The sequence below is a fragment of the Lynx rufus genome, unplaced genomic scaffold (assembly GCF_022079265.1).
Source record: "Lynx rufus isolate CCGP_SWC_20201006 ecotype Redwood Valley unplaced genomic scaffold, mLynRuf1.p SCAF_9, whole genome shotgun sequence".
Classification (NCBI taxonomy): Eukaryota; Metazoa; Chordata; class Mammalia; order Carnivora; family Felidae; genus Lynx; species Lynx rufus.
Genome location: NW_025814897.1, coordinates 104,265,986 through 104,406,233, shown reverse-complemented (window position 1 = coordinate 104,406,233; position 140,248 = coordinate 104,265,986). Strand labels below are relative to the sequence as shown.

General features: G+C 44.5%; 2 protein-coding genes, 5 non-coding genes and 1 pseudogene across 7 annotated transcripts; 7 read left to right on the top strand and 1 right to left on the bottom strand.

Moving 5' to 3' along the window:
* The first annotated feature begins 2,980 nt into the window (after positions 1 to 2,980).
* On the top strand, positions 2,981 to 3,082 carry LOC124506554 (U6 spliceosomal RNA). Its single transcript, XR_006960805.1, has one exon. It is a non-coding gene; the product is annotated as a U6 spliceosomal RNA (small nuclear RNA).
* A 26,583-nt stretch (positions 3,083 to 29,665) lies between these two features.
* On the top strand, positions 29,666 to 30,341 carry LOC124506088 (olfactory receptor 10V1-like; annotated as a pseudogene).
* An 8,812-nt stretch (positions 30,342 to 39,153) lies between these two features.
* On the top strand, positions 39,154 to 71,457 carry PATL1 (PAT1 homolog 1, processing body mRNA decay factor). Its single transcript, XM_047070431.1, has 19 exons — positions 39,154 to 39,375; positions 41,266 to 41,377; positions 49,215 to 49,432; positions 49,725 to 49,805; positions 50,440 to 50,634; positions 51,571 to 51,672; positions 52,651 to 52,740; positions 52,955 to 53,172; positions 54,954 to 55,043; positions 57,130 to 57,310; positions 58,610 to 58,733; positions 59,194 to 59,291; positions 59,836 to 59,895; positions 61,144 to 61,292; positions 62,569 to 62,728; positions 67,072 to 67,227; positions 69,174 to 69,265; positions 69,365 to 69,514; positions 69,828 to 71,457. Exons 1-19 carry the CDS (start codon positions 39,361 to 39,363, stop codon positions 69,847 to 69,849), a joined length of 2,313 nt encoding a protein of 770 aa, XP_046926387.1. The 5' UTR covers positions 39,154 to 39,360; the 3' UTR covers positions 69,850 to 71,457.
* Positions 71,458 to 91,596: 20,139 nt separating this feature from the next.
* OSBP (oxysterol binding protein) lies at positions 91,597 to 126,425 on the top strand. Its single transcript, XM_047070718.1, has 14 exons — positions 91,597 to 92,063; positions 96,631 to 96,839; positions 99,530 to 99,780; positions 104,793 to 104,991; positions 105,247 to 105,349; positions 105,672 to 105,726; positions 105,905 to 106,036; positions 111,803 to 112,048; positions 112,327 to 112,447; positions 120,976 to 121,079; positions 122,319 to 122,414; positions 123,175 to 123,356; positions 124,497 to 124,717; positions 124,815 to 126,425. Exons 1-14 carry the CDS (start codon positions 91,699 to 91,701, stop codon positions 124,955 to 124,957), a joined length of 2,427 nt encoding a protein of 808 aa, XP_046926674.1. The 5' UTR covers positions 91,597 to 91,698; the 3' UTR covers positions 124,958 to 126,425.
* Positions 126,426 to 130,668: 4,243 nt separating this feature from the next.
* TRNAF-GAA (transfer RNA phenylalanine (anticodon GAA)) lies at positions 130,669 to 130,741 on the top strand. Its single transcript has one exon. It is a non-coding gene; the product is annotated as a tRNA-Phe (tRNA).
* Positions 130,742 to 134,065: 3,324 nt separating this feature from the next.
* TRNAK-UUU (transfer RNA lysine (anticodon UUU)) lies at positions 134,066 to 134,138 on the top strand. The gene has a single exon. It is a non-coding gene; the product is annotated as a tRNA-Lys (tRNA).
* A 2,172-nt stretch (positions 134,139 to 136,310) lies between these two features.
* Positions 136,311 to 136,383, top strand: TRNAF-GAA (transfer RNA phenylalanine (anticodon GAA)). Its single transcript has one exon. It is a non-coding gene; the product is annotated as a tRNA-Phe (tRNA).
* Positions 136,384 to 137,360: 977 nt separating this feature from the next.
* On the bottom strand, positions 137,361 to 137,433 carry TRNAK-UUU (transfer RNA lysine (anticodon UUU)). The gene has a single exon. It is a non-coding gene; the product is annotated as a tRNA-Lys (tRNA).
* Positions 137,434 to 140,248: the final 2,815 nt, after the last annotated feature.

The following is a 140,248-nucleotide window of genomic DNA, read 5'->3' as shown; positions in this document are numbered from 1 at the left end:
GCCCCTGAGAGGCCCTCGTGCCCCTATGGCTACGTGACTTGCTTTAGCCAATGGGACATCAGCAAATATATTGCAAACAGAGGCTTACACTTGCCCTTTGATGTCTGTCTTCCCTTTCTGCCCTGAACCTGACACATGAAGAAGTCAGGGCTAGGATGACACCCAGAGATAAGCCACCAAGGAGGTTCCCTAGACCAACCCCAGTGGATCCACCAGATGACTGCAGTCATGTTATTGGAACCCACCAGAAGAACTGCCAGCTGAACTGGCTTAAAATGCTGACCCACAGAAATATGGGCAAATAAAATGATTGATAAATTTTAAGTCGTTGAGTTTGAAATGATATATTTTGCATCAAAAAATAACCAATTCAGGGACATCTGTGTGGCTCAGTTGGTTGAGTGTCCAACTCTTGATCTCGACTCAGGTCATGATCTCACAGATTGAGATCAAGCCTTGCATCAAGCTCTGCTGACAGCACACAGCCTGCTTGGGATTCTCTCTCTCTCCCTCTCTCTGCCCCTCCCCCACTTACACTCTTCTCCCTCTCTCAAAATAAATTTTAAAAATTTTTAAAAATTCTTAAAAAAAATAACCAATGCACCATCTGGTCTATAATAAACTATATCTTCAAGAAAGATATGGGAAGCCTATCAAATCTCTTCATACAATCAAAATACACTACAGCACTGGTATAAATCTAAACATTTAGACGCCTTATGTTAAAAATGAAGTGCATTTGGCATGATTTATCTTGGGTCACTGCATATGGGCCTTTACATCACCAGGCTTTTCACACCTACAGATTATCTAATCAATCATGCATTTCCAGAATTTTACTAGGGATTCGCAATGAGATGGTTATTTTATTGTTTTGAAATCCACTGGTAGTTTATAAATTTTTTTATTTCTGTAGCTTCATCTGAATGGGAAAAGAAACATTTCAGTAGTTGTGAGTGCCTTGGGGATGAAGAATATGCCTTTAATCTTGAATTCCCAGCATCTAGTAGAGTGGATAGCATTTATTAGACTCAGCTGATTTACTATCAAGAGATAAATTACATCTAGGGAGGGTGGTTACCGCTCATAAAAACTGTTATGTTCTTTATACAAAGGGATTGTGTTCTAGCCTTTTTCTACCATTTGTATCCTTTGCTGCTCCCTTCACAGTGATGGTACTCCATAAATATTTGTGGAATTGAACAGGACTTCTTTTGGAGATCTTTTTTTTCTAGTTTTCAGATTTTTTTTAAATATTTTTATTTATTTTTGAGACAGAGAGAGACAGAGCATGAGCAGGGGAGGGGCAGAGAGAGAGGGAGACACAGAATTTGAAGCAGGCTCCAGGCTCTGAGCTGTCAGCACAGAGCCTGATGTGGGGCTCGAACTCACGGACTGTGAGATCATGACCTGAGCTGAAGTCAGATGCTTAACCGACTGAGCCACCCAGGCGCCCCTCTGGTTTTCAGATTTTTTAAAATGTTACTGATAAATGCACATTCTTTTTTTATGTTTATTTTGAGAGAGAGAGAGCGAGCATGCACACACAAGCAGGGAAGAGACAGAGAGAGAGAGAGGGAGAGAGAGAATCCCAAGCAGGCTCCACACTGTCAGCACAGAGCCCAATGCAGAGCTCAGTCCCATGGACCATGAGATCATGACCTGAGCTGAAATCAAGAGCTGGACAACTGAGCTACCCAGGTGCCCTTATACATTCTTATTATAAACTTTTTTGAAACATTTATTGCTAATACTTATTTTTGAATGCCTTATTTGATTCTATATCTATAAATCCTATATTCCCTAAGACTTGCAGATAATAAAAAATAAAAATGGAAACTACAAAATACCCATCTGAGAGAAGTAAGTAGAAATTATTATTGCCTATTAAAAGAAGATCATGGGGCACCTGAGTGGCTCAGTCAGTTGAACGTCTGACTCTTGATTTCGGCTCAGGACATGATCTCACAGTTCATGAGTTTAAACCCTGCATGGGGCTCTATGCTGGCAGTGCAGAGCCTGCTTGGGATTGTCTCTCTCTCTCTCTCAAAATAAATAAATAAACTTAAAAAAAAAAGAAGATCATATATTTTGCTATACTTAACCCAGTTTTAGCAAGGGTATTTTTAAACTTTCATCACTCATATAAAATTTTGAGAATCTATAACTTTCACTTGCTGTAGACTGGATGGTATTGATGCATATCCTCTTTATTCCAATAAAGAGCCAAATGGACAGGCATCCTTTGCAATTACACCTGGAAGAAAATCCCAAACAGACCCTCATTTTTCTTGTCATCCTTTTACAGTGTTGCACTGTTCAGAACAGAGGAAGGAGGGTAATGAAGAAATGTTGAGTCACAAGACACTAGAAAACATGGGGATAGTGCTGACAGAGGAAATCAGGATATCTGAGGAACTGTGGGGCCATGAAAAGATGAGAGGAGTCAGGAGTTATCACAACGGGCAGCAGGGAGTGGACAGGGCACCAGATCATCTAGCATGCTTCTCCGGAAGGAGGATCATGGGACTGAGATCCAGGAAACATGGAGACATGGTTCTAGGAGCTATAAACTGAGAAAGTCACTTTCATCCTGCAAGCTTTGGTCTCAGTATCTAGAAAATGAAAGGATTAAACTAGTTAATACTAGGATATCTATAAGCACTAACTCTGATTCCTTAATTTTCCCACTTTCTGTTCATGTCTATCAATACTCAGGCCATTTCTGCTCACTTTGGACAGGCCACTTTCCTACCCCAATGGTAATCGATTTTTAGCTGCTTCTCAATCAGCATGTGAAAATGAACAATGTGGGCATGACCAAATGGGACAGCAGTTAACCCTTGTCTTCTCCCAAGCAGGACAGAAAGTCTGAATGCTGGGATTCTGTGGGCCTCTGACTTGGGAAACACACCCTCCCAAATGTGGTTTCAAAACTCAGACGTTGCCATGTGACTTTCTTTTTATTTAAAAGAAATGAGTGCTCGCTTCATGGCACGTGTGCTAAAATGGAACAATACTGAGATGGGCAAGGAGCCGGCACAAGGATGGTGTGCAAATTCATGAAGAGTTCCAGAGTTTTACAAATAAAAGACTGAACTCATAGATACAGAGAACATACTAGCTGTTGCCAGAGGTAGAGGATGAGGATGGGCAAAATGGGTGAAGGGGGTCAAAAGGTACAAACTTCCACTTATGAAATAAATAAATCTTGGGGATGTAGTGTGCAACGTGGCGACCATAGTTAACAATACTGTGTTGTACATTTGATAGTCGCTAAGAGACAAGATCTGAAAAGGTCCCATCCCAAGAAAAAAAATTGTAACCATGGTGATGGATGTTAACTAGGCTTGTTGTGGTGATCATTTTGCAATACATACAAACATCAAATATTATGTTGTACACCTGACACTAATATGACATTATATGTCAATTATATCTCAATAAAAAATAAATATGTAAAAAAAATAAAATGAAAGATATGAGCATGATAGCAGTAGGACAGCAGGTAACTGGCTATGTTGTGTGTGTGTGTGTGTGAGTGTGTGTGTGTGTGTGTGTGTGTGTGTGTGTGTTAATTATAAACTACAAACTTGAATCTTGTGTTTGACTAGTGTGGGACAACTTTCTGATCTTTAATTTGCCAGTCCAGTTAGACAGCCCTCCTAACCAGTGTATGGTACTAAGCCTTTGCCATTCAAAGTCAGTGTGCAGCTAATGGAGAATTTGGCAACATGGTACACACACAGTCTGTTTCAACCACCATCTGGTGAGTCTTCACATAGTTCAGGACCTAAAAAGCTAAAAACTCCCAGACTCTCTAGCAACGTAGGATGATGTATTTAGTTTCCACCAATCAGATGCACTCCCTCAAGAAATGAATTAAGACTGAATAACCCAGGAGCACCTGGGTGGCTCAGTAGGTTGAGCATCTAACTCTTAATTTCAGCTCAAGTCATGATCTCATGGTTCGTGAGATCAGGCCCCAAGTCGGACTCTGTGTGGATAGTATGGAGCCCGCCTGGGATTCTCTCTCTCCCTCTCTCTCTCTGCCCCTCCCCTGCTCGTGCTCTCTCCCCAAAATAAATAAATAAGCATAAAAAAAATACCTAAGTGGTATACCACCATTCTTTTCTAGGACATATCTTTTATTTATTCTTTTTAATTTTTTTATGTTTGATTTATTTTTGAGAGAGAGAGAGGTGGGGGGAAGGGGCAGAGAGGGAGACACAGAATCTGAAGCTCTGAGCTGTCAGCACCGAGTCCGATATGGGGCTTGAACCCACAAACTATGAGATCATGGCCTGAGACGAAGTCAGATGATCAACCAACTGAGCCACCCAGACACCCCTGACATATCTTTAAAAGAGATGTGTTTTGTGTTGAGCTGTTCTGCTCAGCAACACTTCACCTAAAATGGCTTTCCTGACCACAACCACCCACACACCAGGACAAGTGACCACACTGTCCCCCTCGTTCTTTTTGTACCTTGTGTATAACTCCATCACAACATCTGTAACCCCGTAGCACCCTTATTTCTCTTCCTCAAGTACACTGTGACCTCTTTGGAGGAAGAAACTACCTCTGTTCCCTTGGTGCCTAGAAATCCCGAAAATATTGAATAAATTTATCAATCATTAATTTACAGTCATCCTTTCAGGGCCAGCTAAGTCTTGCCTCCACTGTGAAGCTTTATGTGACTCTTCTTGTCCCTCCCTCCTTCATGATAACATCCCTTTCAAAGGTCAGTCTCACACTGGACCTCACATTTCACATCCTTGTGTTTTATCTCCCAAGTCAGATGCTGACCTCATTGATGGCAGACACTATGCCCCTTATGTCTTCTAATATCTCACAAGACTTGCCACAGTGAATGGGTGGCACTCAAAAAAAATTATCTGGAGGAGCACCTGGGTGGCCCAGTCAGTTAAGTGTCCAACTTCAGCTCAGGTCATGATCTCAAGGTTCATGAATTCAAGCCCTAAATCAGGCTCTCTGCACTGACAGCACGGAGGCAGCTTTGGATCCTCTGTCTCCCTCTCTCTCTACCTCTCCTCTGCTCTCTCTCTCCCTCTCTCTCTCAAAAATAAATAAATAAACATTTGTTTTAATTATGTGGAGAACTACAGGGTAAATAGCCTATTGGAAGAAACTGAACACACCAATCAAAGCACAGAAATACTCCAAAGACTAACACAGAACATGTAAAGTACTGTCCTCAGTGGATGACTAAGGACATCCACCACTGCTTTTCATGAAACATGTGGGATCACACAGTACACCCAGAGCCTACCATTCAACTATTCTTTCATGACTGACTTTTCAGATTTCCCAGCCTCTGTGTCCTGTCCTTGCTTTCAGGGATCCCAGGAAGGGGGAAGCCACCAGCTGTGCACAAAGACGTTCTTTGACCTTGGTAGTTAGGTTCTTCTGCTTCAGTGATCTCTCGGTAAAGAAAGTCCGAGTCTCCTTTGGTATACGTCTGTGATCATTTGCATTTCTTCCAGTTGACTTAATTAAGAGATGAAAAGAAGTGACGAACTTTCCAGCAGGAACAAATGTATGTCAGCACCCTTACTTACCCACCTTCCAAGAAGAAACTCCAGGCTATTCTTTCTATTGAAAGAAAGAAAGAAAGAAAGAACAAAAGAAGGAAAGAAAAAAAGAAAGAAAGAACAAAAGAAGGAAAGAAGGAAAGAAGGAAAGAAGGAAAGAAAGAAAGAAAGAAAGAAAGAAAGAAAGAAAGAAAGAAAGCAGGAAGGAAAAAGGGAAATGGGGAGAGGGAGAGAGAAATGGAGCCTGGATATCAAGGTGCTTCCCCTATTACCTCTCTTTAGAGAAAGCATGAAGTATGATTTATAATGTAATGTAATGAGTTAATTCTGCTCCAGTTGCAATGATCCTTCGAGTCTTGGGAAGACCTGTCAATAATTCTTCCCTTCATTCATTCCATGGCTGTTTACTGAACATCTGCTATATGTGGCAACCTGCAACATAGTGGGAATGCAACAGTGAGTGAGCAGAGATCTTCGCCCTCGTGAAGTTTACAATCTAATGGGAGAGACAGCCAGTAAACAAAAAAGATCATGACAGACTGCAGTCATTGCTATGAAGGCAGTAGCCATGGTAACACAATAGGAAGTAACTGGGGAATATGTACATTAGGTAAGACTGAACGTGTGCACTCAATTTCCCCCGTTGTTAACATTACTATAGTACATTTGTCGTAACTCAATAACCAACATTGACACCTTATTACTAACTAAAGCTCATGCTTTATTCGGATTGCCTTATTTTTTCTTTAACATCATGTCCTTTTTTCTGTTCAAGGATTCCATCAAGGATACCATACTACATTCAACCATCATGTCTCTTTAGGTCGTTCTTGGCTGTGAGTTTCTTACACTTTCCTTATTTTTGATAACCATGGCAGTTTGAGGTGTCCTGGTCAGGTATTTTGTAGAATGTCCTTCAAATTGAATTTGATGCTTAGACAAGGAGTTATGGGGTTTTTTTAAAGACACAAAGTGTCATTCTCATCACATCATATCAAGGGTACATACTATCAACATGACTTCGCTATTGATGTTGACTTCCATCTCATGGCAGGGATAGTATTGGTCAGGTTTCTCCAATATAAACTTACTCTCCATTCTCCCTTTCCATACCGTATTCTTTGGAAGGCAGTCACCACAGTCAGCCCACACGTAAAGAGTAGGGAGTCATGCTCCCCCAACTGTGCGGGAGTATCCACATAAATTATTTGGAATTGTATCGTATGAGAGACTTGTCTACATATTTTACATATTTGTACCACTTTACATATTACATATTTATGCCAGCATATAATCAGGAATAGATTATAATTCATTGCTGCGTTTTTAAGACTATGAATATTTTTATTTACTACAGATAAGAGACGAAAGATGAGAGAAATGAAGGAATGGAGCAGTGGAGAAAGATAGGAAGCAAGCAAAGAGAAGAAATGAATAATCATCATAAGACTTACTTTTCTTGGCTCAGTCTTTTAAACATACATCTACTGTGTAAAGACACTGAGAAGATATTTGCAAAAAATTTAAAAAAGATTTAAAAATAAACAAACATGCAATTCAGAAAAGAGAGGTGGCTCAAAATCTGAATCAGGAATTCAGGCACTGAGTACCTCCCACCTCTCTTCTAATTTCATCCCATACCCACCATCAGGGAGTATATGAGATCTTGGAACCTAAAGATGGAAAAGACATGTTGTTCTCTCTAAGTAGCTCACAGTCTAGAAGGGGCAGCAAACATACTAACAAACCACAATGATCTGATGCAACAAAGGCTAACAGTGATATATGTGCTGTGAGGGACTTGGGGGGAGTGGATTACAACCTGGGGTAAAGGACCCAGCCTTCCCAGGTGTGGCACTGGAGCATGTGAGGAGGTGAACTAGAATTTCCTAGGATAAGAACTGGAGAAGAACACCAGGACTGCCACGAGGAGCTAATAGAATTATTTTACCATTAGGAAAGATAGCATATATATTTTTCCAAGGTATCAAGAATCTGAAGATTAAATTAATCAAGATACTATGGCTTTGTAAGACATGAGAAAGAGGAAAAAGAAACTAAAACTGTGCATTCTGAAACATGAGTTGCGCCAATGCACGAAACAAGAAAATATCTCTAAACCCCGGTATTTGGGAACTGGTATCCTTTATTGAGATGTGTGCTGAGTCTTTCTTTCCTGTTATTATCTGAGTTCTCTTTGCTAGAGTTAATTTAACCCAAACTCAACTTTATTCTTGAGTGTGATGATTATGCCTTAAGGTCACACAGTGTCATTTGAGAATTATTCGACCATGCCCACATGCATATCCCTAAAGATCCTAACTTCATTTATTAAGGCCCAGGGTATTGAATCTGGGGACCAGATAATAACCAAGCTGAAGCCCTGGTCTCCTGACAAATCTCTTGCTCCAAGTGTCAACATTCAAAACTCCAACTTCCATTTCTGGTTCTTGTCCAGGTTTTAAAGCCAATTATTTCTTTTTTTCCCTTATTTTTTTTTCAATACCCATGGGCTTTGATTATTTTGTTTACCAGTTTCCTTCATTAAGATGGGTAAAAACAGACAATGGTATACTTCCAGATGACTTACCTTTTGAACGTCAGAGTCCTTGCTGTATAAAACACTTTTTCATGTATAAAGCTATTCTAAGAATATTACCATGTTTATCCTTTTAACAGAATCCCTACTAAACTGACATAATCTACAATTGTGAAATTGAGAAATAGAGCATGAAGACAGTTAAGGCATTTGCCCTGGTCACCCAGCTAGTAAGGGACAGAAGCAACACTTGCGCTTAAATATTCTGATTAAGTCCAGCCCACTGCAACTTAAATGTTCTGATTAAGCCCAGCTCACACTGAAGGCACATAAAAGTTCCCAGACTAAACTGTATGGATATACTGCATGGCTCTAAATAGGAAACTCCATGATCTACTTTGTCATTGGCTTTATGAAACCTTGGCTTCCACATTGTAATGGGTCCATTTCCTCTCACCAAATCCGTACATAGTACAGAATATCCGCCTGGGGAGACAGTTAAACAAATCAACCTAATGACTGCAAGCAAATGCAGGCATTATGCCTTCTGTGAAAAATTACTTTTCCGTTCCAAAGTTTTATATGAGTCATTTTGCCACCAATTATTTGTGATATATTGAGGACCCTTAAAGATCATCCAATACAATCTCCTAATTTTTGCAAAAAAAAAAAAAAAAAAAAGTAGGAAGGACACTAGGAAGGTTATCACGCCAGTAGTGGAAACACCGGACCTAGAACCCAGACCAACCTAGTTCTCAGCCAAGTACTCTTTCTGACGGACCACATGGAACTAAAGAATGCAAAATTTCCTGGGGCACTTGGGTGGCTCAGTCACAGTCAAGTGTCTGACCTTGGCTCAGGTCAGGATCTCCCAGTTCTCAGTTCTTCGTGAGTTCAAGTCTCACATCAGGCTCTCTGTTGTCAGATCCAAGTCAAGCCTGCTTTGGATCCTCTGTTCCCCTCTCTCTCTGTACCTCCCCTGCTCATGCTCACTCTCTCAAAAATAAATGAACATTAAAAAAAAAAAAAAGAATACAACAGTTTCCCACAGCCTGCTGTCTAGAACACACTATTATGGTTATCAACCTTCATGTTCTAGCTAGGAATTTGGTCTCAGAAATAATCATATTCTTCTTTTTTTTTTTTAGAGAGAGAGAGAAAGTGTGCATAAGTGGAGGAGAGGAGAGGGCGGGAAGAGAGAGAGAGAGAGAGAGAGAGAGAGAGAGAGGATCTTAAGCAGGCTCCACACTCAGCCCCTGAAGCAGGGCTTGACCCCACAACCCTGGGATCATGACCTGAGCCAAAGTCAAGAGTCAGATGCTCAACTCACTGAGTCACTCAGGCACCACTAATATTTTTCAATTGTATAGTGAATTTCCACTTACAGAATATCTTTACATGTACTTGATCCTCAAGACCGAAATGTTCCCAGTTTGTCATCATATTACCTTCATTTGGCAAATGAAGAGCTCACCAGAGTTTGAGTGATTTGCCCACAGTCTTCTGATGGCAAGCATGCTGCTCTTTTTAATTTTTTATGCTTCCTTTTCAGTAAACTAATAATAGGGCTATCAGGGAAGACTGCATATCCAAACAAGTTCATCTGACTTGCCCAGCAACCTAAGTTCATGCTTAAATTTAAGTATGACCTTATTGTCATTATAAAAGTCATCCAGAGTTATTACAGACAGTGTTTAAATGGATAAAAATAAAATGTTCTTTAAGAAAATCAACTGTGTTCCCAGCACTAAACAACAACTGTCATTAACATTTTGTTAAATTTCCATTTGGTCTCTTGTACAGCACATCTTTAACATATTTGTAATTATACATTATCTTTTTTCACTAAAAGTCATATTCATTTCCTATGTCCTTTTGTAGATACAGTTTTTGATAAGATTTTTTATAAGATTCTAACATGTTCTTTTTTTTTATTTAGGAGACTGTTTTTGTCTTTTTCCTTTGTTCATTTGTTTCTTAAATTCCACATATAAGTGAAAACATACGGTATTTGTCTTTCTCTGACTGACTTATAATTAGCATTATACCCTCTCAATCCATTCATGTTGTTGCAAATGGCAAGATTTCATTCTTCTTTATGGCTGAGTCCTATTCCATTGTATATACACCACATCTTCTTTATCCATTCATTTATTGAAGGACACTCAGGCTGCTTTCATAATTTAGCAATTGTATATAATGCTTCAATAAACATAGGGGTGCATATATCTTTTTGAATTAGTCTTTTCATATTCTTTGGGTAAATACCCAGTAGTGGAATTACTGGATGATATGTTAATTTTATTTTTAATTTTTTGAGGAACTTCCCTGCGATTTTCCAGAGTGGCTGCTCCAGTTTGCATTCCCACCAAGATACACAAGAGTTCCTTTTTCTCTACATCCTGGCCAAGACTTGTTTCTTATTTCTGATTTTAGCCATTCTGACAGGTGTGAGGTGATATCTCATTGCAGTTTTGATTTGCATTTGCCTGATGACGAGTGATGTTGAGCATCTTTTCATGTGTCTTTTGGCTGTCTGTATGTTTTCTTTGGGGAAATGTCTGTTCATGTCTTCTGCTCATTTTTAATTGTGTGTGTGTGTGTGTGTGTGTGTGTGTGTGTGTGTGTGTGTTGAGCTGTATAAGTTCTTTATATTTTGGATACTAACCCCTTATGGGATATGTCATTTGCAAATATCTTCTCCCATTCAGTAGGTTGCCTTTTTGTTTTGTTGATTGTTTCCTTTTCTGTGCAGAAAAGTTTTTTATTTTGATGTAGTCCCAATAGTTTATTTTTGCCTTTGTTTCCCTTGCCTTAGGAGACATATCTAGAAAAATGCTAACTACAGCCAATGTCAGAGAAATTACTGCCTATGCTCTCTTCTAGGATTTTTATTTCTATCATGTTCTTAAAAATTATTTGTTCAAGGGATTGTGGCTATGTTTTTTTTAAAAATTATCTCAGAGATAGGTCCCAAAGTGTATGATATCCAGGAGGTAAAATATTCCAATCAAGAAGGTGAATGGAAATATAAATGAAAGAAAGGTAGCTAGGTCAATAATTGTTGAAGCTGAATAACAGATATACATGGGGGTTCACTGTACTGTTCTAGATACTTTGGTATTTTGACATTATCCACAATACCAAGTTTTTTAAAAAAGAAAAACATCTCATCATGTGACTGCAATAGTGTGGTAGGTTCAGACTGTTGTTTCCAATTCTTTCCTCTCTCCCTCTGCCACATAACCTTGCAGTGGCAGAGTAAATTGGCTGGCTCCATTGACATTGGCCTTGGTCACATGACTCTCTCTGACCAGTGAAATTTTAGTGGGCATGATAGTGCATAGATTTCAGACCTGACTGCCTAGTTTGACTAATCTCCTCACCTTCCTGTATCACAGTGGGAACAGCATGCCCCAGGAAGCAGTTGACCCTTCAATCCCAAAACAAGACATGTGTGGCGGACCTGAACACACTCTAAAGCCTGGATCCACACTTAGCCCACCTGCAGCCCGAAGCAGAGCTGTCACAGCTGACACACAATCCCTGTATAAACAAGTAAAACTACGAGACAATAATTAAAAACTTGTAAGTCACTAGGTTTGGGATTCGTTTGTTATACGACATTTTTGCAGCAATAGCTATTTAATACAGAGAGTCAAACAATTCCCCCCCAAATTGAACATTTTAGATATTTCCAGTTTTTCAATAATACAAATAAAGGACTTTTTTTTGGACATAAAGCTTCTCTACTACTTCGGATCATTAAATTCAGTTATAGTGGTATGATGCTGTTTATATAGGGAGACTGAACCGTTTTATTTGTGGATATTTTTCTAAAAAGGAAAATTATGAAAAGAATGAAAACAAACTCATTCTTTATTTCTTGATATCAGAAAGACTGTAAATACAGTTTTTGTTTTCTCTCTTGACATTCAAAAAGATCCTGTCCTATTTTTCCAGGGCTTGGTAAAACTGGTTACTCTGTTACCTTTCTTGGGTTCTGTCTGTTTCTGTGCAAATCCCAAAGACCATAAAATCACAGTAGGAACATCCAGTGTTAAGGCGGTGGGCTTCATTGCAAATAAAAAGGCTTTTAGTTTGATTTTCTAGAGATTGCTCTATCTTTACGTATATACCCTGCATGTTCAGTTCACCAAGATTGTAAATGAAGCATTGAATCCCATTGGTAAATCCATTATTCACCTGGAAAACTCAGGAATAGGTAGCCAACCACAAAATGAGCCAAAAGGCATTAGAGTATCTATGAGCAATGGAATCCAGTGTCCAATGTGGCAATAACTTGTGAGAAACAACTGAAGGAAAAATTCTGGGGCTTCTTCTGAGTCATCATTCTGATGAGAATTCCCATTGTTCTGATGAAAATTCCAACCATGTTTTGTTATTGTAGCCAAAACAAGGAGGGAGCAAAAGTAGGGAGAGAGGGAGGAGAAGAAAGGGAAAGAGGGAGAGGGAGGGCAAAGCAAATAAAGAGGAGTTCTTGTTGTTCCTGGAGGCCAGGAAAATTACGTATTTTTTTTTTAATAGCTAACACAATAGTTGCTACAGAAACAGAAGAAAAAAGAATGAGCTAACACACAATTGCTAGACAAAAATGTGAAGTCACAGAGGATCCTGGCTAGCTTCTCAGTTATTCCAATTAATCGTATGCACTTGAAACCAAGTTAGCTCCACTGCCATGCTACTTTATGACAGTGAGCCTCAAAGTGCAGGTCCCAGGACCAGGAGCATCTGCATCTACGAACCCATTACAAAGGCAGATTCTCAGGCCCTACCCCAGATCTAGGTAACCAGAAGTAGGAGAAGGTGGGGTCCAGCAATCTGAGTTTTTAACAAGCCTTCCATGTGATTCCAATACGTAATAAAGCTTAAGATCCACTGCTCTAGAAAGTAGTCCAGTTGGGAAGGGATCAACATTTCACAGTGGTCCCCAAATCTTTACCATCTATTCCCCACCCTCATTCTCTATAGGATACTAGAGTTGACAGGGTTACTATCAACACTGGTCTCAGTAATTTCTCTGGTTGTTGGATTCAACGTGTTGGAAACTCTTTTACCACAACCACCACTCCCTTTTTATGTTGTGATTTCAATGTCAGTTCCATTTTCAAAGCCTCTGATGTGATATTCAGATATGTTCCACATGTGTTCTACCCAGTGGCCAGTCTGGCACTTGGAAAGTGGTTTATCTCTTAGTTCTGCTCTCAAAGTCTTTAGTATGCTGTTTGGAATCCTTTCCACCCATTTCTGACTCAGGGGTGAGCCCAGGAATTCATAAACAACTTTATCAGGTCACTTTCCAGAGCTCCTCCCTCTGCAAAATCTGCCTGGTACTTTCCAGTTCCCTGTGTTCTTCTATTTGGTCAGAAGGCTGAGGCTTTATTTACCTACTCTGAAGGGAGTTTCTCTGGGCTGCACCCAGGTCTGAGCCCAAATAGCAGGAACACAGGAGAGAAAAAACCCAACAGGGGTTCACCCTACCTTTTAGAGACAACAAGTTCTTTGACTGGAGACAAAGGTAACTTCACCCTGAGTTTTAGGTGCCTGTGGGTCTCATTGCTGCCATTGTCACCAGCAGGAGATCCCTTTCTCAGTCTGAACTAGATGGTTCCTCTTAGAGCCTTTTCTATCCATGCCAATGCCCACTTCTGGGTTTCAGGCTGCCTTGAGTCCAGGCCAGGAGGTGCAGGAGAAGGAACAAAAAGAGGCAAACCAACTACCAGTTCAATTGTACTTCTAATTCTGGCCTTCTTTCCCAAACTACTTGTAACTATTTCCTTTTCAGAGACCTCAATTGGCTGTTCCTTGCTTTCTGTCCGTGTTTTAGAGCTGCATTCAGTGGGAGGAACAGGATGGATTATGCTGACTCCATTTTACCCAGAGCCAGAACCAGTGAAGATATTCCTTTTTTATAGAACGAAAAGCTCTCTCTCCATAACTTCTTCTTGCTGGTTTTTGTTTTACATCCTGGGATCTCACAAAATAAAGCTTTTGTTGTTGTTGTTGTTGTTGTTGTTGTTGTTGTTCTCCTAAAGGTCCCTATATCTTCAAGTTTCCTGTTCTCAAAGCTAAAATAAAAAGGGTAGAGGTTTTATAGAGTTTATATTTCTTATATTATGGTAAATAAACTCTAGCCACATATTGACTTGGTAGATACAACTTGTGGAGTTTCCAAGCTCAGTTGCTTTTTTTAATCTCCTTTGGAAGTCAAAAAATAGACTTGCACGAAGTTTCTTCTCTATCATGAGATATATCAGGATTGGCAGGATGCTTACATTTGGAGATACTCTTAGCCACTCCCCCCAAAATGTGTCTTATTTTGGTTCAGAGATGACCTCCAGGGCCATCTATGGTGGCCTCAGTCTTCACCTAAGTTCTGCAACAGCTGTTCCCTGGTCCCTGGTCCCTGGTCTCCTGGAGAAAAACATAGTATTCATTCTTTATGGCTTTTGGCAATTCTACAGTAGCCTAAACTTTTCTTTCTCCTGGAAGCTTCAGTGGTTCTGGGCTCCAGGGAGTCTAATTCTTAACACTGATCTGTCCAATTTGCCTAAAACATAGTTACTTTCCAATTTTTAGGTTGTTCTAATCCTTACTATACTGTGACACGTTCATCTTTGTCTCTTCTACAGCATTTATACCTGGTCTTCCAAGATTTTCCAATTGTCTCTTACGCTTTCATTAACTAATGCCTTTTTCCTGGGAGTTTCTTTTAAAATCTCTTGTCTCACTAAGAGCAGTCTTCATTCTGTTTCAAAATTCTCCTTTGGAAGGGGCGCCTGGGTGGCGCAGTTGGTTGAGCGTCCGACTTCAGCCAGGTCACGATCTCGCGGTCCGGGAGTTCGAGCCCCGCGTCAGGCTCTGGGCTGATGGCTCGGAGCCTGGAGCCTGTTTCCGATTCTGTGTCTCCCTCTCTCTCTGCCCCTCCCCCGTTCATGCTCTGTCTCTCTCTGTCCCAAAAATAAATAAACGTTGAAAAAAAAAAATTCTCCTTTGGGGACAGTTCCTGTAGGATCATTTTTATTGTTTCCTCTTCTCAGGTCAATTGCAAACGTAAATGCTAATACATCTGGCACAAAGAAAACACTCAAAACAAATCCTTGTTGAACAAAAATTGATTATGAGTCCCATGAATGAACAAGGCTTTCCAGCCTAAAGTATTCTTCTCATATCGCCAGATCTTTGATGTCTCATCATTTATGTGCCCAAGAAGATTGATTTAAGTTAACAAATATCTGTTGAGTAACTAGCTACATGTGTAGAATTCTTAAAAAATAAATTTACCAGAGGTGTCTGGGTGGCCCAACTGGTTGAGTGTCCAGCTTCGGCTCAGGTCGTGATCTCACAGCTCATGAGTTCGAGTCCCGTGTCAGGCTCTGTGCTGACAGCTCAGAGTCTAGAGCCTGCTTTTGATCCTGTGTCTCCCTCTCTCTCTGCCCTTCTCCTGCTCACACTCTGTCTCTTACTCTCAAAAATAAAATAAAAACATTTTAAAAAAGAATAAAAAATAAATAAATTCACCAACTGGTACAGCCACTCTGGAAAACAGTGTGGAGTTTCCTCAAAAAATTAAAAATTATCCTATAACCCAGCAATTGCACTACTAGGAATTTATCCAAAGGATACAAAAACGCTGATTTGAAGGAGCACATGCATCCCAATGTTACTAGCAGCATTATCAACAATAGCTAAAGTATGGAAAGAGCCCAAATGTTCATCAGCTGATGAATGGATTAAGAAGATATATATACACACACAATGGAATACTACTCAGTGATGTAAAAGAATGAAATCTTGCCATTTGCAACAATGTGGATGGAACTGGAGGGTATTATGCTAAGTGAAATAAGTCAGTCAGAGAAAGACAGATATCATGTCATTTCACTCATATGCGGAATTTGAGAAACTTAACAGATGAACATAGGGGAAGGGAAGGAAAAGTAAGATAAAAGCAGAGAGAGAGGCAAATCATAAGAGACCCTTAAATACAGAGAACAAACTGGGGGTTGATGGGGGTGGGGAGTTAAATGGGTGATGGGCATTATGAAGGGCACTTTTCCACATGAGCACTGGGTGTCATATGTAAGAGATGAATCACTGGGTTCTACTCCCGAAGCCCAGACTACGCTGTATGTTAACTAACTTGAAAATAAAAATAATAGTAATAAATAAATAAAAATAAATTCACCATTGTATCTGCCCTTAATCAGATATGTAGTCTAATAATTTTTTAAATACACAATTACCTATAAGACAATATCATAAACAAGGTTTCCATAAAGAACTAAGAAAGTTTAAAGAGCCTGTTCCTAAAGATGCTGTTAGGAGAGGATTCATGGAGAAAATACTTCTTTAAGTAGAATTTTAGGAAAGGTTGGAGTTTGACAGCAAGATGTCTAGTACAGTGACATAAGATGAGCAGAGGCACAGAGGTGGGAAATGGTCTGATTAGCATTCAGAGTAAAATTGAGTTACTGCTGGAAAACCTAATGAAATTTAAGAAGAAAAAAATGTCCAGAGAGAAGGTCATGAATGGCAAACAGGGATTTTGTTTTCAAACAATAGTATAAAGTGGGCCACAGAGCAGAAAAATAACATGAACAGTTTTTAATATATAATAAATCAAGGCACCTGGGTGGCTCAGTCAGTTAAGTGACCAACTTTGGCTGAGATCATGATCTCAGTTTGTGGGTTGGAGTCCCACATTGGGCTCCAAGCTGACAGTGTGGAGCCTGCTTGGGATTCTCTCTCTCTGTCCCACCCCTGTGTACTCTCTCTCTCAAAAATTAATAAGCTTTATATATATATATATATATATATATATATATATATATATTCATATATTCATATATTCATATATATTCATATATGTTATATATATGAATATATATAATATATAAAATAAATCAAAACATGGAGAGATTTCATATTGGACAATTAGAGACACTTTTTTAATCATTTTTCTTTTTTTATTTAAAAAAAATTTTTAATGTTTATTTTTGAGAGAGAGAGAGAGAGAGAGAGAGACTGCAAGAGGGGGAGGGGCAGAGAGAGAGGGAGACACAGAATCCGAAGCAGGCTCCAGGCTCCGAGCTGTCAGCACACAGCCCCATGTGGGGCTTGAACTCATGAACCACGAGATCATGACCTCAGCCGAAGTCAGATGCTTAACCTACTGAGTCACCCAGGCACCCCAAGACGCTGTTTTTTAAGGACCTACCATATAACAGACATTGTGCCATAAGCATTACGTAGACATTAGCTTTTTTTTGTCTGCCAAAAATAGCTTAATCCAGATACAAATAATTTGAGTGAATAAGACACATAACAGTGGTATCAATTTGTATAGAATACATAACAGATTGAAACAGAAGATCCTCTAGAACATTCTAGACTATTGTGAACAAAGTAGCAAAATTCACTTTTCATGCCAGTGAGCTTTTTAAAAAAATTTTTTTTAATGTTTATTTATTTTTGAGAGAGAGAGAGCACTAGCAAGGGAGGGGCAGACAGAGAGGGAGACACAGAATCGGAAGCAGGCTCCAGGCTCTGCACTGTCAGCATGGAGCCCAATGCAGGACTTGAACTCACAAACCGCGAGATCATGACCTGAGCTGAAGTAGGACGCTTCACCAACTGAGCCACACAGGAACCCCGCCAGTGAGGTTTCATATCATCCAAGAGATATACAACAGTTTTTCAATCCAAACAAAACCCTAAAACAAATTTAAGACATATTTACCAAGTATAAATTTGGAGCTATTGTCAAATATAGAATAGAAAAGTTAAGTTTGCTGTCATGCATCCAAAAACAGAGCATACCATGCGCTTTAGAAAACTGCTGATTAGAGCGCCTGGGTGGCTCAGTCAGTTAAGCATCTGACTCTTGATTTTACTCAGGTTGTGATCTCACAATTCGTGAGTTTGAGCTCCTCATAGAACCTGCTTGGGATTCTCCCGCCCCTGCTGTCTCTCAAAATAAATAAACATTAAAAAAATTTAACTAACTTGAATTTAAATAAATAATTTTTTTAGAAAAGAAACAAAATTGCTGATGATAGAAAAAAGGATACAGTTTCTAGAATGCAAGCCAAAGATATACTTTAGAAAATATCTTTTAAATTCACTTTTCCAAGTTATAATCTGGCATAATATTTTATATAAATTAACCTTTTAAGCAATATAATGCGGGCACCAATATGCATTGTACATAATGCCCTTGGAAACAAAGAGAACAATAAATTGCTTAAAACAAAAAAAAAGCAACCAGTGACATTTACAAAAAAATATATATATATATAGAGAGAGAGAGAGAGAGAGAGAGAGAGATGCCAAGTATATTTTTCAGTCTCTGAACATGATGGCAACTTCTCCAACCCAGATAATTAAAAGAAAAAGAAAACAAAACAAAACAAAAGAAACCAGGAGGAACATTCATTTCAACTGTGAATTGTGAATCCCCTGATCAGCTCATCTCTTATCTAAAATGTACTTTCTAATCAGCTTATTGTTTTTCTCTATTGAAAACAGTAATATTATCTTTCAAAGAAAGGTTTAACTACTAAGGGAATTTTGTGGTCTTTTCAGTATCCTAGTTGACATGTGTAATTTAAAGAATTATGAAGAAAGTGAGCTACTGTAGTCATATGTAAAATGTTATTGTTGAAATTGAGTGATGGACACGATACAGAACGTGCTGTTGATATAAACTCAGGGAATGAAGACTTAAAAACTTTAAATGGGGTGCCTGAGTGGCTCAGTTGGTCAAGCCTTCCATTCTTGGTTTCGGCTCAGGTCAGGATCTCACAGTTTATGAGTCTGAGTCTCAAGTGGGGCTCTGCACTGACAATGGAGACCCTCTGCAGCCCTCCCCCAAACCCCCCCCGAAAATAAATAAACTAATTAAAAAAAAAAAAAAACTATACAAGGGGCGCCTGGGTGGCACAGTTGGTTAAGTGTCCGACTTCAGCCAGGTCATGATCTCGTGGTCCGTGAGTTCGAGCTCCGCGTCGGGCTCTGTGCTGACAGCTCAGAACCTGGAGCCTGGTTCTGATTCTGTGTCTCCCTCTCTCTCTGCCTCTCCCCCACTTGTGTTCAGTCAGTCTGTCTGTCTGTCTGTCCCTCAAAAATAAATAAAAAACATTTAAAAACCTATACGAAAAAAAAACCCACCTTAAATAGTCTTCTAAGCTCTGGAACGAGATTCCTGTTTTAATTGTACAATATATTTACACTAATAATTTACTAGGCACATTTTCAAATACTATCTATTTCTCAGGATTTTTTAACTCTCATTTTTAAATTTGCCAATATCAGTTGCTAGTGGAGAACATAGCTTCCCAAAGTGAATATTTATGAAAAACTTAAGGTCAACAATGGCATGAGAAACATGACCATCAAATCTAGCGATGGCTTCTATAAAAAAAGAGATATTAGAACTAGGTAGGCTCAAAATACTCATAAAAATTTCACTTCCATGAAAGCAAGATGTATGCATATTTTGTAAGAAATTATTAAGACAAATTAAATATGATTTCACTTATATCTAGAACTAAAAAACAAAACAAATGAACACACAGACAACAACAACAACAAGAGGAACAGCCTCGTAAATACAGAGGACAGACTGGTAGTTACCAGAGGAGAGTGGAGGTGGGGGGGATAGACAAAATAGGTAAAGGGTATTAAGAGGTACAAACTTCAGTTATAAAATAAATAAGTCATGGGGATGAAAAGCACAACATAGGAAATACGGTCAATAATATTGCAATAAGTTTGTACAGTGACACTTATCATGATGAGCATTTTGTAACATATGTAACAATCAAATCATTACATCCCACACCTGAAACTAATATACGTCAACTACACTCCAATTAGAATTAATTAATTAATTAACAATTCAAAAATTAGTTCAGTTCCTATTTACTGTAATTAAAAATTCAGTTCCTATTTACTGTAATTAAAAATTCAGTTTTTCAGTTCCTATTTAACTATCAGTTTAATTTACTAACTTTCAGTTCCTATTTACTGTAACTTTCAGTTCCTATTTACTGTAATTAAAAATTCAGTTTTTCCAGGGGTGCCTGGGTGGCTCAGTCAGTTAAGCATCCAACCTTGATACAGGCTCAGGTCATGATCTCACATTTTGTGAGATCAAGCCCCACATCAGGCTCCTTGCTGACCGTTCAGAGCCTGCTTGGGATTCTCTCTCTCCCTCTCTCTCTGCCCCTCCCCTCCTCACGTGCTCTGTCTCTGTCAAAATAAATAAATAAACTTTATAAAAAAAGATTCAGTTTTTCTGTTATTTAACTTCAATACTTTGACCTGTATACTTTTTTAAAAAATTTTTTAATGTTTTTTTTTTCCTGAGACACAGAGAGACAGAGCATGAGTGGGGGAGGGGCAGAGACAGAGGGAGACACAGAATCCAAAGCAGGCTCCAGGCTCTGAGCTGTCAGCACAGAGCCTGACACAGGGCTTGAACTCACAAACCATGAGATCATGACCTGAGCTGAAGTCGGTCCCTCAACCAACTGAGCCACCCAGGTGCCCCTGACCTGTATACTTTATACAGAATTCATATTTGTTCTAATTGTGACTGAAAAACAAATAATGTCCTGAGCTTAAGTTATTAACTTGAAAAAGAAACACTTTTTTTGTAATTCAAAGAAGCTTTATAAGCCAAGTGACCATGAAAATGATCTTTTTCTAAAGGTTATAGGATCAACAGAAATAAAATTTAAAAAAGGCAAAGGGTAGAAAAAGAAAAGGTTACTAGAAAGAAGTTCTAATAAAATTAAACCAAAAGCTTCATTAATAACTAGTAGTAACAATCATCCTAGCCACAAGAATGCAGACTAAAGTCAGCCTAATATAATAAAAGAAAAAGGACTTTACGCCATGATCTCTGGATTTTAGCCATAGCTCAAGCGCTAACCATTACTCAGCCTGGGTGAGCTTCTACTGACCCATCTGTAAAATGGGAAATAGAATGATCATCTCAACCTCACAAGATAGTGTAAGAATAAAAGGGTAATAATGCAAGAGCACTTACAACATTACGTATTGTGCTATATGCATAGTTTACATATACTTTACATTATTTTTAAATGAGTATGTTTTCAAATATACCTCTTTTTCTCCAACTTTCCCTGTCTTTAGTAAAGAAAAATTTCAAGTCTCTTGAAAATAATGGTGCTATCGGGGCACCTGGGTGGCTCAGTCAGTTAAGCGTCTGACTTCGGCTCAGGTCATGATCTCACGGTCCGTGAGTTCGAGCCCTGCGTTGGGCTCTGTGTTGACAGCTCAGAGCCTGGAGCCTGTTTCAGATTCTGTGTCTCCCTCTCTCTGACCCTCCCCCTGTTCACTCTCTGTCTCAAGAATAAGTAAATGTTAAAAAAAATTTTTTTAATGCAAAATATAAAACTATAAAAAATAATAATAATGGTGCTATCCCCTTATGGTGGTAGTGATACCAAACCAATTTTTGAGAGAAGAAATAATACTGATTTCAGAAGTTTAAAGATAAAGCCTAGAAGTATGCCTACACAGAGTCAGAATATATGAACAGCAATGAAATATGCTGTTAATCCAAGATTTCACCTTCACTTTACAAACTTTCAAGGCGCTTGCTTCAAAATAATCCAGTGTTTCAGAGATGAAAAGTACGGCATAGAGAATATAGTCAATAATACTGTAACAATGTTGCATGGTGACAGATGGTAGCTGTCCTTACTGTAGCGAGCACTGAGTAATGTACAGAATTGTCGAATCAATATGTTGTACCCCTGAAACTGACGTAACGCTGTTTGTTAATTATACTTCAATACAAAATAATAATAATCAGATGTTTGACTCAATTTCTCAACTCTTTTTTTTCTTTTTTTTTTTTAAAAACATTTTTTTTAAGTTTATTAATTTTTTTTTTTAATTTTTTTTTCAACGTTTATTTATTTTTGGGACAGAGAGAGACAGAGCATGAACGGGGGAGGGGCAGAGAGAGAGGGAGACACAGAATCAGAAACAGGCTCCAGGCTCTGAGCCATCAGCCCAGAGCCCGACGTGGGGCTCGAACTCACGGACCGCGAGATCGTGACCTGGCTGAAGTCGGATGCTTAACCGACTGCGCCACCCAGGCGCCCCATCAATTTCTCAACTCTTGATCTAGACTTCTTTTCTTTATGAAAATAACACCAGTGATCTTACTCCAGAAGAAAGACTATTCTGATTGTTGTTTTTTGGCTTAAAGACACTATCATTGAAAATAACATCCAAGAACTATTTTTTTTGATGTTTATTTTTGAGAGCGGGGAGGGGCTGGGAAAGAGGGAGGCAGAGGATCCCAAGCTGGCTCCCTGCTGACAGCAGAGATGCAGGGGTTCAAATTCTGAGATCATGACCTGAGCTGGAAGTCAGATGCTTAACTGACTGAACCACCCAGGCACCCCCATCCCGAACTATTTTTAAAACAACAGAGAAAGGAGATGTCTTCATCCAGGCAAACTACCAATGAAATGTAAATCTACTCTTGAAAAGCTACTAAACAGTGGCTGATAAAGGTTGTTTGTTTTTCTTGCTTTCAGTTTCCAAGGGCTATAAAGCATTGTTGGAGATGAAACTTTACTCAGGGACTGTGAAATCGTCCTAGGAACCTAGGAACCAGTCTCCCAGGCATGAATGCCTCATTTCAACGAAAAACATGGCAAGATGGGAGACTGCTAAAGAGGCACTGTGCCATGACAAAAAACCCTGGAGGTGAGTCTGACTTCTGGAAAGGAGCAGCAGTGACAAGGTGTGTTCCAGGAGCTGGCACTTGTTTGTGGGCAGAGATATAGGGACACCCAGGACGTTGGTCCCAGAGACCTCTGCAGAAGTTGTAAAGGCTTGAGGATTGAGGGAAGTCTTCAGAAATAACACTTGGATTTGAAGATAGCTCTTCCTTCACAGAGGAAGGTAAGTTCTCAGCCAACTGCAACATCTCCCTTAGCTGCCTTGTAGGGCGTCAGATTCCCTACCTCTGTGCCAACTGTGAAGATACTTTTTATAGTAAAGGAGATACGCCCCCAGAGTTCTTGATAATAACAAAACAATTCTAATTATCCCTTAGAATAATAAATATTCTGGCTCTGGCTCTAGCTTTCGTAACATCTGCAAAAGCCTCGTATGTACAGGAAGACTGGCAGCACCAGGAAAATTCTCACCTAACTTTTGACTTTCTTCCCAGATAACCAGTGGCTTGTAGACCTACTATTTATCATGGATCCTTGTTCTCACAACTTAGTCCAAGTGAAGACAGACGGAGGGGACCAAAACAGCTTTACCATGCATTGGACAATTTCCATTTTGGGTTCAGAGCAGAAAAACATCTGACAACTGATGAGGAAGCATAAGGCCAGCTGACCGTCCCCACCCTTCCACACTCCACCAGGTGGGATATGTGTGGTATTCCTTGGGCACTCCGGGCTGCCAGCTGCCCAAGAACAAAGGAAAGGGGTAAACAAACGGTTAACTGATAGAGATCAGAGTCCTGCAGGACCTAAGTCTCCATCACCTCTCCATAGTGATGGGGGAAACAAAGGCAGAAGGAAATGGCAGATACAACTCAATTTCCCAATTTCCATATCACCTGCAGCACATTGACAAATACTTGAGGCTGGCAGAGTAAAAGGTTTCTCCTGAAACTCCTGTCTTAATGCTAATGCTTTGCTAGAGGGAGAAACAACCTTAGCTTGACAATAGGCCTCCTAAATCCTGGGAGCCTTCTTTAGCATATGAAAATCTCCCTGGCAACTTCCCCAGGACTTTACCTCCCCCAATCCCACAGTATATAACCAGTCTTTCCTCAAGGTCCCGGGGCAGCTCTTCCTGCCCACAGGTCCTGTCCCCGTGCTTCAATAAAATCACCTTTTTGCACCAAAGATGTCTTCAAGAATTCTTTCTTGGGTGACGACTCTGGACCCCATGAACCCCACTATCACCCCCAAAAAACCTCATCGACTTCAAAATGAAGAGAACTGAGGGACTATGCATCTAGTCACAAGAATGGCGATGACTAGGGGCACCTGGGTGGCTCAGTGGGTTGAGTGTGACCTCAGGTCATGATCTCACAATTTGTGGGTTCAAGCCTTGCGTTGGGCTCTGTGCTGACAGCTCAGAGCCTGGAGCCTGCTTTGGATTCTATCAATTTCTCTCTCTCTCTCTCTCTCTCTCTCTCTCTCTCTCTCCCTGCCCCTCCCCAACTGGTGTGTGCATGCTTGCGCTCTCTCCGTCAGAAATAATAAATGAATAAACTTTAAAAAAAAAAAAATGGCAATGACCATGTTGTGGGTAAATAGGCTAACTCCTTATCCCATTATTTAACACAAATCTATACGGTCCTAAGGAATCAGGTGGAAATTCTTTGGATTCTGGCTCCAAGATTCAAAATATTCTAGGTAAATTTCCTACTATTTTTTATTTTATCCTCATTTTAGGAGAATTATAATAAGGCTCTACATTGAGCTGCTCCTTACAAGAACCTCAAAACATCCCAGACTAAGCTAGATGTTCTCCCTTTCTCTCATATATACAAGTAAGAAATCCTTCATTCATTCATGCTTGCCTTCAGTGTTACGTTATCTCCTGTATTCTGGTACCATGATAGGTGCTGGATGTACAATGGTATGCATGAGATAGAAGAGCCATAAACCCCTTCTTCTTGGTAATGTGAAATAAGAGAAAATATAATAGAAACAGCCTAAGTCACCGATTATAATCATTAAAATCCAGAAAGGTCAAGATACACTGGAAAATTCAGATGAAATTAGAAATACCTTTATATTGGGGCACCTGGGCGGCTTAGTTGGTTGAGCACCCAATTCTTGATTTTGGCTCAGGTCATGATCCCAGGGTCCTGGGATTGAACCCTCCATCAGGCTCTGTGCTGAGCATGTTGCCTGGTTAGGATTCTCTCTCTCTCTCGGATTCTCTCTCTCTCTCTCTCTCTCTCTCTCTCTCTTCCTCTCCTTCTCCCCCACCCCCCCCACCCCTCTCCTCTTCTCTCTCTCTCTCTCTCTTTTGCTCAAGTAAATATTAAAGAAAAAAAAAATACCTTTGGAGTCGGTGGATTCCCTCACAGGACTAGACTGTCCTGGGTCAAACTGTAGTAATAACAATGCCACAGCAACATACTTTGTCCTGTGGAGGTAATCAGATACAGGAAGACATGTATTGTTCACAGAGAACTAAAAGCAGGAAAAAACTATCATCAAAGATTTTATATACTATTATATCAGAATAAGAACTCGTGTTGTCTATGGCAAGATTCAGAAAGGGTCATTAGTACAGCTGTTCAAAAATCAATTATGGTAATAGCTAGCCTGGAATGACACCTCCACCAGATACTGTACAATCACTTTATTCATTCCCCCATCTTATCTTCACAATAACTGTCTGGAATAGATGTTAATATATTTTTAAGATTTTTTTAATCAGCTTTTTTTGTGAGAGAGAGAGAGAGAATGCACCCACAAGTGGGTCAGAGGGAGAGAGGAAGAGAGCGAGAGAATCCCCTCGAACCCATGACCTGAGCCAAAATCAAGAGTCGGAAGTTCATCGACTGAGCCACTGAGGTGCCCCTGGAATAGATGTTAATATTATTTGCACTTTGAAGACAAAGGAAGTGAGGTGCACAGAGATAAGCTTTTCAAGGTCACATAGATGGTAAAGAGCAGAGGCGGGTTGATAGTCTCCGGTCTGCTCAAGTCCAGTATTCAAATTCTTAACTCTGCTAGGCTTCATTGCCAACTCTGTGGACCAATCAGTATGACTGTGTTTTTAGGAACCAGAGGTTGATGCTTTTGGTGCCTGTAACCACAGCTTTAATTCTGATAATCTGACCTCCTTAGAGGCTAAGCCGAGTCTCACCAAACTTTGTTTGAATTAGTAGTATTTTTAAAGTACCCCAACCACAGACATCTTGTAGATTCATGGAATTAGCTAGAAGTCCTGAACAGGATTCTCTTTATCTTGTCCTTAAGGTCATTTATATATATATATATATATATATATATATATATATATATATGAGCCTTACCCTGTGAAAAGCCATTTGCTGATTTGTTCTGAGTTCACTGGGAGTGTCAGGGGCAAGATCACAGCTGGTTCATGGTCTGTGACAAGAATCAAGCTAAGATTTATGTAATCATTGATAGGTACAAGGAGATCTAAATGCTAACCTGTCTTCCATCTCTAAATCACTGCAGGATAATGGATCAGTTAATTACCCTTTCAGTGTCTCAGCTTGAAGATGGAGGTATTAATAGCTACCTTCCTACCTGCTGAACATTTTAAGGCAATTAAGTGAGACAGTGGAACATAAATACATTGAAAAAGCATAGAGTAGGCTATAACAAATTGTCCCTGACTTGCTATAAGACATCTCGTCATTCTTTAAGTCTTATGCCCGGGTTACGTCACTCTTCTCCTCCCACATGCACAGTGCTCTAAAGTGTTCCTCCCCTCCAGGGCCTGAAAGAGAAGTTGAGCCAATGCCGGCAAATAAAATCAGGTAAGGTGCTAGACTGATGCAACAGTATTCTAACTGGCCCTCTTAATTTACCCATCCTCATCCATCTTAGCTCACGTTTTCATTTCAGCTGGGTTAATTTTTCATTTTACAAGGAAAAAATTCATTTTATGAATATGGGTCTTTATAAGGCCCTTCAAATCTTACCCCTTTGGTAAATGTCTAACCTTCTTTCCTGGAGGAATGAGCCTGACCCAGATCCAAGCAGTAATTTACAAAACCCTGGGAGTTTGGGTGACTGTGGGTGGTGACTATTGAGTAGAGGGTGTGTCTACGGGTGTGGGAGTAGCTCCAAAGCAGCTGAAACAAGACCCCAGCTGTTTTAAATGTTCTAGTTTCTTTTTGAAAGTCTATTCTAGCCCAATCTACTCCCAACAGTCTAGAGGAAACTCTACCTTCAGTGCTTAGTCACGCTTAGTGGTGAGCCCCAGGGCAGGGCAATGCCCAGACCAGAAATGCACATCAGCCTAATCTTCAAAGAGAGATCCAGGGAGATAGAGAGAGAAGATTCTTTCCCTCATACAGGAAAACAGTTTTGAGATTTGAGCACTGAATTATTTGAAGTCAAAATAGAAGTACTAATACGATGGGCAAATTTTCAGTGACCATGTTTTCTAAACATGAAGCAACTAAGCTGTACCAGGCTTGTAAGAGGAATGCTTTCCTTCCATGAACACTTAAGAAGTGAGTGGTTCTGTTGTGGCCACAAAATGGCAGGGGGGAAATCAGAGCTGTTGGTTGTATGGCTAGAGTGAAACCAAGGACCAGGGCTCCCATAGCCAATTAGGCACACAGCTACCATCGCATGCTGAGGGTGTAATGCAGGGAATCCTGAATAGCTACAAACCGATCATAAGCCATGATCCCAAGAGGAAACAGTCAGCACTGCCCAGGAAGACAAAGAAAACATCTATGTGCCACAGTCAGTGAAAGAGATGGGTATTCTCCATCTCTTTACAAGACTATGTGCTCTGCCTAAATGAAAACCTACCCAGGTTGTGAAAAACTTATTCACTTGTTTATCCATTCAACAAACATTTATTGGTCACCATACGATGCATTAGAGGGGAAGGAATAAGATATAGCCCTTATCCAGCCAAAGAGCTTATATCTATGATAAATACGACATTCATAAACAAATTATCACACAAATAGAATAAAAGTTTGTTTTAGAAAGGTATACAAGATATTGTGCTTGATACTTTCTCTACCATTTGCAAGAACGTGGCCATTGTCCAATTGTCATGGGGGAAGAATTTTTATAAACTTTCCAAAGCGAGATGTCCATATTGATCCTGTTTCTAAAACTGCTGTACTTCTCTTGGTTCTTGGCTAAAAACACAGAGTTTATTTTTTTTTCAATATATGAAATTTATTGTCAAATTGGTTTCCATACAACACCCAGTGCTCATCCCAAAAGGTGCCCTCCTCAATACCCATCACCCACCCTCCCCTCCCTCCCACCCCCCATCAACCCTCAGTTTGTTCTCAGTTTTTAACAGTCTCTTATGCTTTGGCTCTCTCCCACTCTAACCTCTTTTTTTTTTTTTTCCTTCCCCTCCCCCATGGGTTTCTGTTAAGTTTCTCAAGATCCACATAAGAGTGAAACCATATGGTATCTGTCTTTCTCTGTATGGCTTATTTCACTTAGCATCACACTCTCCAGTTCCATCCACGTTGCTACAAAAGGCCATATTTCATTCTTTCTCATTGCCATGTAGTATTCCATTGTGTATATAAACCACAATTTCTTTATCCATTCATCAGTTGATGGACATTTAGGCTCTTTCCACAATTTGGCTATTGTTGAGAGTGCTGCTATAAACATTGGGGTACAAGTGCCCCTATGCATCAGTGCTCCTGTATCCCTTGGGTAAATTCCTAGCAGTGCTATTGCTGGGTCATAGGGTAGGTCTATTTTTAATTTTCTGAGGAACCTCCACACTGCTTTCCAGAGCGGCTGCACCAATTTGCATTCCCACCAACAGTGCAAGAGGGTTCCCGTTTCTCCACATCCTCTCCAGCATCTATAGTCTCCTGATTTGTTCATTTTGGCCACTCTGACTGGCGTGAGGTGATATCTGAGTGTGGTTTTGATTTGTATTTCCCTGATAAGGAGCGACGTTGAACATCTTTTCATGTGCCTGTTGGCCATCCGGATGTCTTCTTTAGAGAAGTGTCTATTCATGTAAAAACACAGAGTTTATAAAAGGCACGGGGGTGTACAGTTGAGGGCCAGTGCACTAAGAGGCTGAGTTTTTTCCGCAACCACAAACCAGTGATGGAGCCACCATGCTTATTGCTACCGAATGGGCACACGCTGACCTCTTTTTCTATCTAGGAAGATAACCCTTTAGAGAACAATGGAGCATCCTTTATATGGGACAATGTGATCCCAATGTATTTTGTAGGACTTGGACTCAAGATCATAATGACTTCACATTTGATGGCCAGCATATTCTTGCTAGGCGACATGTATGTTCAGAGGCTCAGGGGTTATTAATTCAGCTGCTTCTTGCAAAACAAAAGTGAAGTCAAAGTCCTGAGCCCAGATGCCACATGGGGCAAACTAACTCGGCTCTTATTCATAGTGATAAGTTTTATAGTTAACCTGAGCCAAGTCTTTAAAATGTGAGCTGGCAAACACAAACAAGAAGAGAGAGAGAGCGACCCGCCCAGCATAAACCTATCTTCAAGATTATTAAAGCTATAGGTGTTAACCCAGCATCATTACCTTGATCCTAAAGCACAAAGCACTTTCTTTCCTAACATAATTTTTCTTTTGTCCTAGAAAACCTGATGTGCCACTTTTATGGGGGATGAAAACTAAACCATAGAGATCCAGTTCCACTTTCACCCATTTTCACCCATCCTGGAGATACAAATGTTTTTGTAACTTTCCTGCTAATGTATATTGGCAGTCTCATTGGTAATACCACAGTCTTTCTCACTATCTGGGCGGAACCTTCACTCCACATTCCCATGTCTTTCTTTCTGGCTAATCTGGCAGTTCTGGAGATCTTTTACTCTTCCACTTGTTGCCCCTCTCCCTTTGGTCAACCTCCTGACCATGGGGAGAATGCCCATCTCTTTCACTGACTGTGGCACATAGGTGTTCTCCTTTGTCTTCCTGGGCAGTGCTGACTGTTTCCTCTTGGGGATCATGGCTTATGATCGGTTTGTAGCTGTTCAGGATTCCCTGCATTACACCCTCAGCATGCGATGGTAGCTGTGTGCCTAACTGGCTGTGGGAGCCCTGGTCCTTGGTTTCACTCTAGCCATACAACCAACAGCTCTGATTTCCCCCCTGCCATTTTGTGGCCACAACAGAATCACTCACTTCTACTGTGATGTACTCCGATCATACAGTTGGCCTGTGGAGACACTCGAATACAAGAAGCCATGATCTTCATTGTCAGTGTCATCATCCTTACCATTCCCTGTTCCCTGATCTGCATCTCATACATCTTCATTGTGGGTGCCATTTTGAAGATCTGCTCTGCAGAGGGATGGTGCAAGGCCTTCTCCACCTTTTCCTCTCATCTGACCATGGCTCTCCTCCAGTATGGCTCCTGTAGCCTTATGTATTTATGCCCCAGCTCTAGCTATAACCCAGAAATGGGTGTCTGTTGTCTACACCTTTGTCACCCCGTCTTGAATGCCTTGATCTATAGTAGGAGGAACAAGTTGCTGAAAGGCACTAAGTAGTGAAAAGACATTTACTGAACTAGGAAATGTGGGAGTTTCTGGGCTCATATAAACAACAGGAAATAATTATTCAGAAAACGATAAACTCGGGGACTAGATGACTAAACATTTGGGGAACTGATTTACCTACTTCCTCAGGACCCAGTTCCTTTTCCTAGCTCCCAACTATAGTGTAAGTTGGTGAAAGTAAGACATTATTATTTAAATAAGAGAGAGTAGTTTTTTTGTTTTGTTTTGTTTTGTTCACTGGTCCATCCCCAGTGCCTAAAACAGCTAAAGTAGATACTCAGTACATATTTATTGAACTGGTGAATTCCTTCAAGTGATGGCAAAGAATATTCTTAGTTCTTTGTTATTACCTGCACAAAGCTAAATACTGAGATTTGCATATACCAGCATTCCATAAATACTTGTAGAATAACAGAGGTTGCCTCTAAAAACACTAATAATTCTTCAAGTTTCCACTCATAAAGTCTTATTTTTCTCCTTTCTATTGTCTTAGTGTTGAGAAATATTTTTTTTAAGTTTATTTATTTATTTTGAGAGAGTGTGAGCGTGGGTGGGGGAAGGGCAGAAAGAGAAAATCCTGAGCAGGCTCTGTACTGTCAGTGCAGGGCTCAAACTCACGAACCCTGAGATCATGACTGAGCCAAAATTAAGAGCCCAGATGCGTAACTGGCTGAGCCACCCAGGCATCCCTCGGGTAATGTTTATTGTGAGACTCATCAGTGTTGAGAAGTTATAAAAATAGAATACATAAATATCTGGAATGTATTGCCATTTTAAAAAGTATAATTGGTGATATTTCAAAATTACAAATAATATCTTCACCCCATTCAGAATGGGAAATTTCAAGAAGGGGCCAAGGCACTAATGGTGATTTGGCAGAACTGGTATGAGAACTTCTTTTCTCTGTTCTTACCAGTCTGTCTTGTTATGGTTCTACTTTTTTGTTTGTTTGTTTATTTATGTTTTGAGAGAGAGAGAGAGAAAGAGAGAGAGAGAATGAGCAGGGGAGGGGCAGAGAGAGAGGAAGACAGAGAATCCCAAGCAGGTTCTGCTCGATCAGTGCAGAACCCGACACGGGGCTCCAACTCACAAACCGTGAGATCATGACCTGAGCCAAAATCAAGAGTTGGATGCTTAACCTACTGAGCCACCCAGGCACCCCATTATGGTTCTACTTTTAAAATTACATGTTTCCATTTTTAGATATAATACACATCCATTTTATAAAAACTGAAAAACATATAAAAGTAGAAAAAAGTTAAAAATCATTTCTAGTGCCACCAATTAAAAGAAACATGAGAGAGGGGGAGACACAAAACGGAAGCAGGCTCCAGGCTCTGAGCTATCAGTACAGAGCCTGATGTGGTGCTAGAACTCATGAACCATGAGATCAGAACCTGAGCAGAAGTCAGACGCTTAACTGACTGAGCCACCCAGGTGCCCCTTCCTATTGTCAATTGGTAGTTTTACAATTAATCTTGTTTATATTTATTAATTAAATTGACCTTTTTATATATTTTATATCTATTTAAATTTTTGTGGGTTTTCTAAGGTGCTTAAAGAATTTTAAGATCCTTTTTAAAGAAAACTCTTCTATTTTTTTAAGTTTATTTATTTACTTTGAAAGAGAGAGAGCACAATTAGGGGACAGGCAGAGAGAGGGAAACAGAGAATTCCAAGCAGGCTCCACACTGTCAGCACAGAGCCCAACGTGGGGCTCGAACCCATGAACCATGAGATTATGACCTTAGCCAGTGTAGGATACTTAACCAACTGAGCCACCCAGACCCCTAAGATCTATTTCTTAGTCTTTGTGCTTTATGTCAATGCTTTCCCTATAATATGTGAAAGTAATACAATATTTTGAAAGTTTATTAATGATTTTATATGTATATTATGTGTACTCTTTACATACATACTATATATGTATACATGTTATTATAAAATTCAGTATTCAGATTTTTGCTTTGTGATTTTTCCACTTTTTTAGTAAATAAATTCTGAAATTCTATCCTGAAATCATACAAATATTCACCCATATTTTGTTCTTGCTGCTTTATGTTTAAAATTTTACATTACAAAAAAAAATAAAAATAAAAATAAAACTCTCAACTGGTTGAAAGCTGAATAAAAATAAATAAAATTTATTTATAATAAAATTAAAATAAATAAAATAAAATAAATAATAAATAAAATAAAATATAAAATATAAAATATAAAAAATAGAATAAAATTTTACATAGAACTTATTTATCATTGTGGAATGTATGCTGTTGTATGCTGTGCTATAAGGCTTTAACTTTTATCTCAAAATAAATGACCAATTGCTTCAGTGTAATTCAAATCATGCTTCCTTAACCCAGTGAATTATTATCTTTATCACATAGTAAACACACATGTATGTTCTTTTTCTCAGCCACTTACTCTGTTCCATAAATTAGTCTGTGTATTCCTGTACTGATACTACCTTATTTGTACCACTGGTATTTTATGATCATTTACATAATAATATTAGAATCTGTTTATCTTTCCAGAAATTTGCTATAATTAAAAGGTTTGTAGTTTACCTTCAAACAGGTTGTGGTGGTTTCGAAAAACATCCACCAGTTCTTTGATATTCTTTCTTTATAAAGTGGATGGTATTCTTTTGGGTTTTCTTTTCCTATTGAGATAGAATAATTATTATGTTAAACACATAATCCACCTCTTCCATCAAAATTGTCCCATCTTAACTGTCAGCTCATAGGTGAGGGAAGCAAGTGTGCCTGAGTTCTTTTTATAGTTTATTTATTTGTTTCATGGGGGTGGGGGGCAGGGAGTGGTACAGAGAGAAGGAGAGAGACTCCCAAACAGGCTTTGTGCCGTCAGCAGCACAGCCGGGTAAAGGGCTCAGTCCCACGAACCATGAGATCATGGCCTGAGGTGAAATCAAGAGTCAGATGCTTAACTGACTGAGCCACCCACCCAGGCACCCAAAGTATGCCTGAGTTCTTAAACATCACTGAATTTTACATCAGCCTTGTGTATAATTAATAAAATGCCTCAAGACTTTTGTTTTTCATTTTTTTATGGTTATTTATTTTTGAGAATAAAGACCGAGCATGAGTGGGGAAGGGGCAGAGAGACAGAGGGAGACACAGAATCCGAAGCAGGCTCCAAGCTCTGAGCTGTCAGCATAGAGCCTGACGTGGGGCTCAAACCCATGAACCGTGAGATCATGACCTGAGCCGAAGTCAGATGCTTAACTGACGGAGCCACCCAGGTGCCCCCAAGACCTTTTTTTTTTAATGTTTATTTTTGAAAGAGAGAGAGAGAGAGAGAGAGAGCACGAACAGAGGAGGGGCAGAGAGAGAGGGGGACAGAGGATCCAAAGCAGGTTCTGTGCTGACAGCAGACAGCCCGATGCAAGGCTCGAACTCACAACCTGGAGATCATGACCTGAGCTGAAGTCGGATGCTCAACCAACTGAGCCACCCAGGCGCCCCCTAATGCCTCAAGACTTAATGATGTTCATGGAATTTGACTAATTTTTATACTTTGTTGAACAAACCTCTCTCCCTTTTGCAAGGTTTGCCCAAAGGAAGATACAGCCAAGGTCCCTCCAGTACAGCAGTCTCAGGGAACAGCCTGAATCTTTTTCCCAATGGCCCCAGGAAAAGGCCAGAAACCAGAACCTCACTTATCCTCTCTCACTTAGATATGGGGAAATACGGAAGTCCAGCTAATGCCAGAAGCTGACTCCCAGTGAGCCTTAGGCGTACCAGGGAACACCAAGGTATTAGACAGGGAGTTGGGCTGTAGAGGCTTTTTAAGCTTTCACAGGGTTTCCTCTCTTCCTCCCTACCCTCCCTTAGTCCTCTTCCACCCTGCCCCCATTCCTTAGCACCAGCTGGGCAAGGATGGGCAAGGATATATTCTGTAAATGGGCAAGGATATATTCTGAATGGGATGTTGCCATCCAACCCTGTTCTGGTGACCCTACGAGAACTACAAGAAACCAAGGCAAGGGGATTATAAAGGGTACTTGAAGACCTTCAAGGCATAATGTGTGAAGACATCTCCTATGAACCAATAGCTAGAGTCAATTTTTCACTTTGTCCATTCATTCATTCATTCATTCATTTTGACAGAGAGAGACAGCACAAACAGAGGAGGAACAAAGAGAGAGGAAGAGAGAGAATCCCAAGCAGGCACCGCATTGTCTGCACAGAGCCTGATGTGGGGCTCGAACCCACGAACCGTGAGATCATGACCTGAGCCGAAACCAAGAGTCGGACACTTAACCGACTGAGTCACCCAGGGGCCCTGCGAATCCTTTTCTTTATATTGGTTTATGATTGAAAGAACTCAGAATGTTTGAACAATTACTATTAAGTGCTGAAGTAAATGATGTGGTAAGAATAAAATGCTGAATGGGAAATACATCGTTTCTGCCTTCTGTCACTTATTCTCGCTAAGGGCCCAGGAAGGAGGGACTCATCATCCCTTTCCTGAGCTGTGTACATAAATGACAAGGGGAATAGTTGCCCGTGCCCCCGTCCCTGGCCTGCAATGCTCAAAGAATCAAAAGAAAACGATGGAAGCAACTGTAAGCTCACATCTCTTAGCACATCAGTAACAGACAAATGTGCAAGAAAACGGACTTTCTGCTTTTATCTTCCAATGCCATGGTCTACCCCAGAACGCTACCATATTTCCCCATCTCTACATGGCAGCCAATCACTACTACCTGATGGATATGCCTACAACACATCCTTAGTGTCAAGACCTGGTCAGCATTAAGCTGTCCCCCGCCCCCCGCCCCAACTGCCACGGGGGGGGGGGGGGACCCACGGCAGGAGGGTGGGTCTGCGCTTTCTCTCTCATTCTTGATACTTCTTTTAATGATCTTTCATGCTCTCACCTAGTGAAACTTCCTATTTTTCACCTTTCAGCAGTATATGACATACTTAAATTTTAATGTTTTCTCATTATGCTACCCCAAAACCATTTTAGATAACTCCAATGGTTCACACATACCACATGGGGTAGGCTGTAAAATGCCCCGTCTCCCCCTGAGATGTCCATGTCCTGATGCCCAGAACCTGTGAATCTGACTTTATGCGGTAAAGGGGATTTTGCAGATGGGGACATTATCCTGGATTATCCAGGCGCCCCCACTGTTATCATGGAGTCTTTGTAAGAGGGAAGCAGGAGGGTGGGAGAGAAAACCGTAACAACAGACGGAGAGGGTGTGAGGGAGAGTCTGAAAGACGCTCGGCTGCCAGCTTTGAAAACGGAAGACAGGCAACAAGCCAAGGAATGCAAACAACGTCTAGAAGCTGAAAACAGTAAACAGATTCTCTCCTAACACTCCAGAAGGAATATAGTACTGCAAGTTTGTGGGCTACATGAACAATGACCCTCTGGGCAGCCCATGACTTTCTCCTTCTCTACGAGACACTTTCCAAGCACTCAGGTTTAATGTCTTAAAGCCATGGTTCTCAAAGTAGAACCAGTGGCATCAGCATCACCTGGGAACTTGCTATAAATTCTCCAGTCCTACTTCAGACCTACTGGATCAGAAACTTTGAGGATGAGGCCCAGCAGTCGGCGTTTTTTAACAAGCCCTCTTCGGGACGTGGAGAACCACTGATTTAGAGTTGTGCGTTACTTAATGAAAACTGAAACCATCTAAAACTAGTCTCACAAGAAAGTAAACTTTGTTTTGCCATAATTTTTTTAAAAAGAATATATAGAGCCTATAAATACCACAATGGGTCATTTGTAGCTTTTGGAGAGAGGACAGACAATGCTAAAGAAAACTCTGTGGCTTTGTCTAATTGATGTCCTCTCTCTCCTGTCAAAGCCTCTTGTACCCACCTAGCATGCAAAAGAGACTTCTCTTTCATCCACTTATGGGATACTCTCTAGAGGCATCACACCTTATTTCTGAAGAATCACTTGTGAAAGGAACTTGTACCCCTCCCATCTTAACAATGGATCTAGGGGCACCTGGGTGGCTCAGCCAGTTAAGTGTCCAATTTCAGCTCATGATGTCACAATTTGTGAGTTCGAGCCCCACATTGGGCTCTTGCTGATGGCTCAGACCCTGGAGCCAGCTTCAAATTTTGGGTCTCCCTCTCTTTCTGCCCCTCCCCCACTCATATTCTCTCTCTCTCTCTCTCTCAAAAATAAAAACATTAAAACAATTTTTTATTTAAAAAAAATAATGGATTACACAACTAAAAAAATTGCATTATTCCCTTAAAGGAACTCTCATTAATCCCCCTCACAAATAGGTGTTATGTGAGGGGAAAAAATGGGTAATTTTGGTGATCATCTCAGTGACACCTTGTCTTCTGTTTCTTTAATTACTGCTTATTTTTCTACTTTCTTTGAGCTTACCCGATTCATTTATATTCAGGCTTTCCTACTTTCTTATATAAACTGCTTTAGCTATATCCTGAAAGTCATGATAAGCTATATGTTTATCATCAAGTTCTAAATATTTTCTGCTTGTCATATTTTCTTAAGTAGTGAATGAATTAGAGGTATATTTTTAATTTTTTTGAGTCTATTTTGAGAGAGAGCGAGGATCCTAAGCAGGCTCTACACTGTCAGCACAGAGCCCCATGCAGGCTCGAACTCAAGACCTGTGAGATCATGACCTGAACCAAAATCAAGAGTCAGATGTTTAACCGACTGAGCCACCCACGCGCCCCGAGGTGTATTATTTTTAACGTCTGATTTTTTTTCAAGTTTATTTATTTTGAAAGAGACAGAGAGAATGTGGGCATGGGCGAGGCAGAGAAAGAGGGACAATCTCAAGCAAGCTCAACGCTGTCAGCGCAGAGCCCATGTGGGGGCTTGAACTCATGAAATGGAAACTGTGAGATCCTGACCTGTGCGTAAATCGAGTCAGATGCTGAGCCACCCCCGTGCCCCTTGATGTCTGATTTCTAACATAATGATCAGAAAACATGATCTGCATCGTCAAGGATCAGCCAACGTTTTCCGTGAAGAGCCAGTTAGTAAACCGTGCAGGCTTTGCGGGCCAAATGGGTCTCCACTGTAGGTACTCATCTCCGCCTTTGTTGCCCTAAAGCAACCAAAGACAGTATGTAAATAAATGAAAGTGACTATTCCAACAAAACCTTACTTAAAACAGTAGATAACTGGCCTGGTTCAGCCAAGAGAGTCATTTCCAACCCCTGGTCTATATAGTACCAATTCCTTTTGGTCACCGTTAAGACTTGCCGTTACCTAGTACTGTGTTGTAGCAATGTTCAGTGCGTGCTTGAAACCCACTTATCATCCTATCCTCCGTCTGCTCCTTTTCCTTAAGGTTCAGGCCTGGCCCATGTAAGCATTTGCTTTTGTTAAATTATCACGGTGATTCAGACACCGGGTTTTTGGAATCAGAGAGACCCCAGCTGCCAGCTTTGCCACTCGCCATTGGGTGATTTGGGGCAAATTATTTAACATCTCTAATCCTCAAGTTCCTCACCTGTAAGATAGAGAAAATAATAATAATTAATAATAAATACCTCATGGGGTTGGCATAGGAAGGATTTAACGAGATAATCCATATATGGCACCTAGCAGAGTGCCAGATTTCAATCATTATCAGTAGCATTAACATCATCATGCCATTGAACCACTATCGAGTGGGGTAGGTATCATTAAACCCATTTTACAAAGAAATTAAGGCTCAAAGATGTTTAGGTAACTTGCCCTAAATCTGATAGCCAGTGAGTGACAAAGCACCGATTCCCACCCAGAGCTTCTTGTCTCCAAATCCAAAGCGTCCAGGACTCAGGCCCTGATTAATCCAATCACCCTAACAAGTGAGGAATTAATTGACCGTATGCCATTCCTTAGGCGAGGCTGCATTTTCAGACACGCGGAGAAAGGAGTTGCGGAATGCACAGGGATTAATTCTTCGCGGTTCAAGTTTAGTCCTTACGGGAAACGAGAGAGTTCCGCGAGCTCAACGGGTCAACGGGCGGACCGACAGGGCCCGGGCGGTGCCAGCAGAGGCGGCAAGCCACCAGACTCCGGGAACCAGGGTGTCGCGGCTTATGATCTGGACAAAACTCCTTTTTGGGCTCGATCCGCGCAGGAGGTGGTGTCCCTCGGCGGCGCAGCCGGGCTGGCGCTCCTCGGCCCCGGTGACCTTGCTACCCACGGCCCCGCTGCCCTTTCTGGCTCCCCCGTTCCACGTGCCCCGGGCGCCTAAAAATATCACCCCGGTTCAACCTCCCGGTACATGCCTTCGCTTTTTAAAACCCGGCCGCCGTCATCACCTCGAGACTCATAAATCACAGCCCTGACCTGCTGTGGAGGCAGCGGGTGACGGGGCCCTCAAAGCAGCGACGAATTCGGCCCCCTTCGATGACCCGGGCTTTTCGGTCTTTTCCCCCTCTGCTCCGCGCACAGGGCATATCGCGAGGACCGCCCGCCCCACCCTAGCCCCGAAGATCGTGCTGGTCGTTAGAAAAACAGCCCGGGAACCTCCATTTCTCCCAGCTCGGGCTAAACCGGGGACTCTTCAAAGCCATATCCTGTGACAATCACAGGGGTTTTCTCCGCCCCGTCGGTGACGGAAAACTCGTGACTCGGACCTGAGCGCGGGGCGGGCGGAAAGCAGCCGGGGGCGGAGCTGCGAGCCCGGCTCGCGAGGAAGCCCCCGACGGGCGGCGCGTGCGCAGTCGCTCTCCACGGGACCTCCTTCCCGCCGCTGAGACTAGGAAGCGGGACGCCAAATCTGTCCCCGCGCAGCCGCCGCGCCGGGCGCCGAGCGGGGCGGCCGGCCTCCCCGAGGCGCGCCTGTGCACGTTCCCACGCACGCTCCGGCGTACGGCGGCGGCCAGGGGTCGCGAGCCGGTGGAGGACCCGCGCGCGGAGGAGCCCGGCGAGTCAGCGCCTCTTCCCTCCCTCCCCCACTCCCCTCCCCGCTCCCTCCCCCCTCCCCAAGAATGTTCCGCTACGAGGTGAGCTCTTGCGACCGGAAGTAACCCCTCCCTCCCTCCTGCGCCCCTTTTCGTCTCTCACCCCCTGCGCGTCCGTCCCGCGCCCCTGGAGGAGGAGGGGGCTGGCGGCGGGACCGCCGGGACCGAGTAGAGCGCTTGGGGCCTGGGGTCGCGGGTTTAATCCGAGGGTGGTGAGCAGGCTCCAGGGGGCGGGACTGTCCTATCAGTTGCCGCCGGGAGAGTTGGCCTCTGTTTTGGGGTGGCGAGGGCCCGTTAAGTACCGTATCCAGACTATTCCCCAACCCCCACCCCGGGAGGAGCCGCGGAGGGGAGAGCGTCGCACCCACCGGCTTGAGGAAGAGTCTCCCGGGAAAGCCTAGAAACACGTTTCCCGCCCTGAACCCGGAACCACCTCTCCTCCAGTTACATACCCGTGCGCACTGGCAACCAGCGGGTCAGGGGGTGCCCGGACTTGCCCTTTTCTGGGGCCGAAGACTGTTTACCAAAGAGGGCTCCCCGAGTTGGGAGGGGGCGTGTCCAGCAGAAGTTCCTTCTGGGCGAGTGGGGGGAGACGTGGGTTTGGTGACCATCCCGGGAATGTAGCGACAGTCTAACCCGACCGCTAACTCACTGTATGACCTTGAGCAACTCCCAGTCTCTGGACATAAAGTTTCTAGATTTGTAGACTGAAAGGGCTGCTCTAGGTGATCCCTGAGAGCCTCTACAATTGAAAAAAGCAGTGATTTGGCTAAGTGGATCTTTGTGATTTTGAAGGGCGTGCAGCTGGGAGTTGCTTGTGACGTGGAGGCAGTTGTATCCCTGCTTTGTGTAAGTTTGGGAGGGCTTAAGATGGGTGGAATGGCCCTTTGGCCTAACCTTTCCTTCGGGGACAGCCTAGCGAAGAAGTAGCCTGGCAAGGTATGTCACAGACCTGCCTGTTGATAGGTGGTGCTGTGATCCTGAGTCTTTGGACATTGGGGGACACATACACAATAGGAAGGGTTCAAGATGAACTGACTTGATGTAAACATGGAGAGAGATGCTGAGATGCAGGAGGCAGAGTTGTCAAAAGAAAAGAAAACTTGGAAAATAAGTCCGTTGAAAACGGTAGCGGAGGGGGGAAATATTTAAAAGGGAACGGACCTACGTGGTTGTGGGAATATCTAGCACTGTGGAGCAGTCCAGAGTCTTTGCCAAATCTCTGCCCCATTTTATCCTCACTGAGGTGTTGTCCCTTTGTTACCACCTAGAGCCTAACACAGAGCCTGAGACAAATAGGTACTTTAGAGGTCTGTACTGCGTTAACTAGAATATGACTTGCCCAAGTTTGCACCACTTGTACGAATGGAGCCAGAACTTGAACTCACCGTATCACAGCTTTTCCAGAGTTCTCTTGATTGGGGTTGAAAATTTAGCTTTCTGTTTGATCACCAGAGTTTGGGCCTACAGAAAACAGGATGGAAAGTGAACAGAAAACCTTAAAAGGGCATAATGAAATATGGTTGCAAATTTGAGTGAATATGGGAAACCTGATACTTAATGTTGAAAAATATTTCTAAAACTCAAGCAAAATAATAATAAAGTGTGCATCTTCAGCGGTCATTACTACTCTAACCAGTGATGTGAAGAAAGTTGGGGGCCTAATTCCTTAGTTATGCGAAGAAATACCGTTACTAGATTCTTGATGGAGAAACGGAGTGTTTGGGCCAAGAGAAACTGAAAGAAGATGCTGACATCTTCCAATGTCAAGGAAATTGGGCGTAGAAAAAATGCTGTCTCTACAAGATGTCATAATGAAGCTATTCTGATGATGGGGAAGATAAAATGAACATTTTTTTTTTCAATGACTTTTTCACATTGTTACTCATGCATGTGAATTTCATGAATAGTTAATCTCTTCTCTTTTTTTAGTCTTTAGAGGATTGTCCTCTGGACGAAGATGAAGATGCCTTTCAGGGCTTGGGAGAGGAAGATGAAGAGATTGATCAATTCAATGATGATACGTTTGGGTCAGGTGCAGTTGGTAAGTGACATGTTCTTAGAATGTCATCTTGGTCTCTTGCTCTTTTCAAATGTTCTCTTTTAAGTGCTTTATCCTAGTAGGAGTAACTGCCTTCACAAATTGGGCAAAATATTGCATTCTCGGTCTCAGAATAGTTCAGTCCTCACTGGAAGCATCTACCCCACTCCCTGGGCCTCTTTTTTTTCCTCATATATAAAACCAGATGTTCTCTGAGCCCTGTCCCTTCCGGCTACATTACCTGTAGCTGTAGATTGGATGCTAAAAGGAATGCAAATGGTTAGACAAGTAGGCATTTTCTGAAGATTTAAAATAATCCTAGAAGAAGGAAATTTTTATTTGTGGAACATGTACCTTTTGGAAAACCAGTTAACTAAGAGAAAACTTGGACTTGAGTGTGTATGTTTTAAAATTCATGGGGCTCCTGGGTGGCTCAGCAGTTAGGCGTCCAACTCTTGATTTCAGCTCAGGTCATGATCTCACGTTTCGTGGGTTCAAGCCCTGCATCAGTCTCTGTGCTGGCAGTGTGGAGCCTGCTTGGGATTTTTTCTCTCTCTCTTTCTCCCGCTCCCCCCCTCCCCCTCCCCCCCTTCTCCCTATCCTTCCCCCCCCTTTCTTTCCGCCCCTCCCATGCCTGCTCTCCCTCTCAGAATAAAGAAATAAACTTTAAAAAATAAATACAATGAAATTCAATTAACCAGTGGTATATTGCATGACCCTGCTATTGCCTTATAGTATCTTCAGTAAAATAGGAAGCATTTTATTCCAAGAATTGTGGTGATAGGAAGTCTTCATAAGTTAGAAAAGTGCTGTGCACAGATGAAATTTTCTCATCCCTGGATATGAACATATATTCTAGGAATTGGAAAAGGGTAAAAAACTAAAGAGCCAAACTAAACATAACATAGCTCAGAGTTATAATTACTAAAATGGGAGACTTAGGGAGCAAGCTTATATGATAAAGTTCGAGAATTAGAGATCCTAGAACAAGTGTACTAATAAAATATACTTAAAAAAAATAAATAGGTAAGAGTGCAAATATTTTTACTTTAACTGTTGGTGTTGAAAAGTAGCAATAACAGTGTTTCTGTTGGGATGTGTAACTATATATGATTTCTTTGGAATCAGCATTTCTGTCTATGCAACAAACATTGTTCAAACTTAAGTAGCAAGAGGAAATTATGCAATAGTGACTAATCTTAAAATGTTGAATATCAAAAACAAATAAGAGATCTTAGAGGTGTGATAATGGTGACTCATTCTGCAGTGACCTAAGTAGCTTGAGTTGATTAAAACTTAGACTATGTTGAATTAACTGGCAAAAATAACAAAGTTTGCTCGTTAGTCGAGGCTTACAGAATTCAGTAGAGATATACAACTGCCACTCTCAGGAGCAGCAAGAGAAGTGTCTAAGGTAGAAGCAAGACGGATTACAGAAGGAAACCAAAGACCATTTGGATTATAGCCATAGTTTAGGAGATGAGATCGGCCAAGAGAAGGATAATGTCAAAGATGCTGTTCTCTCTCCACGGAGATCACCTAAGAAGAGAGGTAGGATAGAATTGCAAATGAACTGATGTGAATTGCAAATTGATTTGGAAGTTCCTTTAGTGTATAACCTGTAGAACACAATAGAAGTTACAAGCATTGTGTGCTTGTTTCTGGAACTCCTTTTCTCTTAAAGTATTGTACTGATTGTTACCCTTTTTCAGCAAATTCGTCACTATTAAATGAAGTTGATGGAATTGACTGACAGATGTTACATTAAGATGAAACAGCATAGTAATAAGCCCTCAGTTTTGAACCCGGACAGAAGAGAAATAATCTTGCCTCTTCTCGTTGACTTCCAGCGTGCTGTGGGCAATCTTTTTCTGCTTCTCCGTTCCTCACAAGTTGAGGGAAATGTTTCCTTAAAAGGACATTGGAGTGTGCAGAACTGTATTTTGTATGATGGAAAAAAAGAAAAGCATACACATGTTGAAAAAGCCCCTAGGGTTACACAGTAAAAGAACAGGTAGTAAAAAGTAAAGGCAGTGAAATAGCAGCATATGGTTAGCCCAGTTTGTACCTGAGGGTATAAGTGATTAAGAAAGACTTTCCTTGTTCATCAAAGTTTATAATGGAGAAGAGATTTCTAGGGGTGCTTGGGTGGCCCAGTCAGTTTAGCATCTGACTGTTGACTTCAGCCCAGGTCATGATCCAACAATTTGTGAGTGCGAACCTCCCCCATCAGGCTCTGTGCTGATGGCACGGAGCCTGCTTGGGATTGTCTCTCTTCGCCCCTCCCCTGCTTGCATGCATGCGTGCTCGCTCACTCTCTCTGTCTCTCAAAATAAACAGTAGAAAAAGAGATTTCCAAATATGAGCCCACTCCTTTAGGAGTATGATATATTTGTATTAAAGTTAAAATCATAATTCTTTATGATATCTTGATATAAATATTACACAGATTTATTTTAAAAAATTGCTAAGTCAACCTGTGATTTGTTTAATACACTTGTACAGGTGGTATAAAGAATTTAAACTAGGAGGGGCGCCTGGGTGGCTCAGTCGGTTAAGCATCCAACTTTGGCTCAGGTCATGATCTCACTGCTAGTGGTTCAAGCCCTGCATGGGGCTCTGTACTGACAGCTCAGAGCCTGCAGCCTGTTATGGATTCTATGTCTCTTTCTCTCTGCCCCTCCCCTGTTCACGTTCTGTCTCAATCAATCAATCTCTCTCCCCCTCTCTCCCTCTCTCTGTCTCACTCAAAACTAAATAAAAATTAAGAAAAAAAATTTAAGAATTTAAACCAGGAGGGGGGCGCCTGGGTGGCGCAGTCGGTTAAGAGTCCGACTTCAGCCAGGTCACGATCTCGCGGTCCGTGAGTTCGAGCCCCGCGTCAGGCTCTGGGCTGATGGCTCAGAGCCTGGAGCCTGTTTCAGATTCTGTGTCTCCCTCTCTCTCTGCCCCTCCCCCGTTCATGCTCTGTCTCTCTCTGTCCCAAAAATAAATAAACGTTGAAAAAAAAAATTTAAAAAAAAAAAAAAAAAGAATTTAAACCAGGAGGTAAAATGTCAGACCTCTGACATGTTATGGGTTGATGGTTTTTAACTCAAGGAGTGAGTGTCTTGGATGATACTTGTTAGTACAGTAGTTATTTTAAGTCACTGGCTGCAAATGCTCTGATGTCACCTTTCCTTAAGAAACTAGTGCTTGTCTTCTGCATGGAAAAATATTTACATCATCTTAAAGCAGTAAATGGCCACAGTAATGTTAACTCATCCTCTAAAAATAAAAGTTGACACTTACAAAGTACTTATTGTCTGCTGGGCACCAGTATAAATGTTGTATGTATGTATGTGTATATATATATATATATATATATATATATATAATTAATCCTCACAAGAACCTTGTTCATTTGAACAAATGAAGCAAAGTGTGAGAGAGGTTAAGTAACTATAAATGCAATCAGTGTAAACTACCAGTTATGTTTAAAGTTGGTGAGGAATCTTTGGGAATCTCCTGCCTCTACTTGGAAAGGCTCCCCATTCTTTCCACTTCCCTTTAATTGACAGCTGTTAAAATCTTTAGGGACTTAAGTTGCCTTAACATTAACTCACCTGTATTTCCTTTTCATTTTGTCTTTATTCAAAAATATTCCAGAGACAGACGGCAGCCCAGAATTCAGTAACCCACACCTGGGTATAGATTAATTAGTTAACAGAAAACAGATAACTTCTTTTTTCTTCATTTCTCTGGTATTCTTTTGCCTAGCCTTTATGATTTTGACCATTGTGGATTGAGGTCAAGTGTTGGCATATATACGTAACTTTATTTTTAGGTCATTTGAAAAAGATATGAGTGAGGTATCCTCTTCTAGTAAGGGCATGTGATCTCTTGACATATTGCTTCACATGACTTTTCACAAGAGCAAGGAAGATCCAAAATAAAGATGACAGTGTTCTGTGGCATAGATTTCTTTATTTACATGTTTGAAACAGTGACAGTCCATTCACAACAAAGCCATTCTCACAGAATATGGCTATTTAACCAGTGCTTTTAAAATGTATTATTAAGGACAAATACACTGTTTGTCTTTGGTAGGATCTGGTAATCCTAGTAAACATGAGTATGGGAGGTGGTGAATGAAAACAACTCAAGTTAGAATTCTTCTGCATTAGGATCTGTCTGCTAACAAATTAGCTTCTTAAACTGGGGAGATAAATGTTAAAAAAAATCCCCCAACTGAGGATTGCATAGAGTCCTCATCTTTTAGTATCCCCAAGTTAGTAACATTGCAAAAAACAATCCTTTAAAAACTTGCTCAGCTTACTCTTCCTTAGCAAAGATGACACAAATATTAATGTCGCAACTGATTTTTAATTACATTCATCTTTAAGAATATTTTTCTGGGTAACTGATAATACTATAATTTTCATCTAAAGTGAATTTTTTTCTTTACCACAAATAGTACATTCAGATATACCACAGTGCTCAAAGACTAGACAGTGGTTCTGATCATACCAAATTGTACATCTGAAAGTCTCCCTTCCCTTGCTTTTTGCATCACTAGTGTTAGGTGATGCATTGTTATGTAATAAAAATAGCAAATTTTAAATGTTTATAATCTGACCTTACAAGGGACTTTGCTGCCTACTTAGTAAATATTTGCGTAAGATGTTAAGATCTGTGGTGCCCCCTTCAGCAGCACATATACTAAGATATTAAGACCTGTGTAACACTCATTACAGTGTTAATCGTTACATTGAAAATTTGCAAATAATCCAAATTTCCATCAGCAAGCAATCAATTAAATTAGTATATCAGTAGAATAGAATCTTACACAGGTGTTAAAAAGAATGAGCTAATATTATCAGTAGTCATATACATGTGTGTGTGCATGAAAAGCTGTACAGGATGTATTGCTTAAATACAAAGAAACAAGGGGCACCTGGGTGGCTCAGTCCATTAAGCATCCAACTTTGGCCCCGGTCGTGATCTCATGGCTTGTGAGTTTGGGCCCCGTGTTGGTCTCTGTGCTGACAGCTTAGTGCTTGGAGCCTGCTTTGGATTCTGTGTCTCCCTCTCTCTCTGCCCCTCCCCTGCTCATGCTCTGTCTCTCTCTCTCTCTATCTCAAAAATAAATAAACATTAAAACAAATTTTTAATAAAAAAATACAAAGAAACAAGTTAAACTTTATAGTTTGCATCTAAAATACTTAACGTACCTATAGAGTTCTGGGGAACTCTATAAAAGTAACAGATTTCTGTGATGTTTCAATTATTTGCTTTAGATCTTTATTCATTTTTGAGAGAGAGAGAGAGACAGAGCGTGAGTGGGGAGGGGCAGAGAGAGGGGGAGACACAGAATCTGAAGCAGGCTCCAGGCTCTGAACTGTCAACCCAGATCCCGATGTGAGGCTCGAACTCATAGACCACAACATCATGACCTGAGCCGAAGTCAGACACTTAACTGACTGAGCCATCCAGGCATCCCAATGACCCAGGCGCCCCAATGTTTAAATTTTTTTTTTTTAATTTTTTTTTTCAACGTTTTTATTTATTTTTGGGACAGAGATAGACAGAGCATGAACGGGGGAGGGGCAGAGAGAGAGGGAGACACAGAACCGGAAACAGGCTCCAGGCTCCGAGCCATCAGCCCAGAGCCCGACGCGGGGCTCGAACTCACGGACCGCGAGATCGTGACCTGGCTGAAGTCGGACGCTTAACCGACTGCGCCACCCAGGCGCCCCTAAATTTTTTAATAAACATGTATTTTCTTTGTAAGCAGAGGGGAAAAAAAGATAATTTTAACATGAGCCCCTCAGAAAATTATCAGTAAATCTAACTAAATCTTTTTTTTTTTTTTAAGTGGCTACCATTTATTATACCCTTATTGTATATCAGGCACCTTTGTTTTTTCTTGTTATAGTGCCTTTAGTTCTTCCTTCCCTCTTTCTTTTAATGAGGTGTAAAGAAAAGTCATGTGGAAGGATTGCCATGGAGGACACTTGCAGAATCCTGTGTTTCTTTTTTTTTTTTTTCGACGTTTATTTATTTATTTTTGGGACAGAGAGAGACAGAGCATGAACGGGGGAGGGGCAGAGAGAGAGGGAGACACAGAATCGGAAACAGGCTCCAGGCTCTGAGCTGTCAGCCCAGAGCCCGACGCGGGGCTCGAACTCACGGGCCGCGAGATCGTGACCTGGCTGAAGTCGGACGCTTAACCGACTGCGCCACCCAGGCGCCCCCAGAATCATGTGTTTCTAATGTTAGTTTTAAAAAGAATTACCTGTTACCCTTTCTGTTGAATTTTATGGGACATAAAAACAAAAACTAAAGTAAGAAGATATATATGAATACGTGAGTTTTTTGTGTTTGAAAGTCTTCCATGTTTAGATGAGGTGAAGGCAGCATTGAAACGAAAAGATTGTTTAGGGAAAGCTTCCATGAGGAGGGGAAAGATAACCTGAATTTTAATACTGAAAAGAGCATAATAGTGAATAGAGCTTTTACGGTGGAAGCAGAATGGAGGGATGAGGTTGAGGAGCATTGGAGACCGAGTGATGGAAACGGTCTAGTTTATAGAGAAGCTGGTGAAGGGTTCTGAAAATTTGTGTCTGTGCTGCAGCAGGACTCAAAAATAATGCTGTGTCAGCATGAAAAGAGAAGAAAACCTAGTGCCAGTGCCACAGACTGTATAGTGTCCAGGAATAGCAGAGATGTTGTTAAAATGGAAGAGGACGGGACCCAGGTCCAAGTCACCATCACCTTTGCCCTGACGTGTGCAGTAGTCACCTGGCAGGCCTCCAGGCTTCCAATATTTCCGCTCCTTTCCCCGCCCACCCCCCAAATCCCCAATGTGTTCTCAGTACAGCAGCCAGAGTATTTCTTTCAAAAAGTCAAGCCACATCAAAACCTCCAGGGTCCCCCGTGGAGTGGCCCAAAAGGCCCAGAAGGAGCTCCCTCCTGCTGCCTATCTGGCCTCATTTTTTTCCTCTCAGCTCTTTCCCCTTGATCATTCTAATCCAGACACAGTCCTTGCTGTCTCTCAGAATCATCAGTCATCTTAAGTCCTTCCTACGGACTGTCCCTCTGTCTGGAACACTCTTCTCCCAGCTATCCATATGACTAACTACCTTACTCTTGAATCTTTGCTCACTCGTCACTCTCACAATGACAGGTACCTGTGACTACCCTCCTTAATGTTTTCAAACTGCTGCTTTTCCTCTACATTCCTACAGGGCTTCATTTTCTGATATAGTGTTGAATGTACTTAATCGATACATTTATTGTCTGTTCTGTCTCTTCCCTCCCTGAAGGAGTGCTGCAGGAGGGCTGGGTCTTTGTTTTATACACTGATCTGTCCCATGTGCCTAAAACCATACTTAACCACATTGATAGGTGCTCAATGAATATTAATTGAACGAAATGAATGGATTTGAGAGCTTGTAAAGAGGATGGCAGTTATAACCTAAAAGAAAGCATAGGCTAATGCAGTGAGTTTTAACTTTCCTTTTTTGCCCAAAACGTCATAGAATGTCAAAACCAGCAGGATGTCATGTACATCCCTATCACCAGTTTAGAAATTGTTTTCGGAATAGAGTTTGGATGCCATTGATAACGTATTCAACTATTACTCTAAGTGCTCCAACTGTGTTGCTGGTATGATGTTATTTGTCCTTAGTGAAAAGCCCACTCTCATGTACCTCTCAGTTTAAACCGTAGTTCATGTCTCTAAGTGGACATTTACTGTCTTCTGAAGTTAGGATTGTTCATTTGGTTCCCAGAAGAATTTCATGAAACTTTTTAGTCCCAATACGAACTGTGTTTCTTCCTAACGATTTCCTTCTAGATGATGACTGGCAGGAAGCACATGAGCGCCTGGCTGAACTGGAAGAGAAGCTCCCGGCGGCAGTTAATGAACAAACGGGCAATGGAGAAAGGGATGAGATGGACTTGCTGGGTGACCATGAGGAGAATCTGGCAGAAAGGCTCAGTAAGATGGTGATTGAGAATGAGCTAGAAGATCCAGCTATCATGAGGGCAGTGCAGACCAGGCCAGTCCTGCAAGTGAGTAAGCTACTGTGATTTGAGAACTTTAGCAGACTGGCGATTGAGGTGAAGTATTGAGCTTTGCCATATTGTTTCATCCCAAGAGACTTAACCTGTACCTTAAAAATTGGTAACGTAGTTCCTGATCGTAGGAGTCGAAGGTAGGGAATAATGTATATTCTGGAGCGCTGTGATTTCGTATCCTCAAGCAGTTGAGACTCTCTTGGGACCTTGTTCACCAAAAGCAGTTAAATGCCCAGAAAGCCCACACCATTCCAGACTTTGTGTATGTGTTTTCCTTTTTTGTTAGCCCCAACCAGGGAGTCTCAATTCCAGCATCTGGGATGGATCTGAAGTTCTGAGGCGAATCCGAGGACCACTGCTAACTCAGGTATTAAGCGTTTTCTCTTTACACAAATTCCTAGCATCCGCAGATTCCAGGTTGGCTCCTGTTGTCACCCTTTCCTTACCGAAACAACGTACAGATGTGTGTCCTGTGCCGTTATGATGCTGATTACTCAACCTAGCACTCGGAGCTGTCCCTGTTGATCATACACTTCTCAGCCTCCATGGCTGTGCTCACTTTACCGTGCTTTAGTTTGAAAAGGTTGAAAGGGAGCCATTAGAACTCAAATTTGTTAGCTTACGATTCGATTACTTCAGTCATTTCTAGGCAAAACTGTGGGGATGGAGAACAGATCAGTGTTTGCCAGTGGTTGGGGGTGTTGGGAGGGATCAATTAAGGGACAATACAACAGAAGTTTGGGGGTGACAAAACTACTGTGCTTTGTGATTGTGGTAGATCCATGACTCCGTGCATTTCTCAAAATTCAGAGGACTGACTGTATACCAAAGAGTGAATGTTACTGGATGTGAAATAGAAATCAAACTTAAAAATAATTTCTCAAGATGTTTTTGGCATCTGTACGGATTATTAAAACATTTTAAGTTGGCTATGAGCTAATTTTCTCTTCTCTCTCTCTCGCTCTTTTTTTTTTTTTTTTTTTAACTATTTCCTTAATTAGGAAATGCCTACAGTGTCTGTATTAGAATATGCCCTGCCTCAGAGGCCCCCACAGGGCCCAGAAGATGATCGGGACCTTTCTGAGCGTGCTTTGCCGCGGCGGTCCACGTCACCTGTCATCGGGAGCCCTCCTGTTAGAGCCGTCCCCATAGGCACCCCACCTAAGCAGATGGCTGTACCCAGCTTCAGCCAACAGGTACCTCTCATTAACAGGCACTCAGCCCAGGATATTGGGAATCTGGGCAAAATTATTTGGGAAAATGGCAATGCCGGGAGGAGGGTGGACGTTTGGGGTAGGCATTAGAGTAGAAAGAGAAGTAGCCAATTAGAGGAGAAGTTAGTACAAACAAGAGACACATTCCCTAATGCCCTTTCTTGGTGCTGCTCCTGGTGCTGCTGCCTATTAAGTGGGGGAGAAAAAGGGTAGTTAAGCACATTTAGCATCTATATCCTTTTCAGAGTGTTTTGCTGGCTGCCCAAAACATTGGCAGAGAGGTAACTGAAAGCTGGGGGGAGTGGGAACACACAGCATTGTCCACATCCCTTTTTACCTTTAAGATATCCCTGCTTTCCCTAGAGCCTGTGCAGTCCTGTTCCATAGACTTTCCTCCACCTGAAACCAGCAGCTGAAAAGGAAGGCCAATTTGGAAGGTATGGGGGGAGGGTGGTGTTGGTATGGCCTAGTTAGGCTCAGTATCCTATGAAACGGTGGAGTCACAATGTATCACAAAAGAGCTGAGCATGGCGGCCATATCACAGGGGCTTCAGAATAGGACTTAGTTAATCCTCCAGCTTTCTTATCATTCCTTCTCCCTCGCTGCTACCAAAATATATCCTCTTGCAGAGAATTTGCAAGTCAGAATATCTGCTGGTACCTCCCTCAGATAGCATGGAAGGGTGGGGATAACTGGAGAATTAGCTAAATCTTCTTCAGTTGCAAGTGGCACGTTGCTTGATGTTTATGAGAGGAAGTAACCAAAGGTTCTTCTGTGAACCCACAGCCATAGCGATTTGCTTAGAAGTAGGGCTTTGCATTAAGTTCGCGTGTCTACCGGTACTTGAGGGGAGGGGGTGTAGGTGGAGGAAAAACTGACTTCATTGAGTGTAGTTGTGTATATGTTTGTCCTGATAGATCCTGTGTCCGAAGCCTGTCCATGTCCGGCCCCCGATGCCACCGCGCTATCCTGCTCCCTACAGTGAGAGGGCGTCCCCAAACCAGCTCTGCAGTGTCCCGGTATGTCATTCTACAATCTCGTGAAAGCACGCAGCATGTAGTTTCTGAGCGCTACTCATATATAGGCAGCTCCTAAATAATGCAAGCTTTTCATAGTCTCCGTGCTTGAATTTCTAGATCTTACGGTCCCCAGGTAAATAGACCTGGTTCATCGCGTTGTTTCCTACCTGAACTTTTTTGTATCTTTGAAAGTCCAAACTCGGCCTGGCCTGCTATTTCAGTCCCTATCCTTTTTCAGAGTCACTTCCTTTTTCAAGTTACATGAGTGTCGTGCTTCATGATTTCTTTTATTTTTATTTTTAATTTTAATTTTTTTTTATAAATTTTTTTTTAATTTTTTTTTTTTTTTTTTTTTTTGAGACAGAGACAGAGCATGAGCAGGGGAGGAGCAGAGTCCAAAGCAGAATCACAAATTCACAGAATCCAAAGCAGGCTCCAGGCTCTCAGCTGTCAGCAGAGAGCCCGATGCAGGGCTCGAACTCACGGACTGTGAGATCATGACCTGAGCCAAAGTCGGATGCCCAACCGACTGAGCCACCAGGCGCCCCTTTATTTTTATTTTTAATGTTTGTTTATTTTTTTATTTTAATTTTTTTACATTTATTTATTTTTGAGAAACAGACAAAAGCATGAGCAGGGGAGGGGCAGAGAGAGGAGACACAGAATCTGAAGCAGGCTCTAGGCTCTGAGCAAGTGGTCAGCACAGAGCCTGATGCGGGGCTCGAGCCCATGAACTGTGAGATCATGACCTGAGCTGAAGTCTGATGCTTGACCAGCTGAGCCACCCAGCTGCCCCATCGTGCTTTCTGATTTCTAGCATTGCTCTCTTTTGTATTCCTTCCATGGGTAGCTTGACTATACAGTTTGAGCATTTTTATATCCAAGTTTATTCAGCATTCCTACCGAATTCTTTGTTATATTGATTTACCTGTTTCGCAGAAAGCATATAACTTTGTCTTTTTTTTTTTCCCCCCTTAGAACTCTTCCCTGCTGGGTCACCCTTTCCCTCCTAGTGTTCCTCCTGTCCTCAGCCCCCTCCAGAGAGCACAGCTTCTGGGAGGAGCACAGGTAAGGCTATGATTAGCCCAGCTCACAAAGAGCTCTCTTACTTTCTTGACATTCACTAGATGATGTCCCTCTTTGCCACTAATCAGTCTCTACTGCCTCCCAATTTTCCCTACACTTTATTCAAACAAAGTTATTGATGGAAATCGTATTCACTTTTGTAAAAGCAAGAGGACTTGCTGATGAACTAAATCTGAGATCTTGTCCCTCTTTCTAGCTGCCGCCTGGACGGATGTCTCCCAGCCAGTTTGCACGAGTTCCTGGATTTGTTGGCAGCCCGCTTGCCGCCATGAATCCCAAGTTGCTGCAAGGGCGAGTGGGGCAGGTGCTGCCCCCAGCGCCGGGCTTCCGTGCCTTCTTTAGTGCTGCACCCCCCGCCCCACCGCCTCCCCAGCAGCACTCCCCCGGCCCAGGGCCTCACCTGCAAAACCTAAGGTGTGCAAACACAGGCCACTGTTTATCTGTCATAGTCATTGAGGCTTAGTGTTACAATACAGAGGCCTCATGATGGTTGCAAGGGGTGGGTTTTGAGATGTTCTTGTATCCTCAACTTGCCAAACACAGAAATGTTTGACAGCCTCCAGGCATTCTTCCAAATTAGCATTTCCCTAAAGTCACATGCTTCCTGTGTATATTTGCACCTTGCTGGTTAATCACCTCTTTTATTTCTTCTAACCTCTCTCAGGTCTCACTTTATATCCATTTTACAAACACTCGGACATACGCACAAAGTGCTTATGGCTTAACAAGAATTACCGTATGTTAAAGAACAGAGATACAATACAGATGCTAATCTGAGTGCTAGCTAGGTTGCTCGCTTCTGCCCTGGTTTTATAACAGGGGTTCAAGTTCCTGCTTCTAGGGAAATTATGTTTTATTACATACTGTATCATATCAGGATTCCTCAGAGAAACAATCTTTAAGATATATATACACACATACGCATGTGTGTGTGTGTGTGTGTGTGTGTGTATCTTCATAAAGAAAAGATTTTAAGGAATGGCTAAGGAAATCCATAGAGCAGGCCAGCAGAGTGGAAATTCAGATAAGAGTTGAATTTGCAGTTGAGTCTGAAATTTGTAGGACAGGCTGGCAGGTTAGAAACTCAGGCAGTTCACTAACTTGGATTTAATAAATATAATTAAAAAATTAAAAAACAAAAACTCAGGCAGGACTTCTGTGTTCCAGTCTTGAGGCAAAATTCCTTCTTGTCTGGGAAATACCAGTTTTGCTCTTAATGCCTTCAACTGGTTGGGGGAGGCCCACCCACATTTTCAAAGGTCGTCTTTTTTCTTAATTAAGGTTTTTAACTATTTTGAGAGAATGTGTGAGCAGGGTAGGGAAAGAGAGAGAAGGAGAGAGATAAACCCAAGCCAGCTCCACACTGACAGTGCAGAGCCCAACGTGGGGTTCGACCCACAGAACTGCAAGATTGTGATTGGAGCTGAAATCAAGTCGGATGCTTAACCAACTAAGCCACTCAGACGCCCCCTGTTGATTAATTCTTAATTAATCACATCTACAAGATACTTTCATAGCAACATCTAGATTAGTGTGTGAGCAGAAAACAGCTGGGTACCATAGCCTGCAGCCAAGTTGACATAAATTGATAGTCACACATATATTTTCTTCTTTTCTTTCTTTCTTTCTTTCTTTCTTTCTTTCTTTCTTTCTTTCTTTCTTTCTTTCGTTTGGCAGCAATTATTTGTTTGCTTGTTTATTTTTGGTGTGGAATGCTAGAGGGCTATTTTATTTTTTTAATTTAATTTATTTTTTAGTTTACATCCAAGTTAGCGTATAGTGCAATAATGATTTCAGGAGTAGATTCCAGTGGTTCATCCCCTGTGTTTAATATCCAGTGCTCATTCCAACAAGTGTCTTCCTTAATCACATATATTTTCAATGTCTCTCCCAAAGATTTGAAAATAAGCACATTAAATCTTTTAAGAGACTTCTCTTAACAGGAGTGAGAAGAAAAATAGTTACACTATTTACTGCTAATTCACTCAGATTTTATGATCCTCTTCTTAGGAGTTGAGAATTGATCTCTGTAGAAGACATGTAAAAACACAGTTGTCTTCCTTCTGAAAGATCTGAGAATAGACTTGAACATTCCCTTGGGTGGACATGTATGAAGTTACCCTGTACTGACAACATTCTCTAAAATTTCAAGTCATCAGAACAGTAGAATTGGAAACCTTTCCCTTTTTTCTCAGGTCTCAGGCCCCGATGTTTAGACCAGACACAACTCACCTCCATCCCCAGCACCGCCGGCTCTTGCATCAGAGGCAGCAGCAGAACAGAAAGTAAGCACTCATCCTGCTCCTTCGTGGTTTTTTAACTCAGCTCGTAGTTTTGACAGTGCTACTAATTTTCTGTTTATTTATTAATTTTAGAACGAGTGGAGGAGGGACAGAGGGAGGGAGGGAGGGAGAATCCAAAGCAGGCTGTCCACGTCCAGCATGGAGCCTGATGTGGGGTGGGACCCACGAACCATGAGATCATGACCTGAGCCAAAATTGGTCGCTTAACCAACCAAGCCACCCAGGCATCCCCATCAGAAACACAATTTAGATCTGATTTTTTTTGTTTTTTTTTTTTTAGTCATTTTATACTCCTTACCAAGTTCTTACCATACTCTTAACTACCTTTTGTTTATAATCTCAGCTCAGAGGTAACTTTGAAGCATAATGGCTAGCCTTAACTTCAGTCTTCAGTAAAACCAAGTCACTCTATTTTTGCCTGTAATTTAATCTCACTCACAAATATAACTGTGTATTTATATAGGCAGCCCTGGCTGTAGAGCAGACACTGTGGTAGGTTTTGAGGATTAAAAGAAAAACAGGACATGTCAGAGTCCTGACTTCACAGACCTGGTGCTCTATGATCATTCATATACAGAAAATAAGAAAAGTAAACATAACTTTGAGGTTTCTTTAACCTTCAGTTTTGTGGTTCTGTTTGTGTAATTCCTTCTCACTTTCAAAGAAGCTCTAGGATACTTTCAGCAGGGGAAAAAAATAGAGGCTCTTAAGATAAGACATGAAAAGGGCACACCTTAAAGGAAAAGATCAATACATTTGACTGTGTGAAAATATGAAACTTGTAGTGCCTTTAGTTAACAGTATGGTTTTACATGCTTGAGATTTGTTAAGAGGGTGGATCTCATTCATGTGGAATGTCTTACCACCAAACAACAACAACAACAACAAAAAAACAGTGGGAGATCAAGAAACCCTGGTGGGTATCGGATACATCTGTTACCCCACGTGTGGTGATGGTGTCGAAAGGGTTCGCGCGTGTCCAAATGTACAAAATTATAGACGTTAAATACGCACAGTTGTGTATCAGTCATACCTTAGTAAAGCTGATATGATTTCGCTCATATGTGGAATTTAAGAAACAAAACAAACGAACAGAGGAAAAAAGAGACAGACTCAGAATTCTAGAAAACAGACTGGTGGTGTCCAGAGGGGAGGTGGGCCGGGGGAAGTAGAGGATGGGGATTAAGGAGAGCACTTGTCGTGACGAGCACAGAGTAACACATGGAACTGTTGAACATCGTATCAGACACCTGAAAGTCAAAAACAAAAGATTTCAAGCCCACTTATAATCAGGAAAACACAGATTAAAATTAGATAACCATTTTACATCATCAGATAAGCAAAATTTGAAATGTCTCAACACTCGTTGTTGGCAAGAATGTTGGTTTTACAGCCTCTTGTGAGAGAATTTGGTAGTAAATAATAAGGTTGAAAATGTGGATACACTACAACCTAGCAGTTCTCCTTTTTGGTATACACCTGGGTATGCTGTCGACATGGATACATATGAAGAAGGTGATGTTGAATTAGAAGAAACTTATCCAATACCATTTATGTAAAACTTAAAGGCACAGAGAGTAATACTGTATAATATTTAAAGATGGACACACAAGCAGTAAGTCTTAAAAACATTTCAGGGAGAGTTCTCACCACGTCAGGATGGTGGTTCCTCTGGGAAGGGAGGGAAGCTGGAAACTAGGGTCCAGACAGGGTTCAAGTGTATAGACTGGGAGTCAGTTGGCCTGTGTTTCACATCTCCTTGGCCTCAGTTTGTTGTCTTCAGTGGAGAAAATAAAACTCCCCACTTGTTAGGGTTCTTGTAGGGCTTAAGCAGAAGGCCACGGGTGAGAGGGCTTAGCACATAGTGAGGCACTCCGATCTCCGTTACTTCCCTCAGTGTGTGTTGCGTAGCTCTTTCTTCTCAGATTCCGGCAAGACTCAGTTCTCCTTTTTTAACAAAAGCAAAGTGGCATCTTTTTTTTAACTTGGCCTGGTTTGTTCCCATATTGTTATGAGACCCAAGGAATGCCCTGACTTGGAGTGAATGAGCCCTATGTTTGTTTTTCAGTCAGCATCGGAGTCTTAACGGTGCGGGAGATAGAGGAAGTCACCGGAGCAGCCATCAGGACCATCTCCGAAAGGACCCCTACGCCAACCTCATGCTGCAGCGAGAGAAAGACTGGGTCTCTAAAATCCAGATGATGCAGCTACAGAGCACTGACCCCTACCTGGACGATTTTTATTACCAGGTAAGTGACCGACCAGTCCCTCACTCTGACGAAGGCACTCGTGGAAGTCTGGTAGACTTAAATACTGACAAATTTCTCTTTGGAGGTAGTTTTCAGGGAGTTAGGAACTACCTAAACATATTCTGTCCTCTTTTCAAGCAGGAGAGCCTCTCACTATTCACTAAAAGGTTCCTGTATATGCTTTTAATTTCTTACAGAGGCTGTCACACCCAATGTCTTGAAATAGTTCTTTCAGTTAAGGATATTGGCAGTCTGGACGCCTGGATGGCTTAGTTGGTTAAGCATCTGACTCTTTTTCTTTTTTTCCAATGTTTAATTTGAGAGAGAGAGGGAGACAGAGGATCCAAAGCAGGCTCTGTGCTGACAACAGAGAGCCCGACGTGGGGCTTGAACCCACAAACTGCAAGGTCGTGACCTGAGCTGAAGTTGGATGCACAACCGACTGAGCCACCCAGGCGTCCCTAAGCGTCAGGCTCTTGATATCAGCTCAGGTCATGATCCCAGGGTCGTGGGATTAAGCCCCATGTCAGGGCTCTGCACTGACAGCATGGAGCCTGCTTGTGATTTTCTGCCTCCCTTTCTCTCTCAAAAATAAATAAACGTAAAAAACAAGAATTTTGGCAGCCTGCGGTGCCTGAGCAGCTCAGTTGGTTGAGTGTCTGACTCTTGATTTCAGCTCATGATCCCAGGGTCATGGGAACAAGCCCTACGTGGGGCTCTGCACTGAGTTTGGAGCCTGCTTAAGACCTCTCTCTCCCCCTCTCGGGGCGCCTGGGTGGCTCAGTCGGTTGGGCGGCCGACTTCGGCTCGGGTCATGATCTTGCGGTCCGTGAGTTCAAGCCCCGCATCAGGCTCTGTGCTGACAGCTTGGAGCCTGGAGCCTGCTTCAGATTCTGTGTCTCCCTCTCTCTCTGCCCCTCCCCCATTCACGCTCTGTCTCTCTCTGTGTTTCAAAAATTAATAAATGTTAAAAAAAAAAAAAATTTAAAGATCTCTCTCTCCCCCTCTACTACTCTCCCCTGCTTTCTCCCTCCCTCTCTCTCTCAAAAAATTAAAAACTAAATAAAGTCAAATCAAACTTTATAAAGAAGGTATTGGAGGTCTGAAGATATTTCCATTGATAATTGGCTTTTCTGAAGGCTGGGACTCTTTGAGAAGGAAACATCTAGCGGTCTAGCAAAAATTAAAGATCAATACACCTAAAGAGTTCAGGTTGTTAACTGCCGCCGGCATAATTATGTAAAGAGCAGCCAAACTCGGGGCTTATGTTGCAACTGAAATCACCTTCTCCTGTGATAGAATTACTTTGAAAAACTGGAGAAACTGTCAGCTGCTGAAGAAGTGCAAGGTGAAGGCCCTAAAAAGGAGCGTACCAAGCTCATTACCCCTCAGGTGGCCAAACTGGAGCACGCCTATAAGCCAGGTAAGTCCTTATCCCTCGGTCCGTATTAGAAGACATTTGACATGCTGCTGATACGATAAAATATAAACAGCCGTGTAGATGGCTGGATATAGGGCTGTTCGAAACTCATTCATCAAGGACTGTTGTCCTTACGTGCAGAGGGCAGCCTTTTCTGCAGCATGGCGTGAGTGGTTCAGCAGATGCACTCGTAGATCCTTTAAGACTTGAGATTCCGTAACTTTTTCAAATGTGTTATAATTTCTGGTATCCCTATATAATAAAAGGGAAATGCTTCAGAGTGTCATTATTATTAACAACCCCAAAATGGGAAAAGATCAATTTTAATAAGAAATCACGTTAGATATGTAGGTTTTTGTATCGAATTGTTAGGCTGTGAGGAAAGACCAGAGAACATAAAGGTCTTTGGAAGCGGCCCACCTGCACCGCTGACTTCCTTTTTGGAAATGTTTTGTCTTTGCAGTGCAGTTTGAGGGCTCTCTGGGAAAGCTCACTGTCTCTAGTGTGAATAATCCCCGAAAGATGATCGATGCTGTTGTGACATCTCGGAGTGAGGATGACGTAAGTGTCAGCAGAATTGTGCGGGTCGTCACTACTGTTCTGGAGGTCATTGTGGAATGGACTCATGCATAATGGAGTCGGTTGTTGTCTAACTAGGAGCGTCCTACCTGGCATGTCCTGGCTTTCTGGTTTCCTGCACAGGGGTTGAGATCTAACACCTTCACCTCTAAGGCAGCCAGGCAGGACAGGGGGCGACAGGAGTCTTTAACCTGGGTAACTGGCTGCAAACAGCATCAGCTATCTAGTGCAGTTCTTAAGATTACCATTTTCTATGTGCTCTTAAGATTTTCCTGGAATTATCTTCGTCTTTACTGTATCCTACCATTACCTTTTGCCCGTCTGTAAATTCAGTTTAATCATTTGTGTGGGTTAGTTCATTCAGTTCTGTGACCTTTGTCCAGTTAGTGTTGTTTTAGATTATTAACTCTGGAAGAGTTAGGATTCTCTTACGGTATTGTCACAAATGGAACTATATGTACACACTTAGGAGGTTATTTTTAACAGAGGTAAACAGTTCACACTGAATAGTCTTGTCTTTTTTTAGGAGACGAAAGAAAAACAGGTTCGGGACAAGAGACGAAAAACCCTGGTCATAATTGAGAAAGTAAGTTTTAAAATCTGTTGCTGTCGTTAGTTTCAAATACGGAACTCTCAAATGTATGTGTTCGCAAGAAGTGAAAAGTAGGGAGTGGTGTCCTGTGATTGCAGTTAATGAATATATTCTTCTTACACACCTGCTGTGTACCCGAGCGCACTAGAAAAGAGTGTGCTGCACCTCACAGAAAGAACACTGCTACAATCAGAAGTACCGGGATTTGTTCACACTTGTTCAGTTAACCGCTGAGTGTTTTAGTTAGGTCACCTTCTAAGAAAATGGGAATAAAAATTATGTGGTTCCACCTGTGAATCAATGTAGTTAATTAAGTCAGTCCACATGTATTTACTGGGTACGCCCTGGGTGCTGGGCACTGGGCTGGATGCTAAGAACAGAGTAAGTAGAACCGTGTAGGCAATTAAGTCGTTAAGCGTAAACACCCTGTTGCAACACCATGGCATGACCGGCCTGCGATTCACATCTTCTCCATTTCTAGCTGAGCCTGTGACTTGAGGCAAGCTGCTTAACCTTTCTGTGCTGTGCTCGTTTTCTTCATCTATAAAAATGGAGCTGGTAATAGTCTCTCTCTCACTGGGCTGTGGAGAATATTTGGTGAATGAGTACGTGCAAAGTGCCTAGCACAGTGCCTGGTATCCAGTAGTAAAGTGATTGCTGTGTTTATTAATATGGGGCATCACTTGGAGCAGTGATAAACATCATTTATGTTAGAATGCCGTTCTTGCTGCTGTAACATTGGCAAAGTGTGCAGTCATTCACTATGGATACCTCCTGGGTTAGAGGTCACGGAGGGACAGCAGAAGGGCGCCTGGGTGGCTCAGTCAGTTAAGCGGCCGACTTCGGCTCAGGTCGTGATTTCACGGTCCGTGAGTTCGAGCCCCGCGTCGATCTCTGTGCTGACAGCTCAGAGCCTGGAGCCTGTTTCAGATTCTGTGTCCCCCTCTCTCTGACCCTCCCCCGTTCATGCTCTGTCTCTCTCTCTGTCTCAAAAATACATAAATGTTAAAAAAAAAAAAAAAATTAAAAAAAAAAAAACTAAAGGAGGGACAGCAGACAGGAATTCTTTAAGTTACTGCACTATGTTTTTCTGGATTTAAAAGAGCACCTTTTTCCTCTCAGTCTTATTACAATTCGTTTTCAGTCTTCTGTCTTTACGTGGGGGTCCTAAACTGTGAAACTGTTTATCTAATACTCTGATCCTGACCCAGCATGCTGTGGCCTGCTTTGTGTTTCACTCAGACCTATAGTTTACTCCTTGATGTGGAGGATTATGAAAGGCGGTATCTCCTAAGTCTAGAAGAAGAGCGACCTGCCCTGGCGGATGAAAGAAAGCACAAAATTTGTTGCATGTATGACAACTTAAGGGGGAAATTGCCTGGACAAGAGAGGTAAGAATTGTACACTTGGAGGGACACATGAGGCCAGCTGGAGTCCTCACTCGGCTGACCTGAGCTTTCCACATTTCTGTATTTTGGCTGACCTTCCTTACCATCTCAGGAAGCTCAGAGTGTATCCTTCCAGCCTGACTCAAATGCCATGTCATATAAAGCATTTCATAATCCTTCCCAGCCAGGAAAAAGAAAATCTCTTTATTCTGGATTCATATATTCAACACCCGTCTATTCACTGTCTGCTGGGCACTGGAGACGTAGTGGGGAACATGGTTTGGTTTCTATGAGCCTACAAATTGTACTTGCTTTATGCTTTATTTTAGCATGTTCATGCTTGTAATCTTTGTGTATTATCTTTTCTACTGAGATGAAAAGTATAGACATTTATATTTATACTTCCTTGGGATTTCCATAGAATACGCACATGCTATGGAAAGCAGTCAGTCTTCCAGTGGGGCCTAAGCTCCTTAATATATCTATTTTTCTGTATCTGTCTCTTCTGCCCAGGATCTTGCTAACAGTAACTGTTTTATAAACCCTAAGTGTGTGTTTGATGAATGCAAGAGGACTCTGTCCTGATAACTCCATTTCCCTTTGCTCATTGAAGAGAATTGATGATTCTTCTAAGCCAGGACATACACAAACCAGAACATAAGAATAAGTACCTTCTTTTCAACACACCTTTTCTGGAGTTGTGTTGACAAGCAACTGGTTGAATAAATGTGGGTTTGTCCATAGTTGGGAATGTTAGGCAGTCATCAAATCGATGTAACTGAAGTATATTTATTGACATGGAAAAATGTCACAAGAATTTGTTGAGTGAAAAAAGTAACAAAGTCATATGAATTCTCTGGAGTCATTTTTTAATGAAAAAACATACAGCAAAAAGGTTCTTAAAAAATGATAACAGTACTAATAAAATTAACTCTGAAATGAATGCTTTTATATCCTTTTTGCTTACGTAGGTTTTCAGATTTTGCTGTATTATCATGTTGTTTGTAAAGTTACATAAACGTAAAGGAAATTAATGCCTGTAGTTCGACCACATCTTTTTAACATACGTTTGTGTAGTGATGATTTTCTGTGCTTGTGAAACTTGAAAAATTACTTTTTATTATTTGGTTGAGAGTTGGAGAAGTAATTCTGTTTTGTGGCACAGGTCATTGTAGGGTAAAAATGAGTACAGTATATTTGTTCAGTAACATGTAAGCGGAGAAGAAGGGCGCCTTGCACTGTTCTTGCTGACCTAAGTTAGCATTTCCTTCCCCTGCAGGCCAAGTGATGACCACTTTGTACAGATCATGTGTATCCGAAAAGGGAAGAGAATGGTTGCCCGTATTCTTCCTTTCCTCTCCACAGAGCAAGCAGCTGACATTCTCATGACAACAGCCAGGAATCTCCCTTTCCTTATCAAGAAGGATGCCCAAGATGAGGTGATGATCCCCCATGTGGGACTTCTTTCCTTTGGGTCTTCACAGTTGATAAGAGCTCTAGAATCCAAATTGCTTCTCCTCTCCTCTCCCCTTTTCTGTAGTTTTGTCTAACCTTTGGCAGTAGGATTTGATTATTTAAAGCAAAACTTTACTCCAGGCCTATATTCTTGATCCCATTTTTTTCCTCCCAACAGAGCAAGTTCCTAAACTGAGGAAAGCAAAAAATCCCATTTCATAAGCCATACAGAGAAAGACAGATACCATATGGTTTCACTCTTATGTGGATCCTGAGAAACTTAACAGAAACCCATGGGGGAGGGGAAGGAAAAAAAAAAAAAAGAGGTTAGAGTGGGAGAGAGCCAAAGCATAAGAGACTGTTAAAAACTGAGAACAAACTGAGGGTTGATGGGGGGTGGGAGGGAGGGGAGGGTGGGTGATGGGTATTGAGGAGGGCACCTTTTGGGATGAGCACTGGGTGTTGTATGGAAACCAATTTGACAATAAATTTCATATGTTGAAAAAAAAAAATCCCATTTTATTTGATGCAGTTGCAAAACTGTGTTGCGTATCAGAATTTCTTAGGAAGCAGATAATTTAGCTCTACTCCAAACATGCTGAACCAGAATTTACAGAAGAAAGATCAGGGCTTTTGTATCTATAACGAGAGTCCCCAGGTAAATCTGGTGCTCATGAAAATTTGCACTTACGGTCTTGGTTACTTTGCTGGATATAAAGCATCACTCATTGGCTGTTATCAAGACTGAACGTTCGCCTGTAGCCTTAGTTGAATGATATCCCACAGGAATCAAGCCAGTGCTTATAACTAATAATTGTCACGATGTAAACTAGGCTGGAATTTGCAGCACTTGGGTGGCTCAGTCGGTTAAGCATCCGACTTCAGCTCAGGTCATGATCTCACGGTTCATGGGTTCAAGCCCTGTGTCAGGCTCTGTACTGATGGCTCAGAGCCTGGACCCTGCTTCAGATTGTCTCCTTCTCTCTCTGCCCCTCCCCCCGCTCGCACTGTCTCTCTCACTCAAAAAATGAACGAACATTAAAAATTTAAACTAGTCTGGAATTCGAAACATGATTTTGAAGTTTAGAAGCTAACTGTTGGTAAGAAAGAATTGCTCTTTCTTGTAACACTCGAAAGATTAACAATATTTAGAATAGTCTTAAGTTCAGAGCAAGAAATTGATAAAGGCAGCATAAAGGGAAATCATTACCAAGTGTGAGGTTCAGAATGTTAGAATTTATGAGAGTGAGTCTGTTACAATAGACTGTGAGTTGATTAAGAACAATCTGGTGTTGGTCCACAGAAAACATGATGCCAGGATACCCTGTAAGTGGTATGGCATGAAAGAGTTGAACATTACTTCTCCTGAAGTAATAATAACTCCTTCTGAGTTGAAAAATTCCTTGTGAAGTTGTAGCACCTATAGAAGAAAGTAATGCCAAGTGGAGCCTTCATTAAGAACAGTGAAGTGGGATGAGACAGACACATTTTTTAAGGATTTCAAGAAGGAAAAATGGAGTGAAGTTTAAGGAGTTGAGGTTTATCTTCGAAAAAGTAAGACTAAAGCAACAGCTCCCCTGACAGCTTATAGATTGTTCTAGGCTGTGAGGCGGGCACTCAGTCTTAGAGTAACTCATCAGTGGAGACAAGTTTGGGAGAGCTTTATTCATTCAGTAAATATTGAACGCCTTTGTGAACCAGGCACTATTTTAGGTCCCAGAAATACAGCACCTAGAGCTAGGTGCTGGGAGCTAGGAATTCAAAGATGCTTGCTTGAGTGGAGGTACCTGCTGAGCAGGAAAACTTGGTTAACTGCAGAGGTGGAGTTTTTACCTATATGCACTAGAGTCCTAGGCCACTTTTCCAAATACCATTTCTTGAAGTAATAACTAGCAGTTCCGCAGCACAAAATATACAAGGTAATCCTGGACTATCTCATGCCAGAAAGTAAGGAAGCTAAAAGATTACTGGGGTCCCATGTAAAATTGCACAAACCAAACCGAAGGGGCTCCTGTTGGCCAAAAATGGGATAATTTGCATCAGAAAGAAAAAGTACGGCAATGGATTGAAATATATTAAAGATTTTTCATTCAATGAGTTCATAATGATACCAAAAAGTATATTAATCACCTTCAGAGATTGCTAGGCCATCCAGAACTCATTATTCTGAGAATGGGTAAACTTTGAAAGAGAATCAAACCTTTATCTTGCCTTTCCATCACAACCAAGTATCACAGTAACCAGAAAGTTGATAACAGAAGGTTCTTCATAGAAGAATTTCAGCTAATAAATGCAAAAGAAATGATGAAATTAGAAGATCACCGCTTTACAACCCCTAACAACATAGCCAGTCAGTCTGGACAGCAGTGCCTACTGGTGCAAAAGGCATTAGATAACAGGTGGATGGGAAACTTTACAGTGGTTGGGGCAGGAGCAGACATCTGATCACTAAGGGGGGGGGGCGCCCACACACTGTGCTTCTTAACATGATGCAGGAGAAGGCACACAAGTTTTCTTGCCCTCGTCTTCCCACCCCCCTCCAGGGAACTTAAACCTGATTTAATCAAACCTCTGATTCTAACCATTGGTTTTTATCGGAAAGACAGAGGCTAGTAGAAGCTGTTAAGTGACCTCACAGAGGTACAAGTAGCCAAATCCAAACTATGGGACAGATAACTCAGTGTCTTCAACAACTAAATAACGAGACGGGCAGTGGGCAGAGGACCTATTCACAGATTTTTCTTTTCTTTTCCCTTTCCTTTCCCTTTCCTTCTTTTGAGAACACAAGCAATGGAGGGGGCACAGAGCCCGATTGAGGGCTCAAACTCAAGAGCCCATGAGATCATGACCTGAGCCAAAATCAATAGACCCTCCTGAGCCACCAAGGTGCCCCCTGTTCACAGATTTTAAAAGCCTTACCAGCCAGATGCAATGTGTGGGTCTTGTTGGAATCATGATTAGAATAAGTCAACTGCTAAAAGACATTTTTGAGACAAGTGAAGAAATTTGAATTTGGAGGAGATTTAATTTTGTTAGGTGCTGTAATACATACAGCAAGAGGTCTTGTTAGAGATCCAAAGTAGAGTATTTACGGATGAAATGATTTAGGAGAAACATAAACTGGCAGGATGCTGATGATTTATTGTTGAAACTGGGTGATGGGTACACAGACATCATCATACACTCGTTCACTTTTACGTATGATTAAAGCTGCTTTCGTTGTTAAAGCTGTGTTTATTTAGACTAGTAGATCACAAATTGTCTACTTTTTTTTTTAATGTTTTTATTTATTTTTGAGACAGAGTGTGAGTGGGGGAGGGGCAGAGCGAGAGGGAGACACAGAATCCGAAGCAGGCTCCAGGCTCTGAGCTGTCAGCACAGAGCCCAATGCAGGGCTCGAACTCACGGACAGTGAAATCATGACCTGAGCTGAAGTCAGATGCTCAACCAACTGAGCCACCCAGGCGCCCCACAGATAGTCTACTCTTGAACGCCACCCTTGAATGCCGTCTGAAGTAACACCAGCCATCATTTTTTATACCGTGGACACTGAGTGCTGGGAGCACCCATGATTTCCTTACCTGTGTTAGAACCTAGTTTTATTGGTAGCACTGTATTTTCACCTTCCAGTCTGGGCCTTGGGGCGGAACGGAGGGAACGACTCAGTGGCCTTGGATTCTGGTTCTCTCTGTTAGCTATGTCACTCTGAACACCGAGCCCCCCCCCCTTTTTTTTCTCATACCAAGGCCCTTTTCATTTAGCTTGTCTAATCTGTGAAAATTGGATTATCATTTCTCCATTTCCTCACTGAGCTTTTATAAAGATCAAACAAGATCCAGGAAGTCTGAAAGTACTTCTGGGTAGTTCTGAGGACTCGGGATCTCCCTGTCTCCCAGTGCTTCTCAGGGTATAATGAAAGTGCCCATATACTTGTGACTCCCCACTGAGCCTTAGCTCCCTGAAGGTCTGTCCTGTTTACCATTTCATTTTAACCCACGCGGCCAGACACACCGTAGGCATTTCAGTCAGTATTTGTGGAGTGAATTAAAACACTGATGTCTTCTCATGAATCTTGCTCTTTGAGAAGTGATTTTACACCCTTGGTTTACACAAGTCATGTTTCCTGCACAAAGTGAGTTTTAAAAAGTTCTCAGTAGACACCTCCGAATCCATTGTTAAGACCCAGAAGTACCTGCTAGACTCGTCAACCCTTTTTTGTTACAACTTGCCTGAGGCTGTTTGAGTGCACAGCTGAGCACCCCCATCCGGTCCGCGCCCACTGACACCCCAGTGGCCAGGATGTAATGCTTTTCTCTGTTTTCTGTAGGTGCTGCCATGCTTACTGAGTCCCTTCTCCCTCCTGCTCTATCACCTTCCATCAGTGACTGTCACCAGCCTTCTGCAACAGCTAATGAACCTACCTCAGAGCGCAGCTGCGCCAGCGCCCTCTAACCCTCACCTCGCTGCTGTGCTCCAGAACAAGGTGCTCTTGCCCTCCTGTGTCCCTGAACTTTGCCAGACTTCTAGATTTGAGTTGTAGATACAAATAGTGGCTGCTGTAGCTGTGGCAACTTGTAAAAGAAAGGCTTCTTTCAGTCAGAAGTTACATTGAGCTCCTGGTGACAGAGGCTAGGAAGGACGAAGGTTTCAGCAAAATAGGGTTTTCTGTATCTCACGTGGAACAGCTTTCGTGTGGTGTCCACGTTGCCCTCAGGGACACAGGCTCCTTTGGTTTGCCTTCTCTGCAGCCTTAGCAGTGGCTGCCGTGCTGGTGACCCTCAGGCTCCGTGCCGGTTGTTGAATTCAAGGCTCCACTTTGCATCAGGAAGAGAGGTGCGTGCAGAGGGGCCAAACGGTGGATATCTGCCGTCTGTCTGCCTTGTCTGGACCTGTTCCAGGAGTTCGAACCAGCAGCTTAACCTCAGTGGCCAGGTTCCACTCACCTGCCACACGTCACTGCAGAGAAGCCTGGGAAACATCTCTCAGTTCACAGCGGTGTGACCTCAGATAAAATCAGAGTTCTCACATGGGGACGAGAACGTACTGGGTCAGTAATCCACACTCTCGGTCGTGAGACTAAATAGTAGAAGACATCCCATTTCATATTTCATTTACATCAGTTTGACGATCCAGAGACGTGCAAAGGAAGCATAACAGAAGAGAAGACGTGAGCTCTCAGCAGGTTTCCATTCCTTGCCTGCCATTTTCTAGGCTTGTGACACCAAACAGATGATTTTGCTTTGCCGAGCCCATTTCCTGACCTGGAAGTGGAAGTGACGAGGTCGATTCCAGGGCTGTCCTGTTACTCAGATGAGTGCACCGCTGTGACCTTCAGTGTCATGCCTTTCCACAGTGGGCACGTGTGCTGGCAGAGAGAGAAAGTAGTGTCAAGGCCTCTACCTCCCTCGCACCTGAAAACCCGCCAAAGAGTGACTGAGGGCGGTACATCCGGGGCCGAGAGGTGACAGTGCTTCGGGGGCCAGAAGATGGGGATTCTGGAGGGATAGCTTATAGGCCTTCCACGTTATTCTGTCTATGAGTTTAAAGTTGATAAAGGTGATAGAAAACCACGAGTCAGACAAGAGGTTATATGTGTAGCCCAGTGTCGTTTTCCTGACGGTGACACAAAGGTTGTCCTCTGTGAGGTAAACTCAGAAAGGTGGGATTCCCTTCAGATCCAGTATAGCTATGACTTCTACATTTAACCTTGTACCACTCGTCCCCATTTGTATTTCCTTCTGTGCCTCCTCAGACCACACGTCCACCGGATAAAACCAATCTAATGAAACAAATCTTTAACCTCAAAGCACGTTGTTAGATTAGAAACATGGATGTATCGTGTATCCTTTTTCTGTTTTTAACATCTCGTCTAAGCCTTTATATGTCCAGTAGGTGTATCCTTTGTTAAGGAAAGTTTTTACAGAGATTTAAGGAAATCCCTTCACATCCTGATCATTTCGGTTACCTTTCTTTGTACATTTTCCCACCAGTCGTAACATCTTTTTTTCTTAGTTCAAAATCTCGTAATCTGTGCAGTGTTTTTCCTTACGTTTGCTGTGAACTTTAATTTTCTGTATCCAGGTTTGTCTTTGATTTTCTTTTTTAATCTGTTTCCATTGTAGCGAACAGGAGAAAATCTAACTGCACATTTTCCGTGGCAGGGAAACTAGCTTCTCCTGTCATGGTGGGGTGGGCGAGCAGAGAGGGACTTCCCCTCTCGTGGAGCATGCCTGTTGCTGCTCTGCCGGAAGTAGAGTCGGGAGGACTCGGCCTCCCAGTTCACGGTTGTCTGACGTTTGCCCCGTTTCACAGCACTGTGGTGGGGTCCTTTTGATCTGGTGCCGTTCCCCATCTAGTACTGGGATCCCTTCGGTGGTGGTGGAGGACGGATGCGGTGCTAATTTTGAGTCCCTCTGTCTCCTCTTGTAGTTTGGCCTGTCACTGCTCCTCGTCATCCTGAGCCGTGGGGAAGACCTACAGAGTTCAGAGCCTGCTACAGAATCCACACAGAACAACCAGTGGTCAGTCGGGGTTGGGTTTCTCCTTTCAGTCTTTTCAGAATAATCTTTTATTCTTTTTCTTATACCCTCCTTATCGGTTCTCACCGGGTTACCTTTCAGGACAGAGGTGATGTTCATGGCGACCCGAGAACTTCTGCGGATTCCCCAAGCAGCCCTGGCCAAGCCAATCTCAATACCGACAAACCTGGTATCCCTCTTTTCTCGCTATGTTGACCGACAGAAACTGAACTTGCTGGAAACCAAGCTGCAGTAAGTTTGAAACAGGAGAGTTCCGCATCTTTCTAAAGTTGGCACTTTAGAAGTCCTGAGGAGAGGAGGTCAGGGGCCTAGGACTGAATGTAGTGGAAGACAGTAGAGACTCGTATCAAATCTCTAAGCATCTGCCAGAGACCGGGCCCTGTACCGGGAGCAGCAGCACCCTTAGAGCTCACTAAGGGTAGAGAGAGGTTGTGGGTGTTCTGTTACAAGAATTCTAACAAGGGTGTGACTTTGATGCAAAAGATTGCCTTCTGTTTTAACTCGTTTACACAAGTTTCCTTTTTCTCTTTCTTTATACCCATAGGCTAGTTCAGGGGATACGATAAAAGATCTCCAAATGTGTCCTGTACCTCCTTTTGGCTGCCACCTGCACTGCCGCCATCACAATGGAGTGTTTTTAAATGAGGGAGGGAAGGTAGCTTATTCCCCAAAGCGTCTTGTGGGACTGATTCCTGTTGGCAGGGGTCGTCTCTGAATGCCAGGTATTTCCCCACTGCTCTGTGAAATTTGGCTGGGTGACCCTTCTGGTTTCTTCTTACCTTCTGTGTTACAATTCTGCATGTCCTGCTGTCCCTCAAGTCTTCCCAGTTGTGCATTTTCTTTGCCCTAGAGACACAAATATAATCTCTCCCTTTGTCCCACCACCACCGCTCCAGGTCACAGTAGACTGTAGCCTGCCAGAGGGTTCCTTCCCTCATCCTACCAAAGTCTTCTTTCGTTGCCCCGTATTAATACGACTATAGGAGAACCAATTAAGTAGAAACCAATATATACATATATGCGCACACGCCCCCTCTGCACGCGTTCGTGTGGTCTCCAGAGGATCCGTAAAGAAAGAGTTTTAGATTGAGAAATACGTAGTTGACACGTCCCTCCTCTAAAAACAAACCAGCTGATGTATTTTTAATCTGTTTCTAGTCCATCCTGTAATTAATTTGGTGGGTTCTACTTGTTTTAATATAAACGCAGGGTATGCAGCACGTTAATAAAATCAGAACTCTTAATTGGCTGACACCCAGCTCTAGGCTGAGAAGTCCTGTCTCTCGTCCCCGCTGTACTTCCTCGGTGTCTGTCCACCTCAGTGAAAACGTACACGGTTAAGCCCTTTTCCGGCTACAACGGCAGCGCCCCGGGGCCTGTCCCCTCTACGACCTGCAGGGTTGCCCCCGATGAACCAGACGAGAGCCTGCTTCCGCAGCGTAGCGTTTGCACACTCGCTCTGTCTTCCTGAGACAATTTCAGTAAGCCATGCTTTTACTTCCCTCGTCCCCATTCTGATTTGGTGTCGGGGGTAGCAACCTCCAACGGTAGCCACGGAAGCGGAGTTCGGCTTGCTTTGCTCTGCGGGCTCCTCCACGCCACGGACACACCTGCTGTCCTTCCCCCTTCACCTCCAGGCCTCCGCTCCCAGGCAGCCAGGGGCCTGGCTCTGCGTCCCGGCAGGGACAGCCCCCCCGCGGTCCTTTGCACCTGTCCCTGTCCCGCGCAGCAGCCACACAGGATGAGGGGTTTGATCCCGAGTGATCTCAGCCCTCAAGGCAGTTAAATCAGAGCCTGTTTCTCATGACTGTCCTGATACACTTTTTGCTCTTCTCACCTTTTCAAATGTTAGCGAGGGGACAGGTTATGATGTTTAAAGAGAATCAACATTTTGCACATACATGTATTGTACAACCAGAAAGCCCTCCGTTGTAACCGGCTGTCCTCACTCTCCATCTGTCTGTCCCCGTTCCGTAGCCCCGGCCCCACCAGCTGCTCCGCGGTGACATGACCTAGCTTCCCTCTGCCCTCACCTACTGACTGTTTCCACCATGCGCCTCTCCTCCCTTCCCCTCACAACTGATCAAGTGAATACTTGACTATTATTTCTTCCTTTCTGTGCTTTCTCTTTTTTGTTTGGTTCTAATTAATAAAAATTAAAGTTTCTAAATTTACATTTTTATAGGGTATTGTAAATAAAAACAAATTGTATACTTGAAAAACCATGTGCCTGCATTTCTGCTTCGTGTTACTTCTTGTCTGAATTTGTATGATTTCACCTGTGTCTCCGGCCCATTGAGATGGACTGGCAAAGCTCTCGGTGTTGGGGACCGGTGAGGATTTTCCCTGTTAAATGTTGTAAGGGACACGGAGCAAAGAGCTTATGTTTACGTGGTAACTTATCTTGAAAAACCTAGGTGCTTTGAGTCCTCCCCCGCGCACCCTTTCACTACAAGCCAAGGTTCTGCGCTGTAGTAGGCACACCAGGCCATCTGCGTCCTGTGACTTCCGGAGGCTCCGTGTAGCCAAGTTTGGCCTAAAGCTGCCACGGCCGTTAGCTCTTACATCGCACAGTTCGCCTGCTCAGCAGAGATGGAGAAGAGTCGACGATTCTTTGTAGTAAATCTGTGTTAATTACTTCAGGCTCAGGTGTTCTTTTTACCCTAACATGCCCCGGATGAGAGACTCCACTGTCACCCCTCTCTCCCCTCCTCGTGGTGTGAGCGCTAGACTCTCCCTCACCGTATCTTCTCACAAAACTTTCAGGATCAAGCAATTTCTGGCCCAAACCAAGAGCAGAATCGTCCCAGTCCCCGTTGTGTTCGTGTGAGAACTGGTAGCAAAAGCACGTGCAGCTCCAGGAGCCATCGGAGAACCAGGCTGAGGCCTCGAGGACCTGCAGGGAGGCGGCCTGGGCATGTGTGCGTGCGGCGCCAGGCTGAAAACACCACCACTGTCTGGACGGCTGCACACGTCTTCCCGGGCAAATGATTTTTCTCTTGGTCTCTATGCTGCGCTTAACTGCCTGGTTCGGCAAGAACTAGAGACCTTTCGTTTGGGGGGAAGACCTCAGCAAACAAGAAAGACATTTAAAAGGATAACAATTTTAAAGGATAAAGAGGGAGATCTTTAACTTTGTTGGGCACCTACTTGCATGAAAATGTTTCCTGACCAGCAGACAAGACAGGCTCCTTGAGGGGAACGAGCTTGCCTGAGCCGATGTCGCCTGTGTGCCACGGAGCAGGGGACTCAGGATGTTCTGGCTGCCAGGACCGACTAAGGCTGTCTTCCGGTAGCACCTCCTCTCCCGTCTTACGAAGACAACGTCGAGGCCTCATCTGATGGTGCCGCGGTGTTACAGGCTGGGCACCCTCGCGTTCCAGAAGACAACCCAGAATGTAGGAAGGGAGGCTTGAGGGAGCTTGTGGCCCACGTGCCCGCAGCTGAAGCTCCCAGGTGGCAGGCACTTGCCTCCGAGCCCCCGCACTTAGTGGAAAAGCCAAGAAAGGAGCTCAGGCTTGTATGCTGCCTGTTCCTCTCCAGATTACAGTCCCCGGTCAGAGATGCGGGCTCTTCTCCAGAAAATACATGGCATTTCTTGGGAGAAAGACTGAGTTTAAGAAATGTGCTCCTACTTTATGAATGGAGCAATAGCTTACAGTAACTCCTGACTTTTAAGTCGTAGTGTATGTGAGAGAGATTGTTCTAGGTGCCTAGAAAGTCATTTTTAAGACTCAAGAGTAACCAGTAAAAGCAGGTCTTAACCTCCGTGTTAACGTATGTCAGCAATAATCAGATTACATGATGCACTGAAATAATTTACGACAACGGGACACAGAGCTAAAAGCTGACATCGGTGCATGTAATCCTGTAAGGAGAAGACCCTGGGAGCAACTGGGTGACTCAGTCGATTGAGCGATATACCTTAACTCAGGTCATGATCTTGCAGTTGGTGAGTTCGAGCCCCACGCCCGGCTTGCTGCTGTCAGCTTGTCAGCACAGAGCCCACTTCAGATCTTCTGTTCCCCCCTCTCTGTCCCTCCCCTGCTTGCACTCTCTCAAAAGTAAACAAAACATGTTAAGTAATAGATCACACACTTGTGAACAATAATTTTTACAAAAGAAGGGGCGCGTGGGTGGCCCAGTCAGTTAAGCGTCTGACTTCGGCTCAGGTCATGATCTCATGGTTCATGAGTTCAAGGCCCGCAGTTGGGCTCTGTGCAGACAGCTCAGAGCCTGGAGCCTGCTTCGGATTCCCTGCCTCCCTCTCTCTCTGCCCCTCCCCCACCCATGCTCTCTCTCTCTCTCTCTCTGAAAAATAAAAATTTTTAAAATAATTTTTACAAAAGAAAATGCAAGTAATATTAAGTTCACCTCCACTTGTCATAGATAACAAAATACTTTTTTACCTATCAAGGTAGCAAAATCTTTAAAAATAATGCTAGTGAGAATTTGAGGCAGCCATCCATACTGGTAGGCTAAACTATATTTCTAGAAGTGCTTTGGCAATGTGAAGAGTTTCAGAAGTATTCATAGCCTCTGACTAATTCACTGGGCTCTAGAAATCTAAGGAAAGATTCCAAAGGAATGATACTAACGCATTATTTATAATAAAAAAATTAGAAATAACTTAAACATCCAGTCTCACAATGATGGTTAGGTAAATAATCATCCATATGTCACGGACAATTAGAAAAGCAGAATATTTAATCACGGAAAGATATGGGAAAACAAAATATATATGCTTTGAACGCAATTTTTAATTCATTTTTTTATTGTTATTTTTGAGAGAGAGCATGAGCGGGGAAGGGCAGAGAGAGAGGGGGACAGAGGATCTCCAGCAGACTCCACTGACAGCATTGAGCCTGATGTGGGGCTTGAACTCATGAACTGTGAGATCATCACCTGAGCTGAAGTCGGACACTCGACCAATTGAGCCATCCAGGTAGCTCTTTTTTTTTTTTTTTTAATATTTTCTTTTGAGAGAGACAGCATGTGAGTGGGGGAGGGGCAGAGAGAGAGGGAAACACAGAATCTGAAGCAGGCTCCAGACTCTGAGCTGTCAGCATACAGCCTGATGCAGGGCTCGAACTCGCAAGCCACGAGATCATGACCTGAGCTGAAGTCAGACATTTAACTGACTGAGCCACCCAGACGCCACCTGCCGCCCCCCACCCCAGTTCTCTTTTTGTTTGTTTGTTTACTTTTTGAGAGAGAGAGACAGACAGAGTGTGAGCAGCGGAGGGCCAGAGAGGGAGGGAGACACAGAATCCGAAGCAGGCTCCAGGCTCTGAGCTGTCAGCACAGAGCCCGACGTAGGGCTTGAGCCCACAGCTGTGAGATCATGACCTGAGCCGAAGTCAGATACTCAACCAATTGAGCCACCCAGGCTTAACTGACTGAGCCACACAGGTGCCCCTCCCCAGTTCTTTTTATTATTTTTTATTTTTTCAATATATGAAATTTATTGTCAAATTGGTTTCCATACAATACCCAGTGTTCATCCCAAAACACAGTTCTTTTTTTTAAAGATTTTTTTATTATTTCAGAGAGACCATGCAAGCAGGGGAAGGGCAGAGGGAGAGAGAGTGAGAATCTTAAGCAGGCTCCGCGCTTAGCTTAGAGCCCAACTTGGGACTTGAACTCATGACCCTGGGATCATGAACTGAGCCCAAACCAAGAGTCAGATGCTCAACTGACTGAGCCACCCTGGCCCCCCAAATCAAATTATTTTTTAAAGGAACTGTATATATAATGAAAAAAAGATAACAGGAGGGGAGGGTATGTTCTGAAAGGTTACTGGTGTCTGTCTCTAGGTGGTGGGAATACAGGGGCTCCTGGGTGACTCAGTAGGTTAAGTGTCTGACTTTGGCTCAGGTCATGATCTCGTGGTTCATGGGTTTGAGCCCCGCATTGGGTTCTGTGCTGACAGCTCAGAGCCTGGAGCCTCCTTCAGATTCTGTCTCCCTCGCTCTCTGCCCCTCCCCCACTCACGCTCGCTCTCTCTCTCTCTCTCTCTCTGTCTCAAAAATAAGCTTAAAAAAATTTTTTCTTAGGTGGTGGGAATACGGGAAACTTATTTTTGCTTTTCAGTATTTTCCAAATTTCCATAGAGAAAACACATTGCTTATATTCTTAGGAGAAATATTTCTAAGGAAAAATTGCTTTGGGAGAGTTTAGTTAATTAACATGGGAAAATACTAAGAATACAAATGTTAACCATAAAATAGGTTCTGTATATGTATGTATGTGACAATCACTATGGAGGGAAAAAGTAGGAAAAACAGTGCCATCAAAGGTGACAAATTAGCAATGGTGACCTTTAAGGGGAGGACTGTGGGGCATTGGGGGGTGGGAATAATTGTTCCTTTTTCCATATTTTCCAAATTGTCTTCATTGAGCATGTATTGCTATTATAACCAAAAGGGCGATTATTCTCTAAACTAAAAATAGTAGTAGCTTTCTATTTCTAGTGAGAAAATAAGTTACAGAGGGCAAAAGCGTCTGATCTACTTGTGCTTGACTTTAGAGAAAAAGCATTTGACTTTGTAGCAGATGAATGCGTGAGGGGTCTGAAAAAGTCACGTGAGAGCAGGGTAGTTACCCTGAAAAATGTGGTCAGGTATTAACGTAGCTCGGTAATTAAGATGGTTTGCCAATTGTGGGATCCAAGAACCAGTTTTGATAAATCCAAGCTCTATTTCCCAGGAAGCTTCCAGATTTACACTAAAGTGCATTTGTTTCCAAACTAACCTGGATCAAGAAGGATCCCAGCTCCATCTCCAGAAAGATCTTTTGGAGCACCAGGGTGGCTCAGTTGACTTTGGCTCTGGTCATGCATGCTCTCATGGTTCATGAGTTTGAGCCCCGCATCAGGCTCTATGCTGACAACTCAGAGGCTGCTTGGAATTTTGTCTTTTCCTCTCTCTCTGCACCTCCCCCACTTGCTCTCTATCTCTCTCTCAAAATAAATAAAAATAAAATTAAAAAAAGGATCTGTCTTTCATCTGTCAGCCAGCTGGCTTGCACTGAAATTGCCCTGTCCATCATTAGAAAGGCCAAGACATGACTTTCTGAATTTGATACAGAGAACTGGATGCCATCTAACATCTGCGTCTGGAGGGCGGTGAAGTCCACTGTGTGAGAAGTCAAAGCAGGGAGCTGAAGGCAACGGACACTTTTCTTCTTTGCCCAACTCTGTTTTAAATATATTAACATTGTGACCTTTGAGAAACTACCATGTGGATTTTTTTTAACTTTTTTTTTTTTAATATCTATTCTTTGAGAGAGGAGGAGAAAGAGAGCACAAGCAGGGGAGGGGCAGAGAGAGGGAGACACAGAATCCTAAGCAGGCTCCAGGCTCTGAGCTGTCAGCACAGAGCCCAATGCAGGGCTTAAACCGGCAAACTGCAAGATCGTGACCAGAGCTGAAGTCGGACACTTAACTGACTGAGCCACCCAGGCGCCCCTAATAGGATTCCATCTTAAGATACTTTATGTCAACCATTGTTCATCCAACAGTGAACAAAGATAAACCCCCAATATCACCTTATAGCTATTTTGTAGTGTACAAAGAACACTCACATTCATTTCCTAATCTGTCCTCTCTGTAACCTTTTAGAGTAGGATGGAGCACTTGGATGGTACAGCACCAAAACCGTATGTAGCCCAGAGGACTGTCGGCTGGTAAGGGCTAACCACACTGGGATTTAAATCTTAGGTTTTAGGGGCACCTAGGTAGCTCAGTCAGTTAAGCATCCGACTTCAGCTCAGGTCACGATCTCACAATTTGTGGGTTCGAGCCCCACGTTGGGCTCTGAGCTGACAGCTCAGAGCCTGGATCCTGCTTCTGATTCTCTCTCTCTCTCTCTCTCTCTCTCTCTCTCTCTCTGCCCCTCTCCCGCTCATACTCTGTCTCTCTCTCAAAAATAAATAAACATTAAACCTTAAGTTTTAAGCTGCACATGCAGTGTCCTGGCCACAAGAAGCCTCCTGCACCAGGTCCTTGCTTTATGGGGGAGCAGCTGAAAAGCTACAAGCATTCGAGGACACTTCCGCAAAGTCTCCCGAAGGGATCTTAATGCATTCATTCTCAGTAGGCAAATCAAGCAGTTGCCTCTCAGTCATGTCAAAAAGGGGGTGATTCAGGTTGTAATTATCGGAACCGATTGCATTACATAAAGATCAAGCATCTGTATGGCCCCTTAGTGTAATAAATTCATCTGCCTGTGCAGGACCTGTTTCAAACTACATTGTCACTTGCTGTATCCCAACATCTCTTAGGCCAGGAGCAAGTTGACAACATAAAGCAGGCAAGCACTTGTAACGCTGTGTTACTGCAGGTGCAGTGCTGACAGAGACGAACGAAGGCCCAGCTCTGGTGCAGCCTGTGGTCTCAGGAGGAGACTTACAGGTATCAAGAATGATGACGGGATCGGCCCTTCAGGCCGCGGTCCAGAAAGGCCTTGATGAGCAGGTACCCTGTGACTAGGTGCATGAATAAGGAGAACAGCCCTGCAAAGAGCTCAGAAGAGCATCGCGAGGCAAAAGAAGATCCCCAAGCCCCTGAGAGGAGAATGAGGAGTTTGAGGAACCACGAAGGCTAATGTGTCTGGAACGAAATCGGGGGTGGAGTGACCACCCAGGGCCTTGAAGGGATTTGCTCTTGTTGTAATGGGAAGCCTCTGAAGAATTTTTCAGGAAAAAGCACAAGACACGATCTGATTTATGCTTTGGAAAATCACTGCCGTGTGGAAATGGAAATAGGCAAGAGAAGGGGACCCTTAGGGGGAGGGCTCACCACACGCTTCCTGGTCTGCAGGAGAAGGCTGGGCCTTGAGGAGGCAAAGTGACCGAGGGACCCTTTTTTTTAACATTAGATTTAGGGCAGCGCTTACCTTTGGGAGTGTTTAGGGGAATGGGATTCAGATAAAGATACAAGAAATGGTTGTTTTGTGTTTATGTTGGGTGGTAGATTGGTGCGCATTAGTTTTACTGTCGTGCTTCATGGCTTTTCCGTATCATGCATCTTGTGTCTGTTAGTGGCTGAATGTGTCCCTCAAAACTCACATGTTGGAATCCTAACAATGTGACTGTATTTGGAGAGGGGGTCTTCAAAAAGTTTAAGTGAAAATGAATTCATTAGGGTGAGCTCTAACCCAATATGACTGTCCTTTTAAGAGACTAGGAAAGAGCGGGATGCCTGGGTGGCTCAGTCGGTTAAGCATCCTAAGCATCTGACTTCAGCTCAGGTCATGATCTCATGGTTCGTGGGTTGGAGCCCCGTGTCAGGCGCTATGGTGACAGCTCAGAGCCTGCAGTCTGCTTATGATTCTGTGTCTCCCTCTCTCTCTGCCTCTCTCTCTCTCTCTCTCTCTCTCTCTCTCAAAAATAAATAAACATTTAAAAAATTAAAAAAAAATAAGAGATTAGGATAGGGCACCTGGGTGGCTCAGTTGGTTAAGCATCTGACTTTGATTTCAGCTCAGGTCATGATCTCAAGGTCATGCGATCGAGCCCCACATCAGGCTCAGATCCTCTGTCCCCTTCTCTTGCTGCCCTTCCCCCATGATCCCTCTCTCTCACCTCTCTCTCAAAAAACAAATAAATAAATAAACTTTAAAAAAAAAAAGAATGAAGGGGCGCCTGGGTGGCGCAGTCGGTTAAGCGTCCGACTTCAGCCAGGTCACGATCTCGCGGTCCGTGAGTTCGAGCCCCGCGTTGGGCTCTGGGCTGATGGCTCAGAGCCTGGAGCCTGTTTCTGGTTCTGTGTCTCCCTCTCTCTCTGCCCCTCCCCCATTCATGCTCTGTCTCTCTCTGTCCCAAAAATAAATAAACGTTGAAAAAAAAAAAAAAAGAGCAGAGTCCTTTCATTTAAAAAAAAAAAGAATGACTACCTCCATTCTTTCCTCCTCTAACTCCTCCCCAGCCCCCAGATCTCTTTAGAGTTCATCCCTGTTTGAAATGGGTTACACCTGCTACTCTCTTTCATAGCACCTGGGTTGTCTTCCACATTACTGTATGTATGTACATAATTACATATTTTCTCTATGCGAATACGATATATATCCATTTCTGTGTTTCTTGTTTAATACTCATCCCAAGATCCTCTGTGTTCCATGAGGAACTAGAACCTATCTGTACAGTCACTGCTCTGTCCCCAGCACTTGGCTCAAGCCGGGAGATGCTGCTCCCATAAATGCTCTATAAATATTTGTTACATGGGTGAATAGGCTAGGCTGTGTGAGAGAACCGAAGCTGAACCAGATACAGAGCTACAGATCACACGTTGGGGGAATGCACCCCTTGGTAGCTGTGATATGTCAGGAACATAAATGACTTAAGGAGAGACAACTAATGTCACAGGAAATTCTACGTCCTGAGGAAGGAGCATTCCGTCTAGACAGGGAAATTAGGAGACTCTGTAGGGGGAGAATATTGTGCTGGGCAATGAAAGAAGGAAAAGCATATACGAAGCCACCAGTGTGGGAAAGTGCGGGGCAAATGTGGACGAAGACGTGTGGGCCAATTTAATTGGAGCATGTAATACATCAAGACAAAAGAGTAAGAGACTGGCTGGAAAAGAAAAGTGACACCAGATTGTCAAGGACCTGATTTGTGAGGCTAAGAAATCTGGGCTGTAGGGGCGCCTGGCTGGCTCAGTCGGTAGAGCATCTGACTCTCTTTTTTTAATTTTTTTATGTTTATTTTTGAGAGAGAGAGAGAGAGAGACAGAGTGTGAGCCAGGGAGGGGCGAGAGAGACAGACACACAGAATCCAAAGCAGGCTCCAGGCTCCGAGCTGTCAGCACAGATCCTGACGCAGAGCTCAAGCCCATGAACCGTGAGATCATGACCTGAGCTGAAGTTGGACACTTAACCGCCTCAGCCACCCAGGCACCCCAGAGCATCTGACTTTTAATCTGAGGTTCTTGAGTTCAAGCCCCATGTTGGGCATGGAGCCTACTTAAAAAAAAAAAAAAAAAAAAAAATCTGGGCTGTATTCTGGAGGCAGTGGTGGGAAACAACAATGACTCCGTTGAAAACATTAAAAAAATTTTTCTTGGGGCGCCTGGGTGGTTCAGTCGGTTGGGCCTCCGACTTCGACTCAGGTCATGATCTCACAGTTTGTGAGTTTGAGCTCAGCATCAGGCTCTGTGCTGACAGCTCAGAACCTGGAGCCTGCTTTGAATTCTGTCTTCCTCTCTCTCTGCCTCTTCCCCACTCACACTCTGTCTCTCTCTGTCTGAAAAATAAATAAATGTTAAAAAAAAAATTTCTTGGGGTGCCCAGGGTGGCTCAGTCAGTTCAGTGTTCATGTCATGATCTCTGGGTTTGTGAGTTCAAGCCCCGCATCTGAGCTGTACTGACAGCTCAGAGCCTGGAGCCTGCTTTGGATTCTGTGTCTCCCTCTCTCTCTGCCCCTCTCCTGCTCATGCTCTGTCTCTCTCTCTCAAAAATAAATAAACATTAAAAAAATTTTTTTAAACTAAAAAAATTCTTTTCAGATATACAAGAAAAGTAGAATAGTATAAAAAACACCCATATTCTTCTCACCAACATTCAACAATTAACATTTTGCCATATTGCTTTTATATATATACAGATACATAAATATATTTCAAAGTATATTACTTTTTCTTGGCTTGCTTGCTTTCTTTCCTTTTCTGGATCATTTCAAAGGAAATTATAGACATTAGAACTCTTCCTCCTAATCATTTCTCCAAATATTAAGTGTTTTCCTTCATAGCCATCATACCAGCATCACATTGAATAAATATAACTGCCTGACATCATCTAATACCAGACATTTTCTAATTTCCCCAGTTACCCCAAAATGTCTAAAAAGCTGGGTTATTTTTTTTTTCAGAACCAGAATCTGATCAAGCATGTGGTTGTGTCTTCTAAGTTTTTAAAAATTTAAAACAATCACCCCGGACCCTTTTTATTGACATCCATTTCCTTAATCTTTATGTCTTCTATAAAACCTGTTGTGTTGCAGAATGCCTCACATTCCTGATTGATCTGATGGTCTCCTTGGGGGTGTTGTTGAACTTGCTCGCTCAGCCTCTATAAATTGAAGGTTAGACGTAAGGGCTCGATTGCATTCAGGAGTTTTCAGCCTGTATGGCAAGAAAACTTCATTAAGGGATGCTGGTCTGCTTCCTGCCTCAGCACACCAGGAACCTCATAAAAACACATTTTGTCCCAGGATGAATGATGCTAAGTCAGAGAACTGGGTGAAGGTGGGAACAGCCAGATTTACAGAATGTAATTCTCCTTTGTGATTGGCAAGTAATTTGAGGGACGTGCCTGGCCATCCAGCTCACATTTTCGTAGCTGTTTAATTTAGCAAACATGTTCAAGTGCATTTCATCACCACAGCACCCCGGTAAGGCTTTATCCCTGTTTAACAGAAGTAAAAACGGAGGCTGGGAGTGCTTACCGGACTTTTCCAAAGTCACAGAGCCAATAAGTAGCAGAGGCAGGACTCAGCATAAAGAAGTTCACTTTAACTCAGTTTTTAAAAAACCACAGCCTACATCTAATTGCAGATTGTTTCAAAGTGTATCCTTTCTCCAGAACTCAATAAATATTTCTCTCCTTTACGTATCACATTTTCTTCTTATTTTTTAATATTTAGTCTTGGGGAGAGCACAAGCGGGAGAGGGGCGAGAGAGGGAGAGACAGAGGATTTGAAGTGGGCTGTGTGCTGACAGGCTGACGGCAGTGAGCCCGATGTGGGTCTCGAAGTCACAAACCATGAGATCACGACCTGAGCCAAAGCACGCTCGGTCAACCGATTGAGCTACCCAGGTGCCCCTATATCAACATTTTCTTTAAAAAAAAAAAAAAAAAAGAAGAAGAAAGAAAAAGTATTTCTCTTTACTTTCTTGATACCAGAGAGGCTGTGCCAAGCAAAAGCAATTTGTTTTACACTGTCCTAACAGCTGTTTCTATTGTGGGTTTAAAATTAGCAAAATGTGGGGCGCCTGGGTGGCTCAGGTCATGATCTCACAATCCGTGAGTTCGAACCCCGCATCGGGCTCTGTGCTGACAGCTCGGAGCCTGGAGCCTGCTTTGGATTCTGTGTCTCCCTCTCTCTGACCCTCCCCCATTCATGCTCTGTCTCTGTCTCAAAAATAAATAAACGTAAAAAAAAAATTTTTTTTAAATAAAATAAAATTAGCAAAATGTAACAGGTGCAGGATTCCCCAAAGCTCCCTTTGTAACAATAGTTCACAACATCCATTTTTACATTTTTAAAAAATGTTTTTTATTTACTTTTGAGAAAGAGAGTGTGTGGGAGGTGCAGGGAAAGAGGGAGACACAGAATCCGAAGCAGGCTCCAGGCTGTAAGCTGTCAACACAGACCCCCAACCCGGGGCTCAAACTTGTGAACTGCAAGATCATGACTTATGCTGAAGTCAGATGCTTCACTGACTGAGCCACGCAGGCGCCCCTAATTTTTGTTTTTTTTAAGTAGGCTCCACCTCCAACATGGGGCTTGAACGCATGACTCTGAGATCAAGTAAATCTGATCTGAGATCAAGAGTCAGACACTCAATTGACTGAGCCATCCAGGCAACCCCGAGACATCTAAATGTTACATGAGTTACTCGATCTGTGACTTTCAGAAATAGGGACACCCACCGGTAGGAGGAACACACACAGTCAGGTCCTCTCAAGTCTATTTGTCTCCCCACAACGTCAGCAACTCGTGGGATGGAAGTAGGAGTGTTGCCGGGTGAACTAGGGAGACCCTGGGCCCTGAGGCCTCTGCCCAGCCCATCCCAAGGATGTCCCTGGAGGCTCTTGGCCCCATTATAAGAAAGAATACAAGGACGGACCAGACACAGTGGATGAGCAGTTGCAAGCAAGAAAGTTTATCACAATGACACTATGCTCTGGGTTCCAGGGAGAGCTGCACACTGTGGGGTTTGGGTGTCTACCTTTTATTGACAGCTGTTAACTTAGGGGGTGGAATATTACTTGAGGTGGGGATTTCTTGGAAGCAGGATTTCATACCTTTTCTTCCTAATTTGGTGAGGGCTTTCCAGCCTTCTTTGTCAGCCGGCTTGGTTTGATCTGGTTTCTTGTGGCTTTGTTTTGGGCCAGGACCCGCCTCTGACCTTCCTAGAATGGCGCTGGCCACAACTTCCCCTTTTTTGGTCTCCAGGTATCCTGTTAGAAACTAACTAGCTGCCTACTCTAACATTCCCCTCCCCCACCATGGACTCTGGGCCCTTAAAATCTTTTCAGGGAAAACGGGCGATGGTACATCTTCTGTAAATACTTTATGCTGGTGTGGGATGTTGACCCTGCCTGAGGGCTCCAGAAGTCCTTGCTATCTGAATTTTAGGAAACCTGATGGGCTGTGGGGAGTAAAAGGAAGTCACAGGCTTGGTCCAGAGGGTGTTGGTAGGTTTCATCTTCAAGGCAGATAGATTGGAATCCCTGGTGCAACCATCACTTATAAATGAAGTTGTTGGGAGTCTGGAAAAGACAAATTAAAAAAAATTTTTTTTAAGTTTATTAATTTCTTTTGAGAGAGAGAGCAAGCAGGTGAAGGGCAGAGGAGAGGGAGAGAGAATCCCAAGCAGGCTCCTCAGTGTCAGCGCAGGGCCTGACACGGGGCTCAGACTCACGATGTGAGATCACGACCTGAGCCGAGATCAAGAGTCAGACGCTCAACAACTGAGCCACCCAGGCACCCCTGGGAGATAAATATTTGACAAGAAAATTAAACAAACAAGGTCCAAAAAGTAAAAGTAACAATATAGCCATTAGTGGCCCTAAAAAGGGCAAGAACCAGGTTACAGATGGAAGGGTCTCGTGTACAGCATCCCAAATATTATTAGCAGTATCAGCCCTTTTGCCCATTTAGTGTAGCCGTGTGGCTGGATCATAGAATTTTGGGATGTTTTCCTCCACAGGTCCAGTGGTGTTGATGTAGGTACAACATGCTCTGTTAATGACAGCACATACCCCACCTTAAAGCCAGCCATAACCACATTGGCCAAAGATGGAAAGGACTTTGGAGAGATTGGAGAAATACAATGAGGTGGGAAACCTAGTTTATCCAATGCTCCCATCAGATTTCTCCAACATGCAAATTTGATATGCAAATCCCCCCCACCCCACCCTTACCCCCACCCCCAAAGAGCTAATGCACCAATGGTATCTACTCTTCCAGCCAGTATAAAGCCTATTGCGCTTCCAGTTCTGGTTGTGGGAGTGGGCAGAATTATATACATGGACTCCTGAGGGAGCCACATATCCTGGGGTACAACTGCCTGATGTTTGAGGTTATCAATGCATTGAAATCCTTGGGCCAATACAGGCTGGGTAAAGACTGGTCCCTGTAGGTTGGGAGAAGGACGTACACAGATAAGGAGACAGTTGGGAGGGGCACAAAAGTTTGTGGGGTAATTCACTATTCCTATCTCCTGGAGCTGTTGGGCCCACCTGGAAGAGTTACTGTGTGTGCAGCTGGGGAATAGAGATTTCCCCATGGCTCCGTATCCTAGGTAACTGGAAAGTAATGGTTGTGAAGGGAGAAATTAAACAGTAATGCTGAGTGGTGTCCAGCTAGGTCATGATCCAAAACATGGGTTTATTGGGTTTTTACTTGAAAGGGTGAGATTAGCACACCAACCCAGTGGGTGGCATTATAATCTGTGTCATTTAGATTTCCTAAGCAGGCATGCCGCATTCCATGCTTAGAGCCCTGAACTGAGACACTGGAACACTGTCTGCTGGTCCAAGGGTCGTTGGCAAAGTTGTACAGACTGCCCCCAGAGGTGATGCTATTTGGCAGCTGACGCATCTTCTGGATCTGTTTTTATGGGTTGAATTATTGGGAGTTATCTGGAAGCATGGACTTGGAGCTTAGGAATAATTGGGGTCCAAATCCCTGAAATGGGTGGTAGGAGTAGAGAGGTCAACACAGGTCCCATTAGGGCAGATGAAAATCCCTTCTTGGGAAGGGGAACGTGGTCCAGTGTAGTTTTTCTGATGGAGAATTGTATTAGGAGAATGAGTGGGACAAAATAGGGAGTAAGAAAGGTCCTTCTGAGAACATAAATGACAAATCTAGCAATTGAAAAAGTTATTTCCCTGGGAGGTTATGTTGGAACCATTCTGTGGACCTGCATGGGTTAGAACAGTAATGAGAATGAGGAAAAAAAAAAAAAACCCAAAACAAGACTTTTGGGGCCATATCGGAGGGTTAGACCCAACAGAAAGATGTCATTGTTTTGTTTTCTTTTGCTTTGTTTGAAGGGAGGTGGTTTAAAGGTAGCAAGAAAAGCAACTCAGAGGTCCAAGTAGACAAAGGTTTGCAAAGAGGAGAAGCAGTATAAGGAAAATCCAGTCAATAGCTAACATTATAAAGCAAATATTCATAGTAAGATGTCAATCACTTATCTTCTTGGAGATGTAGCGTAGATCTTCCACTGGCTCACAGGAATAGGATGGAATGTCTTCAGTCGTCAATTGTGGGTAGTCTGGAGCCACAAGTTTTATTCTCGACAAATGAATCCACCTAGCTATACCTTAGAGCTTAGCTGCTGTTGGGGTGCTGAGAAGAACCTGGAAGGGTCACTACCATTCAGAGTCTAATTGAGCTGAACGTAAATCCTCCTTCCAGGTCTTTAATAAAACCATGTCCCCTGGCTTGATCTGGGTAGGGACAGGCTCTTTCTTGGGTTGGGCACAAGTAAAGATGATCTACTGGACCAGCCCTAACTGACTAAATGTCTTATAAATTCGTGGGTTTCTGAATCAAGTAGCAGATCTGCTGTTAAGAAAGGAATTTCAAAGGGGCTGAGTTGGAGGTTCCTTTTTGGGGCCATTCTCAATCTCAAGAGGGCTACGGGCAGGAGTTTTGTCCAGGATTCTAAGGTTTCCTGGAAAGATTTTTGGCCAAGATTTTTTAAAGGGTTTGATTAGCCAAGGATTGGGGTCTCCAGGCAGCATGGAGGTGGTCATGAACTCCCAAGGCAGAAGATACTTGTTGAGTCACTCTTGCAGTAAAGAATGGGCTGTTATCACTCCGCAGAGACTTTAGGAGCCCATAGAGTGGGGTGATTTCCTTTGGTAGAGCTTTCATTACCTCTTGAGCTTTTTCTGTTCTACCAGGATGAACGTCTACCCAACCAGTGAAGGTGTTCACAAAGACCAAGAGGTATTTATATCCCTGATGGGGGCATCTGAGTGTGGTCTATCTGCTAATCTTCTCCAGGGTATGTGCCTTGTCTTTGGTTGGTCTGGAGGAGTGGAGGTGGTCTAAGCCCTCCCCCAGAGGTGTTCTTGTGACCTAGGTTACAGGTCCTGGTGACTTCCTTGATCACCCTTGACAGGCTAATTCCTGAAAAGACTCTGTTAACTAAGGAGGTTAATGTGTCTCTTCCCACATGAGAGGAGTCACGTAGTCCCTTGATGATTTTCCACTGGAATGCCTGGGGAAGCATCACCTTTTTGTCTTGTGTCCGCCATCCCTCCAGATGTAGTTGGTGGTCTTTCTGCTGAGCCCAGTTTATTCCCCTCTTTGTATATTGGGGCCTTTGTGGGAGGATTGGCCCATGAAGGAGTAAAGCTACCTCTACTGGGAGTTTGGGGCCCTAAAACCACTTTTGGAGCTTGTTACACATATTTGGGGCTGCCTGGCTTATAAAATGAATTCCCAGCACCAACTGTCCCTCTAGGGTATCCAGATCTACGTGGGTGCTTCTGTGGCCCTTCTACCAGACGGGACTGAAAAAGAGCAGGATTTTCATCAGGTCCTTGGGTGATCTCCCTCACCTTATCATGGTTTACTAGCTTGATGATACATCTCTTCATGCCTTCCAGGAGGCACAGTACCATGTGGTCTCTGAAGGCTAGTCCCTGCTACCTGGGCTGATAATTCGGATAAGGGTCTATCTGAGGGACAGCTGTCATTCTAATGGGACATCTGTTAGGCTAGGTAGCATGAAGGACATCTGCCCAGATGTAGAATCACTCCTCTGTACTGCAGCAATGAGAGAGAATGACCAGAAGGTCCTTCCAGGTTACATCAAAAGACTAGAGTCAGGCTCTGGAATTCCTCAGTAAATTTGCTAGGAACCTCAGAAAACTGGCCTAAGCACTCATGGCATTGCCTGAGATCGGACATCAAAAAAGGAACATAGAAGGGCACCAGGGTGGCTCAGTCAGTTAAGCATCTGACTCTTGATACTGGCTCAGGTTGTGATCTCCCGGTCATGAGATCAAGCCCACATCAGGCTTCATGCTCAGTGGAGCCTGCTTGGGATTCTCTGTCTGCCCCTTCCTGGCTTGCTCGCATGCGTGCACTCTCTCTCTCTCTCTCTCTCTCTCTGTCTCAAAATAAATAAACAAACTTTAACAAAATAAAGGGGGTGGGGAGCACCTGGTGGCTCAGTTGGTTAAGCGTCGGACTTCTGCTCAAGCCATGATCTCAGGGTTTGTGAGTTCTAGCCCCACATTGGGCTCTCTGCTGTCAACACAGAGCCTACCTTGGATCCTGTCTCCCTCTCTCTCTGCCCCTCTCCCACTCAAGCATGCACTCTCCCTCTCAAAAATAAACATTAAAACCAAATAAAAAGAGGAACATACACTCTTGTGGTCCCCTAAGGTCCACCTGCCATCTCCTGGAGGGGGCAAAGAAGCTCTTTCTTTTGGCCTGAGTCTGGTAATGGAGGGTAGATGGATTGATAGGGTGGGAGATTAGTTGCTTAGGCTGAGGAGCCAATGGCTGTTGGGGTGTTAATCTGGTCTTGGGTTGTTTCGAGGGGGAGTTACTGAGGGGAGCTACTGCAGGGAGAATTTCTTTCTTGGGACCAAACATGTAAATGACCCCTTCCCACTGTGCATGTTTTACATTTCTCAGGGTCATCCCTGAGGGCCATAAAGGCCTGGATGTAAGGGATCCCTACCCACTCTTCTTGTCTCTTACTGGAGAGATCAAGTTGCAATCTAGTTTTATAGTTAGGACTATCATTTTCTGACTAGATCTCTAGCTTATATGGAGGCCAAGGAATGTTACAAAAGAAAACGAGCATTTTCCTACTTAGGCTTGCTTTCTTTCTTTCTTTCTTTCTTTCTTTCTAATGTTTATTTTTAAGAAAGAAGAGAGACAAAGAGTGTGAGTTGGGGAGGGGCAGAGAGAGAGGAAGACACAGAATCCCAAGCAGGCTCCACACTGTGGCACAGAGCCCCATGCAGGGCTCAATCCAAGAATCTCAGCTGAAATTCAGAGCAGGATGCTGGACACTTAACTGCTGAGCCACCCAGGTGCCCCTATTTAGGCTTTCTAATGGGAACTGATCCCAGTGTCTCAAAATATGTCCCAGAAGAAAGTCTTTGGGTATGGAAGTGGAATCTCCCATTGTCTTCAGGGAGAGAATTGACTCCTGTTAACTGAAAAGGAACAACTAAACCAGGCCTCCCAATACTAGAAGCCTGGAGTACTATTTCCCTGAGGAGAGTTAGCTCTCTCTCTCTGGAACCTAATAGGATCTCAATTGGGAACTCTTCTAGAGAGTTCTAAAGGCGAGTGGACTGTGGGCATCCCCAGCCTGCTGTCCATTCACCCGGTCATCATGGCTGTGGCCAGCATGCCATGTGATGACCCAACAACAGCCCTGGTGTCCCAGGGCCCACGTCTCTTCCTGGCGTCTGCCATCCGGAGAGTGACAGCCTTCCGGATGACCCTAAATGAAATGATGCCTGATAATTAACCCTGATGTCCCAGGATGGATCCCTTGGAACCGAGATCATCATGATTTCAAGATCACTGAATATCCCACTCTCCTTCTGTTGATAGGCCTCTTAACAGTTGGTGGCAAACAACAGCCACCAGAGACAGGGGTCCCTTTGAGTGTCTAAATATTTCTTGCCTGACCTGTTGAAGTCTCCTACTTGGTGGTTAGCTCTGGGGAAACTAACCTCTATTTTCCAGTTCTCTTTGCATCCCTGAATTATTTGGGTGGAGCCACATTTAATTAAGTGGTAGATAAGGCCTACCCACAGATCCACAGGGAGAGCTCTCTATAAGTGGGATCCCTTGCCAGGGAGCAAAAGGGTTATAGATTATTTTACAGTGATCTTTGCAGTCTGAGTTGGCAATCACGCAGCACCTGTGCAATGGGTGACAGAATATCTCCCAGGTCCCTGTGCCCCGCCACCAAAAGAAAGTGCCTATGTAGGTATAAGAGGAAGCGGCTGAAGCCACACAAGGAAGGGTCAGAGTGTCCCTGACCAAGAAGCAGATTCCTGCAGAGACAGCCTGGGAATATCAGTCACCTAGGGACCGGTGCAGAGGATCGCTGGTGTCGCTTCCACGAGAGCCCATGAAGCACTCTCTTACATGTCTGGGAGCACTAAGGAACAGTCCTATGTGTGCATACCCAGAGGAGCCAAAGTTTTAATTACCAGTGAGATGGAAAGCCCTATGGGATTGCTGTGCGTCCTGAGAAATAATCTCGGACACTTCCATACAACTTTTAGTCACTTAAGAGTGCCTTTCGGCTGGAAGGAGCAAGTGTCCCTTTATTCTTCGGAGCTGAACATTAGTTTCTCATAAATGCTACTAGACCATCCGGTTCCCAGGTAGATCAGAAAGAGAGAGAGAGAATAAAGGAATGGTGACTTGACTAAGCAACACTCCAGCCCGAGTGGTGGAAGTTGAGACTCACCGATGAAGAGGGTCCCTCAACACGCAGGTTACCTCCTTCTGACTGGTTCCCCAAAAAGATGTTGCCAGGTGGACTGGCGAGACCCGTCCGTCCCCTGAGGCCTCCACCCAGTGCATTCCAAGGATGTCCCTGGAGGCTCTGGGTCTCATCGCAAGAAAGAATTCAAGGACGGACCAGACATAGTGGATGAGCAGTTGCAAGCAGGAAAGTTTATTAAAGTGAAAGTATGCTCTGGAGAGGTGAGAGCGGGCCCGCTCCAGGGAGAACTGCACACTGGGGGTTTGGATGTCTACTTTCTATCGACAGCTGTTAACTAGGGTTGGGATATTTATTACCCGAGGCGGGGATGTGTTGAAAGCAGCGTTTCGCGCCTTTCCTTCCTTATTTGGTCAGAGGTTCCCAGCCTTCTTTGTCAGACACTTTGGGCCAGTCCAGTTTGATCCGGCTTCCTGTGGCTTTGCTGTCAGGACGGGCCTCTGACTTTCTTATAGCTGCGCTGTCCACGACTTCCCCTTTCCTGGCCTCCAGGTATCCTGTTAAAAGCTAACTAGCTTCCTACTCTAACCGGAGCACAGGACAACCTAGAATCACGAGATAAGGGGTGTGGTGCGATGATGAACAAACCAGGGAAGGGACTTAGGAGGATCTTGGATCCAGGAAGGAACTGGGGAAGCTATTACTGGACTTCCCAGGAATCCCGGTCTCCAGCTCAGATCCAGCTGCTAGCAGGAGGCCCTACAAGGTAGCTTCTCGGGCAGTGGCTAACTGCTGAGAGTCACTCTGCCCAGCGGGAAACTACGATGGTCTTAACTCTGGAAGAGGGAATGCAACACTGCACCTAAGTGGAAAAAAAAAACAACAACAAAAAAACGCGTTTGGGGAAGAGAACTCGCTCTTCGCCCACTCCGAAAAGCTAGAAGCAGACGAACACGCCTCCAAGCTCTTTCCCGGATTTTAGTGGTTGCCTCCAGCCAGCCCCTCTCTCAGTACGTCTCTGTTATTGGTCAGCATTGCCAAGCATCAGCAGTCACAGACAATATCCGGAACCAATCGTCTCCAACCCCCACCCCGTCTCTCCGCCAACCTGTGAGTGACATACACGCGAACCAATGAGAAATGAAAGTGGGGATAAGAAAACGAGACTCCTTCCCCTTTTCCTCAGCTTGTTCAGCAAATGGTAGAAAAGGCTGAGCAGCTGATACCAACCACCAATCCGTAAGGATGGAACGGGGACGAAGAGAAGAGTGATGGGAGGGGGTGACGTGGCAGTGACGGGGACATACACTGAAATGAGTGGCGGAAACCCCGGCCAATCGGTGGTCGAATTGGCCGGGCACTCTGCATTCTCGGGTCCTCCCCGAGCGACGGAGACTTCGGGAAAGCACCAATGAGCTTGAACATGAGTCTGATTGGCCTTCATTCGAACCAATCATCGGCGTGCCTGGAGGACGCGTCCCACCCCGGGCTCTCACTGGGCGGTGTGGGATGACAGGCCCGAGAGAAATGCCAATGTCCTAGGGGTCCTCCGCAAGTGACGCTCGGCGGCACCAATCGACTGCCTCCTTCCCGGCGGCCGAGCCCTCCTCCCGCGGCGGGCCTGGCGGGGCGGGGACGCTGCGCGGCCGCGGCTGATGCGCTAGCCGTGTGGGGCGCTCCGGGCGGCGACGGCGGCTCTCGTAGGCGGTTCCGGTCCTGTATCTCGGGGCGGCGGCGGCTCATGGCGGCGACGGAGCTGAGAGGGGTGGTGGGGCCGGGCCCGGCGGCCATTGCAGCTCCGGGCGGCGGCGGCACCGGTCCCCCCGTGGTGGGAGGCGGCGGCGGCGGCCGCGGAGACTCGGGGCCGGGCTCCGGGGCCGCGCTGGGCACGGTGGCTGCGGCGGCGGCGGGCGGCCCGGGCTCCGGCGCCGGGGGAGTGGCGGCTGCGGGCCCGGCCCCTGCGCCGCCGGCGGGGGGCTCCGGCGGCTCGGGCGCCGGGGGTTCGGGCTCGGCTCGAGAGGGCTGGCTCTTCAAATGGACCAATTATATCAAAGGCTACCAGCGGCGGTGGTTCGTGCTGAGCAACGGGCTCCTGAGCTACTACAGGTAACTGCTTCCGGGGCGCCGTCCCCCACCGCAGCCCACAGTCCCCGCGCCGTCACCCTCTGGAGCCGGCCCCGCAGCCAAGGTCGCCCCAGGCCCCTTTTCGTCACCTGCGCGCACTGACAGCCCGCGACGCGAGCCCACCTGCACGAAAGTGAACGCCCCGGGGCTTCCCTCTGCACCTGGGTTACCCGCTCTTGGTGCAATACCTTCCCCTCCGTCCCTGGCCTTTCCAGTTGTTCGGAGAGCATCTACTCTTCCATTGTGTTTGCGCCAGCACGGCGGTGCAATGATGAATTCTGCGAGGAAGGCGCTGTCGTAGGTGCTAAGGGGCACATGTAGGAGAGCAAAGCCCCGGCATGGTTCGCAAGGAACTTGCTGTGAAAGTCCCAAATCTTAGCTGTCTGTGCTGTCTTAGCTGTCTCCAGAATTCAAGGTTATTAGCAGCCTTTGATGTACCCGCCGTTGCTCTCTCCACGTTCAGGCACAAGGACACCAGGCACAGGGTGGCCTCCGTATCTCTCCCCTGTCTTTATGTCTCCCAGACTTAGCATATGCTTTCGCCTTCTGAACAGCCCATAACGGAGATGTGCCCTCCAGTGCTGCTTTTATTTACGCTGAGCCCACCTCCCACCATGGGAATGATTCCAGTGGTCTCTCCGGTATTTCCGGGGTCTCTTTGGTTGGTTCGCTTTAAGTTTTATTAAAAGAAGAATCCATGTCTTTGGTACGATTACTTCTGTTCAACAGTGTTTGTTTTGGAATGTTTAATATATATTCGTGGCAGCTCACAAGCTTGCCATAACTGTAGCATGCTTTTGGCTACTCCGGTTACACCAGATAGAGGGGTTAAGATGCTGGATGTGGAGACAGGACATAAACATTTCCTGAGTACTGGACAGTTTGGATAGTTTCATTGACTCCCAACAATAACCCTGGGGATCAGGAGATATTCCCATCTTACTGATGAGGAAACTGAGACTTAGTCTGGGCAACTATTCCAAGGTCTTGAGGAGTCAGGATTTGAAACCGGTTGTCTTCACACCATAATAACCTAAAACCCAAGTTAGTGTTACTTGAATCAATCGAATAACAGATAATTGCTTGCCTATAGCAAGTAAGTTTCTAGATTTCTGTTGCTATATACAAAATGTGTATAGTTTCTAGATCACAGTACTTTATACAAAATGTATAAAAGTTTCTTTTAAGGGAGGGGCGCCTGGGTGGTTCAGTTGGTTGGGCGTCTGACCTGACTTTGGCTCATGATCAGGTCATGATCTCGCAGTTTGTGAGTTCGAGCCCCTCGTCGGGCTCCGTGCTGACAACTCGGGGCCTGGAGCCAGCTTCAGATTCTGTGTCTCCTTCTCTCTCTGCCCCTCCCCTGCTCATGCTCTGTCTCTTTCTCTCAAAAATAAACATTAAAAAAAAATGTTTTTAAAGTTTCCTTTAAGGGAGACTTTGCTTAATATAATGGCACTTCTAATTGAAATCTTTTTTGTAAAAAAGTCCTATTTGAGACCCAAAATGCTGTTAAGAGCAGCTCACTGTATTTCTTTTCCTCTGCATGTAGCCACTCTGCTACCAGGAGAGGTAGGGTGAATGAATCTCTTCCTCAACCCCACCGTATCAGCACTTAGAGGATTTTGAGGGGAAATTGAAGGTGGGAGTTGGAGGTTGTTGAGGGTGAAAAATGCCTTAGCACATCCTCACTGTTCCTGCCACATTGTGAACAGTTGTGTGGGTCATTTGCATTATTATATTCAGAATTGATTTTAATTTTAACCCTCTCTCAGTACGCATCCAGGATGATCGGTTTAAGGTTCGATCACACATCTAAAGTTTTAATGTGTGTTCCAAAGTTTTTCTCCTATGCAAGTTCCTGTTTTCCTGTTATACTGACCATCATCCTAAAGTTCGGTTGATTTGTATCCTAACTTGGCTTGTAAGTCACTATTAACACTGCTCATTTTCGTAAGTTGTGTATCAGCTGAGGACTTTACTGTGTGGTCTTTTTTCTCCAAATTCTTATCAGATCATCTTTCCAGGCCATTTGATTCTTTGATCAGTACCAGTCTTAATACTGATCTTGGTTGGACATTAATAACTTCTCTGTTGCTATCTCTTCAAGTACTTGTAACCACCTTTAACTTCTGTCTTACAAGAGTTAGGAGCACCTATCTGACTACAGATCAAACTGCTTCCAAAGCATACTGAACCACATATTGGGAAATATGCCATAGGCCTGTCTTTGCCAACTAAGATGGTCCCACCCACAAACCAACCAAGCAACAGGAACCAGGGTTATCAAATCTATGCACTACCTTCAAAATCACAGTGAAGTTCTTCCTCCCAACTATACTGGTGGTTTATTCTTCTTGACAGGGTTCTCTGTGTCCCCGTCTCCCTACAGTTATTTAGCTAAATTGTCATTTCTCCTGCTTTTCATGCCTCCAAAACCAGTTGTCTCCTCTATATGCCTTTTACAAAATACTGCTTTCTTTTTAACTGAGACCATATACTTCCTAGACCCATCCTGTGGTGAACTGTCCTCATAGGCTTTGACGGGCCACTTCCTTCTTTTTACCCATCCTTACATACACAGATACATGGATGTCCCATTACTTAAAGCCGTATGTAGAATCCCGGCTTTCCCAGACACATGGTGACAGGGCCATAGCATTAGTCTTCCTGACTAGCTTCCAGAGATTGAGTTACTATTTCTGCTGGCCTTAAAGGGAACTTTCTGGTCAGAAGGCACCACCTAATTAATACTGTGGTGCCTGAAGAACTTATCTTGCACTCTCAAAACCATGTCTTTCCAGCCTCTGCACTAATCATTTATAAACAGAGGTGTATCGGCCTGAACCCAAGAGCTCCTGAGTCAAGCCTGCCTTACTCCTAGGGTTCCTTGGTATTTCTGCAACTGCTACAGACTTTAGGTGATTTGAGAAACTTCTTTAGTTTATGAAGATGACCCAGGCAGAAGAGATTCCTAGGAAGTGGCTTGTGAAAAGTTCCAGCACGTTGTGAGGAAACGCAGTACAGGGTCCGAGCAGCACCTTTGGAGTAGAAAGCCAGGGTGAGCTGGCCTGTCAGCTGCGGGTCTGAAATTCAGCCTGCATTATTCATAATGTAACTGAAGCCTGGGGGCGGGGGAGGGGAGGGGAGGTAAGGATAGAAAAAACAGGGATTCACATTACATTGTGGCAGGTGCAGGGGTGAAAAATGGCCCAGTCCAGTGAGACCCCCCTGGCCATCCCCTACTGCTCATTTGTGCCTTTGAGGATGAAAAACCAGTTTCATGTGACACACTGAACAATAGCAAATCTGTCTTCCTAAGCACAGTAAACAGACTTTCTCAAACATACCAAGTCTTCGTTTCTGGAGATGGGGTGTGTGTCATTTCTGGCACGCAGGAGCTCTGGACGTGCCAGGTGTGTTGGGCCGCTTGGCTCCGTGCAAAGGAAATGGCTCCCCTCTGCCCTGTGGCAGTTGGCCAAGGACTTTGACCTCTTTGTGTTCCAAGTTGGTCAGGGAAAACTGTGGTCTCACCATGCAGGTCTCTGGGCAGAAGCAGCGGGTGGGTGGAGGGGAAATTCACTCAGTTTGCAAGGTATCCTGAGTCGTGCTAGTAGCTTGGTATTTTACATGAAGTAGCTTGTAGCCTGTTGTCACCAAGCAGTGATGTAAAGTTCAAAAGTTAGTCTATTAATAGAGCCGTCAGTCAGAGATGGGGAAAATTTTTACACCCAGTCCTCCCAGAACAGATTTGCTGAATCTTTCTTAGCTATTAATAGGATGGCTTAGGAGTTCCCGCCAAGCGAGGCCAGCGGACCTTTGGCGAGAACATATTCCAGAGAGAGTATACTACCTGGTGATTCTTTTAGGATTATTCTTTACCCCCACAGAAAGCTAGTCCTTTCTCTTTCCTGTCATTTGAGCTGTGGTCGATATTTAATACCCTAAGCATCTCAGCATTCCTTACACTTACGCAATATAATTCTAAGCGTAGTGACAGTTCTCATTAAGGCTGAGTTACAGTTGGGGGGGGTGCAGTATATGTAAAATGCAGCTATTCTTTAAGGCGATGAGATTGTTACAAGAAATTTTGTTGTGTGAGTTTACAAACCACTATTTTATAACTATGCCCCGCTAAATAAAAAGGAATTCCTGCCTACAGAAGGGCGCAAGGGAACTTGTTGGGGTGATGGACATGTTCTACAATTTGTGGAGGCAGCTACACAATTGTATACATTTGTCAGAACTCACTGCCTTACACACTTAGCATTGCCGGATTACCGTTGTAGGTCGTGAATGCTCCCGCGAAGGCTATTTCCAAAAGGCTAAGGGAGAGAGCTCAGAACTCCGAAACAACACTTACTGGCCGTGAAAGGAGATTCCTACTGACGGTTTCTGGAATTTGAGGGAGCCATCTGAGGGAAAGAGTAGAACTTGCTGTTGCCTAGGACTACCATATTTTTGAAAAGGGTTATGAGAAGACAAGGAACGTGGTGAAGGATACTCCATCCGTCAACTTTCTCCTTAGCTTGTCTTCATCTCATTATTGTAGGTCAAAGGCCGAAATGAGACACACCTGCCGTGGTACCATCAACCTCGCCACGGCCAACATCACCGTGGAGGACTCCTGTAACTTCATCATTTCCAACGGGGGTGCTCAGACCTACCACCTGAAGGCGAGCTCAGAAGTGGAGCGACAGCGCTGGGTGACAGCCCTGGAGCTGGCCAAGGCGAAGGCCGTGAAGATGCTGGCGGAGTCGGGTAGGGAGCGAGGCACGCCGCGTCGGGGACGCGTCCTGTTTGCCCCTGCTAGGCACGAGTCTTACCTTCCCCCTCGCTGTCGTTCAGTTGTCAACCGTCCCCTAGTGTGTCCGGCTTCTCTTCGTCACGCGGTGTCTCTCCCTGCAGCGGTGGCTTGCAACGGGGGGGCAGTGCTGCCCTGCAGGGGACACTAGGCAGTGTCTGGAGACATTTTTGTTGTCACAGCTGAGGCCTGGTGGTATGCGGGCATCCAGTGAGTAGAGGCCAGGGATGCCGCTAAGCCTCCTGCAGTGCACAGGACAGCGCTCACAACAGAGATGGATCCGGGCCCAGATGCCAGTAGTGCCGGGTTGAGAAACTATCCTGGAGGCGTGACAGGTGTCTTTTGGCTTTTAATGCCATTTGACCACCTTAACATTTTGAGAAATAATTGTTTTATGGCTAGGGCAGTGTGAAGATGATTACAACTCACAATTTGGTTCTATCTTTACTTTTTTCTTTCTCCCCTGACAGTTTCTTACTTATTTTTTACAATTTTTTTTTTTTTTTTTTTTTTTTAAAGTAGGCTCCATGCCCAGTGTGGGGCTTGAACTCACAACCCTGAGATCAAGAGTCACATGCTCTACCGACTAAGCCAGCCAGGGGCCCCTTTCTTATTTTTTGTTTAAAAAAAATTTTTTTTAATGTTTATTGCTTTTTTGTGAGAGAGACACACATAGATCATGAGTGAGGAAGGGGCAGAGAGAGAGGGAGACACATAATCTGAAGCAGGCTCCAAGCTCTGAGCTGTCAGCACACAGCCTGATGTAGGTTTGAAACTTACAAACTGTGAGATCATGACCTGAGCCAAAGTTGGACGCCCAACCCACTGAGCCACCCAGGCACCTCTCTCATTTATTTCTTAATTGAGTTGAAACAAACCATCTTTATAGATTACCAAAATCATTACATGTGATACTTTTTTTTTTTTAATGTTTATTTACTTTGAGAGAGGGAGAGATCTCTGTGCAAATGGCAGAGAGAGAAAGGGATTGAGAGAAAGAATCCCCAGCAGGCTCTGCACTGCCAGGACGTGGGGCTCGATCTCCCGAACTGTGAGATCATGACCTGAGCCGAAATCAAGAGTTGGACGCTCCACCGACTGAGCCAGCCAGGTGCCCCTACATGGGATACTTTCTGTGAAAAATCTTCATTTTGCTACCTTAGTTTCACTAAAAAGAGCAGTCTCAACATTTTTTCTTCAAGGAAAATGCTAGGATTTCCCCTGTCCCAGCTGTTGATAGTTTAATCACACTGAGCTTATTCACTCAGACCTTGACCAAGATGGTCACCTGCTGGCTCTTGTTCATCTCCTGTTTTTCTTATCCCCTGTCACCTCCCACACTGGATTTTATATCTGTTGGTCAGTGAAAGGAAAATTCTCTGCTTGTAAGTTTTCTTGTAATGGGTTATATTTTGACCTTGGTCCTGCCTCTCGGTCTAGCAGACAGGGCAGGCTTTCCTTATTTCTTTTGTTTTGATGTTAGTGCTGATGTTAGCTCCCCCAAAGAAAGTGACACTGCTGGAAAAGCATTTTGCTGTTGCAGAGTGTTAGGTATAAAACTGCTAGCGAAGGGTACGGCATAGCTCTCTGTTGGATGTTTTGTTGGAGGGTCATTTAACACAAGACCTTGCGTCGCCTTCAGTGCTATGATGGCTTTCGTGTCAAATGAGTTCATCACAAAGTTCCCGAGCTCTCCTTTGGAGAAGATAAATCAATGGGTCTTTTGGTGATGTGGACATTGTTTACCAAGAGCCAGACTGCAACTCTCAACCCATTTCATACAGGGTTCTCCCATCACCCAACAGATGGTCGCTTAGACTGGGTTGGAACCCTCAAGCTTGAGTTCAAAGGCTCAACAATTCATTCCCAAGGCCAGGGGCCATTTAATTTCTCCCTCCTGTCCTCCAGGTCATTGGTTCTCAAAGTTCAGCGTGCATTGGAATGGCCTGGGCAACTTACTCAAAATGCAGGTCCTGGGCCTTGCCTCAGACCAGTGTAATCAATTTCTGGGGGTGAGGCCAGAGCTTCCTTGGCACCTTTTAGAAGAATCCCAGGGGTGGAGGGATTGAATGTAGGGGTCAGAAGGTATAGACTTTAAGTTATAAAATAATTAAATACTGAGGAAGTAACATACCACATGATGACTATAATTAACACTGTGTAGTATATTTGATAATTGCTAAGAGAGTAGATCCTAAAAGTTCTCATCACAAGGCAAATAAACATTTTTTCCTTTTTTTTTTTTTTGTATCTGTATGAGATGATGGATACTAACTAAATTTATTGTGGTAATCATTTGGAAATATATGTAAGTTGAATCAGTATGCCTATATAGTGCCATGTCAATTATAACCCAATAAAACTGGAAGAAAAAAGAAAAGCAAAATAAATGCTTGTTGTGTGGCCCAGGGCAGTGGGGGGTGAAAGGAAGAACCACCCCAGGTGTCCGTGGCACCACACCGCAGTCAGATCGGTGGGGGGCTGTGAACCGCACTGTAGTCGAATCGTCTGATAAGGGCGAACACCTGGTAGGTCAGATCGCCCGGCGTGAGAGCCGGTTTAGTTGTAGACAGTTGGTAGGGTTCCGACCCTCAGCCCTAGCATCCCGTAACTGGAGTCCTGTAACTCGCCCTCGGGCCCCCTGCAGATGAGTCGGGAGATGAAGAGTCTGTGTCACAAACCGACAAGACCGAGCTGCAGAACACCCTCCGGACGCTGTCCAGCAAGGTGGAGGACCTGAGCACGTGCAACGACCTGATCGCCAAGCACGGCACTGCGCTGCAGCGCTCCCTCAGCGAGCTGGAGTCCCTGCGGCTGCCCGCCGAGAGCAATGAGAAGATCAAGCAGGTCAATGAACGGGCCACACTCTTCAGGATAACGTCCAACGCCATGATCAACGTAAGTGCAGCTGGCACCTGTGTAGCTTTTTTTTTTAATGTTTTTAAATCATTTTTTTAAGGTTATTTATTTTGAGAAGGAGAGAGAGAGAGAGCGAGCAAGTGCGCGTTAGCGGGGGTGGGGAAAGGAGAAGTGGGGAGAGGGAGAGAGAATTTCTGTCTCAAGCCGGCTCCGCACTGCCAGCATAGAGCCCGGTGTGGGGCTCGAACTCCTGAACCGTGAGATCATGACCCGAACCAAGAGACCAAGAGTGGGACACACAACTAACCAAGCCACCCAGGCGTCCCCTGTGTTGCTTTTTGATTCTTCCGCTCTGGAAAAGTCATTCTCCCCAAGTGCCGGAAAATTGTAATTGATAAAGCACAGAACATTAGGTCCTGCTTCACTGCTCAGGGGACTTAAGTTACGTTGTTTGTTGCATGAAATAGAACAGGCCGCACAGATGGAATGACTTTCGTGCTCTGCTCCAGCCATGGGTCAGCCCACCGTCCCAGCGTGGGAATTAACTAGGAGTCCAGAGGTCCAGCCTTGCTTCTGCAGCTGGCAGGATATCTGCCGGTGATGTTAGTTGAGTCCCTTAACCTCTCCGGTTGTGGTTTTGTCTATTTGTTTTTAATCTAGCTTTATCTGTTGGATCTGAGAGGTCTCCATGGGTCCTTTTTACAGTTGTGTTTGAGCTTCAGGTCTTCCCGTACTTTGCTAGTGCATTCTGGCCTACAGTGTGGTAAGTGGGGGCTGGCCATGTGCTAGGGGGAGAGAGCTTTATAATACGAGTTAGTCCCATCTTTAGTCCTTGATTTCAGGGGTAACTCCAGGTGAAAGAACAAAATACTCCAGTTTGGGTACTTTGCTTTCAAAAAGAAGGGACCAATCCTTCTGCCTCCTTACGGCTCCAGCCTCGGGTGGCTGTTGGTTTGTGGGCATTAGTGATGTATTTCAGATAGGAGGTGATAGTTCTGAAGTGAATACACGGTTTGAACAGTGCTGTTTCTCTGCTGGTGACCGATTCTCACCTGGCTGGTTGTTTCACTTAGCTTGCACATGAGAACACCAGAGTATGTGTCCTAAGGCAAGTGAAAAGAGTATTCTGAGAAAGGGCTTATGCTGGCTTTTCCTCTAATTAAATGGGATGAAATTACTTCACTAGGGCCAGGTTTTCGCTTGTTCAGAGAGTGATACTAAGACGTCTGCTTAGAACTAGTTTAGTTCACATGGCTTCTAGAGATCAAAGGTCTTCTCCTGTGACCAAGGGAAAATTTAGTTTTTCTCACTTAAAACCCCTTTGTTACTTAATAGAAAGTTGTTCTAACCTATCATTTTCTGAAGTGTTGAACATTTTCTTCAGTGCTCTGATTCACACCGGGTAGAAGAGACTAATTATTTTTGTCCACTTAAGGACTTCAGGAAGATCACCTGTCTCCCAGGACCATTCTACCAATCAGCATGGATGCTTGTGTTTCTAATGTCTAGTCGTGTGCTCTTTTCCAAACTGTCCCACTTCTTAGTGACTGTATGCCTGTTTTTCAGGTCCTTTTATGATCAGGAAAATCTCAAATCATTCAGGTCAATTAACTTTGTTTATTTATTTGTTTATTTTGAGAGAGAGACCAGAGAGAGAGCAAAGAGAGAATCCCAAGCAGGCTCTGAGCTGACAATCTGGGGCTTGAACTCATGAACTGTGAAATCATGACCTGAGCTATAGTCAAGAGTCGGACATTCAACTGACTGAGCTCCCCAATAAATACACTTTTAATTAATTTATTTAAGTGTTTATTTTTGAGAGAAAGAGAGTACAAGCAGGGGAGGGGTAGGGAGAGAGAGAGGGAGACGCAGAATCTGAAGCAGGCTCCAGGCTCCAAGCTATCATCGCAAAGCCCCATTCAGGGCTCTGTCCCACGAATCGTGAGATCATGACCTGAGCCAAAGTTGGACACTTAACCGACTGAGCCACCCAGATGCCCCTAGATATATTTTTTAAATAAAATAGCTCAGGACACAACAGTCTCCTGACAGTGAGTGTTGCCTTTTATCCATGTCATGTGAACACCCTGCTCCAAGTTTTCTTCTTCTCTGATGTGAAAATTTTGCTAAATCAAACACCTCTTGATTAAAAGATTTCCCATAAAACTGAAACTTAGTTTGGATTTTTTTTTTTTTTTTTCCAAAAATGCTTATCTTTGTTCCTTGGGGGCAATTCTTCCCAGGTTGTAAATGTTCAGAGTTTGTGTTGAAGGGAATGATCCCTTGAAAGCGAGAGGGAAGTTTTGTTTTGTCATTCTGTTCTCCCCAGTACCTCCTGTGCCCCCTTCACAGCTGGTTGTTGCTTGCGGTGCATTTTTTTTTTTTTTATCATTGTGTTGCTTCCTTTGTATTTTTTAGGTGATGATGGCAAGGCCTTAAAATTAACATGCTAACTTCACATCTCAAAATAGGCCAAGTTTTATCAAAGGAAGAGTACATTGCACTCAATTTCTTGTTTGCTTAGGACATAGCTTTTCTTATTACCAAAGTGAATCTGACCAAGGAAGTAAATTTGACACTGTTAGCGTATCCATTTGCTTATTTGGCAAGCATCTACTGAGCGCCCTCTGTGCTCTAGGCCCTGTGCTAGGGAATATAAAACAGTTGTGGATGTGGTGCCTGCTCTCCAGGAGATTATTCTCTAGTGAGGAGACAGAGAAGTAACCAGATCTTCATAGAGTGGTGCTAAGTGCCGTGATGGAAAGGAACACAGGCTGCTATGGTGTGGTACATTCAAGGTGTTTAGCTTAGAGTGGGAAGATTAGAGAAGGTAACTCCTCAACTAAATTCTGAAAGACCACAGAGAATCTTCCTGTGAAAAAAGACAATTAAGAGCTTGGGGCCCTGAAGTCCCAACTGCCATGGTTAACCACCTCCATAACCTGCTTCCTCTGTGAACTCCTGTCCTTTTCTATAAAACGGTGACGATGCTAGTAGCCACCCAGAGGGTTGTTGAAAGGCGTTTAGTAGCTAATTGACAGAAAGTGTTCAGCAAAGTGCCTGATGTATAATTGTCTCACTAAATTTTAGTTATGATCAGTATGGAGGGAAGTGAGGAAGAAGAATAGATCTAGGCACAGCTCTGGCTGTGTGGATCCCTCCCTCTCTCCCAAAGTCTGGGAACTACTAATTGACTATTAGAACAAGGAAGTAGCTAGAGATAAGGCTGGCCAGGGATTAAGTGTGGGGGAGGGGAGGGGTGCAGATCCTACTCAATGGGCTTGGTAGAGTGGATTAGAAGCGGATAAGACCGATTTTGATGGAGGCTTAACTATGATAGCTAACACCTTATTGAATGCTTACTGTGATCCTAAGATTTCTGAGTGCTTTACATGTGAGGCAACCACTCTTTGAGACAGTTGCTGTGGTTATCCTCTGTTTATAGATGAGGCACAAAAAGGTTAAATAACTTACCCCAAATTCCATAGCTAGTTAGTAGGATGGAGTTGTGATTTGAACCCCGACGGTGGACCTCTACAGTAGGTACTCTGTACTGCCTCTGAGGGTGGAGGATGGAAAGAAATGTCCACAGCTCCCAGAAATAGTAAAGAAGAATCAATAGCACTTGATAATCGGAAATGGGAAGGGAAGAAAAATTAAGAATCAAGGATGCCTCCTGGTTTCCTGGCTTGGGCAGGGAGTACTGTTCTTGGTACGGAGAACAAACACCAAAGGGAGAGGCAAAGTTGGAAAGGGAATGTGGTGAGTTCACGCTGGGCCCCAGTGATTTTGAGATTACTTTGAGCCATTGGATGGACAATTGGATATTCTGTCTCCATGAACACAGAGCTGGAATAGTCATTAGCCTATAAGCAGAGGTTGAAACCATGAAAGTAGATATTCTGTTTACCTTTTAGTTTCTCCATAACAGGGCATAGACTTTTAAGCTTACATTGCTTCCTTCCTTCATTATTCATGAAGCACACTTTATCAGGCTTCTACTATATGCAAAGCCAACTAAGTTAGGAGCTGGAGATCTATATATAATTAAGGTATAAACGGTGTCTTCAAGTTGCTCATAATCCATCTGGAGGACAGAACATCAGTCATGATACCGCTGTGGATGGCATAAAACAGATGTGCACAGTGCTATGAAATGCAGAGGAGAGACTGGCCGCTTAGGAGATCGTCGCAGAAGAAGTAACATTTGCCATTGACCTCAGAGAATGAACAAGACTTGGCCAAACAGAGGAAGCGGGCAGGAAAGGGCATTCCTGGCAAAGCAAACAGCATGTGCGTGTGGTGGGCAGGCCTAAAAGAAACAAGTGTCCAAGAAATGGTGAGCAGTTCAGTGTGGCTCCACCCTTGGGAGGTGCCTGGGGAGGAGGATACAGGGCAGGTGGTGGCCACACCTGAAGGGTCATTTGCTTTCAAGCCAATAGTTAGGTTCCCAGTGGGGAGCCCACGAAGGGCCTAATATGATCAGATCTGTGTTTTGTCTCTAGATCCCTTCTTGGATGCCTCAGGTAGCTTCTAGTTGTTAAGGTTAGTTGTTTCTCTTAGTGACCAAAATAAAAATCAGTCACATTGCCCCATATTTGATCTAATTCAGGGCAGATTCCCTATTCTCAGCATCTGAATTCCTCAGCTTGAGGTGACCTGAGCTTGGTCCCGAATGTATTGAAAGCAGTTTTCCTCTGCTTGTCCTCATTTTTCTTTTAGTCAATAGATTTCTTCTTTTGGTTCAGTTCACGTAGCTGCCCTTTGTGATGTTGCCACAAATACTTCGTCTAGGTTTACTGCTCACTTGGCATTTGTGTAGGCCTCATGACCAGGAATATATAAAAGAACCGTGATGACCATGTTGAGCTTTTCTCCTGGGGCTGACCTTGATTGCTTCACAGTCCTGGCCGTGGAATAACAGGGATTCTTTGGCCGTAATATGCTAAAGTTCCTAGAATAAAGTGACTTAATGGGCTTGCAGAGGCCTGCGGGGGGAATCTCTGACTGGCTGAGTTGAGCTGACCCCTCTCCACTCTTTCCCCATACAGGCCTGCAGAGACTTCCTCATGTTAGCCCAGACCCACAGTAAAAAATGGCAGAAGTCCCTCCAGTATGAAAGAGACCAGCGTATCCGCCTGGAAGAGACCCTGGAGCAGCTGGCGAAGCAACATAATCACCTGGAGAGGGCCTTCCGGGGTGCCACCGTGCTGCCTGCCAACACTCCCGGCAGCACTGGTTCCGGAAAAGGTAAGACGCTTGGTCCTCGGGGTCGCCTGTTCACACGTGAGCCAGGGCCGTCTTCTGCCCTTGATAGAACAGCTGCAGACTCTCGAGAACCAGTGACTCCTGTGACAGGGAACTGGAGCCGTTTACTTCTCCTGGCTTTTCCACTGCTTTCTATCATGCGTGGCCATGTTTGTGGTTCGCGCAGTAAAGATCCTGCCATGCCTGGTTTGGGTAAAGCCGAGCCACGGTGAGCGACAGGGCTACTTCTCCCTGCAGATCAGTGCTGCTCTGGCAAAGGAGACATGAGCGATGAGGATGATGAGAATGAGTTTTTTGATGCTCCTGAGATCATCACCATGCCTGAAAATTTGGGCCACAAGTAAGTTGTCCTCGCCTCCCCCGAAAAATGAGCACATCTGACCTTCGATGTTGAGAGATATTTAGGTGGGAGTATCGTAGTTGTCAGGGTTAACTAAGATGCGGACTCTTTTCCTTAAGCGAGTGGAACACCGTCAACTTTTTTACATGAGCAAGTTCTCCAGAGATGTTTAAATTCACGCACTTTGAATCTGAGTGTTGTCGCTCGGTCACCCATTACGTTACCGAGTTGTGCTTAACATTCCGCTCTGTAAAGACGTGGCGAGGAGCGGAGTCTAGTTGTGATCTGTGTTCTGACTCTCGTGTGTCTCCCGCCTGTGTAGACGTACTGGCAGCAACATCAGTGGAGCCAGCAGTGACATCAGCCTGGATGAGCAGGTAACTCTCACCTGGGAGCCATCGGGTGAGGGACTCGGGTGTGATTCCCAAGGATTGGCATGTAAAGGGCTAAGAAAAACAGAAAATGCTGATTCTTTAGTATGGGGGAAGGGGAGCTTATAAATACCGGGTTTTCTGTTCTTTGCGGGTAATTGAATGGCTTTGTTTTTGCCCTCAGTACAAGCATCAGCTGGAAGAGACCAAGAAGGAAAAGAGAACTAGGATACCATACAAGCCAAACTATAGCCTCAATTTATGGAGCATCATGAAGAACTGCATTGGGAAAGAACTCTCAAAGATCCCCATGCCGGTGAGGTTCTTACACACCCGGGCTTGCCCCGTGACTGCCCCACCCACTTGAGAGGCAGCTCGTGACATGGTCTTCGTTACCCTTATAGTCATAAACTGCCCCTTCAAATTAGCTGCCTTAGTGTAGTCTATGGATCTGGTGTGTTTCCAGAGCATTTAGAATCAGATGCATTGGTTTATAATGTTTATGAGCAGATTCCTAAGCTAGATGTGCCTGGGGGCATGCACAGATAAATACGGCATAGTTTCTGTTTTTCAAAAAGCACATAGTTTAAAAGAGATGGACATGAAAACAGGTAGACAGTTTTACTCTCTGTGGTAGTGTTACGGGAAGCACTGTCCATACACAGGCTTGGGGAGCACAGAAGCATCGTTCCATCTGGGAAGATGAGGACCATCTCCATGGTGAAGTCGGTGTTTGGGCTAACCTCCCTGCCTCCTGTCCTGCCCTCCCCCAGTCTGTCCACACCGTTATGAAAATGGCTTTTCTTTAAAAAAAAATTTTTGTTTAATGTTTATTTAGTTTTGAGAGACAGAGCATGAGTAAGGAAGGGGCAGAGAGAGAGGGAGACACAGAATCCAAAGCCGACTCCAGGCTCCAAGCTGTCAGTACAGAGCCCGACACGGGGCTCAAACCCACGAACCGTGAGATCATGACCTGGGCCCAAGTCGGACGCCCAACCAACTAAGCCACCCAGGCACCCCTGAAAATGGCTTTTCTCAAATTACAAAAGTAGTCATGTCACTCCTTAGCCTAAAATCCTTAGCTGGATCCTTTTTGCTTTGAGCACAGTCCAGATTCCTCAGTGGGCTTGATACTTCCTCTCTTGGACCAGTTTCCACCCACACTGGCCGTCTAGTCGCTCAGTTACCTTCAGACATGCAGAGGCATCTTGGTTTTTTCCCCCGCAGGGCATTTGCACAGACTGCTCTTTCTGCCGGGACTTACATCTGCTCTCCACCCACCCGTGCCGCTTTTCTTTTTCCCAGGGCTAATACTCTTTTCTTCAGGATTCAGCTATGGCATCATCTTTTTTAGCAAGCTTTCACCGTGTGTCCGGTCAGGGTGGGAGGGCTGTCCTTTGTGTTCCAACAGGTTCCGTTGCTCGTTCATTACATAAGCATTTACTGAGTGCCTACGATCTGCCTGGTGTTGGGCCGGTGTGTCAGTTAGGTATAGGGTCAGTGTAAAGAAACATCTCAAATCTGTTTGCGTAAACCCCGGGGTCAGCCAACTGTGGGCCTCAAGGGCGAATCTGTCTGCGACCTGTGCAGCCTGCAAGCTAAGAGTAGTTTTTATATTTTTAAATATTTCCAAAGAATCAAAGGGAGGATAAGATTTCATGATGTGAAAATTGCGTAAAATTTCGATGTTCGTGACCCTCCAGCTTTATTGGAGCGCGGTGATGCTCATTCATGCATCATGTGTTGTCTGTGGCTGCTTCCATCCTGCACCAGCCGTGTTGGGTCAGTGTAACAGGCCACATGGCAGTGTCATATGGGATAGTAAATATTTAGGCTTTGAGGGCCATGTAAATATTTACTATCTAGCCTTTCACAGAAAAAGCTGGCCAACCCCTGCCTTAAACAAATATTAGCTTAACTCATTCTCATGTTAAAGTCCAGAAGTAGGTGATCCAGGGCCCGTGCCATACTCCACACTCTCAGGACCAGGCTTCTTTCTGTCCTGTTGCCCTGCTAGGGCCTCAGTTCCTAGGTCTGAAGTGGCCGCTCCTGCTGGGACCCTCAGCGTCTCTCATTCCAGCCAGAAGGAAGAAGGAAAGAGAAGAGCATGTCCCGTCTTTTCAGGGTGCTTCCTGGAAATTACATAAACTATCTTCACTTTAGTCTCTTTGGCCAGAATTTAGTTCTATGGCCACAGCTAGCTGGAAAAGAGGCTGGAAGTGAAGACTCCTACCTTCAGTGGCAGGACCTCGTTAAAAATTGGGGGGTTCTATTTCTTGCAGAAGAAGGGCAGAATGGAGAGCGGGGAAAATGCAGAAAGTATTTCCTCCCCTGCTGGGTCTTATGGACCAGAGCATGGTTTCTGCCTCTCCACAGACGGTGTTCCTCATGGTCTATAGAGACTGTGTCTTGTTGGTTTTCGTATCTTTGATGCTTAGCCGGTGCCTGGCACATACATACATACCATTCAGTAGATGTTGAAGTGATTCATTAACTGGTCTTAGAAGACAAAGATTTAGGGGCACCTCGGTGGCTCTGTCAGTTGAGTGTCCGACTCTTGATTTCAGCTGAGGTCATGATCCCAGGGTCGTGGGGTCGAGCCCCACATCAGGCTCAGCACAGAGCATGGAGCCTGCTTGGGATTCTCTCTCTCTCTCTCTCTCTCTCTCTCTCTCTGCCCCTCTGCCCAGCTCATGCACTTTCTCTCTCTCTCTCTCTCTCTCTCTCAAAAAAAAAAAAAGAAAACAAATAGATTTATAGGTAGGTGTGTAAGAAAATGTCAATCTCCAGACAAGAAAAGGCCATGAGTTAGCATGTTAGAGACACATAAAACAATTGGTTCACTAGGGGCCTAAAAAGAACCCCACCTGCCCTGGAGCCTTGCAGAAAGTAGTGGGAAGGTGGGCTGGAAAGGCAGGCCATTGCAGCCTTAGAAATAAAGTTCCTGGGGTGCCTGGGTGGCTCAGTCAGTTGAGCGTCTGACTTCGACCCAAGTCGTGATCTCACGTTTCATGAGTTCGAGCCTTCGGATTCGGTGTCTCCCTCTCTCTCTCTGCCCCTCCCCTCTCGCTCGCTCTCTCTTTCTCTCAAAATAAATAAACATTGAAAAAAAAACCCTTTTTTTTAAAAGAAAGAAAGAAAGAAGTGCAGTTTCTGCTTAGAAATAACTTCTGAGGGGCGCCTGGGTGGCGCAGTCGGTTAAGCGTCTGACTTCAGCCAGGTCACGATCTCGCGGTCCGTGAGTTCGAGCCCCGCGTCAGGCTCTGGGCTGATGGCTCAGAGCCTGGAGCCTGTTTCCGATTCTGTGTCTCCCTCTCTCTCTGCCTCTCCCCCGTTCATGCTCTGTCTCTCTCTGTCCCAAAAATAAATAAAAAACGTTGAAAAAAAAAATTAAAAAAAAAAAAAAAAAAGAAAGAAATAACTTCTGAGTCTCGGTGACCTCTCTCTCCTTTACCAGTAGTTCCTTGTTGACATTGCCACTAGGGCTGCGCAGTCCTGGACCTGTTTGCCTGAAACTCTAGTCCTCACCCTTCCCTGCTTTATGCTGTGTCACAGGAGAGTCGATTCCTCCAGGCGGTTTCTCAGGCTTCTGTGCCTTGGCGTCCAGTTGGGCTCCACCAGTGCAAGGCACGAGCGCGAGTTTGGAGCGAGAGAGGCGAAGGGACCCCAGGGTACTGCCCCATCCCCCCCCCCCCCCCCCCCCCCCCCCCGCCAGGTTCAGCTTCTGTGGGTACCCCTGGCCTCTGAGCCCTGGTCCTCCCACCGCTTCCCTTTGTTCCTCCAGCCCAGAGCCCGTGGCTTCCTGCTGTTGGAATCTCTAGGGTTGTCTTTGTTGGCTGCCTGAGCTCCATCAGCCTAGTACCAAATTCCCTCCTTCCTTCTGCTTTAAATCCGCAGGTTCGTTTGTTTCCCTGTTGGGCTTCTGGGTGATAAAGTGACCAATATGAAAAGTTTGGCGCTTTTAGAGAAACTCTGGTTCCTGGAACAGTTGCTGGGGGCCTGGGCTGTGCGAGTGAGAACGGTGAGGGCTTAAGGCTGCACCAATTCTAGCCCCAGGCTGTGTGCGGTGTGTCTTGTAGCCATTGGTAGAACACATTGCCCGTCTCGTTTTCCTCAACACGCGCGGAAGTGTTACTTCGTGTGGCCTGAAATTCTGCCGATGAGAGATTTTGTTGGCCTAGTTTCTAAGGACCTTCTGTAAAAAAGGCTCTTGAGGATTTGAGCTGTGTTAGTCCATTACCCCCTCAGTGTCCGTTTTTCTTCCACTGGTTTTCTCGAAGTGTCTCTCAGTGTTGAGAAGATGGTTTTGGAGTGTGGCGCCCTTTTTAGTTGAGGCAGGGGTAGATCCTGCTTCCCAAAAGAGGAGCGTTTTTTTTTTAACTTTTTTTTTTTTTTTTGAGAGAGAGAGAGAGGGGCAACATGAGTGGGGGCGTGGGGGAGGGGCAGAGAGAGAAAGAGACATAGAATCTGAAGCAGGTTACAGGTTCTGAGCTGTCAGCACAGAGCCTAGTGCGGGGCTGAACCCATGAACGATGAGATCGTGACCTGAGCCGAAGTTGGACGCTTAACTGACTGAGCCACCCAAGTGCCCCAAGAGGAGTGTTCTAATGTTGGTCCAGTGGCTCTGCATTCGTGAGGAATTTTCCCAGATAAATGCTGGGTATATTTCTCAGAGAAAAAGTAGGCTCTTGCTTATTTATTTATTTATTTATTTATTTTTGAATGTATAGATACATAGAAACAAACATGATAATATTAATACTGGTTCTCTTTGAGTGACGATATCTCAGATAAACGTTTTCCTTTATACTTTGTTTTTAAAGTCGGTTATAGTAAAAATTATAAGACACTTCACAATTGAGAGGACAGTCAAATATTATAGTAGTATGTGGCTCGGGTTGGTGGGTAGAAGGTTGTACAAAAATACAGAATACAAAAATAGAGAAAAAGAGCATAGGAAAGAGAAGTGTTTTTGTTTTAACTGAAATATTGCTCTAGGCCGGCTCCCAGTGAAAAGGGAGTTGCTTTCTTCCTTCCTGTCTTCTCTGGATTCAGAACTGAGGCTAATGTCACTTGTTCAGTGATATTGCTGTATTATAAAGCTAAATCAGCTTTATGGGGTAGCCTGGGAACCTAACCTGTTTTTACAGTAATTTTTTAAGTAGTAAAGTCATCTTAAATTCCAAATGGTTAGTTTAGAAGTTAACTCCTGCGGGGATGGAGAGACAGTGTCTCTTTTGTTCACTTCTCTCCGTACCTAGTGGGTAATACAGGGTCTGGAACACATGAGGGCTCAGTAAATATTTGTGGAATGCATAAGTGAATGAATGAATATCTTCCTCCTGACAGAAACGCGCGCGCACGCGCACACACACACACGCACACACACACACACTTGATCCTGTGGTTGAAAGTCCTAAGTTGGCTCTAAAACTTGAAAGGCAGAAACACTCAGTCCCCTGTCAGCCTCCATGATGAGCACGCCGGTCCACAACACGACTGTCCGGCCTCAGGGAAGAAATCAGAATCCTAGCCTGATGTAGAACTCAATCAATAATTCACAATCATCTCCTCTGGGGTGTAGAAGCTAACTTTTGTAATGTTTTCTTTTCACCAGTCAGGACGTGCCTGTAATTATAATTTATCAGCCTCTCTTTTCACCCTCAAGAATTTTAAATACCTCACTTCCTCTCTGGGTATACTTGTGCTAAAATACATTTCCTCTTTGATTCATTCCTTCTGTACTTATTTGATGACCGTTTCCCGTGGGTGAGGCATCGATAGCTTATGGCTATGCAATGATGAACAGAGAGGCACGGTTCCCATCTCAAAGAGCATACAGTTAGTGAAATGAATGAAAACAGTAATGTATCTTGCTCATTGACAGGGTCAGTCGACCAGGGAGAGAGGGTTGCTTGTAGGTTAGATCTCAGAGCTGGTCTCCTGAGCAAAGGCCTCTTCTCTTCCCAGTGATTTGCTTTATCATCTTGACATCTTGATATGTCTCTCCACCTGCAAAACAATGAAACGGTCTCTTATGGATGTGTGGGCAAAGTTTTTATATCTGTTCTTTTCCTGACAGGTGAACTTTAACGAGCCCTTATCCATGCTTCAGCGCCTTACTGAAGATCTGGAATACCACGAGCTGTTAGACCGAGCTGCAAAATGTGAGAACTCTCTAGAACAGCTCTGTTATGTTGCAGCTTTCACCGTGTCCTCCTACTCCACTACTGTCTTCCGTACCAGCAAGCCATTCAACCCACTCCTTGGGGAAACCTTCGAGCTGGACCGATTAGAGGAGAACGGGTACCGATCCCTCTGTGAGCAGGTAAAGGAGCCTCGGGACTGTGATGCGTTTACTTTTTGAAGAAAGGGGTGACTTTTCAGTTGATCCCCCTGGGTGTCCTATTTGCAGAAATTTGGTCCCTGTCATCCCAGACTGCCGTCTCTTTTCCTTCAGGGCTTCAACACTGGAGGCCCTGGTATTCACCTACTGTTGTGGGGATAAAAATGTCAAGTGTGAATTCGGGGTGTTTATCACCAGTTCGTAGGCAGCATCTTTTCCTTCTCCTTTCTTCTTTAATTTGAACCACTGATTTCTTCAAGGTGAGTCATCATCCCCCTGCTGCTGCACACCATGCCGAGTCCAAAAATGGCTGGACATTGCGTCAGGAAATCAAAATCACCAGCAAGTTCCGAGGCAAATACCTCTCCATTATGCCCCTCGGTAAGGCCGCCATCCTTGTAAGAATTAGTCCTCCAGGAGGGAAAGATTTTCTGGCATGATGGAAGCGGTCCCTGGCTTAGGAGTCAGGAGACTGAAAGTCTGATTTGGGCACTGAACCATCCTCTCTAGCTCTGGGCAGCTCGTTTGACTTCTCAGCTATCAAATGAGTGAGGAGCCAGGAGGCTCTTTAAGGATCCATCCAGGCATGAATTCTTTATCTTCTTAGCTATATTTAGTAAATCTTTAAGCACTGTTTTAGAATACATATTCTAGCGCATGCTTAACGCCTTTTCTATCAGCCAGTGTTGTTTCCTGTGTTACACTGGCAATGTACTTCATACCAGTCCATTTACTCAGTAAATCAGAAGTCTTGTGACTGCAAGGTTAGGTCTCAGACGGTCCCTCCCCTTTTCCTCTCCTTTCTCCCCTCTCTCTTCACCACCGGAAGGGTTAGGTATCATTGATGTATTGGCCGAACTCCAGGTAGGATGAAACTTTGTTTTAAAAGATCTTACTGGATTATAAGTTAATTTTGCACCGAGATCAGAAAGATCAGGCCTGGGAATAGGCATCCTGATTTGCAGTGTTGGAGAGTCTCTACACTTTAGGGGAAATGAGATTGTTCACAAAGCGCCCTAGAGATTCTCCGACGCTCACTTGAACCAGAGTAGCCACATTTGGCCGTGTGTGTCCAGAAGAGTGAGTGCCGGAAAAGAAACACGAGCGGAAAGAGAGAAACCAAGTAGTACCTCCCTAGAAACAGAGCTGCCAGGAACTGCCTGAGCTCCTGGTGGCCTTCCATTTCCTGGTTCTAGTCTTCCATGAGGCCTAGCCGTAGCACGTGGCTAGAGTTGTCTTCTTTAGTAAATTCCCCTTTCTCTCAGAAATACAAAATATAGCAGGTATAGAAATTTCCTAGAAACTAGAAAGTAGCCAGAGACCAAACCCAGAAACGTTGGGAATATATTGAAAGGAGAAAAGAAAATGGAATGTTAGCTTTACCGCTTCATGGTTAATATGCAAAAAGATCTTAGATGAAAAGGTGACGATGATTTTGTTCTTAATGTTTATTTACCAAGGCCCTGAAAACGGTTCCAATTGCTTAATTGTCTTTGATGCTAATAATTTCACAAGTATTAGGTTGAGGGTAGTAAATGCTTGGGATATTCTTACCTAATTTGCACAACTAGGATATTAGTGGTCCTATTGCAATACGACGTTCCCCCCATGGAGAAGAGTTTCAGAGGCCTGGTGAGGATCTCCAAAGGGACAGGTTATATTTAATTCTAAGGAGGGTTGTATTCATTTTTTAAAGTAGCAATAAATCTAATAAATAGCAGTAAAATGGTCTAATCTGGACCACCAGTGGTCTAATCTGGAGTCCTTTGAGGGGTAAATATTTGAATATGATATATGTGGTGGATCTAATTTTTTAGAGTCAAAAATTACCTTTGAAAGGATTCCATTCCTATGGTTATTTAAGGATTCAGGTCACCAGGATGTGCTGTTGCCTTAAGTTCCTTCATCCATTAGATACTGAGTACCCACCATGGACCAGGCGGGAAGTATAAGTGAGCAAAACAAAGATCCCAGCCTTCATGGGGAGACTGAACAAAGAATTGACATAGTGACCGGAAACTGAAGTACAGAGAGTGGGATTTCCAGACATTGGCCTTGGGGATGGCTGTATTTAACATTTTTGGATCAGTGAATTGGAAGGAGAATCCTGCAGTGAAATTTTCGCATCTGCAGTGGCACTCGACTCCCCTAGGGTAAATTGTTAAGCCAGTAGCTGTCACTGAAGAACGATTTATGGGCAGAGTTGTGAGAGAGTAAGCAGACAGACGGTTTTTGAGGTGGTGGCAGAAAGTCTGAGTCTCCTTGTGAAGTAGGGTAGAAAAGTCTGGAAAGAAGAACGCTTCTGGAAAACATATCGGAAGTGTACAAAATGATGAAGATAGTGGCAGAGGATACATGTGAATCTGCTCATCAAGTGCCAGGGCACTGGAACCAGGTGGTAGCGTTAATGTTGAGACACATTTATGTTAAGATTTTTATTTTTAAGTAATCTCTACACCCATCGTGAGGCTCGAACTCATGACCCCGAGATCATGACCACCGACTGAGCCAGGCAGGTGCCCCTAAAGAGACACATTTAAGTGGGTTTTATTTTGTAGTTTTGGAGCTCTCTAACCCAAGAAGAACCACAATTTGGGAATATGAATGAAACAACTCAACTCAGCCTGTTGATCTCTGCATCAGTGACACACTACTGGGCTCCATGGACCCTGAATTTGCTCCTGAATGACACATTAGTAAAAAAAAAAAAAATCCCCCTGATATATTTTATCCATTCTTCCAATTTCTACTCTTTGATTAGAGTGATTACTTATAATTAATATAATTATTGATTAGGTAGGATTTACATCTGCTATTTTGGCTTTTTTTTTTTTCTATATATCCTCTGTCTTTTTTGTTCCTGTCTTCCTTTTTAATTCCTTATTTTGTGTTAAATAGATATTTTTCAATTTACCATGTTAATTCCCGTGTTTCTTTTACGATATTTTTAAAGGTATTTTTCTAGTGGTTATCCTGGGTAGTACAGTTAACATCTAAGCATCTTGTTGAGATTGATACCAATTTAATTTCAATAGTGTACAAAAACTTTGCAGCTATTTGGATCCATTATGTCTTTCCTCCTTTGTGCTTTTATTTTCACGTAAATTATGACTTTTATACATTATAATCCCATCATTATAGGTTTTTTTGGTTTGTTTTTAGCAGCAGGCAAAAGTTTATTAGAGTATAAGATTAGAAAAGAAGAACAGTAGGAAAGCTCTCTTTACAGAGAAGGGACACTCGAAAGTAAATGCCCCCAGTGTAGTTTTATAACTGTTGCTTTATGCAGGTGTCTTTTAAATCATGCATTGGAAAAAAGAGTTGCCAGCAAAAAATACAGTCATACTCTTTTCTTCTTTAATAGTTTAATTATAGTTATCTTTACCAGTCTCTTCATAAAGTAGATTTTTAAAAAAAATTTTTTTTTCAACGTTTATTTATTTTTGGGACAGAGAGAGACAGAGCATGAACGGGGGAGGGGCTGAGAGAGAGGGAGACACAGAATCGGAAACAGGCTCCAGGCTCCGAGCCATCAGCCCAGAGCCTGATGCGGGGCTTGAACTCACGGACCGCGAGATCGTGACCTGGCTGAAGTCGGACGCTTAACCGACTGCGCCACCCAGGCGCCCCTAAAGTAGATTTAAGTTGCTGTCCAGTGCCCTTTCATCTCAGCCCGGAGGACTTCCTTTGGTGTATTTCTTTCATTCTTCTTCCTCTTTTTTTAAATGTTTATTTATTTTTATTATTATTGTTTTAATTTTTCAATGTTTATTTTTGAGAGAGAAACAGAGAGAGAGAGATGGGAAAGGGGCAGAGAGAGAGAGGGAGACACAGAATCACAGAATCTGAAACAGGCTCCAGGCTCTTAGCCATCAGCACAGAGCCCAATGTGGGGCTTCAACCCACGATCCATGGATCATGACCCGAGCTGATGTTGGACGCCCAACTGACTGAGCCACCCAGGTGCCCGATGTTTATTTATTTTTGAGAAAGAAAGTGGGGGAGGGGCAGAGAGATTGGGAGACAGAGGATCCAAAGTGGGCTCTGTTCTGACAGCAGAGAGGCTGACACAGGGCCCAAACTCAAGAACCGTGAGATCATGACCTGAGCCGAAGTTGGATGCCCAACCAACTGAACCATCTGGGGGGGGCCCTCCTTTGGTATATTTCTTGAAGGGAAGGTATGCCAGCTATGAATTTTTTCAGTTTTTGTTTGTCTGGAAATGTCTGAAGTTTTTCTTTGTTTATGAAGGATAGTTTTGCTGGATACAGAATTCTTGGTTTGATAATTTTTTCTCCTTCAGCATTATTGGATATGTCATCCCACTGCCTTTGGCCTTTGAGGTTTCTGATAATCTTATTGAGGGTCATTTATATGTGATGTGTCACTTCTCTCTTACCACTTTGAAGATTTTGTCTTTCAGTAGTTTGATTGTGATGGGTTTCGGTGTGGTGCTCTTCGAGTTTATCCTGTTGGAGTTTGTCGTACCTCTTGGATATGTAGATTAATGTTTTTCATCAGATTTGGGATTTGGGTCCACTATTTATTAACTGCCCCAATTGTGAACACTGCCTGAGGCAGCCACTGTGTTAAACAATTGCCATTGGTTGTTTTGATCATCGCCACTAGGAAAAGGCTGTTTGAGGGGAGCAGGGGCTGAGTCAGGTCAGAACCCTAGGAGTGGGAACTTAAGAGGAACCACCAGACAGATCAGATAGTGACAGTTTCTTGGAGATCAGGCTTTTGGGGAGCTTCATACCATCTGCTCCCTCCAGTGTTTGCTAGGCTGCTTCCTGGTTTTCACGTCTGTCGTGATTGTAAGGCTACTGGTTTTTAAGGCTACTGCCAAACTGGGGAGAGGAGGATGGGAGTAGGGCAAGTTAAAATGCCACAAAGCTCATTTTTTTTACCAGAGTTCTGAAGAAGTTGATTCTGATAATTTTTTGCTAGTGTTCTTAAATCGATCTTACTGGAAAAAAATTAATTTTCCTGAGGCACAGGAAATATGGAAGTCCTTTACTTGACCATTCTGAAGTGGCGATATCTTCCTTTCCAAATATTTTAAGAACCTCCACTTTTAGATCTTTAATTTATTGCCAAGTCTCCAAGACACAGATATTATATAAAGGAAGGCACCCGTGGGGCTTTCTTTGTTTTCCCACTATCCCTGGGAGCTGAAAGGGACACTGCAGAACAACAGGGTGGGGCACAAGGATATGGTACTAGGCAGTACAGATACTCTGATCTTATTTTGATCCACAGCTCTGGCGTTCACTAGCTGTGTGACCTTGGAAAAACTATTTTCTCTCTCTGGGCTCAGAGTCTTCATTGGTAAAATGGGGGTATGATAGGCTGAATAAGGCTCCCTCCTCCCAGAATAATGTCCACATCCTAACCCCTGGAACCTGTGACTATACGACTGCTCATAGTGAAAGGAACGCTGCAGTGTGGTTAAATGAAAGATTTTGAGATGGGTAGATAATTCTGGAGTATTCCTATAGGCCCAATACAATCCCAGAGGTTTCTATGAGAGGGAGGCTGGAGAACCAGGGGCGGTGGCAACAGAAGCAAGAGGTGTGAGTGGTACTAGAGAGATACCACAGCCTGGAGGATGCGGATGGCCTCAGGTAGCTGGAAAAGGCAAGAAAACGGATCTCTAATAGAGTCTTCAGAGGGAACGCAGCCCTTCCGACACCTTGATTTTAGACTTCTGACTTTCAGAACTGTAACAGTTTAACAACCGCGTGGTTTTAGGCCATAAAGTTTGTGGCAGTCCGTTCCAGCAGCAGTAGAAACAAAGGCAGGGGAGAACAGTGCCTGCAGCTGAAGTGTCCACAGGTATCTGAATGCCCACGGTATGCCAGAAACGGTTCTAGGTGCTGTGGGCGTGTTGTGGTGAGCAGAGCCACTCTGCCCTCACTTAGCTGGCATCCATTTCTTGAGCAGACAAAAAAAGTAACCAAAAACACCTCCGTAATAATTATTGTCCGTGAATATTTAATTTTTATCTAGTGGTGATTCCATGAAGAAATAGAGCAAGTGGAGACGGGGGTTAACGGTGGAGAAACAAGTGTGTTTGTGCTTTCTTGGACAAGGTCGTCAAGGAAATGGTCTCTGAAGAGACAAATTGTCTCTGAAGAGACAATTGGAGCAGAGACCTAACTAATAAAAAGAAAGCAACCAGAAGAAGATCTGCAGGCAAGTGTCCCAGCAAGGGAACCCCTTAAAGAGAAAGGCCCTGAGAGGGGAGCAGACACAGCATGCTCGAGAAGCACCAAGGCCGCCAGCAGCTTCAGAGTGCGATCTGAGGGACCGGCAGGGGCCGGCTCTTGTCGGGTTTTGTACACCAGGGAAAGGGGGTGAGTCCTGTTTTAACTGCAGAGGGCAGAAACGGAGAGATTTGACACAGCGTTGATGGGACATGTTTGACACGGATCATTTTGACCAGAGACTATCAGGTGACCGACGTGGAAGCTGGGACCAAAACAAAGTTGTTGGCTTCAGGCAAGAGATGACAGTGGCTTTAGACGGCAGGGGTGGTGGAAGAGGTATTGAGTGAGGGATTGAGGAGATGTGTGGGCAGCACAGGTACTTGAGAGGTGGCTGTTGAGATGAAATGGGATCATGTGTGAAGAGACCGGTAGCTCAGCCTACCGCCTGGGACACAGCAGGTGCTCTCAGCAGGGCTGCTACTGTTCTCGTTAGCGTCATTGTCATCATGGCTGCTGCAGCCAGCAGGGCTATTTTAGTCTCTTGTACAAGAAAGACACATAATTAGTCTTCTGTTCGTTAGTGGCTGCAGAGGGAGCTTAGAGTTCTCCGCTCCCATAAGTGACCATATTCGCAGCACGTACGTGAAGATCTACATATCTGTTGCGTATCTTTCCATTTTTTTTTTTTTTATTGTTTTGAATCTGTAGTCACCTCTGTTCACCTCACTTTTGGGTTTGGTGTCTGAGATGAACTCATAAGAACAGGAGAAGACTGTATCTGCTGAGTGCCCATGATGTTTCAGGCATTTTACTGGGCAAATAAACAGACATTTGCTGCACAACAAGGTCTGTTTATCCCGTCTACAGATTATAAAGCAGAGGCCTGGGGAAATTATACAACCTATCCAGGACACAATACTCTCATGCAGTTCTGTTGCTAACCTCCCAGATTCATGCAGACCCCATAAGTTAAGGGCACAGTCTCCACCAAGACTGCCCTCACACCAGATGCCAGCCACGAATTTGGGGGTCCCCAGGCCATCTGTACTTCTGACCAACTGGCTTCAGTTTCTATAATTTGCCAAGATGACTTAGAACCCAGGGGAATGCTGTTCTTACCATTACAGTTTTATTACAAAGGGTACAAATCAAGACCAGCCAAATGAAGAGACATATAAGGCAAGGTCTGCAAGGGTTGTGAACATAAACTTCCATGCCTTCTCCTGTGGAATCAAGGCACGTAGCCCTCCTGGCACATTGATATGTTCACCAACGAGGAAGCTGCACCAAGCTTCGCTGTCCAGAGATTTTATTAGGGTTTCATTAGGTAGGCATGACTGAACCATCAGCCACATGAGTGAACTCAATATCTAGGCCTCCTTCCCTCCCTACAGAGAAGGGAATACCATTCCCAGGAGGTTGGGGGGGGGGGGTGTGGGTCTGGCTGATTTCAAGTGATTCAAAGCCCCAAGTCTCTTAATTACATGGTTGGCCTTTCTGGCCTGGCCTCCTCTTGAGCATAAGACATCTAGGGGTCCACCACGTCGGCTCTTTGGCATAAACTATCAGGGCCCCCATGAATAACACAGACGTTACTATTACTTAGGAAATTCCAAAGGTTTAGAGGTTCCCTCCCAGGAACCATGGATGAAGACCAGACCAATTCTTTATTACACGACCCAGGATCACACATCCAATGAGTGGTAGAGCCAGGATTGAATCCAGTTCTTCCTGGCTCCAGAGCCCTTCTCCATCCACTACACCTTCTTTACTGCTAAGGCCTTTAGAAGAGTGGTTTGCTTATGGTCACACAGCTAGTGACTAACAAGAGGGCCCCCAGTCCTGACAACCAGTGTGTGCTCCTTTCCACAATTCTATTTCATTTTTCATATTGGGGCACATTGGACCTGTTCCTGTCAATTTTGCAGATGGTCTGGGCAGGCAGAGTTGGTAAAAAGAATTGGAGCTTTTGCTTTCATTTTTATTTCTACAATTGCAGAATGTTGCTTCCTAGCTAAGCTCTATCAGTTATCAGCGTTTGTCATCATTTAGGTGTATTTTATTCATAAATTTAAAAATCAGGTGAAAAAAATCAATCAGTGCTTCCAGTATTTAAGACAGTTATAAATCCTAGGGCTCCTGGGTGGCTCAGTCAGTTAAGCATCCAACTCTTGATTTTGGCTCAGATCATGATCTCAGGGTCGTGAGATTGAGCCCTGTGTTGGGCTTTGCACCGAGTGTGGAGCCTACTTGGGAATCTCTCTCTTCCTGTCTCTCTCTGCCCCTCCCCTGCTTGTGCTCTCTCTTTCTCAAAATAAATAAATAAACTTAAAAAAAAGATTATAGCGGCACCTGGGTGGCTCAGTCAGTTAAGCATCTGACTTCAGCTCTGGTCATGATCTTGCGGTTTGTGAGTTCGAGCCCCACTTTGGGCTGACAGCTTAGAGCCTGGAGCCTGCTTCAGATTCTGTGTCTCCTTCTCTCTCTGCCTGCCCCCCGCCCCTGCCCCCACCTCCACTCACACTCTGTCTCTCAATAATAAATAAACATTTAAAAAAATTATAAATCCTTTTTGGTTTATTGTTTTCCTTTTCAAAGTAAGAAATATTAATAGAAGAAAGTTAATCCATTATTTGTACCTAAAGTGATGCTATTATCCTAACATTTGGCTTAATTTGTGTACCTCTCTGTTTCCAGGTAGCATCCACTGTATTTTCCATGCAACTGGGCACCACTACACTTGGAAAAAAGTTACCACAACGGTGCACAACATTATCGTGGGCAAGTTGTGGATAGATCAGGTAAGCAGAGGTGCCCAAAGTGTACTGAAGTTCAGAAGAATACCTTCTTAGGTACGTCTTTGCAGTGTCCAGGGCATGTGAACTTGCCCCGGATTGAACTTGCCCCTGATTTATCCACCTCTCCCAACGAATTGCTCTCAGCCAGTAGCCCCACCCCAACCTTCCCGAGTTTCTATACCACAAATTCTTACTTGTATATGACCAGTTTATAATATTCATTCAATGACTGCTCTATCAGGACTGTGTCGGCTACTATGAAAGTACAGGAAAATAATAAACATGGCTCCTACTCTTCATCCTTTCGTTATTCATCAGACATTTACTGCCAGGCAGAGTCTAGGTCTTGGGGATACAAAATCAGATAAGACATTGTCCTCGAAGAGTTACTGTATCACTGGAGACCCATGACAAATATGTAGAGATTGAAAAGTATTTAACAAAATACACAAGTGTAAGAACTGTACTAAAATAACATCTAATTACTTGTCAGTTTGCTGACAAGGGCCTGGTTTGGAAAAGGCAAACCGTTATGTGAATATCAGCATATGTGTTGAGGGGCATATCATAGGCCACCTAACGTGACACACAATTGAAAGAAAACCAGAAGGCATTTGGTCCTGATCCCAACCTGGAATACCAAGGTTCTGAATACCAAGGTTCCGTGGCTTCTCAGGTCAGCTGAGACCGGAAGCCATAAGCAATGGAGTCCAAGAGTGTAAGATGGAAAAGTGAGGAATTATGAGGCATGGGGTCTAGCAGACATTCAGATCCCCTGGGACTGATAAAATCAAGCCATGGGCACCTGGGTGGCTCAGTCAGTTAAGTGCCTGGCTCTTGATTTCGGCTCAGGTCATGATCTTATGGTTTGTGAGATCAAGTCCTGTGTCAGGCTCTGTGCTGACTGCACGGAGCATGCTTGGGATCCCCTCTCACCGCCCTTCCCCTGCTTGCACACTCTCTTTCCCTCAAAATAAATAAATAAACATTAAAAATAAATAAGGGGCATCTGGGTGGCTCAGTCAGTTAAGTGACCTACTTTGGCTCAGGTCATGATCTCACGGTTCATGAGTTCAAGTCCTGCATCGGGCTGTCTGCTATCAGCACGCACAGAGCCCGCTTTGGATCGTCTCTGCCTCTCCTCCGCTCACCCCCTCTCTCTGTCTCTCAAAAATAAGTAAACATTAAATAAACAAACAAATAAATAAATGAAATCAATCCATGATGCCTTTTGTTTTCTAGTCCGGTGAAATTGATATTGTGAATCACAAGACGGGCGACAAGTGCAATCTTAAATTTGTTCCTTATAGCTACTTCTCTCGTGATGTAGCAAGAAAGGTAAGAAAAGTTGAGTTTAAATGTTTTTCCTTAGCGTGTATCTCTTAGAAAGCCTGCTCCTTTGGGGTTGGTGTAGATAATGGATGGATAGACAGTCTGACATACATATATCTACATCTCCTAAATATGTATGTGGTGATTTGGCAGGGGTGGGGGGAGGGGGAGGGCGGCAGGGAAGGAGAGGTAAAGGAGAAAGTCAGCGAGAAGGGAGACTAGATTGCATTACCAAACCAAATCCTTTCTTTTCTGGGAAAGACATTGAGTAAGAAAGGAAAAGTCAAGAGCAATGAGAGATTGGAAATGGGAAGCACAGAGGAAGGACCAATAAAAGGATTTCAGGAAGAAGGATGGGCAGTTTGACCTCTGTGAGGTCTGAGTGCGAGTCTTGCGTCACCACCACAGTGGAATTGTGCCATGAGTTTTGATGGACAGTGAAGAAGAGTCGGGGATGAAATCTGCTTGTGGCTGTCTGACTTCCAGGGAGAAGAAAATACCATAATTCCGAGTACCAGTCAGATCCTTTCCCTGCGTATATCATTGCAACAAAAATCCCTGTACCACAAAATGAGGAAACCCAGCTCATGGCCATTTATTTTACACAGCTCAAAAAAGTACACCAAAATAATCTGGGTGGCTCCACGGTGTTTGCCATAGCAGGATTTAACCAGTATTTACCCTAGGACTTTGCTTGCCAGGATAGTCAGGTAAGCTACATCACGCCGACTGCCGTACTCCAAAGCCCTGCTCCCCACCCTTGCAGGTGACCGGGGAAGTGACCGATCCATCAGGAAAAGTTCACTTTGCCCTTCTGGGGACATGGGATGAAAAAATGGATTGTTTCAAAGTACAACCAGTCATTGGGGAAAATGGGGGTGATGCTCGACAGAGAGGCCATGAGGCAGAGGAAAGCAGGGTCATGCTATGGAAAAGGAACCCTTTACCGTGAGTATCCATATCCCGGCTCTCCAGGTAACACTTTGACCTCAACCTTGGAGCAGTGTTGATGGCATTTCTGCCTTCCTTCCCACTGAATTATGTGAGGGATCAGCCAGGGAAATCAGAACTTTTGGAGAGATAACCAGAAGGTGGTCATTGTATGATTTGAGTTGTAGTGTGCCTTGTCAGGAAAGCTGAAACAAAGCAAGTCACATCTGCCAAGAAATATTTATAATTTAGAGCAAAACTATTCAAAAGCAGGTGGCTCAGTCGGTTGAGTGACTTCAGCTCGGATCATGATCTCACCATTCGTGAGTTTGAGCCTCACGTCAGGCTCTGTGCTGACAGTGCAGAGCCTGCTTGGGATTCTCTGTCCCCTTCTCTCTCTGCCCCTCCCACACTCACACTCTCTCTCTCAAAAATAGAACAAACAAACAAACCTCTTCAGAAGTGGCTGGAGGAGAAAGATGCCTACCACCTGTTAACAATTTAGCCTGAGGGGCGCTTGGGTGGCTCATTCCGTTGAGTGTCCAGCTTCCGCTCGGGTCATGATCTCACAGTTTGTGAGTTTAAGCCCCGCATCCGGCTCTGTGCTGATGTCTTGGAGCCTGGAGCCTGCTTCAGAGTCTGTGTCTCCCTCTCTCTCTGCCCCTCCCCCGCTTGTGCTCTGACTCTCTCAAAAATGTTAAAAAAACATTAAAAGAAAAAACAATTTAGCCTGAGACCCAGTGGCCATCTAAAGGTCTCTGAGATGATATACGGGAATTCGGAATGAAGACGGAGGCCATTTGTCTCCTGTCATCTCATTTACCCAGTGTATAATAACAGCAAGATTATCCCAGAACAGGTTAAAAAGAAAGCGAAGGAAATAGGAATAAGAAAGTTCACTTAGCAGAATGTTCCCTTCCATTCTTCTTAATCTCCGCTGAGCACAGCACAAGCCCAGCAGACTGCTGGCACAAGTGATGCTAGGGGAGGGGATGGGGGATGGTCCAGTCTGGGTCTCTTAACTAGGGGAGCCTGACCTGGTCCTAGAGTCTGTCCATCTGTAGAACGGCTTCGGGGAGGTCGTCTTTGGGTCGTTGCTCCTTAACGAGGCCCTGGGCTCTGGCATCACCGTTTCTCTTCCCCATCCTTTACTTGCAGGAAGAACGCAGAAAACATGTACTACTTCTCAGAGCTCGCTCTCACGCTCAATGCCTGGGAAAGTGGCACTGCCCCCACAGACAGCAGATTGCGGCCCGACCAGAGACTGATGGAAAACGGGCGCTGGGATGAAGCCAATGCTGAGAAGCAGCGCCTGGAGGAAAAACAAAGACTTTCCAGGAAGAAGAGAGAAGCAGAAGCTATGAAAGCCACCGAGGATGGTAACGAACCTGCCTTCTACTCTATTTCTTGATGCGTGGAGAATCACTTCGCGTGTTTCAGCTCTCATTCCGCTTTCTCCCCCCGCTTTCCCTTTAGGCACACCGTACGATCCCTATAAAGCACTGTGGTTTGAGCGGAAGAAGGACCCTGTTACCAAGGAGTTAACCCATATTTATAGGGGAGGATACTGGGAATGTAAAGAAAAACAGGACTGGACCTCATGCCCGGACATTTTCTGAAATGGCAGCAACAAACAGGAGGAGGATCCAAAGGAGAAGATGACAGAGGATGTGCGGGAAAGCTGGCATTTGTGACTCTTACCAAGCGCTTTCCTCCAGTTTGTCTGTCTTAACCAATCATTTTTTCCAAATCAATCACCAGAAGCAGACACCAGTGGTGGTGATTGGCTGGTTGCCTTAGCTGATTGAAACTGAAATCGACATACTAGATACCTATGTTTGTAAGGGGGAGGGTGAGTGGCTGAAAGTTAGCGTTACAGCCCTTCTGCAAAGTCCAGTACTCTCGACTCTTCCTTCTCCCTCTGCCCCCATTTTAAGATGACGTCATTCACCCTCCCCTGTAGTATCCTGCTCAGCCAAGGTCCGCATGAGATTATGATTCAGGGGCATTTTTGGTGCTGTTCAGAGCAAGAGCTGAATTTAGAAGTTCCTTCAAAGAGGAAGCACATAAGACTTACCAACGGAGGCATCGTGAATGACTGCAGTGGAGCTTAGGCGTGGCGTTATGAGGCGGGGTCACAGACGGGGTCAGTTTAATGGGGTGTCCACCCAGAGGTAACTGCGGTATCGGAACGCTGGCGAGGGGGCTTGTTCTGTAAGGTTGGAATATTCAGAGTGACATTCTTAGAAGTTTCTATCTTGCGTAAAATACCCTTCTGCGGTCCTCCCTCTTTGACAGCGACCGGAGGCTGCTTTGGTGGTTGGTAGGAGGGTCACGTTATCCTCACAAGGGAGTTTTCTGGACTTCGTCAGGCCGAGAACTTCTGAGAACACAAAGCAGGATGGAAGAGACCGCTAGTCACTTTGCCGTCCCCATTCCTCCTCACCCCCATCCTTCATTGCCTTTCTTGCCCCCACCCCCATCTCCCTCTCTCTCAGCACGATACCAGTTTGGGTCTGGGCCCCCGTGCGGAGCAAAGCACTACCTGCCCTATTCTGACATCCTTCAGAATTTGAGAGAAGGACTTAATTTGGAACAAAAGTTTTCACCATCTCTCAAGCCCTACGGACTGGAGCCACCTCTAGAATAATGTGTTAAATACCTGTATATTATATATATGTAGAGAAAAATCTAATTTTTTTTGTTTGATCTTCCTCCTTCCCATTAAGAATCTTGTTTTTTGGTATCATTTGTCTCCCTGGGACTCTCTCTTGGACACACTGATGTGGGCTGGGGCCTCCCCTGTCTTCCGTCTTTTAGGGGCAGGCAGATCCAGAACCTGTGTAGGGTCACATCTGGCAGTTACTGAGCAGGGACTCGATCCCTGGTCTGTGTCATGGAGTGCCTGCCCACTGCTGTCTAGATTCTGCTCTCCTGATTGCCTGACTCTTAAAAATGAAATCCTAACTCTTCCCGCCTTTTTTCCTTCTTCTGTTAGGAAGAGCGTGGGTAGAGAGGACGGTGATTTCCAGTTTAATTCCGCCTCTGCCCAAATCGCAGCATACACAGCTGATTCCCAAAAGAAACTTCTTCCCAGGACGTGGGGCCGAAAGTGCCGTCATGTTGGGGTGGGTGAGAGAACCACGCCTGTCGGGCCTTGGCTTCCTTCATTTTGTATTCTGTATTTGTTTTAGCTGTCCTGTTCAGAGATCTACCCCTGTGCAGCCCACCCTTGGTTGAGGATCACAAATTGAGGTGCCTTCCTTGTATGCTTTTTGTTAGTGTTTTTTGTTTCTGTTCCTTAACTGCTGAGCCTCAGCCAGTGTGGGTCCTGGGGGAAATATCATTCCAGAGGAAGCCATCCCTGCACGGAAATGGGATTTACACTAGACAAATTAGTACTTCTGTTCCTTCCTCGCCATCCCTCCCTTCCTATCTGTGATGCACTTGAGAAAGGGGCAGCCGCCGGGGAGTTTCCTCTAAGACCCCGATTCCCACTGTAAGCGCGGGGTTGCGCTGGGCCTTCTTGCAAGGAGGCCTGTAAAGGCTGTGACCTAATCAAGGGACTTCAGCCAGAGCGGGGATTCCTCAACCAAACTGAACAGCTCTGCTTTATCCCCCCCGCCCCTCCCCTTCTTCCTTTACCATCTGCACTACATTTCCAGCCTGATCCCCAGTCAGATTCCTGCTAATGGAGAAGCTTTGAGTCCTTCAGGTGAAATGAAGTCACATTGAAACAAAACTCTATATATTTTCGTTCTTTTTTTTTTTTGCCTTATTGTTTTTTTTTCCAAGAAAACTACTAAATTAAATAATTTTTAAAAAGTCATATCGTTTGTCTGATTCACTTGTACTCCCACCAGGGAAGCAGTGGTGGAGGAGGGCCTGGAGGACTGACCCAGTGCTGGTTCGTTCTTGGGAAGCGGGCAGCTGATCTTTGCGAGAAATTGAAAGAAGAATGGGGCACGGGTTTCTAGGCGTTCCAAGCATTTGGCAACATTCTCAAGGGCCCGTGGACAGCAGAGTAGTTTCAACAGGCCCTTCCTCTTCGATGGCATGTAACCGTCAGAGTCCCACCTTGGTTATAGGGGAATCGTGTCTAGTGCTTTTGATGTTGAGCCTGTTTCACCTCCAAAAATAAAAGTTTTCTTGAATGTAATTTCTCTTGCCCATTTAGATTCTCAGATTCTTAGCTGTTTCATGTAGGGATTCAATTCTGTACTTTGAAATGTAAGCAATGGAGGGTTGATTTAAAGGCCTTGGAGAGCATTAGGACTGTGAAAAGGCTTGGTTAGGTTTTCACTGTAAAGTTCAGGGCAGGGGGGAGGTGGGCAAAGGAATCAAAGGACCCAGATAGGCTGCACATCAGGGCAGGCTCGGGCCCTGCCCTGTGACTGGGCATCTGCTCCTGGGCCCAGCAGGCTGACTTAGAGATTCTGAACATTGTCTGGGTCACACACAATTTTAAGAGGTAAATGTTAGAATCGTCGTGTTGAATATGAAGAAAGGCACTGGGAAAAGGCACAAAAAAAACCCCTAAATTCACCCAAGGTCACACAGCGCATGGTTGGGCACAGTCATTCGAATCCAAAGCTGGGTTGTCTGACCACCGAGTCTGTGACCTCCTACAACTTTGTGTCCTAAGAGAAAGTGGGTTGGAAGGCAGCTGGCAGTTAAGTCATTTCCTCCTGGATTAGGTCATATTATGCAGAGGCTTAGTGATGTGGAGAGTGCCACCTTGGAGGTCGATCTGCAGGAAAGAGCAGCCTTGAGGTTCAGCCTCCAGGCTCCTTGATTTCCCAAGGCTCTCAAGTCCACAAAAATGAGCTGTGTCTCCAGGGATTGTTCTAGCCTGGTTCTTGGGAAGGCCACTCATCTGTTCAAGTCATTTGCCTGATTCACACTGCCGGGCTTGACGGTAGGTAATTCAGCAACTTAGCAGGTTTTTTTCTGGCAAGCTAAAAACATTGCAGTAGACCCTTGCACTTGTGAGACCTACATCCGGCAATCTTGAATAGCACTGTGCTACACAATTTCATCCAAAAGGGGCAAATGTAGCTGGAACATAGTAACAATCCTTTCTTTAGTCTTTTCATGGGCTACTGTGACCTGATTGGCTGGGATGTGGATCCCGAAGGGTCTACCACACTCAAGCTTCAAAATGATGACCCAGCAAAAGTACAAATTAGTACACTTGTCAGGGACCTCTGAGTTCCCACACATTGCAAGGGCCTACTCTACTTTCAGCAAGATAAATGAAAACCAACCCTAAAAAGAGGTGTAGAAAAATCTTCTTTGGAATTTTTTCACTATAAGGTGTATACCCTGTGAAACTCTAAGATTGCTGTCAAAATTTAGAGCTTGCTTCTAAAAGTTTATAAAGCTTTTGCCCAGTGATCTGCCCTGCCCTGTGGGAAGCATTCCAAGCCGCTCATGGTTTTCCCTTCCAAGCTCATAAAGTAATGGGTAGTTCTATTCTCCTCAGACCTTCCTCCCTACTACCTTTTCAGTTCACGGAGGCAGGGTGGCCAGATGAGGTCTCTTTCAAGGCAAGAACTAAAGAGCTCAGAATCTCCTATAAACAACCTTGCAGAGATCACATCTGAGTTTAACCAGGTGATTTTAAAAGTTAATAAAGAACCAGTGGCGGGGGGGGGGGGCGGCTGGGTGGCTCAGCCGGTTGAGCATCTGACTTCAGCTCAGGTCATGATCTAGTGGCTCGGGGTTCATGAACTCAAGCCCTGCCTTGGGCTCTCTGATGTCAGTACAGAGCCTGCTTTGGAAGCTTTGTTCCCGTCTCTCTGTCCCTCCGCCGTCATGCTCTCTCTCTCTTTCTCTCTCTCTGTCTCTCAAAAATAATAAAAACATTAAAAAAAAAAATTGGCCCTGAGATATGGCTTGCTTTCTCTCTCTCTTCTCTTCCCTATCTCTCTCTCCATTCTCTCTTCCTTCTCTTTCAGCATCGACTCCAGTCTGCTATGTAACATACATTAAGGATACACGTGGCGAGAAAGAGCTCTGACAAACAGGCAATAAGAGCTGGTGAAAGCACCGGAGAAGGGCCACCAGCCTGCAGGGGCGGGGGGGGCGACGGAGACATGTCAGAGAGGAATTCTAGAAGGAGGAGAATGTATCTGAGATGAGAGTCACAGGTTTAATAGGGAAGGGCAATGTATAGAACACTGCGTGGACGAAGATGAAGAGCAGTGTAGGAAAGCATCCTGAGCTTGGGTGGCTGTGTGAGTCGCTGGAGTTCAGAGTCAAGGAGAAAGCACTGATCTGGCGCTGGAGAGAGGAAGGGGCTTCTGGAAGGCTATATCCTATCTGAAGAAAGAAGTCTTCATCTTTGCTCTCAAGTAGGGAGCCTGTGCAGGATTTTTAAGCAGGGTGATGGGTTCCAGTGTGGAAAGTGAATTACAGGTGGGAAGATCAATGAAGAGGTTGGGGAAGATGTGAGGATGAAGAGAAGTGGAGAGAGTCCAGAACTACTGAACTTGAATGAACAGCACTTGGGTCTGATTATGGGTGGCGAGCAGAGAGGGAAGAAACTGTGTTTTTCTGCCTCGGGAAATGCAGACAGAAGGTGATAGAAAGGTAAGTTTAGAGGGAAAGACGGTTCATTTTTGGACATTCTGAGCTGGATGTCCCCATGAAGAGGTTGGGTAAGCGATTGAAAGTGTAGATCTCTTGGTAATAGTTTTTGTGAGACTGAGGGAGGCTGCACATTAAATTTCACCTGGTCAATTTACAAAGTACACAGTCCTGAGCCCCCTCTGCAGAGAGCCTGATTCAGTTAGCGCTAGGGCTAGCTCAATTTTATATATGGGAATGTTAGGGATGCAAAGTTATGAAATAGGTGGAATAAAATTAACCTATTAGGAGATATTATTAAACCACAGCTTGCTTCTTAGAGTTTGAGAGAGTCTCAGCCAATCCCATGTTTTGACAGTGTCTGTATATTTGAGAGTTTAAAGATGTCCAGGTGGGGTTACAAAAACGGAGGCATATTTTCACGACTTAGGTTTGGCAAATCAATGCTTTTAACATACAGATGCCGCGACTCTACGCATACCTCATCTGGAGGTGACACTGAAGAGTCACATTTTACACATGGCCGTCCTGTTCAGTTCCATACGTTTCTTGAGTCCAAACAACTGAGAAAAGTAAAATTATTTGTCATTTCTAGCTTATACACGGGGAGGCTTTGCTTTATCACCTCTATAATATTTGCTAGATGCTTACCTCCAGCTGAATCTATTCTGACCTCTTCTGTGACAACGGAACAAATACTATTTTATTATGGAAATACGGGAAACAGCTTTTATAAGCTGCCGAAATAGCTCAGCTGGGAGAGCGTTAGACTGAAGATCTAAAGGTCCCTGGTTCGATCCCGGGTTTCGGCAGTGGTTTTAGAGGTCACTGCCAGTGGCAGCTCCTTTCCAGGGAGCAGTACACGTCTTCTAATGAAAGAATCCCAGGCTGCCACCCTGGGGGGCATCCTCCACGCACACGAGCTTGGGGTGTAGGCGCGGAGGGACTGGCCTTTTTTTATGTCGTTGCTTTTAAACTGCTCAGTTTAAAGTCAGGGTCCCTTCCCTGACCTTGGATCTGGCTGAGACCACGCTCTCCGCACGTCCTACACAGCTCTCGCTTGATCAGTCTAGCCTTCTCTCTTCTTTCCTGTTTCCAGCGACGTTCCGGGAGCTGCTGGAGGTAGAACCTTTCCCCGCGGGTCGGAGCCCCTGGCGCGCCCGGTCTCCGCAGGGGGCTTGACGGCCACGCAGCTGCCACGCGCGGGGGCGCGGAGCGCGGGGCGCGCGGGGCTCGATGGGGATGCCGACATCCCGTTTCTCTCTCCGCCAAGGAAACCTTCGATTTCGGTTTGGTCCACCTGGTTTAACAGAAACAAGCACCTAGGTCAGCTTTGGGTGGTGGTGGTGGTGGTGGTGATGGTGCGGTGGTATGGGCAGCCCTCTCTGGTTCATGTCTACAGCAGGGTTATCAAATCAAATTCCAGGACACGCAATTGAATTTGAAATTCAAAGAAAGGACAAATGTTTTTTAGTATAAGCATGTTCCAAATACTGCGTGGATCATACGAAGTACACACTCGTTTCCCAGAAACTTAAATGTAACTAAATTTTTATTTGGTAAATCACAAACCGCTGCTGGACATCACATACACATACATATGCTCTGAACTCGATGCGCCCCCTGCGCCCCGCGCCCCCGCAATTATACTGAGAAACTACTCAGGATGATCCGGATTTGCACAACAGACTGGTAGTTCCTTATTCTCAAAATCTCGAAGTGCACAAAATGGGTTTGCGACCATCACCATCAGAGGAGGCCATAGCAGGGATTCCCAGGAAACACAGGGAATCAGACCGTCCAACCTGACCCAGGCTTCCAGAGTTGTTTACACTAGCCTGGGATGGGGGTGGAGGAGGGGGGGAATTTGGAGGCTCTGGGCTGGATGATGACGATGATGATGATCGTCATTATTATTATTAATATAACTTGTTAAGATGATGAGTCACTCAACTCAAGGTAGTGCAATGGAACAAAAGACACTTAGGCATGGCTTCTTTTGGGCTGGGTGCCAGGCTGGGACATGGAGAGAGAGAATGGTGATTCAGTTCTCATATTCTAAAAACCCTAGATGTGATGAAAGGCAACATGGAGAAATACTGCTTTGGAACCTATTTATATGCCCTCCCCTTTCTGTTCATCTGTGCCAATATGCTAGCTGATGAGGGGCTTTGTCCCCCACATCTTTGGGTTCTTGGGTGGAAGGATGCATTTTGATGAGGGACTCTTGAAACCTAATGATGGTCAAAAAGAAGGAAAAGAAAACGATGTATTAAAAAATTGGGTAGTTGAGAGTTTGCATGATGTACATTGGCATGTGTGACAGGGAATTTTAGAGGTCACCTTGGCTAGGCTGCGGTTGTTTAGCCAAACACCAGTCCTGATGTTGCTTGCTGTGAAGGTGTTTAGGTGTGATTAACATGGAAATCAGTAGACTTCGAGTAAAGCAGATGATGCTCTGGAATGTGGCTGGGCCTCTGTTCAGTCATCTGAAGATTTTAAGAACGGGGTCTCCTGATGAAGAAGGCACTGTCTGCAAGCTGGTAAATAGAAAACCTGCCTGGGCTTCCAGCTTGCTGCCTTCCTGAAGTTAAACTCAAGACTACAACATCAACTCTTACTGGAATTTCCAGTCTGTTGGCCTACCCACCTTGCACTTGCCAGCTCCCACAATTGTGGGCCAATTTCTTAAAATCTCTCTCTTTCACTGTGGACCTCCCCAGTTTCCAGCCTGAGGAGAGCAGGATCTCTGCGGGAAGTACTTGGGATCCAAGCAAGACGCTCAGAGAATACAGGGTGTCTGCCTGAATCACCATTCTTGCCCTGGTGGCATCCACCTACCCAGTTAATGTCTTTTTTTTTCCCTACCACGTTCTACTCTGCCCGCGTTCTAATTGTCCATCTGTGTTGCCAAAGCACTTGAATATTCCTCTATTAAAGCACTGGTTATGAGGCTCTCAAAGGTTTGGGGTGTAGTAGATCTGTTACGGAACCAGGCTGGATCGCTGACGGAAGAACCAAGCGGCACTCGGAGAGCTTGGAGGATCGGAGGTTGATTTACATCGATGGGCTCAGGGGAGACGGTCTCTCCGAAGATCCGAGCCACCAGCATTAGCATATGGGGGGACAATGTATAGTCTGCTACTTCCGCATTAGTGGCAATATGCTGCGAGGCAAGCGGGGCAGGAAGAAGACCCCAGAAGGAGAGTCTTCAGGCGGGGCCTGGAATTCCCTATCAGTCCTGTGGGCCATCTTATGATTTTTCCCTCTGAAGGTCAGGGTTTGGTTTTTTTCCCCATCAGATCCACAAGGGCAGGGAAGGAGAAGACTAGGGATGGTGCTGGTCACCAGAAGGTGCTACCCAGGGAGGACGGCAGTTAAACTGACAGGCGAGGGGGAAGGAGTGAAAGGAAGGTAGCATGCCAGTTGGAGGGAACGTGTGTAAAGACCCAGAGGACCGAAAGGTAGCAGGGGATCTGTAATGTGCAAATAGCGTGTCCTGGTGAAGGGAGACGGGTTTGCCCCCGCAGGGCGGAGCGCGCGTGCGCAGAGGCCGAGCCTGAGGGGGCGGGGCGGGGGCGCGCTCTCTGGGCCCAGGGTGGCTGCTAGCGCTTTCTCCCGAGCCCTGGTCGCCTCTTTCAGCTCCTCAGCTTCGCGCTTCTTTTGAGGTGGGCACCTGAGGACAAGGGACTGCAAAGTGGTGCTTCTCGGAAGAAGGGACACCTGCCACCTTTAACACGGAACCGTGGTCTCCGAGCCTGTGCTCTTTGCTTTTAGGGCAAAGACAAGCGTGGGCCGGGGTGGGGGGGGCGGGGGGGGGTGTGCAGTGAAGCAATGGCTTCCCCTCTCTCTTCAGGCTTTTGCAGAACTGAAGATTCATGTTTGCCAAGGAGTCTCTAAAAGGGGGCGCGTTTTATTTTGTTATATTTAAGAAATCTGCATTCAGCTGCCAAAGAACGACCTGACACCGTCCCCGCATGCTCTCCTCTTTACCTCCCGTCCCCGCGGGGTCCGTGGGCCGGAATTGGATTAGTCACACGCGAAGGACGAATCCGGGAGCTCGTTCTGGGCGGTGCTGTTAGCTCGCAGCGCAAACAACAGGGTCTTCATGCACCGAAGGGAGGAACTTCCCGTGAGCCCGGATAGCTCAGTCGGTAGAGCATCAGACTTTTAATCTGAGGGTCCAGGGTTCAAGTCCCTGTTCGGGCGCGACAACAAAACTTTTTCCTGATAATTTAAAAACAAGAACAAGCGTTCAGGATCAGCTTTCGTTATCCGGGTGCTTTCCGAGAAGCGAGTAAAATCCTGGAGCTTGTAGGCTGCGAGGAAGAGCCGCGTCCCAGCGAGGACACACATTGCAAACCCTTGTGCAAAGCCCCCTGGGAGGCTCGCAGTGCATTGTTCGAGGGAATTAAATACACTGCTTTATTCTGCAACCACCGGCGGGGCCACAGAGGTCCCAATTACCGCGGTATTCACAGGAAGGGGGAACGAATGCTTCAGGACGTCCCTTGGACTCCCCCGGTCACCGTCCTGCTTCGCTGTCCTGCGGGCGGTCCCCGCTGACCCTCTCTCTGGGGTTCCCTCCCGCTAGGTGTCTGGGATTACTGCACGGTTCCTGCACCTACACGCCACTTTACTACTCTTCCAGAGAATATTTCTGCACGCTGAAAAGGAAGAGAAGGCCATTTAGAAACCGAAACACCAAATAGAGCGGTGTTCTCTCTAAATGAAGTCTTCTCTCTCCTCCCCAACCCCAAGTGTGACCCTGAACACAGGGGAGAAAGTGAGGCGGAGATGGCAGCATTGCCGTGGGAGGAAGAACGTGCGTGTTGGAAAGAGTGCCTTCAAGGGGCTGGGGTGGGACAAGTCCTGGTGTCACAAAGACAAAAAGAGTCAGCTCGCACTGACTACAGTCTAACAAGGGAAGCCTTCGGCTCCTGAGAAGTATTGAGGAAGTTGGGTTGTGGACAAAAGAGAAAGACTAAAACTAATTTCCCTGGTAGGTGGAGGGGAAGGTACGTCCTTGCTTCACTAGAGATTGAGCCTTTCTTGTCTCTGCCAGGCAACGGAAGAAAGTCCATCTTGATCTCCTTAGCAGGATGGGAGTGTAGGTTGATTGAGTCAGCTGCCCCCCTCCCCCCCCCCCCCAGCTGATGGACTGTGCTCCCCAGGGAGTCCTGATTAGTGGAGCAGGACCCGGATGGAGGTAGCACTCAAGAGGGAGGGAGGGCCTTCACCCTTCACGCTGGAGCGCCTTATGCTGTGCCTACACACACCCACGATTAGCTCCGTCTCCAAAGCGCAGCTTCATCAGAAGAAAGGGAATCAGAGCAATAGCATCTAACTTATGAACGTGTGGTTAAATGAGTAACAAGGCATGCACAGTGCTTGGTAGAGTTTTGTCCCAAGGTAAGCATTCAATATTGTAGCTGTTACCATCATTATTTTTCTTTCCAAGAGTTTTCAATCTAGGGAGGAAAAACGGATACATATGGAAACACGTTAAGGAACCATTTCAAGGAAACATACTCCCAATATGCCCAAGATCATAAGCACATGTTTATGTGATTTGTGTTGGTTGATAGGTGCTGAAGGGACAGCAAGAGCGGAGTGGTTTGGTTGGGTCAGGCTATTTTCTTGAAGAAATTGAATCATGGGGCCAACCTGGCATCCCAGGGAGAGAAAGAAGGCGAGGAGCTGTGGCAGACACTCGAATTTATCCTCTTCTCTCTGAGGGAGTCCCTTGGAAAGTGATCAAGTGCACTTTTGGCAACCTTGAAAAGTAAAGTGTCTTTGCTCCAATTATTTCCTGACTGAACAAGAATAGAGCAGGCTGAGGCAAGGAGAGGACAGGGGTGGAGAGCATTGAGGACTCCTAGTTCTTACCTCCCTCCTCAATTCAAGTTCACTCCCTCTGCCTTTCCCCATAGGGGGGAAAGTGAGAAAAAAGAAAAAAACAAACAAAAAAACCCCAAACCCTAACATCTGTTTTGACCAAGACCTTTTGGGCTTTGGAGCTGGACAGCTCTGGTTCAATTCAGGATGATTTGAGGCGAATCAGTTATTTCATTTAGAAATCAACCTTACGGCAGGGGTGAGGCGGGTGGGGATCGACTAAGACCACGTAAATCATGGGCTGGGAACACAGTAGGCACTTGTTAGTAAGTGGCCGTTTACTCTTTTTAGGGCTCTGGGGAGAGGTAGAGAAAGCATTAGGAAGAACGCGAAATCCTCCTCATATGACAGGGGTGAATTTTCACTGTTCTCCAAACCTCAGAACGTAATTAGGAACTGGAAAGGCAGAGGAAATAAAAGAAAGTTCTTTTTTCTTTCTTTCTGTTAAATTTCCTTAACAGGGTAGCGAGAGCTCCTGCCTCCGCCGAAATAGCTCAGTTGGGAGAGCGTTAGACTGAAGATCTAAAGGTCCCTGGTTCGATCCCGGGTTTCGGCAGGGTTTTTGCCGACTCCCAATGGGACTAGGGTGCTTTCATTTCCGTAGAGCCCCGCCCAGGGCCCCCGCGTGCGCCTGCGCAGCACCGGTGCTGGTCTCAGAGCTCGGGCCAACCCTTGCGCGTGCGCAGCGGTTGTGTGTCTGTTGCGGGGAAGCGGATCTCTTACGCGCGTGCTCACCCTCGCGCTTGCGCAGCGGCCGTGCGGGTCTCAGCGCGCGCGCTTGGCGGAGGCTACGGTGTTACAGGGAAGGTTCGGAGGGTTAGTCCTAGTCGGGAAGCTCCGAGCCGTGGAATGCCCCGCACCTAACCGCACTACCGCACACTAGGCTCCGTAGTGTTTGTTTGCAGTTCCCAGTGTGGTCAGCGCGCCAGGCTCGCAAGTTTTTCTCCTGGGCGACAGACGTGCCTTCAAAAACCTTTGCAAAGCCAGACCCAAAAGCCAGGGACCCTCGTGGGCACGTCAGAAATCTGGTAAAGGATGGTTCCCAGCCGGAAATGTGACTCAGAAGCACGTGTCTCTATCTGAAAGAATCTTTGGAACCTTTGCTTTCTCACCGCGCCTTTAAGAAACGGGGCGCCAACAAGTGCTCCTGGCCAAACGCTGCGCAATTACTGTCAGGAGCATTGCTGTCGGGAATGACGGGGGTGCAGTTTATTGGTTGTGGGTCTATAGACTTTTGTATATAAAAGTAATACACAGAAGTTTCAAGGAAAAAAGCAGCCGAAGGCACCGTAACACTCGAAAGTTGGAAGAGAAAAGCCTGAGCGTGGAAGGCTCGTAATCAGGCACTGTGCGCATGCGCGAAGTCCGAGGCCAGTCTGGCCCTCAAGGGGTGCCCCCCCCGGGGGGGGGTTGCCCGGGGTGCCCCCCCCCCGGCACGGAAGGGAGCCCAGTGGGCTTTGCATGATCCCTCACCTGTTCGCTAAGTGTCGTGTTAACAATCTCAAATTTGTTTCTGGAATTTAAAATAACCTCCGCCCGAACAGGGACTTGAACCCTGGACCCTCAGATTAAAAGTCTGATGCTCTACCGACTGAGCTATCCGGGCTCGCAAGGGAGGCCCTCTCCTAACCCTATCCGCAGTGAAATAGGCCATGTGGCTGCACTCTTTTCTCACTGAATTAATATCCTGAGTCCTTTTACTGATTTCCTGAAGGTGAAACTATAAAATCAAGATCCAGTGGGTGTTGGGCTGAATGGAATCGTTTTCTCTCCCATCAGAGATAGACTATAAAGAAAAAACCTGCCTGCCTCACCTGCCCCGCCCCCCGGGCAGCTTCCCCCCCCCCCCCCCCCCCCCCCCGCCAACTAAGTACTAGCATCCTAAAGGGAACATCCCCTAAAGAAGTCTCCAGATTTAGGAACTCTGGGCGTGCTTCTGGTTGAGCAGCGGGATTTTAATTCCAGTGTTGGTCTTTGGAGAGCCCCAGAGCGTCATGTGGGTGGTGCATTGTGAATAATTGATTAGGTGTCTGATAATCTACTCGACAGACGTTCATCGAGTGCATGCTGCTCTCCAGCACCAAGCAAATTTAGGCTGCCAAGACCCAGTCCTGGTCCTCAGTGCAGCAGAAAGATACACTAACAGACGCAGTCAAGCGCTTTGATGGTGGGAAACTGGCTTTCTTAGGCGCCCGGCCGACACCAGAAGGGGCAGCCAAGTCTTCCAGGGGGATAGAGAAGCCTGAACTGAGCTGTGAAAGGTAACTGGGCCCCTGTAGTCTTGGAAAGAGAATTCTGAGCAGAGGGAACAGCGAACAGGAAGTCGCCCAGGGAATCCGAACATTTTCCCAGAGCTTTCGCTGAAAGGTTTTGGCCAGGTGGGATTTTATATGTTGAGGAAGTCCTATGATCCTGGCAGCTGTGTCTCGCACTCAACTAATTTTTTCATTCATCCTGCTCCCTTGTTGCCATATGATTTCTTGGGGTGTTGGACAAGATCCCTTGAAAGGAAGGGAATCCTACGATGGAGAACCTCACAACCATTTTAGCCCTGCTTGGGCTTCAGAGACACTCCCTTACGTTGGGGAACGTTGAGGCTTGCATTCTTTTAGGAAATGTGTATGATCAGGAACGTATCAGGAATGAAATGTATCAGGAAGTAGGAGCAATGTTTAAGGTAACCTGTTATGGAAAGATATCCATGTTATGTTAAACAAAAACACACGGTGCTATACAATATGTATGGGATAATATTTGTGGGGAAAAAAAATAAAGGATCTGTATATGAATATACATTCTTTAATCACACATTTTGTATATTTGGGGTTTACCTATACATGAGATGTTTAAGGATAGAAGACAGTTCAATAAAAATGGCTACATTTTGTAAGAGGAGGCTCTCACCATTTCCTTTGGGTACATCTGTGTTATTGGAGTAAAAAAATGCATTCTTTTCATAATAAAATAAATGAAAAAAATGTAATCTGCTAAATTATTCCAGCCTTCTGGGATCACACAGGGAGCCCTTCAAATCCAGGCATCCCTGATCCTGTGTTTTCTACAGATCCCAGCAGAGAAAGGGTAAAAGCACAAATTTTCTTCCCAGAATGGGGGGGGGGGGAGGAGAGGATGAGAGGGAGTCCCTCCACGTCTCATGGTTTGGGAGGGGAATCGCTCTACTGAAAAACCACAAATGGATAAGGTAGCGTTCACAAATGAGGATGTGGATCCCTAAGAATCAGATGACAAGTCTAGATTCTACCAAGAAAACCAAAACCAGCTTCTGCCCCCCCCCCCTCTTACCCCCCAGGAGAGGAGCTGCCTGTGCTAGGAAGTCAGTCCTGGGGGGCTTCCCCCTGAGAGAGCGGGAAGATCTGCTTCCTGCTCTCCTGAGACAAGACTAGATCGACAGGTACCAAACACTGAGAACCAAAGTCTCAAACTGTATGTCCTCAAGTGTTAACAGTGTGAAACTGGACTACTCAGCATGGAGAGGGTTCACTGAAGCCGGAGCTGTTTACATGTCATTTAACAGCTGCAATGCTTTTTTCCACTCCCTTCCGTCCTCCCCAACCCCCCAGTCTTGAAATGCCATCCTCTCCCCACTTTCCAAGTTCCGTTGGTTTGGGAAGTTCCCTCTGAACTTTAAAGACAGGGATGAGGACTTGTCCAGAGATCCCTGCTTGATCCTCTCCAGATCGGGTTACGGGTTACACGTGCTGGGGCCTCTGAGGCTGTCACTCCTGCTGCACTCACCACAACCTACCTTCAACACCTGTCTAATTGGGTCAGTCTTCCCTCCTCCAATGTTTCTGCTGGGAGGCAGAGAGTTCCCATGTGTCCCCGGTGCCTGGTCAGTGGCTGGCACAGATCAAGCTCTCAAAACCTGTTGTGGAATGAATGAGGGTCATGGGTCACGGGAAGGTTTTAGTGAAGATTTGGAGAGCAGATTTTGGGAGTTCTTGGGAGTTTTTGATTGGTAGAGAGAGGGGGAGAACCTTCCTGTCAAGGTGAATGATTTCCACAAGTGGAGTAACTCTGCCCTGAGAAAGTTCTATGCCACTCTATTGGGCCTCCCTGTTTTATTTACTTGACAGCGCTTATTTCCATCTGAAATTCTGTTTATTTGCTTGTTTATAAACCATCTCTTTCCTCTGTCACTCTGTGATGCAAGTGCCGCTGGACAGGGATCTTGTTGGTGAGGACCTTGTCTTTTTTGTTACCTTTCTTTTTTCCTTTTCCTTTTCCAAAATTTTTTGCATTCCCATAACCCCGGCGTTTAGAACAGCACTTGGCATACAGAAGGATCTTAAGAAATAACTGTCGACTAATTTCACAGGGTGAATGTTTTTACTCCCCCCATCCCAACGTAGTACAGTTTTACACAGACCCTTTCTTTCAGTTTTCCAAACCATCAATTC

Bases quoted from the DNA above. Each gene is read 5' to 3' on its own strand.
- OSBP (XM_047070718.1), top strand. From the start codon at position 91,699: ATGGCGGCGACGGAGCTGAGAGGGGTGGTGGGGCCGGGCCCGGCGGCC. The intron at 99,781-104,792 runs GTAAGTGCAGCT...TTCCCCATACAG, and splicing joins CGTCCAACGCCATGATCAAC to GCCTGCAGAGACTTCCTCAT. The intron at 122,415-123,174 runs GTAAGAAAAGTT...CCACCCTTGCAG, and splicing joins CTCGTGATGTAGCAAGAAAG to GTGACCGGGGAAGTGACCGA.
- PATL1 (XM_047070431.1), top strand. The intron at 51,673-52,650 runs GTATGTCATTCT...TTCCCCCCTTAG, and splicing joins ACCAGCTCTGCAGTGTCCCG to AACTCTTCCCTGCTGGGTCA. The intron at 67,228-69,173 runs GTGCTCTTGCCC...CTCCTCTTGTAG, and splicing joins CTGCTGTGCTCCAGAACAAG to TTTGGCCTGTCACTGCTCCT.